Here is a 144,179-nt window from a genome sequence, read left to right as displayed (position 1 = left end):
TGCTCTATAACAGAAAATTAAGAAAACAAGACAAGTAAAATAGATCAAATAATGAGGAAGAGAATACAATAGAAGGGGGATAAAGCAAGGAATAAAAGAATTAGAGGAAGCGATCACTGTACCTGCAGTAGTAACTGGCAAATTATAAGTAATCCCTTCAAAGTCAGGCAAAGATTCCAAGGTTATAAATGTCCAAAGCCCGATTCACAGTACTGTTTTAAAGTCTATTCCACAGTATTTTTACAGAAGTAATTGGCTTATTTCAATTCTATGAAACAAAAAGTCTATTTTAAAATTCAGGCCAAATGTAACTGATTAGTTGTTATCTCCAAATCTGTGCCAGCATCCATTATACCTCTATCACTTGAGACCTTGCAGAATCATGCTGCATTTGCCAACTGTTACATTTTGTACCTGGAATGTCCCCCAAAGGCTCATGTGTTGAAGGCTTAGTCCTCAATACAGCAATGTTCAGATGAGGGCTGGAGAGGGCAGGAATTGGACCACGAGGGCTCAGATTCCATGCAAGGGTGAATCCACTGCTGTACTCAAAACTTAATGAAATGTTGAAGAATGAAGGAAACGTTCAGGGTGGAGGCTAGTTGGAGGAAGTCAGTCACTAGGGCATGTCCTTGAAGGTTATATAATGTCCCTAAGTCTATCCTCATCCTCTTTCCCTGCTTCCTGACCACCATGAGGTGGGAAGCTTTCTCTACCATGCACATACTTCCTCCATGATAGCGACAAAGCAGCCAGGTCAGAAACCAGGGACTGAAGCCTCTGAAACCGTGAAAGAATACCTTTTCTTCTTTAAGTTTATTTTTCTCAGTTATCACAGCAATGAAAAGCTAACTTACATACCAATGAAAGTACATGTATGACCCATAAACAGGCCAGAAATTGTTAAAATTATATGACAACCATTTAACAGGATGCCATGATTCTAATTAGTGACTGAGACAATGATTTTTGAAGGTTAGAAAAATATCAAAGGAACTCCAGAGAAAATTAATTCCTGTATTCTGTATTCTGCAACCAGCATTGAAACAAAAATAGTGAGAAATTAATATATATCGTCTTTTTCCTCTGATTTTCACACTATGCTCCAAAATGGTACCAGATCATGTTTTCTTTTTGAAGACATTCATGTTATGTGGTCAAATAAGAATTTGCTGGAAAACTACTCATCTTTCTGGATCTTTCTTCCCTAAAATGTAAAGTTCTTTAAGGAATTATGTTAGATACTGCAGGAGAAAAGGGGGACAGGAAATGTAAGGAATGCTTAGAGCAAAAATCTTAAGGCTAGGAAAAGAATTGAGATGTGTGAACCTTACAATGAAGAAAGCCAACAAAATGGGGAGATGGCAGGACCCTAAAAGGAGTGACTGCATAGTATATGCAAGAAGACTAGACACTGGATGCCCAGACAAAGACCCAAGCGACAGCTCATGTAGTAACCAAAGTAGCAGAGCCTTTTCCTTTCGAGGGGTGATGTGAGTTTGGACACCCACTTACTCCTAAGAAGTAAAAATTTACTCCCCACCCACACATGCCACCCTCACCAGCACCCCCACCAAGGGAAGTTTCAATAATTACTGAAATTGAATTTCTAACCAATATAATGAGATGAAGACTTGGATCAAATTACATTGATATAGAAAAAAAATTCTAACACCTCAGTGTTGGGGTGGGATGAAATTCATTGCTGCTCTCGCACTTTTTAATGAGTCACTTTAATTTTATACAGTTTGGTCACATCTCAAATTAAATGCAAAGTTGAATCATTCTCAGCCTCCTCCTCCTCTCCCAGCTCATGAGCGTTAATGTGTCAGACACTGGTCTAAGCACTTAACCTCTATTCTGGGAGCGCGATACTATCCTTGTCCCCATGCTACCAGTGAGGAAACTGAGGCAGAGAGGTTTGGTAGCTTACTAAGATCTCACAGATTGTTAGCAAGAGAAACAGATCTCAAAGTCAGGCAACGCGATTAGGAAAGTCATGGTCTTCTCAGGTGGCCCCTCTGCCTTCCTACAAGCAAGATCTAAATGATGTGGAACGTGCCCCGTGTCTTGCTGTAGCCATAGGATAACAGCTGTGAAAATGTCAAATGTGAAAACAAAATAAGCTTCAGTGAAGAGTGGTTGATTAGCTAAATGTCTGACAGTCTCTAAAAACTGAAATTTAAAATCTCTTTCTACATTATTATCTATTCCAGTGTTTCTAAGGTGTTTTGTTTTGTTTTGTTTTTACTAAAAAACGGTGTTTTGGGGTCAAACCAGTCCCTTCCTGGAATATTTCCTGGGAAAAGGGAAAGCCTTCTTTGCCATTAAAGCCCTCTGTGCCCTGCATAAAAAGTACAGGCTCCACCCCTCGGTGGGTGGGCGTGGCCCCAGTAGGGACACACCTACTGCAAGCAGCTTGACCAATACAGGGAAAGTAGGAGGCTGCTAGGCATTTGCTACCTTGTCTGTGAAACATCCTTCTTCTCTCTAGACCCAAGGGTAACGTCGTTATTTTACCTGATGAGAGGAGGTTGGAAAGTTGTAAAAACAGCAAAGATCTGATTAAAATCCCACAGCATATTCTCAATCTAATCTCCTTTTCCTCTGCAATCTAATTTCAGCAATTATGCTTATCTTTTAAACGCCTCCTCTTGTTCATAACTTTGATGATTCTCACATGGGCTGTAGACTGTTTATTCTAATTGCGTTCTTATTAACGCTCTTATTTTAAATGACTGAAAATAAGACTTTGACCTTCCAAAGCCCATGCCTGCCTACTCTCTTCTTCCAGGGGAAATGAGCTTTGGAAATATCTGCAAAGTATGGCAAGGGCAGTATCTTCATTCATTTTTCCTCCTAGTCATTTCTTTAAGGTGGAGTCTCTTGTTTCTTTTCTGGGAGACAAGAAAGCGGAGGATCATGAGCCCCAAAGAAAGTATCAGAAGTTCCAGTGGTAGGTGGAAAGGCTTCTTCCGGAGAGTTACTAAGTACCAGTCTTTCTCAGAGACCCACTGATTTATTGCTTTTATTTTAGGAAAGAGCAAACATTGAATGTGAATTATCTTTCTTAGTATATGTCAGCCCTTAAAAATGACATTGTTTAAGTTTAGCTTTTTTCGTGTAAAGAGAAGCTATCATTTGATCATTTCAAGGGGATAAAACAAGATTATGACTGGCTGCAAAAAAATCCTCCTTTGGGATGGGGAATGTGAAGAAACATGAAAATGAGGACTTTTCCCCCTAAACAGACTGAAGATTAAAATATGAATTAAAAATATGTAAATATGAATGAAAACAATAAAAAATCTATTTGTAAAGACTTGGGAGACTTAACCCATCATATTCCATATGCATTTACAAATGTACATGGTAAGAGGTATGTCAGCACCAAATAATTCTATACATTTTATTGATTATTGTCTTCAGCCTGACATATGAAGAAAACATAGTAGTTACAGACAATTGCAGCAAAATATTTAGTTCCTTGAAACGTCTACTTCAATTACCTTTCATAAAGTAAAAGAAATGAAAGGAACTTTGTAAGGTATACAAAGGAATCTAAACTTATTGATATATACTAGGAGCCCCAAATCAATTCTTTTCTTCCAGATTTATCTAATTCTTACTGCAGACCAGCCTTCCTCTTTCTGGATGAGCAGTTGCTCCCTCCCATTAGAGCTGGGGAAAAAATGACTATCTCTCATCGTGTATCACTATCATTAAAACTAAGGCAATAGGCACATCCACCGCTTGCATATGAAAAGAAAGAAAAATAAAAAATAATAATCACCAGCTTCCAAGCACTGACTTTTTATGTCTTTTACAGAGCTCCATGAATCTCCCAAAATTAATGACACTGGATAAGCTCCTTCAAAGATTTTGCAGCATGCTGCTGACATGTTTCTGCAAGGTAAAGCGATTTACTTTGCCCTCAGTGAAGGAAAAAGGGAGGGCTTAGAAAAATAAACTAGCTTGAAGATAAAATTATAAAGCTGAAGAAATAATATATGAAAGAAACATCCCACCTATTCTCAATTTTAATCATCTCAAAACCTAAAGGAGAATTAAACTTATTTATTTGCACAACTAAAGCCATTTTTGCTGAAATTGCAAAACCAGTCATTTTACAAAGAAAAAGAGAACAAACACATCATAAAAATTCTCTTCTGTCCAGAGTAAAATACTACAGATTAAACAAGAAAGGGGAAAACAAAAGAAAAACTTAGTTGAAAATCGTCATTTCAATGACTACATACTCTACTATTATAATAATAATTAATTTACTAACATCTGGAAAAATAATTCCTAAATCTATAACTTGTAGCAATGAACTATAAATAAGCAATTATATTTCAAAAGTTTTCAAGAAATCTAAAGAGCAAAAAAAAAAAAGTTAAGCATCCTCATGATATTTACTGGAAATTATTCACAAACAAGTAAAGGAATGATCTTTCAGCCTGTTATGAACTAAGTTCTGATAAAAAATAAAATTTATTCTATAATTCACTTAAAAAACACTAAGAGTCTACTGTGTGCCAACCATTGTTGTGAGCATTGAAGATATAACAGTGAGATGGCAGTGAACAAACATGGAAAAACTCAGAAGATAATTAAATAGTTTATCTTCTGGTGAAGAAAGACAAAGATTAAGAAAATAAAATATGGACATTAGATAATGATAAATACTATGGAGAAATACGGTAGGGATGAATAATAGGAAGTGGTAAATGTGGCAAGATTTAGGGAATGGGTGAAGGAAAGAAAAATAATTCAAGTCTCACTAAGAAGGGGCCATTTTTGCACAGACCTAAGGAAGGGAGAGAGTAAAGCATGTTGTTATCTAGAGCAAGATCATTTCAGGTAAAGGGAATAGCAAGTTCAAATATCCTGAGGCAGGGTTATAGTTAACATTTGCAAGAACTGTGAAGAAGTATAATATCCTTGGAGCAATATGAATCAGAAAAAAATAAAGATGATATCATAGACATAAGAGAAAGGGATCAAGATCATATATATTTTTGTAGGCCACTGTACAGACTTTCGCCTTTTGCCTAGATTGGAAAGTTTTGAAAGGATTTGAAAAGAATGACATGGTCTGACATATTTCTCTGTTAAAAAAAGTATCATCCAAAGAAAGAGCCAGCAACCTATAGACAAGACAAAAGATGATTGTGGCTACCCAAACAACACATGATGGCTGGGACCTGAGTAGTACGAGTAACAATAGTCAGAAGTGATCAGATTTTGGATATTATCTTACTCTCTTATCTGTAGGATAAAATATCCAATACCTGCAACTTAAAGGAGGAGAGATTTCTTTTAGCTCACTTTTTAAGTCCATGATCGGTTGACTCCAAAGCAGAAAGGGCCTGGTGGAAGGATCTGGCTCAAGGAAAGCTGCTCGTGTCATGGTGGCCAGGAAGCAGAGAACCAGCAGGGAAGGACCAAGGAAGCAGTTATACCTTTCAGGTCATGCCTCCTCTGACCCACCTCTTCCAGTCAGACCCCACCTCCTAACAGCAAGTCCCCCATAATTCAGGTATCTCCAGATAATTCAGATACATCTTCCAAAAGCTACACCTATGAGCATATGAGGCTCCTGCGGGACTTATTTTGTAGGTAAAGTCACAAGATTTACTCTCTGGATTTGGAGGCTGGGTGTATGGGAAAGAGGAGCAGGCTAGGATTGGTTGAGTGTGATCAACTAAATGATTGGTCCGAATTCTTCATGTTTGTCAGTACCTGTGCCCTGGTCTTATAGCAAGCATGTTTTCCCATCCCTTGATGATAGGCCTAGCCACAGACTTAAGCCTGGCTAACGATCTACCTGAAGCTATCTGGCCATTCTGAGTATTGTCTTTGTCTCTTGCTGTCTTGTGCTTCTTCCAGTAGCGTACAAAGAACAGGTCCTGGCCAATTTACCTGCTCCCCTCAAAGACAAGGAACAAGTGCAGCTTCTCGGGTGATCAGCAGCAGCAGGAGAGTTGTGTCAGCCTCTGAAGCCCATCCAGATCAGCCAGATCCAAACCTACCTCAGACATGTCTATTGTTGCAGCTCTCAAGGACTCAGGCGTTTGTTATGATGCAGTAACTAACTGATTCACTGAGCAACTTAAGGGATAGAGAAGCAAGTTTGGAAGGAGAAATTCAGAATTTTAGCCCAGCATTTATTAAATTTCAATTGTATTAGACTTCAAAGTGGAGATCGAATAGGAATTGCAGACACCATGAAAGCAGTCTAGGCTAAAATGTAAGAATCATGGGAGTTTAAATGATATTTAAAGCCTTAAAATTAATTAAGACCTCCAAGACAGTGAATGTAGATTTAAAAAATAGATGAAATCAAAATTTTGACACACTTTAATGAGAATTTGGAATAAGGGAGAACAAAAAAAAAGAAGCAGTAGGTGCATTGGGATCTGTGCCTAGATCCCCAATCTCCCAAACAAATACACAGTGAAGGCCCAACCAAATGAAACAAGTGGTAGGATCTTTAGGGCTCCAGGAGGACCAAAACCCTTTGCAGAGCTCTTAACTCTGAGCAGGCAGTATCTCTGCTCAGCCCATATTTATTCCAACAAGGAGGGGCCTAGAGTGTAAAATGCAGGAAACCCGAGCAGGATCTTGGGAGGGGTTCAAGGACCCCTCTAAGCAACAGACGATGGTAATTAAGGAGAACTATCCCAGGAGAAAGTCTCCAGGTACCCTCAGCTGTAGTATGTTTTGCCCACTGAGGCGTCTCCTGTTCAGCCATGCCTGGGCCATGCCGTGACCTTGCCATGACCTTGCATGTGTAATCAGCTTCAAAGGCTCCAGCAGGAGCAGACAGAGCTACAGGAGAAAATCCAAAGGGGATGAAAATTAGAAGTTTAACAAGTAATGTACAGACTAAGTAATCTATTGGACCAAATTATGTGCTGATAATAAGGACAGTTATATTGAAAACTGAAATATTGCATCCAGCAATGTAAATATCCAGGGACTTTATTAAGTTTTGTTAAAGGGATAGGAATAAAGGCTTCATTGGAATGAGTTTACAAAAGGCTAAGAGGAAAGGAAACGTAATAATATAATAGACCACTCTTTAACAAGTTTTGCAATAGAAAACGGAAAAGTAGCTATAGAAAAAAATGAGATTTAACAAAAAGTTTTTGGAATTTTTTGATGAAAATTCCTTTCTTAATTTTTTTTTTTCTCATACTGATGAAAAAGACCTAGAAGAAAACTTGAGAGAGAAAGAGTAGGCAGTCAACAAACAGGTCAGAGGGTGGAGTATTTGAGAACAAATGCTACACAGTAAGTAGTGTTGGGTGGGAGCCTAAGAATAGACACTTTATTGCTTATATTTGTCTCAGTGGAATAGGAAGCAAGATCATCTAAGAGAGAGAATGAGGGAGGGATACATGTTAGAGTTCAAGGAGAGAAGAGAAAGCGTGGTCTAGGAGAGTGGAAATTAAATGGACTGCTTAAGGCAAAGCTACAAAAGATTCAGATGAGGTGAGAAAGGACAACCTAAAAAAGTGAGACCAGTCACACTGTGTGTTTACAACTACACTGTCATACAGGTGTAACCACAGAATAGGAAGATAAGTAAATCTAGCCAGGGTTAAGGTTTCCCCCAGTATGAGACGCTATGAGTGACGCAGACGGGAAGGAAGCCACAGGGAAGTTAAACTGAAGAAAAAAGCAAAGGTGAATAAGAGATGAGTGAGGACAAGTGACCAAATTGAATTAAAAGGCTTTTTGAGGTGCGTTTACTGAAGGGAGGGTCAGAGTTCAGCTGGTAATGCAAGGAAGTAGCTGTTTGAAATGAAGTTTATGCAGAGATTCCAGTAATCAACAACAAAACGGAAGTGTGACATTGAGGATGGAGAGTTTACTGGAGGACAAAGGAGGGGGAAGGAGGAAGGTGAAGAAAGTGTGAAGTCAGCCTACTGGCAGATTTCTCTGTCTCAGTTTATCTTTGTTCAATTGCCAAGAATTCAGTCAAGAGCAATGGCAGTTTCTGCAAAACATGTATTTTGCACCTTATCTGAAATCATTGGGAATAGCACTCAGATTTCTCTATAAAGCATGTATAATAAGGGTCTTCAAAATACACACTAGAATCTTTTTAACCCCTCTGCACCTAACCAACCCGCCAGATGGCCATATGCTTTCCCTTCCCTGCAGAGACTCTGTGAAGGCCAGGGCTATGAGCAAGACCCTGGGACACTGCCCTCCCACCAGGTGAGTTGGTCGTATGCAAAGAGACAATTATGCTTGTTCCCAAAATCGTACATGCCTCTTAAACTTGCTTGCCAATTACACAACTATATAATTCCATGAAATAGCATGTAAGTCAGTGATACTTCAATGCAGAAAAGATGTGGCTTCTTTGAAAATCATTTTGGATGCCAGAAAGATTTTTAAAAAGTGAATCAATAAAAAATATGCTGTCATATTGGATGTGAGACAGCTGTGAAAACCAAAAAAAAAAAAAAAAAAAAATGAGGCTGGGATATAGCTCAGTGGCATAAGCACCTGCCTGTTAATCATAAAGTCCTGAGTTCAATTCCCAGTGCAAAAAAAAAAAAAAAAAACCATAAAAATGTAGAAGGTGGTGGTGCTTCAATTTCTTTACCCATGTTTTTGGTCATTGCTCCACTTTTGAAGCCAAATGAGAACTCAGAGACAATGAATTATATAGGTGGTTGTGAAAGAAAGACAGTTCTGAGTTCATCAAAGGGACCATTACTAGGGAGAAAGACAGAGGTCTATATCAAAAGATAGGCAAATAAATACAAATCTATGTTTTTATGATAAATAAGTGCCAGGAATATAGCTCAGTGACACAATGACCTGCCTGACAAGCTCAAGGTCTTGAGTTAGATTCCCAATACCAAAAAACAAAATAAATAAAATCTTGAACATATTTTAAAATTACTCCCTGCTTTTGTCAGTATTTTCAGTTAACCAACCACAGTCATGCTTAAATTAGATTAAAGAGTTCTTGATGCTACTTTAAACTAGATTAGAATTTAGACAAACAAAATAGGGAGCAGATGACTTATTCCCAAAGTCCTTTATAAACAGGCAAAAAGCATCACTTGGTGAACTGGATATTGGCTTTGATTTCACTGTCTCTTGTGTAAAGTCTTATCATCATCAGAATGGGAACAATAGAAATGAACATCAACCTTGCATTTGCCTTTAAGGCAGCTGCTCCTGAATTCTTGAGTAGATAGGAATCCCTGCGTTCAAGTTTCTGTTTCATTCCTTTTGCATCAGAATTAGAGTTTTGCTATAATGAATTATGTTGTAACATTACAGCCATCATTTACTAGTGTAGGCTGCATGAGCATCGTTACGACATGATTAAATAATGAAACTGACCTGCTCTGGTCCAGAAGTATATTAACGGTGTGATATAGGAAGCAACACAGTAATTACACTACTACACCACTGACCTTATATTTGTGTCCAAATTTAATCACTAGAAAAACTATAACACCTAGGGAAGTCAAAGAACGGAGACTATAGATAGCTTTAAATATAGGGAAATTAATAAGGAGGTCATATATTGTGACATACTGTGATATTATATAGTGAGATACATTGTCACTGTGAAAGACTGAGCAAAGAAAAAGAAACTGTCTTTGAACACTGCAGTAGACTTTACAGTTTAAGCAGCAGAAGGAAACTAAAAGTTTGTTGCAAATAGTAAGAAATGTCTGTTCAAAGGAAGTGGCCTTCTCATGTGGAACAAGAACACCATGAAATTCCCAGAAAAAGATAAACAAGACTTGGATGACAGAGGAGAAAACACTGAACCCAAAACCGTTCTGTCAGTCACTGTCAGCTAAGGTTTATGCTCACTCTTTAGTGAGGATGAATTGAAATGTCTAATTACCTCCATTTGCAGTTTATTATGTATAATTACATTTAGGTTAACTAGCTACTAAACTATAAATATATAGTTTTCATTTATTACTATGAATTCAGTCAAAATTAAAGTTCCAAATCCCAAAAGCCTTCAGGGTATTGTAGGACTTGTGATTCAATACTGAATTGTAACCATTAGCTACTACAGCAAAATTCTCTCTTCTTTTTAAATTTCTATTTTTAATAGCACATCTTTTCAGCACGTAATAATTACATTCATCTTGAGGAGGTGGTGTATGCATGTAACACGGCTTGGTTCTTACATCGCCCTCTCCCTTCCCTTCCCTCCCTACTTCCTCTGTCTCTTGATCCCCTTCCCAAACAAAGATTTCTCTGCCTCCTATTATCTACCTTTCATTTTGTTTTTTAATTTATTTATACTTTGGGTTTCTTATATAAAATAAACCATGAGAGAAAAGCTTGCGTGTCTGATTTAATTCATTAACATTATGGTCTAGAGTGCTTGTTGTTGATATTGTCTTCTTCAGAAAAACTTAATGATATGTATTATATTATATTATAAATTCTTCACTCTTATTTACCAAGTGATACTACATCTAAAAATTTAGATTATGGGAGTGGAAAGTAAATAAACATTTACATACAAAGATTTAGAAACTAGCCAAATTAACAACGTCAGAGAGATGGTTAAAGTAAGATGCATTTATGTTCTTATTGGGTCTTTGATAGGACCAGATCAGTAGAAAAATGGGCAATATCTGGGAGTATAGTGGGAAATATTTATTATTTTGGGGCCTGGGTATTTTCTTCTTAACAAGATATAACCGTTTCCAGATGGAAGAGAAGCAGCAAGTCCGTTACCCCAAAGAAGGTAGTTAAGGTCATAAATGAGTGTAATGGCCCATGACCAAGGGACAACATGGATCACCCTGCACAGCCCTTGCCCATCTATGTAGCCAGCACTCAGCTATGGCGCAGTGCCACCATCTCTTCTGATTTGCTTTCAAAAGAAGCTAATCACCTGAATTTTGCAGTGTTTTCATATAATAGTTGATTCCCTAAAGAAACATTTACATTAAACCAAGGCATGCAGGAAGATTTTTGCATCTGGCTTATTAATCAAATAAATTAAGATGCCATAGCGACCTGAGTGTGGTGGCACATGCTTGTTATCCCAATACCCTGGGAGGCTGACACAGAAAGATTGCAAGTTCAAGCATTGAGCCCTTCTCGGGTGGCTTAGTAAGTTAGAGAGACCTTGTCTCAAATTATGCATAGGGAGCAGAGGAGAGGGAGCACTGGGTCTAGTTCCCTAGTCACACACACACACACACACACACACACACACACACACACAGGTGCTGTACTGAGATTGGTTGTTTTTGTGACAAAGGGCACTCTGGGAATAGCCTACATGTACTGACTCTAGTCAAAAGCAGATACTTTGCTCCACAAAAAGGTCAAATTAAAAGGTGGGGTGTCTTAGTTACTTTTTACGGGTCACTGAGACAAAATACCTGATGACCAAAGTCAAGCAAGGAAAGGTTTATTTCTTACAGTTTTTGGAGGTTTCAGTGCATACTCAGCTGGCTCCAAGAGAGGGTGGCATGGCAGGGCCGCAGTTCATGGCGGCCGCAAACAGCAAGGCAGAAACCAGCAAGAGAGAGCGAGACACATCTTTTTCCTGCCATTACATTACATCCTGGCTCCACCCGAGGGCCAGTGTAGCACTCACTTCCCCAATCCAAGTGCTAGACAATGAACCAATCACAAATGCAAATGCATGAGGCCTGGGGGCCACTGACTTAAACCATGACATGGGGAAACATAGATAAAGGGAGAGAGAAAAGGAAATAGGATGACAAGTAACATAGTGGTAGATAAAGTAAGGACTTAAAGAGTATGGAGTTTAAATATCTGGTCCTCAAAGATGCTACGAATTTTCAAAAAATCAGCCAAAAATTTTGGGAATTTCATTGAATGGTAGTATTTGGGGAAAATTAAAGTACAGGAGTTATTTGTTCTCCCACCTTAGTGTGGAGAATCATTTAAGAGCTGAGGGTTGTGATAAAGAACTATACTACAAACATCTGTTAGTTCATCAAGAAGAACCAGTTTGTGCTTATTGTTTGATCATTTTTTTTCAAGCCTGTCTTGTAATCTGAACCACTACTTTGAAAGTAACAGTATGTAATATATTAACCAATATTAGTTTCCTATTACTTTGTTATGAAATTCTGTATCATCGTTTTTATTCTTTTTTGTTTTTGTTTTATTTTGGTTTTGTTTTTAAAATTAAAAAAAGAGTTGAGGGTTTAGTTTCATGGTTTTAATAAGACAAGAAATCAGAGAGACAGGTGCCATAAAAATATAAGCCTCCAAGAACTGACAGAATTCATAGGACACTGGATAGCCCATTAGACAGAAATTAATGTCTTAAGACTCTACCTATAGCTTTCTATATTTAAAAAAAATAGAAATCTATTTCCATTTCATAACACAGTTTAGTTGGTGCCATGTGTGGTTAGGAGCTTGCTGTATACAGTCACTGCAGTTGCCAGGGTAACAGACAACACAATACAGGGATTATAAGGTCATCCTGAGCATTCTGTGAGTTTGGGGCAGGAAAATCATTTAAATCTCTGTGTCCCACATTCTATTTCCATAATTCAATCATAGGACCACACCCAGCTGTAAGGAATACTAAGAACTACGGGTTAGGTATATGTCCAGGAAGAAAGGACTATTATTTTCTGATTTAGTGAATTCAAGCCAACTTTACTCAAATCTCAAAGCCTATGAATTTAAAACCTATGAATTGTTGGGTTATCTCCTAATGATAAGTACTTTCTCCAAACTTTCTCTTATGAACTGGAACTTGAACATTCCCAAGACCCACCTACCTTCAACCAGGCAAATTGGACAATGGTCTAGATGGCAAAGACAGAAAAAAAACCTAGATCCCAGAATGACTGATTGAAACAGATCTAATCCACCAACCTGGAGCGAAGTGGAAATAAACTTTTTAACACAGTGAATTTTGGGAGGCTCATTGATGCAGCAGTTTGACTTTTCCTAACACCACTTATACAAAGAACAGACAAAGCCACATATGTGCCCAAAGCTGAAAAAGACTGTCTTCAAAAGAAGAAAAACATCAAAAGAAAGCAAAGTTATTCTACCTTAAATAAATTAAGAGAGTAAGTTATTATTGCTGACTTTCAATTACTCGTTCCATTCCCAGTGTTCTTGAATTCCATGGGTACCATCTCAATAAATGTTCATTTTTGCTCAAGCGAGTTTGAATTTCTGTTACTTGTAACTATGAAACCTTCTAGAGCTGGGCATGGTGGTACACACCTATAATGCCAGCACTCTGGAGGCTGAAGCAGGACACTGGCCATGAGTCCAAGGCCAGCCTGGGCTACAAAGTGAGAACTGCATAGAGAACCCCTGCCTAAAAAGACCAAAAAAGAAAAGAAAAAGAAAACTTCTAAGAATGGTAGAGAGAAAGAATGAGAACAAGAAATACACCAAAATGTTAAAAGCGATTGTATCTATGCAGCAGTGTCTTAGTTACCTTTTACTCGTCACTGAGACAAAATACCTGATGCCCAAGTTGGGGAAGGAAAGGTTTATTTCTTACAGTTTTTGGAGGTTTCAGTCCACACTCAGTTGGCTCCCAGGAAGGCGGGGATGGCTGGGCCGCCTTTTATGACGGCTGCAAACAGCAAGCTCGAACCAGCAAAGAGCAAGACACACCTTCTTCCTGCCATTACATCACATCCTGGCTCCACCCCTATGTGAGTGGAGCACTGACACCATCAATCCAAGCACTAGACAATGAGTGAATAACAAATGCACAATTCAAACTCATGAGGGCCGGGGGACACAGACATAAACCATCACAAGCAGGTACACATGATACTTAATTTGCTTTATAAATTCTTTTATAGTTTCTCAAACACCCTATAATAAAATAATACTTTTCTAACAGGCAAAAGGTTATAATGAAAATTTTTCTAGTTACAAGAGTTAGAAAATCAGAAAAACAACACTTTTAAGAGAATTCTGCCTTAGACACTTTTTGTCTGGGAATGACAGATATTACATGAAAAATAATAGAACTCTATAAAATATCTATCACATAAAAGCCACTGAATTAAGAATCTTTAAAATGTTATTTAATCCTTGAACCAAACATACAAGGAAAATAACATTATGTCCACTTTTAAAATAAAGCTATTGAGGCTCTAAAAGATTAAGTAGATTTCCCAAGATCACAGAACTAGTGACTTACAAATTTAGGATTCAGATCTAATAGAATTAGGAATAAGTATTCAGCCCATGTCTTATCACTATGAAACAACCAGTATTTTAAAAAGGAACAAAATTTACAGGCCATAGTACCCACTCAACTTTTCTTAACAAGGAATTACTTTGCTTCTAATAGAACCCATGTTATTAATAATAGAACTGCTGTGGTTATAACAAGTTCCCCCAAAAGTTCACCTGTTGGAAACTCAATCCTTAAATTCATACATTGCATTTATTTGGAGGTGGGGCCACTGGGAAGTAATTAGGATAAGATGACGTAGTGAAGATGGGCTGTCATGATGACATTAGTGAGTTTAAAAGACAAAAAAGCACACTTGTTTACTCCCCACATCATAGCTTCTTCTAAGTTATGATTCAACATACCAACCCGATACCCCTGCTATACTTTTGAAGTTTACATCCCCCAGAACATGATCCAAATAAATTTTTATTGTTTAAAAACTACTTGGTCTCAGATTTTCTATTATAGCAACAGAAGCCAAACTAAGATAAAAACTAAAAATGTTTACTTGCTTGCAATCTTCCATTAGACTGGAAAGCCTTGAAATCAGGAAGTTGTCTGGATTATCTCTGTAACCTCAGGCTTCTAGAAGACAGTTGTTCAGGAAGAATGAATGACTTCAGGAAGTAATGTGGCGATATTTTTCCACTATTGATGTTTAGTTCTGTAATTAATAATTTGGAGCCATGCGGATTTACTTCTCTTCTCAGTGGTGGTGAGGAGGAAATTGAACGTCAACCTGAATAAGCCCAAGGATACTAAAATAAATGTTCTTTTAAATTAATGAGAACTCTGAAATCTCTAAGTCCATTAAAAAAAGAGAGACTCTCTTCTAATAAGTTTTGTATTCTGGGAGAGAATGAGTAAACAGAAAACAAGGGATTCCTTTTTTATTAGAAACCTGTTAATCCTATAATTAACAGAAAATATGAGGAAGGCTTTCAAACCTGATATCTCCAGGATTTTTTATCAGCTGTCAATCAGTGCCTTTGTTGATTCCTTCAAAATTCATCACAATTTTATCATATAAAGGGGAGAAAGATATATGTGACTCTGTGTAGTAAGTCTAGATGGTAGAACCGTATCTTAGAAAGTATCTCTATCTGTGGTAGGCAGAATAACACCCACCCCAGTGTATTTATATCCTGATCTCAAGAATTTGAATATTTTAGGTTATCTGGAAGAAGATGATTGAGGTCCTGGTGAAATTAAGGCTGTTGTCAGGATTAAGGTGCTAATCAGGCAAATTTGAATTAGGCGGGTTATCATGAATTATCCAGATAGACCCCATGTGATCTCAGAGTGGAGGAGGGAAGCAGAGGAATAAAAGAAGATATGGAGGCCTGGCCCGAGTGATGGGATGGAAGGACTGAGTCTGCCATTGCTGCTTTAATGATGGAAGAAGGAATCCATGAGCCGAGAGATGCTGCCATGTCCAGTCACTGAAAACGGAAGGACACAGATCTCCCTTCAACAGCCAGAAAGATGGGCAGCTCTGGCTGCCTCACTTTACCCCAGTGACAAATCATGGTGTTATCCTTCTAACCTGTGGAAGTTAAAACACTAAATTTATGTTGTTTTAAACCATGGGGTTTACAGTAATTTGTTATATCGACAATCAAAATGTAACACACTGTTAATGTGGAGAGCTGCCTGTGAACAGAGGTAGATAAGAAAGAAAAAACCCAAAGGGATACTGCATAGCTCAAACTGGCCTCTAGGGAGAGTCCTTAAAAATGATTAGGGAGAGTTGCAGCTAGTGATTGAGGTGTGCAAAGAAAGGTACCAACGTGATGTGGTGGGAGGACTCTGGGAAATGTTCAGAGGATTAATGCTCTTTCTGGCACAAGAATCTAGTCTGAAAACACCTAACACCTTTAATAACCACAGATGATAGAGAAGCATACAGGTATTGTGTCATGTGGGAACAATCTGGCATATATACAGACCCAAAAACAAAATCACAGGAATTTTGGAAATGAAAGCAACCTTTGAAATTATATGACCTAATTCTCTTTTTCCCTATTTTATTTTTTATTAGTATGTGTTTGTGGTAAGGATCACAGTCCTTTTGGAATGTGTACATAACATATCTCAACTTGATTCTTTTTTTACTCATAGAAACTGAGGTTCAGGGAGATGAAATGGCTTACCCCAGCTAGTTAATTTCACAGCTAACCCGTGAACACAATTCTCCAGATCAGTAGATCATCCTAAAAAGTGTAGAATCTGGCTACAACTCCAGATTCCACTATTTATTCTCTCTCCTAATAACCATAAAAATAAACTGGGAGCAAAGCTAGTCATCTCTAACAAAAACATAAATTACTTTAAATTCAAGTCAAAGTGGGACAATAATATTGGCTGGGAGAGAGATGCTCTAAGCTCAAGGTGTACCATGTCCTGGGTCAGAAAGCAATGTTTTAAGGGTCTTGGTCATGAAGCACCATAAAAACTACAAGTGATTGTTTCAAACAAGACCCACTCATCTACCAACATTTTGGAAATGGAACGAAATCTATTGAGAACCTGAAGTTAGTCTTGTTCCTTCAGTGGGTATCACAGGTCAGCTAACCTTAGCCAATATCCATCACAATGAAAAAGATAATAACATAGCAACTGACATTATTGAGCACTTACTGTTACTGTCACATGCACTATTTCAAATGTTTCGTGTGCATTAGTAACCCTGTAAAGTAGAAAACATTGATGTCTTCACATATTAGTCACTTTATTGTTGCAGAAACAATCCCTGACACCCACAATTTAAGGAGAAGAGGTTTATTTTGCTAATAGTTTTAGAGAACTCAGTCTACAGTTGCTGGATTCAAAGCAGAAACGGCATGGTAGAAAGGCGTAGCAGAGGCAAGTTGGTCACCCATGGCAGCCAGGAAGTAGAGAGAGCAGGAAGAAGCAGACATAAAACAAACCCTCCAAAGCATGTCCCAGGGGACAGCCTTCCCTAGTCAGGTCCTCCTTGTAACAGCACGTTTATCTGTAAACTCATTAGTAGATTAAACCGCTGATAAATACATGTTCTAATCACCTTTAAAAACCCTACCTCTGAACACATGAGACTTTGTGGGGGCATTTTAAATCCAAACCAAGCACACAGATGTTGATTACCTTGTCGAAAATCACTCCATAGGTCATTTCGAGGAGGGCTGGAGTGGTGGCGGCTGTGGATCAAAAAGCTCTGAAGGCAGTGGCCAAAGACTGAAATTCACTACAGAGTGACAAGAAGATATACAGTTTAGCCACTCATAACCATGACATAACCCATGGCATGGGACAGTAAATAAATGTGTCAAATACAAAAGACAAAACAGGCACTCAGCTAATCAGTACGAGAGCTATGATCTAAAGCGAGAAAGCTTCACTTCAGTTAGGCTCTGATAATAACTCTGATTTAGTTCTTGTTTTAGACCATGGACTTTGTGGGACAGGAGTCAGGTCTGGTCCATAAATGCATGGCATCATTTCAGTGCACATAGAGGTCAATCATATTAGAAGAATAATTCAGCATCCAATATGACCTTGAGTAATTTCTAGTTACCTGCTCTGAATTCATATTATTTGTTTTAAAAACACCATAATAGGCTGCCATCAAGAAATCAACTGATAACAAGTGTTGACGTGGCTACAGGGGAAAAGGAACACTGCTCCACTGTTGGGGATGTAGACTGGTGCTGCCACTGTGGAAATTAGTATGGAGAATTCTCAGAAGACTAGGATTGGAAGTCCCATTCAATCCACCTATTTACCTCCTGGGTATTTTCCCAGAAAAACTGAAAAGGTCATATCACAGTGATATATGTGCACCCATGTTCATAGCAACACAATTTGTAATAGCTAAATCTTGGAAACAACCAAAATGCCCATCAACCACAGAGTGGATGAAAAAGATGTGGTATTTTTATACAATGGACTATTACTTGGCTATAAAAAAGATGATCTTGAGGCCTTTATAGGTTAATGGAGGTAACTGGAGACTATCCTCATAAGTGAAATAAGAATCGTATTTATAAATACCATATTGTCTCTTTGGTGTAAAAAGTAATAAAAACTGTAGGAGTAATAAGTTCCAAAATGTGTAATAGCTACTATAAAAAGAAAGGGAAAGAAAGTGCTGTAAAGGATATAACTGCATGTATGTGTAAGTGTGTAAGATAGATGACCATATTACTAAGTTTTTCTTGGATCATTGAACAGAATGGTTTGTACTCTCATTGTTTGATTGTCCACTTTCTATGCTTTAATTTTGTGACTTGAACAACTATTACTAAGATGACAATATGTAATTTATCAACCAGTGATTTTTAGCATTAATTTTTTAAATTTCTGTATTATGTATACCCTTTTTTCTGTTTTTTTCTAACAAAAAAAGTTTAAAAGACCATAATAAAGACATCTACTTCATGAGGTTTTTGCAAAGATTAATGATATAGCACATTTAAATAATTTAGCACAGTGTGTGTATTTAATAAGTAATAAACAAAACTCCACCCAAATTGCAATTATTATCTCCTCCACCTTGTAAAATTATTTTATAAATATCCCCAAAGCTTCAGTGATTCCCTAGTGCCCTCTCCAGTAACATGGAAGAGCCCCTTAAAGACCAAAAAATTATAAGAAATATCATTCAAATGAGATTTAACTCCCTTGAAGCTCAAAAAGGAAGCCAAACTTAATTTGATAATACTGGCAATGAGAGTGAAAAGCGACTGACAAAATACAGGCTTTTGAAAATGTGTATAAGAGAATAAAAAGGTATGTAATCCACAGAAATCACCTCACTCAGGCGGCTGGAGACAGCCCTACCTACCATAGGTATTTTTTTACTCACAACTCTCCATTCCTTCAGTCACTGCTCATGTGACACTAGTTTCCAGAACATGCTGTAGCTTACCTTCTATCTGAAAAATATTAATGAAGGTTTTTTTTTTTTTTTTTTTTTGCAAAACATGATGCTAGGCTATGTGAACTCCAAAGCACAGAAAACATAGTCCCTATTCTCAAGAAATGTATAGTCCGCTTGGAAAGGCACGATATGTCCTATTCATGCAAAATAATGAAAATAAGAAGTGTCATAGACTAAACACCAAATATAGAATCCAAAAGGCTTACAAATTTAATTGCTTATGCTAGGAGGTAATCCTGGGAGTTTCTGTATGAATGAATAGACACTTCTCGGGGGTTGATCAGTTACTCTTTAAAAGAACAAAGCTTAGAAAAATGCATAAATTCATCCTACCACCTTCTCAGAATTTGGCTAAAATCTCATCCTGACAGTGCATAAGATAGTAATTTTCAAGTCTGTCTGCCAGCTACTTTGGGCACTTGTGAAAGAAAATGCCCACATATTGGCACATTTCCCATCATGCACAGAGGCTCGGTTGACAGTGGTTGGATGAATGGGTATCCACAGATTAGCAATCATAACTGACATTATTGTCTGAAGATGGATATTTTGTTACATGTAACTTTTTATAATTTTCCCATTCAGTCTGATAAACCAGGGCAATGACAGACTCAAGTATTTACTCACAGTATATTTTCCTAAATAAGCAACCTAAGTTTTATGTCGCTTAAAAAATAACCCTATGTAATCAGAAAGCAGCTTAGTTGGGTCTAACATTTGTATAAGCCTAGGAAAACCCAAACACATGCTAGGAAATAAACAATGCTATCCATGGCCAATCTGATGACTCGCCCAGCCTTCCAAGGACTATACACTGTTGCTTTGTAGGTTGTTATTTCCTGTCCACACCAGGCCCTCCTGTTTCTTCCCCAGGTTATCTCATCATCAACCCTGAGATCTCAACTTCCATTTCACCTCCTCAGAAAAGTTTTCCCAGACAGCCTAAATGTGTGGTCTGTTTGTGTGTGGATACTTGTGGCATTTATCTTTCTGCGCCTTACTTCCCTTAACACAATGTCTTCCAAGTTGATTCATGTTCCAGCGAGTAACAAGGTTTCATTGTATTTATGACTAAGTTATATTCTGAAGTATATGTCTATATCACATTTCCTTTATCCATTCATGTATCAATAGACACCTTGATTTATTTTATATTTAGCTGTTGCAAGTAGTGCTGCAGTAAATATGTTAATGCAGATATGCTGTTGACATATGAATTTCCCTTTCTTTATGTATACCAAGTATAGGGATTTCTGGTCATATGGCAGGTCTATGTCTAACTTTTTGAAGAATCTCCATTCAATTCCCTTATATTAAGAATATATATATATATATATATATATATATATAGAGAGAGAGAGAGAGAGAGAGAGACAGAGAGAGACAGAGAGACAGAGAGAGAGACAGAGATCACAACTCAGTAGCCAAACACAAATAAAACAATTTTAAATGGGCAAATAATCTGAATAAGCAGTTCTCAAAAGAAGAAATACACTCTGTTGGCTGGTTCTTTTGCTGTGAAGAAGTATTTCAATTTGACATAATCCTATTTATTGATTCTCAGTACTGCTTCCCATACAACTAGGGTTCTGTTAAGAAAGTCTTTGCCTATACTTATGACTTCAAGAGTTTTATCCATTTTGTCTTCTAACAGGTCAACAGTTTCCGGCTTAACATTTAGTTCTTTGATCCATTTCAAGTTCAGTGTAGTATGTGCTAAGAATATGGATCCAAATTTAATCTTCTACATGTGGTTAGCCAGTTTTCCCAACACTGTTTACTAAAGAGGCTATCTTTCCTCCAATGTGTGTTCTTAGCCCCTTTGTCAAAGGCCAAATAGTTGCATGTTGGAGTTGTTTCTTCATCCTCTGTTGTGTTCTATTCATTCTCGTGTCTGTTTTTATCACAGTAACTTTGTAAAATAACTTCAGGTCCAAGATCGTGATGCTCTAGATTTGCTTTATTTCCCCAGTATTGCTTTTGCTATTCTGGGTCTCTTCTGGTTCTATATGAATTTTAGTATCGTTTTCTCCAGCTCAGTTAAGAATGTCACTGAAAAGACAACTTACAGAATGGGAAAAATATTTGCCAACGGTTTCCCCAGAGAACTCATATTTAACTCAAAAAGTTAGACCCTCAAAATAAAAGACCCAGTCGAAAGTAGGCAAGCCAAATAAATAGACACTTAACCGAAGAAGTACAAATGAACACCAAATTCATGAAGAAATAGTCAACACTTCTGGCCATTAGAGAAATAGAAATTAAAACCGCATAGAGATTCCATTTTACCCTGGAAAGAATGGCCATCCTCAAGGAAGCACATGTGCAGGAAAGGCCATAGGGAAAAATGAACCTTCTGTGTTTTTTTGTTTTGTTTTGTTTTTGTTTGTTTGTTTTTTAGATTTTATTTAAGGAGAAAAAAGAAAAACAGAAAAAGGGTACAAGTTATACAGAATTTCAGAAAAAATAAATGGTAGGAAATCACTAGTTAATTACATATTGTCATCTTAGAAATAGTTGTTGAAGTTACAAAATTAAAGCATATAGAGGGGACTTTCAAACAGTGAGACTGCAAATAGTTTTGTTCAATAATCCATCGAAACTCAGTAATATGGTTATCTACCTTATACACTTAAATATATATGCAGTTATATCTTTTAGAGAACTTTCTTTTCCTTTCTTTTGTACAATGACAATTACACATTTTGGGTTTTATTATTCCCACAGTTCTTATTACTTTTTTTTTTGAAGAAAGTAAAACCAAATGTGACATAACAAGACAGAGTCAGTCAAATCAAAAGGATGGACATAATACATAATGTAAAAACAAAATACAAGGTGATCAACAATGGTTACCATAATGCCTCTTGTTATCTTAAAAAGAATTGCCTATATCATCAGTTATAATAAAATTGAGCAAAACAGTAAAGAATAAGACCAATAAAACCAAAACATTGGAGACATTAGAGGACTTCAAAAGACGGTAATAGTGAACCAGAATGGGCGTCACAATGGATCTTATTGTCTTCATAGTTTTTGCCTAGACTTTCAAACTTGGTACTATCTAGCATAACAGAATAGAGGAAAATCAGTCAAAACAAGATGGTGAGAGCAATTCAGAGTTTCAAATCAAGTTAATAGGAAATCAAAATGGGTTACTATAATATATCCTGCTATTTTTATTTATTTTTTCCTTAATTAAAAGGATAAAAATGAAAAAGTAAATAATAAAAGGAGATTGAGATAAAAAAAAGAGGACATAACAACAAAACAGTGCAGGTCAAAACATAGCCATTTAAGCAAAATAGTGTTTCACCACAAGATAATCTCGAAATAATAGTAGTTACCATAGTGTCTCTTCCCTTAAAATCTTTGGGTATAACTTCGTATACTGTAGCATCAAACATAGCAAGATAATGTAAAACCATTCAAGAGAATCACAGTATTACAGGGTATTTAGAATCAACTACCAGAAACTGAACAATGGTTTCTGTATAATCTCTTTGTTTATAAAAGTTTTTGTTTATATTATCACATATAATAAAATCCAATAAGATACAACACATTAAAACCAATGGAGACAGATGAACAAAAGCTTGATGGGACTTCAAAACAAGAGGATATTAAATCAGCACTACCTATTATGATGTCTTGTTTTCTCCAAAATAGCTGTTCCTACCATCCAACCTTCTCTGCCTCATTTCTATTGAGCTCTTTTTCTGTCATTAGTTGTCAGTTTGTCCTCTTCATTTCGCTTCCTGCTCCATTCATTGTGGCCTCTCTGCCACTGTTTCTGGAATCTTGATATTTTTCATTTTTAGAATATCCTGGAGTAATCTCTGTAGAGTTGAATTGGTGGTTGCAAATTCCCCTAGTTCCTCTTTATCCTGAAAGCACCTTGTTTTTCCATCAATTTCTAGGGACAGTTGTGCAGGATATATCAATCTTGGCTGGAGGTTATTATCTTTCAAAGCTTGAATTATTTCCCCCCACGCTCTTCGTGATTTGATGGTTTGTGCCGAGAAGTCTGCTGTAATTCTGATGGGTGTTCCCTTGTAAGTGATCTGTTTCTTGTCTATGATGGCTTTTAATATTCTGCTCTTATACTGGATTTCTGGAATTTTGGATTATTATATGCCTGGGTGTTGCTCTGTTTGGGTTGTAGGTGGCTGAGGTCCTGTATGCCTCCTACATCTGAGTATCATTACCTTTTGCTAAATTAGGGAAATTCTCCTGGATTATTTCTGTGAATAGCTTTTGTAGTTCACTTGTTTGAGTCTCTACTTCTTCTTTTATGTTCTTAATTCTTAAGTTATAGATCCTCTTGTCATCTTCTAGCCTTTGTATTATTGCTGTTTGTTTTCTTGTTGTTTTTAAGAAGTTTTTCATTTCATGCTCCCACCTTACAAATCTGTCCTCCAGTTCTGATAATCTATCCTTAGTTTCTTTCAAGCTGTTATGCCAGCTTTCAATAGAGTTTTTAGTTGCCTGGTAAGCTCTGTGAACCTGCTTCACATATTCTATGTTTCCTTTATTTTCTCCATCAAACAATTTTCCCCCTTTTTTCTGTTCTTCCATTCCACCATCTGTTTTTTCTTGGGCGGTGCTTAGCATTTCTCTAACTATTCTACTTATTTCTTGCTTTATTTCATTAAATACTTCATTTTTGAACTCGTCTATGAGGCTCCGGAGATACCGTTTTATATCTATAGGTGCCGTGTCTGATATTGCATGTTTTCTGTCTTCATTCTCTTTTGCTTTTACCTTTCCTTGATCAGTGTTCTCAGGATTGGGGACTGAGGAGCCTTTCTTGTTGCTCCCTTTTCCATACTTTTTGTTCCTTCCATACAAGTGTATGTAAGAGGCTCAGGTTTTTTTTTTTTTTTTTTTTTTTCCTCTTTGTCTGTTGCAGTTTGTTTGAATCTGCCGGCTAGGTGTTCCCGCCCACTGCAGTGTACTAGGGAGACACAGACCTGGGTAGCCTCTGCTGGGCCCGCCCCTCCAGGTCAACCTACTGAATGTTTCACTGCTATGGTGCACCACCAGGCACAGGGACCTGATTTGGGCTAGCCTACTGGATCTTAGTCCGTGGTGTCGCCAGGCCAAGTGCTCCCCACCACTCCCGCTTGAGAGGGGAATATGCGAATAAAGTCACTGCAGGGCTTTGTTCCGGCTAGTCTGCCCGTTCCCAGAATGTCCTCTGTTGGAGCCTCCTAGTCTATGAAAGGGTCCCCATTTCACTCACTGCAGGTCGAGCCAGTCCCACTCTCAACTCCATTTGGGCCGATTCCTGCTCTCAGAGCTTTTGCGCACTCTCTCTCCCTGCTGTGCTGATTGAGATGCAGCAGCGGCAGCAGGAAATTCAAATCGCGGCTTCCAATGGCACGGGTTCCAGCTTCCGCACTGAGATTTTATCTGTTCCTGTTATAGCATCAGGATTGCATTTCCAGTTGGTTTCTCTCAGCTTACTTTGTTCCTGGGTCGGCAAGGTACATCTCCCCTCGCGTAAGACTCCTCACACGGCACCGCTCCTGGATTCTAAGCTGGCAATCTCAGAGAGCCTCCGTGGCTGCTGTTATTTGTCTGCCATGTTCTCCCGGAAGTCACCTTCTGTGTTGGTAGGAATGTAAATTACAAACCCTATGGAAATCAGTGTGGAGATTCTTTAAAATGCTAAAACTCAAAGAAAGAAAAAGCTAAAACTAGAAAGTCGATTTGACCCAGCTAATCTCTTTCTAAGTATTTTTATGAAAGCATTAAAGGCATCATATTACAGCAACATATTCATATCCATTTTTAATAGCAGCACAATTCGTAGTAGCTAACTCTTGGAATAAGCCTATATGTCAATCAGTAAATGGACAGAGGAAGAAAATGTCGTATTTTTACACAGCAGAGTACTACTCTACTCTAAAGAAACTTGAGTCATTGGTAGAGAAATGGATGCACCTTGAGACCATAATGTTAAATGAAGTGAGTTAGACACACAAGCTATACAAACCCAAATGTCTTGTGGTTTTCTTCTATGAGAAACTCAAAGTAGAAATGAAGACTAAAATGAAATACAGATAAGAGGAAGTAGGCAGATAGATCTTTCTCAAGTGGAAAGGGGAGGAAGAGATGGAGAGGAGGAGGAAGGGTAGGGCTAGGGAATGAAAATGGAATTGGGATGTGTTTTGTACATGCAGCACATGAATGTACTACACATGGGGAATGTAACTCCATGCAAGGAATATAAGCATTATGTACTGCGAACAGGTACAAAAACAAAACAAAAGAAAGCAAGGGAATTAAGAGATGAGTGAAAGAGGGGAGGAAATGGAAAAAGAATGTAAAAAATTGAAACATGTTATATACATGTACCAACTTTATATAAGGAGAGTAAACATGATGTACTACACACAAGTACTCATAAAGTAAAATTTTTAAAAAGAATAATAAAAATTTTCAACATGTACCTGATGCTCAGCATCATAATTGTCAGGAAAATGCAAATCAAAAGCCCAGTGCAATATTTTTATTCCAGGTAAGTGACTATAATCAAAAAGACTGCAAAAATGTAGCTGCAAAGGACAGGGAAACTTGTCCTCGTTTGTATCACAGAGCAAAGTGTCTTGTTTGTGCATATTTATGTTCATACAAGTACAAATATATACATACACAAAATAGTTTGCTCCAAGATCCGTATAAGTGTCTTTTGTGTTTGATAAATAACACGAATTAATTCATAAAACTTTATCCAAGAAATTTGGAAGAAAATATGAGAGCATGGCTGGGTCATGCTGAAAAATTTTTCAACTTACTTTTCACACTGTTATCTTACCACCCCAAAGAGATAAGAGACGTGACTTTGGAACCCATCACCCAAATAGTTCCTGTTAGTCTACATCTACAAGAAGCAAACATCGTGTTCTATAGCTCATGAAGAGGAAAAGGCATCAGCTGGAGGCATATCTGAGACACAGAGCACTTACCCAATATGCGTGAAGTCCTGGATTTGAGCCCCAGCACCAGAATTAAAAGCAGTGGAAAAGGTAAGCATTAATTAAGAACTTTTGTAGTTCTCATCCTTTTTATTTTGTTTTTCATTTTTTGGTTAGGACACTAACTACCTGGAGACAGTACTGTCAGTCCCCTCTGAGCGCTACCCCTTCCTAATTATCAGATCCAATATTTCTCTCCAGCTCTGCTTCTGTGTCTCTGGGTTTCTTTCTCTTTCTTCAGCTATCACTGTTTCTCTCTTGGATGTTATCTGCACAGAAAATATAAGGACACCCTGATAGGTAGAGAAAAGAAGTCAGATCGCTTAGAAGTCTCAGGACCTAAGGGTACACAGCAGTGAATTCCATGGGTTTTCTTTTTTCTTATGTATCCCAGACTAGATGCTGGAGGAGCCAGATATCTAGACACATCACAAGGTGCAAAAAAGAACAAATACAACTCTTTATAACCAAAGGACCAGGAGAAATGTAGCTTACCCAGAGAGTACCACTCCACTGCAGCCAAACTGGCAGTGGAGGAGGGCTCCACCTCCTTTCAAAAGCCAAGGGGGACCCCAAGTTTCCATCTCAGTCAGGCTGCAGTGAGATTTCCCCAACTTTTGTACCAGTATGACATCACAGAAGGATGGGATTTTTTCATCAGCAATAGAAACACGAAGGATTTCTTCCCCCATGGTGACAGAGCACCTCTACCCTCTCATAGAAATAAGACAAGCTCTTCTCCATCTCAGGTGTCAGCAAAGGCTATGTGGGGAACCTGGACTTCTATCCCACCTGGCAACAAGATGGACACCCTCCCACCCTCTGCCAGAGTAAGCTACTAAAATCAAAAGGTGCACAAAGACCAAGTATCGCATAACATGATACCCAAAACAACTATGTCCCCATCAAAAGTTACTCTTCACATAAAGAGCCAGGAAAATCTCATTTTGAATAAAATCAGTGGATGTCTATATGAAGATGCCAGAGATGTTAAAACCATCTAACAAAAATTTTAGAGCAACTGTCACCAAAAAAAATGCTTCAAGAAGCAATTACAAATATACTTGAAACAAATGAAAGATGAAATTTGCCACAGAGATATGGAACATAGAAAGAAAAACCAAATGAAAAATTTTAGAACCTAAAAATATGAAAAAAAAATAAGCAAGAAATAGGCTTAACAGACAAATGGATGAAACAGAAAGAATCAAAAGACTTAAAGATAAAGCAACAGAAATTAAGCAATATGAACAACAGGAAGAAAATTGCCTGAGAAAAAAATTGAAAATAGCCTCAGGGACCTACAAGTCTAACTTTCCCATCATTCAGGTCCTGAAAGAAGAGGAGAGAAAAGGTAAACTTAAAAAAATAAAAATACTCAAACAAATATATACTGAAAGAAGAGCAGGAAAAGAAAGTTAAAAAATAAAAGTACTAAAAGAAATATAGTCTGAAAACTTCCAAGTTGACAAAAATGACTTAACTTCACTAGTAATTAAGAATGCAACTAGAATAATAAGATGACATTTTATTCTTTGCTTCTCTGGTTGGCAAAAATATTTATGGTTGATAAGATTCCTTGTTAATGCATATATCCAGAATGGGGATTATTATAATTAGCTGTAGTTAGTGGCTTCATTTTTCATGAAGCTTTCTCTGAAAAGCATTCTGGCTGTTGCTATCAAAATTATAAATATGCATATTCTCTGATGCTGAAATTTCACTTCTAGAAATAAATTTATCCAATGAAGTAACAACACATGTTCAGAAATAAGTATATGAGTGATATAGAGGATATTTCTAGCAAATAAAAATATGCATTAGATACGAATAGTTCATACAAATTGTTGTGGCCTATTTGTACTACAGACACGATGCAGTGGTTTGAAACATGTACGAAACAGACTTACACAATTGAACATGGAAGAACTCTACAGAGAAAAATGGAAGTGAAGGCACAGTGTGTGCATTGTGTCCCATAATCCATTCGCACAAAGGAGAAAGCATGTTTGCAACGATAATGCACAGAAAGTAGGTGCAGAGGTTCGTCACATTTAACAGTAAAGCCAGCTCTAAGCTGTGTTTGCTTAGAACTTTGCACAAACTTTTAAGAAATACCTAGAAACTATCACCATCAAAGAATGGTGTGGAGGAACTGACAGAGACCATGAGAGCCAGCATCTCCCTGATCCAGAGGTTGACAATGGTGGTGCTGGATGGGGAAGTGAGAGGCATAAGGGAAGTCTGGATTCTGTTCTCCACTCTTTTGTCTTTGACTTTTGTCCAATTTTTAGAAAAAAAGGAATGTGTTGGTGTACTAATTATTTAATCAAAAGGCCATAACCACACGATGACAAAAGAGTAACCAACAGAGTAATAATAGCTCACATTTATTATCTACAAATAGATTGAGCCAAATGCTGTCGTGTGTTTTTTTATCCACAGAACTCTGTGAGACAGCTGGTAGGTGCTATTCTTAATACTTTAAATATATCATCTCATTTAATGTTTATAAGCATGCTCTAAACTCATCATTATGATTAGTTTCTACTTCACAGATAAACAATAGTTTATTTCCTAGTTAGTAGTACAACAGGCTACTGAGTTTAGTAGTCTGACCGTGGTGTCTACACGCTTAAGCTCTAGCACACAGACAAGAGAAAACCCACCATCTTCTAAGCCTGATCAAACCTGGTTCTTCATCTACACTTACAGAATACTGACTGTCCTACAAGCTTTAAACCTAATTCAGGAGGAAGGAGAAGAAAATGAGTCTATAAAATAAAAGACAGACATTTTTAATTTGTGTGTGTGTGACTCTAAAATAATAGGGCAATGTGATATGTCCAGGCAAACCCACCATTATGTTCTCTTTTATTTCATTTTATGTATAGCAATTATACTAAAATAATGGATATTAAGCTAATCCTGACAAAACAAGCTAATTAATATCAGTTGCAGTTATCTAATTTTCTCCGGATTGAGACAGGTAATTTTAAATGATAAAATATGATCAGCTAGGGAAGCACTTTAACGTGTTTTAAAATGCTAAACATCTCACAAAAGACAAGGAGAAGCTATAAATATCTTCAAAAAATGAGTGTGGTCATTCAAAAATCAACATTTTAGTACAGGTGGAGGCTGTTTCTCTGAAACACTTATGAAGTTAACAAGTCAATTTCTTTCCAAGATTAGAGGCACTTAACACTGTAGGGACCCCTTAAGCTTAAGCACCTGCCCTTGTTTATCTAGGCTACATAGCCTGACCCACTGCACCTCCAAGGTCACTGTACACTAAGGAAAAAAAATTTGGAAAAGCTTGAGATAGTCAAAAGAAGCAGTGCCAAATTTTCCCATGTAGATGGCTCAGACCTCTCACATTTGTACCATCTAGCAAGTCACACAAGATCCGATCTGCTGTGGCAGCCTGCTGTTAGGGAACATCTTCAGGGAAACCAGGCCACCCTAACATTTACCTGCTTTCACTTCCAGAGTGAGGCTGGCCTCCCAAGATGAGCAGGTGCTCCACAGCCGTGGTACTTGTCTGGCTTTACTCACCAGTATACATGGTGCTCATATGTGCCACAGTGCCTCTAGGGTAAATGTGGGCTCAGCTGAGAAGAGTCTGTCTCTTTGAGCTTTACCCCAGGCTCTCCTCCTCTGGCTGCTAGGATCACTCCTTCTTCGACCTATCGTCTGGATACTGCTCCTCTGTTTCTGCTGTCTCCAACACTCCATTGGACGCTCTAGGACTCCTTTCAGCATGCATTTTGGATGGTGTCAGGTACAAAGTAATGACAGAGCAAGGAAAGAGGGGTAGATAAGCCACGAGTTGTTTACTTTAGTATAAATTCACTTTACTTACTCTAAAATCTGAAACATTTGCATTTAATACTGGCAAATCTGCAAGAAGATGGTACAAATGACAATGGGAGGGGAGCATGACCTTTGGTGTAGGATCCAAGGACATGGTATACTAGGCAAGGTAAAGCTTCACAGTGTGACAGTAGCTGTGGTCCAGTAGTGGTGAGCCATGACATGCATGCCACAGAGGTTGTTTGCGTCATTGAAAGCTCTAAAAGATTAGCCACCACCAGTCTAGACTATAAAAACCTATCTGAGTTTCTACTCAATCCACCTGCTGCAAAAACTGTAGCCATACTTAAACCCTTCTGCACAGGCCACAGTTGACTGAACCAAGAATAAAGAGCTAGCTCCCCCTGGGTTAATTGGATTCTCCCTCCCAAGAATTCGGAATTTGAATTCAATGTAATGAGTCCAGTTCTATGTAAAACTATGCCCGTAAACTCTATGTTTCCAAAACCACATTATGTCATAAAGATGAATAAGGACCAATCTCCCACCTGCTGGAGGAAGATGAAGGAAGGAAGAAGAGGTGGGGGAGGGAAGGAGAGAGGAGAAGAAGAAAAAGGAGGAGGAGGATGAAGGGGAGGAAGAGAAAGGAAAGGAAGAGGAGATGACTGTCATGAGGGGTTGAAACGACAGAGCATTTGCCTAGCATGTATGAGACCCTGGATTCAACCTCCAGCATTTAAAGATAAAAATAGTAATGGAGAGTAGACAAAACAGATATACATATGTACAGAAGAGGCAGAGGTAAAGGCAGGGAGAATATTATGAAATCTTTCCAGTTACCAGCTCAAGCCCCTTTAGAGGCCCACCACATTCCTTCTCTTGGGTTTCATTTATAATAAAACTCCTCTCTGCTAGTTAAGTGAACTCAAATTATACAAATAGCACAGAAATTAAAGTCAAAAAATAAATGTTTAGGAGTGAAAAATAAAGCTAAGACTAGATTAATCTTTAACAACAAACTTAGAGAAATGAGGTAGCCTAATGCATGCCAGGTCCCACCATGCCCAGCTTGGTTTCTCTGATCAAGGCCAGCTACAAGGGTCATCGCTCTGGGGCTGAGCTGGTGGTCAGAATTAGCATACCTCTCAAAATTGTTTCATTTACAACAGAGACAAAAGTAAGGTGAGAATAAAACACAAAGTGAGTTAAATCCAGCTACTCTTCCCCATGTAGTCTCATGAAAAATACCAGAATATTTTTCTGCAAGTGAATCCTCCGGAGGAGAGGACATCACACAGAAAACAGATGGTTATTTTAAGACAAGTAGGAGACACCCCATATTGCCTTTCTCTGGCTCCTTTCGTCAGCAGGAAGGATTTAAGCAGTTACACTTACTCCTCACATACATTTCAGCCATCCTGTTTATGCAATGCAAAGATAGACAGATAATTGCATTATTGCACTACAAAACAGGCAGCTGAATGTGGAGTGGGGCTCAGAAATGGAAACCTTGTCAGTTAGTGTTAGTGAATCATCATATGAAACAAATTGTTCACTTTCTGCTCAGTCCATTAGCTTCAAGGATTCCTTTCGAATTGCTCTCCCAACACATAATATTCCAATTTCCCATTTTCACTTAGCACTTCCCTTTCCTGCTCAGCAAATAAAATACATTCATATTCCAGACTTAATTTGTTCCCTCTGACTAGGACTTTATTTTTGTCAGCGACAGCCCTAAGCAATTACTCTCTGAAATGGAGCTTTAGGAACACAGTACCTCTGACATAGATGGCACTGGCTGGGCCTTCATTTTAGAAGATAATCTGGTAACTAGAATATAATGCCTCACAACCAGTTTGCCCCCTACTTTCAGTTTTAGACAGTAATAGAATGGATCAGGGCCAAATTGCTGCAATGCAATGAAATTATATGTTCATATTCAATATGCAGTCCTGCACCACGTATTGAAATTTCAGTGGTCCATCGATTATAATGGAGCCAAAAAGTATCACCTAGTGCTGCTGTGGCCATCAAAATGTCACAGTTTAATGCAATCTCACATGTCAGTGGTAATGCTGGCATGAACAAAGCTACCATATGACGGTATGGCCAGTTACACAAACGCACGGGACATACAATTGTGTACATTATATAATACTTGGTAACAATAATAAGTGGCTCTCCTTTTAACGTGTTTTCAATAAACCATAGTTTTTTATTTAGAGTAGGATAGGAGAAAGAGGAGAGAGAGATTTACATTATGCTCTCAGCAGCCTCTCATATTTTGTTTTTCATGTTTATGATTGCATCAAGGGTCAAATGACTGTCTTACACACTATATCAGCTTATCCCACACTCCATGATGTTTTAACAGTGACAAAATTGCCTGAACCTTTTCTCCAAGAGTGTCCACATTGTTAAGTGGTTTACGATTGAGTATATATTTAGCTTTCATATTGTCAGTTCTTTAGATATGAAACTGTTCGTTTCCACTTTACAGAAAACTAAACTGAAGCTCCAAAATGGCCAACAAATCTAGTGAGCACCTAATTAGTTAGTTAGTTAGTTGTTAGTAGCCATAAAATAAAAAATATGTGCTCTGATTTCAAAGTCCATGTTCTCTCCACTGACCCTGGGACAGAGTTTTTACTTAAAAGTTCCCAGTGCTAAGAAACCCAGATCCTTCTAAATGCTACAGTGAAAAACTGGGGCAGCATAAGTCTTATCCAGTTATCTAAGCTGCTTCTCAGCTTAAGTTGAATTTGCTTTGATATTTTCTTTCCATGGAACAAATCAGTGACCTACTGGCTAAATCTCAAGTTGTCACCTAACACTCAATTAAACACTTCTGCTGAGCACATTTGCTAGCCACATCTCACTAGAAGAAGTCTCATCATTCCCAGAACTAAAGGAAAATAAACAATTCAGACATTCCATATTTCTATGGCTCAGACCAAGCCAAAAGGATCTCAATGTTATTTCTCCAAGAAGTTATGATTCTCAGAACCAAATAGAAAAATGTGAAGACAGCAAATCTGAACTCTCCTTTCTCTCCTCTGTGCTTTTGCCTTGGGGTTAGGACATTTTTAATGCCAATGACAGCAGCAGGAAAATGAGAATAGGGGCAAAATGCCATTTACCAATACACAGACCTGAAAAGCCAAAGGCCTGTCTTGTTGCAAGTGCGGCTAAATCTGTGGACTTGACATGTCATTAAGACATCATCTCTATCACTTGCTTCTGCTCCTACATTCTCTGTATGATGACCTGTGTAAAATCCAGACTCACATTTCACCACCCTAATCACGGAACAAAACAATGTGCTTCTTTCTCAGCATTTCCAGAAAAGTCCAGGGCTTTACGTTAATTAGAGCATGATCCACCCTAGAACTTACCAGTGTAGACAAGAAGATATATTATCACTTTGACCAACTCTTGCCCATAAGCCCACTCCTAGACCTAGGAAGTAATCAGCTCCACCTAAGGTATGGACTAAGAATTGGAGTGTGAGTCACAGAAGATGGGGGTCCATTTACTGAACAAAGCAGTTAGATAGCAAATAAATAATAACTAGAGAGTATACAAGTAAGAAACATATTTCTAGCATAGAAAAGCAATCTCCATCCAGGATAAGAGTCTGTAGAAGCAATGTTTTTTCCCCCTCTGTTTCCAGGCAGAAGTTCAAGAGGCTGCCTCAGTCTGGCAATTAGCTGTCAGCTGATCACCAATTCAAATGTCCTGGAGTAGGCCATGCTGATGATCTGTACAAGCAGTACTCATTTGGCTGGGTGAATCAAATTATACTTTCCAATGCCACTTCAAATCAAGATTGCTATGTCTGAACTCATTTTCAGAGTAAGTATTACCATGCAAGTTATTTTCTCTGATATTGACTATACGTGGGCAAGGGAGAAATTTAGGTTTCTTTTAAGTTCTGCTCAACAGAAAGACCAAAAAGTTTTAGAGATTTGTGAGGAGACTAATTAGGATCCATTATGTTTTAATGGCCAAGCTTTTGCACAGAAATGCATAGGAGACTATGTTCTGCCCTTGCAAGGCAGATTTTTTCTTCCAAGTAGCTGTCTGATTTGGGAACCTCATTCTTTCATAATGCGATGTGTAGGGATCAATCAGATGTAATGATCAAAAGGAAGTTTGCCTCAATCAATCCTGATAAACAAATAACTGCTATAGTGGCAAACCTAATGTGTCCTTCATTTCAAATTCACTTGCCAATAATTGGCCTCATTAACGTTGTGAAGTTAGCTGTTCGCTAAAATTGGGCAAGCTATACATTAGATGTGTTCAGTGGTTTGCAAACCTTTGGGAATAATAGACCTATTGAATCAGCATCTTGCTAGTTTCATGGAAATGAACAAGCTAAAAAGTAAGGCAAACCCAAGAAATCTACAAGGAATGAAGGGGAGACCAGGAAATTTGTATCCCCTTTTTTTTTTATCATGAATGTTGTCTTCCTTGAGCTAAATATAAAGTGAAGGCTAGCTTTTCTAATGATATTATTTGTACAGAAAATGAACCTGATTTCTTTGTTCCATCTACCATTCAAATTACCCAGCCCACATCTGTCAGATGTTTTTGTTGTTCAATTGTAAAAACTGTATCCAAACTGGATTATGAGAATGCTGTTCGCAGGCACCATAGCCACAGATGCCCTTGGGTTGAACATCAGGCTCACCGCAGTCTTACCAAAAGGGGAGACACGCTTCCAGCTGCTGCACTAGGGCCATCCTTCTTGGAGAGAGGAAGAAATTACAGCAAGTGAGTCTTTTCCAGGATATCAGAAATATGCATTTGGGGAGATGAGAGGCAGCAAGCAGTCGTTACATTCATGTGGCCTGTTATCACAGAAACGGCCCAGGAAACAGTGAATAACACTACTTAATTTGCCTGGAGGTGAGGAGGATTTTTTATCCTGAATTACTCTAGATATCAGCACTATAACATTCACCAGCAATATGCCATTTCTTCATTTTCTTTGCACTTCATTTTGGTTCCTATATTAATATCTCTGAGTCATAAGGAAAACAAATCGTATTTGCTTTCCAGTCTATATTTTCTTCCTTAAGAGCTAGCCAAGGAAACTTTAACATGATTCTGTTTATCAAAGAAGTTTAAAATATTTTCAAAACACACAGGATCTCATTAAATGACTGCTTTTCCAGTTAAACGAGTATCAATTCATGTCCTGCGAATCCTTGTTTCCCTTAGTCTTTCAGCTTTTCGTACAAATCCATTCACTTAAATTTATAATTTATTTAATTACAATAATTTTTAATAATCTCCAGCATAAGTCAATCAGACATTGCAATATCCCTAACATTGTCCTAATTAGTTTTATTGCTTGGATTCTTATGCCCTCTCCCAGCCACTCCCCACCTCCCTACAATGCATTTTTGCACAGTAGCTTCAGTAAGCTCCTGAAAATGTAATTCGGGTTTTATCACTGCCTCCCTTGAGACATCCTTATGACTTTCCCTTGCATTTGGAATAAGTCTGGTCCCTTATGGAATCTGTGTCTTTTCACCTTGCTTCCCGTGCTTCCATGTATCATGCTACTCCAGCCCACTAACCATCTATGACTTCCTCAGGTACATCACATATTTCTGCCTTACAGCCTTTTTGGTCTTGCTGTTACCTTTTCCAGGAATACTCTTCACAGCCCTCTCCATACCTGGATTCCTCTCATCCCATGATTCTTGGTCAAATACTATCTAAGAAAAGTCATCCAAACCACCTTACTTCACCCTCCCATTAATCTTTATCAAGTCATCTTAATTACTTTCTTCTTAAAACTCATTGTCATTTAAAATAGTCTGAGTTTTCCTTTTGCCCATATCTCCTCCGCTGGAATGCTAATTCGAGGTGGGCATAAACCTCTTCTGTGGTAGCCACTACCACAACCTCAAGTTCTAGAGCAGGGCTTGATAATGTCCTAAACTGAACGAATGTTTTGAAGCCCCAATAACATGATACAGAATCACTATTTCATGTTCCAGAACTGCTTTATTTTGAAACATTCAAATCTAATATTAGAAGCAGCAGTTTCCACTGTAAATTCCCTTGACTCTTCCCATAACACAACATTGTGCATAAGAATCATTTTCAAAAATAAGAGAACAATTTTGAAAATTAAAGGAAAAAAAAGCAAAACAAAACTCAGGCACATCAGAAAACTCTAGGCTGTTTTCTTTTTCATTATAAGTAAGACAAGGTTCATGAGAATAAGCATCAGTGCTTGGTTCTTTAGAAGCTGAAAATTAGATCAAATGAATTGGAGGACAACTACATCTGGTGTTAATGTTTTCCTGCTCAAATGAAGAAAATGAGATGATGTGAGCCATGACTCTATTTGAAAATGAAACTGAATTTCTGTTTACTTCCACTTTAAAGCACATTGTTTCTCATCTTGTTTAGACTTTTCATGTTGGTAAACATTGGAATATTTTACATTCATTAAGCTCAGACTCATTCACTGTGTGCAAGCAAGACAAACACAGATATGCTGTCCTTATAAAGTATAGTTTCTAATTACACAATAAATAAATAAGTGTACACAAGAAACCCAAGTCTGAAGATCCTTACCAATGATATACTAAAAAATAAATGGGTCAAATTTCCCCATATGTAATTTATAAACCATTATGCTTTCATTATATCAACCTAATCTCTCAAAAACAGATTAGATGCCTGACCCTAATTCACAACACACAGAGAAGGCTTCAAATGTGAACCTGGACTAATCAAATTTTATCTATGTTTTGCAAAATGTGATGGATAAGAAATTTGATTTTGCTAGGAACTCTGCATTGACCTCTGATTAGCTAATTATAGAAGTCAGCAGCAAAGCCAACATAGAGTAACCACTCACAGTGAGATGACAGTGAGCACGGGTCTTTAAACTTATAATTGCCCCTACATCAAGTTAATCTAGTTTTAAGTCATAAGACATAATTGAGACAAATGGTTATATTGAGCAGGTATCAGTTATGACAAGAAGCTGACTGTGATCATTTTGTTGCACTATTTCTGTTGGAGGACTTTTTCTGCCAACACATTTCCTATGATGGCTATTAAATTTTATAGGATTTTTCCCAACATTAACTGTAATGGCATTTGCATGTTAAATGCTCACAACAAATGAAAACCGTGGTTTCATTGTTTCACAGGGTGAAAACCACACTTACTGCCACTGTGAAAGAAGAATAGATCTAAAAAGAATCAAGTAATTCCTCTTCCTTGTATGAGACCTATCTAAGCTCTGTGGGAAAGCCCATCTACTTTTACAGCTCGTCTATTTTTCAAGCAAAATAGATATTTTTTCACATTTAAGAAACCTGAAGATTTCACAATAAGCCAAGCATAATACAGTTCAAATGTTATTTTTGTCCAGGAGATTTGTTTACAATTAAACATAATTCTCCCATAAGTGTATTTACCTAAGAAGTTATCCTTTCATGGAGCTAACCTTGTAAGGTTAGCTATGGTTGCTTTAGCAAATGAAAGAAAAAAAAAGAATTCTATAGGATGTGTATTAAAAGCAACACAAATTATGGAAACTACAGAGAAGGCATACATTGAAGATTTCTTAGCAAATTTTATTCTCCAAGAAAATTCAGCAACTTGATCTGAAAATTTGAAGATTTATTGTGCTACACTATTAATCTGAATTATTGTTTGCAAGTAAATATTCAGAGTCATATAGATCTAGCAAAGCAAGACATAAGAAAGTATATATTTGTAGTTCTCCAAAACTATTAAAACAGCAACTGCTTAATCATTCTACATCTTTTTAATTTGATGTGGCCTGCCCACCATTTCTCTATCACTAGTAATTTTTCAAGGCACTATCCCCTTCACCTAGAGTAGCATTTAAATTTCAGAACACTCACACTATCCATTAAACGCCCTCTCAAGGATTCAGTTGCTGTAAGAAATGTTTCAGAAATCAAAGTCTCAGTAAATAATTAAGATAACCAATTTCCAAACCTCTGAACCTTCATTTTAACTTGACCTCTTCCTGGTGTGTATTTGAGCTCTTTCTCATGTTTCTTCTGCATGTTTTTAGGCTAAAGATTTCTGACCCACCATGGGCCCCGATGGAAGAATATGAATAATTATGTGTAATTGGAATTATGTGTGATTTCGTATTAAGGAAATATCCTTGGAATTTGCTCAAGCAAGTATTTTGGAATTGTTAATTTAAAAGTCACTTTGTCAGCTTTTTCTTCTTTACTTCTTGTCTCTTCCTCCTCCCATTCCAAAACACCCTGTACTACTTACCAAAAACAGAATCAAGGGAACACAAGTTGCGTGTGCTGAGGGATGCAGGAGACGACATGAACTCATTCATCCAGCAGTTTCTTGTGCACTCAGATACCTGATTTTTACTTCTTATGTCTAGGATCACCAGAAATCCATGCTATATCACAAATGTTTGCCCTGAAATTGCCCAAGTTCAAGAAAGTTGATAGTTTCCAAAAAATCTGGTCTGGTGTAAGGGTGTGAGGTAAAATAATATATGTCCCGTTGGCAACCCAAGATCACATACCCATTCCTACTTAGTGCTAAATGTTAGTTTTGACAGGCATTGGTTTCCTTTCTCTCATTACACATGCACAGTTACGTGCAACTTCCCAGCAATCCAAAATGAAAATGCAATGTTCTGTGAACATTGGTGCACTACTAACTGTGATATGTTGGAGAAATCGCTTAACTTCTCCATGACTCAATTTCCACATATATTTGAAATCAGAAATTATCACTTAGCCCTATGCAATTCTTATCCTCTGATCAGAGAAATGAGTCAAACGCCTGAGATTAGAATTCACTTTATTCCAGCATTAACTTCATAGTCACAAGACTTATTTCCCATTGTTTGGTCTTTCCTAGTGTTCTTACCACAAGTATTATCTTCCAAAGTACTTCCAAGAAGCTTGCCACAACTTATTTTTCACAAAGTCAATGCAACCTATATTCCAAATGTTCTCTTTTCTTGCATTATATAAATACTCAACCTAGAAGCATTCCAAATACTGTGTTACCACATTTCTGAGTTAAAATACTGAATCATTTGTTATTGTGATGGAAAGTTTCCTATAACTCTGGGTTTATCTCAAATTATGTGGCAAAAACACTGATACTACGGAAAATAGAAACTACTTCAATGTTGTTTTCATTTTATCTAATGGACACAAAAGAGAAACTCCACTCCAAAGAAGACAAGGTCATAAGCTTGAGTCATAAGAGTGCTACTTATAAATTTTAAGGAAACAGTTCAGTTAAGGGCACTAAGCAGGAATGCCAAACAGACATAGACATTTAAACATATTATAGTCTTTCAAACAGTGACTGGTTGTCTGCCATGGTTTCCTTATGGCACATCACACATTAACACATTAAGTTATAAGTAGGTATAGATATACAGAATTGCATGCTTACTAGCCAAGCTATGACACAGAAAGTTATTGGTGTTACATTACATTGACCAAACTGCTACTAAGACCTCCAAAAGAAGATGCTGACAACGACACTGGCTCCAGGCATCAAATTCCTAGATATTGATTCATTTTGTTTAAGGCATCGCACACGGTGTTCAAATCACTGCGGAGGTCCTGCACCACGTTTTCAATACTTCTGGTGTCTTTCAGAATTTCAATACTCTGTGTGTACGGATTGAAGTATACTGAGAAAGGACGGTTAATTGACTTTGCAAAGTCCCTGCAGAATGAACAGAAATAGGACACATGATCAGCGCCCACGGATACAAGAAATAGACAGAAGGAAGGAAGCAGAACCAGGAAAATAAAAAGTTATTTTCTAGAGATGGATAAAAGCAAGTTTACCTCATCTTTTCTTTGGCTTCTTCAAAACTTTCTGAAACAAAGTAGGCTTCCTGGAAGGTGGTGATAAGGCATTCCTGTAAGCAGGTGGTCTTTGGGTCAAAGGCTTTCACACATGCTTTGTCAGAAAGAGCATGCTGCAAAATATACCACAAAGCCCGTTAAACTCCATAATGAGACTCCCAAAGAGCCATGACATCACATTCCTACAACGCGCGTGTGAGAGCTCAGTAATCCTACTGAACTGCTCAGCTACTAGTCTGCCATGAAATAGAGAACTCTTCCATGTGCTGAGCAAATGGAGTGGTAGCGGATTTTGTATGTTTATTTTGCTTTTTGATATCTGTTAACTGCCGAAGGGGAAATAAGATTATAGTGTTATTTTATTTATTATCAGCCAAACTCATACTGAAGGGCAGTTCAGAGTTATGCCTCAACAGAAATGGAATTTTAAGTCTCTGCCTATGAATAGAAGCAGGGATCACATAAATATGTTCCTAAATTTATTGCTATAAGCAATCCACTGAAATTTCATTTAAATGGCAGAAGTAATAATCACCTGCGTGGAGAGGTAATTGGGAGTCTCACTAAACTATTTGTGGACTCATTGCAAGACATTTTGAGGCCAGGTACTGTGTATCAACAGAGGCTGCAGTGGGCATGTATATTTGAGGATGCTTGCAAAACATTCATTTACCTTCCACCATGTACAGCAGAGCAATATACAGTGAATAAATATTGCCAGTTTGGAAAAAAGAGCTAATATTAATAGTTATACCCGAAGCAGGCATTTTAAAAAAAAAAAAAAAACAGGAAAAGCAGTGTAATTACTCTCTGAGCCATAATTTTTTTCTGAACCATAATTAACTCTGTTCAGTTCACTGTATGAATGACACCGAGAACAGCATGGAACTATGAACAACTATATCTTTAAGACAGGTGAAGTGATGTTAGCTTTCATTTTCTGCCACATGCTACCAGCCTATGTATAGACCCTAAGTAGAGGGGTCTAAAATATCCTAAATGTAAGAATTAATCAGAAACTTATGGAAGTACAAATATCCAGGTCTTAGTTTCATTCAGTAGGTCTAGGTAAAACCCCTGAATCTGCATTTTTAAAGGCTCTTGAGGTGCCTCTGATGTAGCGGCCATGAACTATATTTTTCATGAACTATATTTTGAGAAATACCCCTGTGGACTCTGTTCTTAATTAAGGGATATATTAGTCAAAAGAAGGAAAAGGGGTAGCAGAATCTATCTGGAACTAAGAGTTAGGAAACAGGCTGCCTCGCTGCTGTCCAGCTGGGTAACCCTGGAGAATGATTTACCTTTGGGCCTCCACCCCCTGGACTGTAAATGAGAAGTTTGGACTGGACGACTCCAGAAAGTCTCTAATCCAGCCACTGGATTTCACCCTAAACATTTTTCTACTCTCCCAATCTCTAGTAGCTAGGATATCCTGGAAATTTTTCTGGAAACTCTTTCCTAATCAATATTCTTAGTACATTCCTACAACAATTTCAAAATGCAGAGAATGACTCAGAGCCCTGTGTGAAGATGGCTCTGGTTGCCTAAGTTTGAACATGCATTTGAGAACCAGAGAATGATGCATAAAACAAGAGGCTCACGGCTCCACCCTGTGCGTGGTGTGCTTTCCTGCAAATGTCTGTTGTCCAGATCAGTGCAAACGTGAATCACAGAATACAGAAGCCCACCTAGAAAGAACTTACTTTCTTTTTGGAGAACAACTTCATTATAAAGCAGAAGGTTGCTACACTTGCAAACACATTTGTGCTAGATTTGGTACAATACTACAAACAATAGGGGATTTTCGTTCCACATGACCAGTAATTCTGTCCACATTTTAAAAACAACTTCACAGTTTCAAAAAATAAAATATCCTCAATGGGAGGTATTGTTCCTCTACAAAGCACTGACATCCTGAAAAGCATCCTATTGACTCACTGTGATTTTCAGAATTAGAAGTTGTCTTTTTTGTAGTCATACCTGTGGTTATGTTTAACTATACTGTGTTCTCCTAATTGCCCATTCATCAGTGAGCACAGAAAGAATGACACTGGCTAGCTCAGTGTCCTCAATCTTTCTACTGTCTCAGCCCTACATTCAGGATCACAGACTTGTAGCAAAGCCAGTTGTAAGAATGTTTAAGCCATGGCTCTTCTGGGACATCTTTACTAAGCCAGACTCTTCACCAAGTCAAGGACACTCACAGAAAAGAAGTCAAATTCATCTGTGTAGGTCTCCAGTGATTTATAGAACATTAGCAACCACAGCAGTCACTACCTGATGCTTCTGGAATGTGTGTGTGCAATTACAGAAGCTGAAATAATCAGGTGGCAATTCCACTGGAAATCCAAATGACTGTATTTAGTCATTTAGCAGGCAAAGGGGATTACAGTATACCGATAAAAGGCCCAGAGGGCACGAACTTCAAGACTTCAAGAAAAATCACTGGCTCCACAGCATATACTTTGAAGCAATCACATTTGCCTAATGCACTATCCAAAGGAAAAACTGGAAGTTGATTGTTTGAAGCTCTCAAATAAGCAGCTTATTATTAGGAGCCTGTTGTACACTCTGGTTATCTGCTGAAGACTTCTCCACCCACAGACCATGGGACTATTACTACTCCTTGTCTATTAATGAGTACAGGTTATGAATGGTATCCATGGACTACCCTGGAGAGTGACAAGAGCCTGGGGTTGGAGGGGTTGCCAGTATGAGACACCATAATCAGGTGGCACCTACACCTATAAATGGTCTCTTTTACCTGATGATAAGCTGACTTGGGTGATGACTACCAGGAATGTCCATGTTGCCCACAAGGTCTCCTATTTCTTATACCACACATGGCCCAGGGGGTATAAAATAGCATCCATATCTCTCAAGTTCCCAAGGCTCAATAAAGAAACCGTATGTTATGCTTTGCATCTCCTCTCCATGGGTCTCGGTAAGCTACCTCAGTTTGGGGAGCACCTCTTGTGCCTTCTTCTCCAGCTTTAGACTGATTTCTCAATAAACACTGACCCAAAATACTTTCTGTCCACAGTGAGACTCTTATGAATCCTTCCTGAAATGTTAGCCATCTGAAATCCTAAAGTCTACAAGAGTTACTCCAACCTCCAGCAGAGAAGTTTTACAAGGCTGGAAGAATCTGTTTGACAGTCTTTTATGCAAATGCCATTTCAGAAACATAGGAATGCCTGAGATTCACCGTCTCCTATCTGAATACTCCAGCTTGGATTTGCCCCTGCTAAAGACAAGAGCACAGACCTGGACCAGGAGATCTGAACTCTTAAGACTGCTCTCCCAGAGGTTAGATATATGACATCAAATGGATGAAACTACCTCACATCGGGCTGCAGTTTCCTCTTTGATAAACTTAAAATATTGTTCTACATGAATTGTAAAGATCTTCTTGAAAAACAACATTAATACAATATTAATAAAGTCTGTACATGGCAGCACTGATACCCCTCCCTCGTTCCACATCAGCCAAGATAAATTGACTACACCCCCTTTGTCCCTGGCCCTGGGGTTGGCCTTGCTGTCCTTCCCCATTCAGGAGCCCATTATAAACTGACTGACTTTAGTGGACATTTTAAGACTTATTTGCCATTCCAGTCATTTAACTGTAAAGACCTCTTTTCAGCCTTAAAATTTCCCAGAACCCAACTGTTAATAGATAATATTGTAACATGATTCAGAGTACAAGTCCTCAAGATAAAGCATTGAGGTTCAAATCTGGCTCTTGCCCTTCCTCACTATGTGATGTTGGGTGAGTTACTTGACCTCTACAAGTCTATCCTTCACCTGGAAAATGGGAAGACTAAGTCCATCTATAACTGGTGATTGCAGTCAGAATCAAATTAAGTAGTGTATGCTAAGTGCCTGGCAGAGAAAGTGCTCAACAGATTTAATTCTCCTTGTTAATTCAGTTCAGAGAGAAAGTTTAGTGTACACATGTGTCCAGCCACAGATTTTACCAAGCATACAGGCCTTCTCTTGCAAGAGCCTCAAGCCCTCAGAGGAAGAATCACAGCCCCAGCTACAAGGAGGTACAGACTGCAACAGCACCTACCCGGCCCACCAGCTTGCCTCCCAAACACCTGCCTTTGCTATTACACAGCGTTATTATCTCAGCTATTCTGGATGTAAACCCTGTGATCTTCACTCTCTAAATCAGAACTAGTTAAAGTTGGAAGGGAAAACTCAAGTGTGAAGTCAGGTTTCTAGGTAGTTTGGGCCCTAGATTCCAAATAAGAATTTGCAAACACTCATACACTCACACTGCAATCATCTCTTCCCACATCAGAACAACAAATTTATGCACTGGTTTATGTGTATACTCATTACGTGTGTGAGTGTATAATAATTTTTGAACATCTCTCCCATACTCAGCCATGTACAACACCAATATTTCCATTGCCGATTTGGGCAGTGAAGCATCACACTTATTTTTTAATCAGTGGTGCCAAGTTTGAATAAGCTGCATGGAAAGAGAACATCCTGCTTCAAGAAGCACCTTGAATAGGCTGAAAACACTTTCCAGCTCCCAGTCCTCCAGCTCTTGCTTTGTCGTTACTAGCAGTGCTGGTTTTGTGAAAGTGAAGGGGAAGAGAGAGGCCTGGACAATCTGAGCAAATGTGTGGGGGCTCAGAAGCAATTCATCCTAACTCCAGCAGTACTGCTGACCTACTCGATGACCTCAGAGCAACTGCAAGCCTCTTGAGGCTCTTCTGCACAGCCGAGCAGTAATTCTGACCACCTCCCAGCATCACTGGAAGGGGTAGTAAATACAAATGATTGTAATAAATAGAAAGCTGTTCAGAGAATGCTGATTAGTGGACATATAAGGGCAATACAATAAATTCTCTGTCCAAGGACATCCTAAAACTAAAGCAAAAAATAATAATTACATTTGTTTAAAGCACCAGCCTTGTCAAAATCTAAAAAGCACAACAGATATGTTTATATATAATATTCCAGCAACTATTACTAAGACTACTTACTGAAAAAAAATCTAATTCCTGGTTTGATAGAAATAAAGAACTAGACTTTACTTCATCCATGAAAAAGAAGCAGAAATTGCTTTTGTTTTGGTGGGATAAAAATTTTAGACTGATAATTCATGGATTAGCAATCATTTCCTTATCATCTTATGAGGACAAATTTTACTGCTGCTTCTCTAAAAGGACTGAGTTCAAAAAAGGCTCCATCATAAATTCCTTTCTTAGAACTATATTCCATATTCTTTGAAATCTTAGAACTTTGTGTTTGTTGAATAAAATCAATGAATGATCAAGAAAATACAGATGAAAAATTGACAGATTTATATGATTAGATCAGCGCCACGGTAGAGAGAAGCAAGGTGTGTAATAAAGACACATGCTAGCTTACAGGGAAATGGCCGTCAATGACCCGATTTTCAACGTTCTCATCATCAGTTTGCCAGATGATGTACCTCATGATTAACTGCTCTCTCGGCAATAACAGGTATGAAAACAAAAGAAAAAGAGACCACCGTGGAGAGTTTTTATGGTTATCAAACTTATGTTGGCTATATCTGTTTGATTTCTGTTTTCAAAGATTAAAAACAAGCATTGTCAAAATTAGAGGAACACAAATTATACACCCATTGGAAGCACATGGTCTACTCTGAAGAGCAACATCTATGCCTCAGAAAATTTAACCTCTTACAACACCAATTTTAGAATGTGCACTGGGTTGTGGGAGAGAAGATGAATCATGGACACTTCTGCAAAAGTTAGAAAGGCCATACCAAAGCCGCGGTAACTTAGCTTGGTCCTACATTAGAGCAGCAACTGGAACAGCATAAAAGATTTTACTATAAAAGGTAACTGCGGGGGCTGGGGATTTAGCTCAGCGGCATAAGTGCCTGCCTTGCAAGCAGGCAGTCCTGAGTTGGATCCCCGGTAGTGGTAAATACGAAAAAGACCAAAAAAAAAAAGGTAACTGCATTCCAAACTGCAAGCATGTGCACAAAGGAATTATGATAATGTTGTTAGTTATCCCATTCAGACCCATCACTTATTCATTCAAGTGAAAGTTAGAAGCTATTTTGAAGAAAACAAGAAGCATTAGAGTAGACATTGTTGATTTTCCTATTGCCTGGTTTTGAAGGCCTATAATGTTTTCTTTCTTTTGTTTTCATTGGTTTTATACTATTTTGTTTTATTTGAATTTATTGTTTGTGAAGGTATGGACAACTATTTCAAAGAAAAGAGACATTATGGTAGCCACTGTTGATTTCCTGTTCTCTTGTTTTGAAGTACTGCGTTGCTTGTGTAGTTCTGTTCCGATCTGCTTTGTTCTGTTTGTTCTGTTTTGTTTTGTTTTGTTCTCTTTAAAATAAAAAAGTACTTTTAAAAAGTTAGAAACTAATGCAAAAGAGCTGTGACAGGGCTCTGGACAGGCAAGGGACAGAGGATGGTGCTACGGAAATCTTCTGATATTATGAACTCTCTGCAAACAATAAGAAGTATCTCTCATAGAATGAGTTTCAAAATTGACACAATGGCATAAAGGAGCAATCACAGCGATGTTGGAGTGGTGGAATTTGAGAATGGAGGAATGCTAATGATAGGAGGTGATGGACCAGAACCAGAGACGCACCGCGGACAATCCCCTCCGGTATACATATTCCTGGCTGATTTCCATTTCTAGACAATTCTGTCTATAAAAACAGGAGCAGAAACAACAGATTCACCCCAGTGCTGCCTACACATGCCTCATTAACCAGTCAGAAGACCCTGTCAAAAGTTGGGGACCATGAGAGAGATTTGTTTCTGGTCTAACGTAAAAACCACCTGAGGAGAATGTAAATAGATGTAGCCCAAGAGCTTCATTGCTTTCTGGCAAGCCCCCTTTCAGGGAAATCAAAGCACTCTACAGAGTGCTCAGTCCTAGGGGGATATGACATCATGTTATTACTGTAGACTTTACCGAGAATAAACTCAAGTGGATTTTTTGGTTGAAAATTTATTTTTTAAAAATGTACCCCATTACATCAGGTTTCTGTCGGGTTGACCGTCGCTCTCTATTCCCGTCATCCTGAGCCTCAGCTCATTCCCTGAATGGGCCAGCCTTGGACCAGAGCCCAGGGGGGGCACACTGCTGTCCCTGACCTACACTTCCCATTCCTTCATTATTTATTCTTCTTGTCCCTTAAGAACCAGCTTGAACAGCAGTGTTCTCATCAAAAGATGAGGCCTAACATGTACCACACACATTCGTCACATTTTCCTATTAATTAGCCAGTAGGTGTTTGCCTTTTTCATAAGACGTCAGCTCCTGGATAGCAACGATCTGAGGCTATATAGCCTAGTGGTTAAGAGCTCAGGTCCGCAGACCTAGACTGCCCACATTCAGGCCTAGCTCCAAGATTTATTAGCTGGGTGCCCTTCAAAAAGTCCCTTCTCATATTTATGCCTCAATTTTTTCATCTGTGATAATGATATTAATGAATATTAAATGGGATAGTATGTCTCAGGGACCAAAATTCCAAAGTCTGTTTAAAACTTTATTAAGATATATTAAGACTTTATTAAGGCTTTGTTATTTTATTCTTATTCTTTCTCATTACCATTTCTCTTTTCATCCCCAGTGTCTGGCACAGTACATGGCACATTTTAAGTGCTCACATTTTTGAGGCATGAGCAAATACATAAATGGAGTCAGAAAACAAGCAATGAAATTACAGTGCAATTGCATCTTTCAAGAACAATGAGAAAGTTCCAATAACAATATACTTACCAATTATATTATGTAAGGATAATCAAGGCTCAACATAAAAACCCTAGAATAATCCATAATCCTGATCATATCCTAACTAATCAAAAAAGATTAAAGTATTTTCAGTGCCATTTCTAGATTGATTCTCACACTGCATTCTAAATTCATCAAGAATTTTCCATTCTCTAGTGGAGTATAGATAAAAATTCTTAAATTACCAGAATATTAAAATTACTAAAGGTGACAGTCATTTTTTAATAAATGGTGATTTTACTATACTTTAAGGCAAAAAATATAACTTTTTCTAGGTATGATTAACATATACATTAGATCTCTCTTTGACAATGTACTTATTTAGCTTGTTTTTTTCAAATTTTGTATGTTCACGACTGGCTTAATATGCATGAATTTTGAAGAAGTTGAAACAACCTCACACTTCCCTTTGGGAGGTAGCTGCTAGGAAATCAATGGGAGCTATGAAGGTGACAGAGATCAAGAGGGTCCCCACCATCCCCACAAGTAAATTCCAATCAGTAGGATCCCTGCTAGCTTCACGTCCCTATTCAGCACTAAATTTAGGGCACCCATTTGTTACCTAACTTGGAGCATACATTTGTCATTCCTGTTGATTTGTGCACATGGCTGCTCATCCATTTGAGTCACACTACAAAATCAGAAAGGCATGACCCATTTTCAAAAGTGAAAAAAGTCAGGTCAGCGTCCACATCTGAGGTGCCAAGTCCTCCCCATGAAATATGTATGGGGTATGTGTGAGAAGAAGTGCCTGGACAAAGAAATCAATAGTTTCCCATGACCTTGAACCAGTTTGCTCAGGAAGGATATTTTCATTCACAGCTTCGTACCTTTAATTCTCCGATGGAGGACAGCAGTCCTGCTCCATAGGCTCGCAGCTGTCCTTCTTGCTTACAAAGGCCGAACTCGATTGTGAAGAAATAGCACTGGAGGAAACAAAATGTGGCCACACATCCAATGAAGCGGTCAATAAGTTCTTAGGCATAATAAAACGACACCCAGAATGCAATGTTACTCTGCGTACAATCCCTTAAACATTATCAAGTTAAATGTGTTTAAGTCAAGAATGTTCTTTGAATCCTATTCCCTTGCTTGGTAATCCTTGCCTAAGTCTAAGGTATATGAGAAACGTATCAACTGTTAAAAATTTCATTCTTCCTGGCTTCACAAATCCTATGGCTCAAGCCCTATCCTCTGCAAAAAAAATAAATAAGTAAAAAGCACAGATTTAGAAATGAATATGTTACAATGATAACACCATAAGACCATACCACTATACTAGATACTATACTATATAACCAAATTATGTTTCAGTGACATAAATAAGTTTGTGCAAATGTGGAAAAACAGGGTGGAATTCAGTCATCTAAGCTGCTTTTTATAATTTGTTTATTCATTTGACAAACATTTGTTGAGTACTTACTAGGTGCCGATGCTCAGTAAACAGCATCACCCTCCACCCCCAATCTGTCAGTGCCCCTTTATGTTAACGTCTCTCCTAACTCCTGGTCCATAGCAATACTTTTCTGACCTCATCTCTACCACTTTGGCTCTTTTAGGATGCCAGATAAATAGAAGCATATAATGTGTAGCCGCTTGTGTCTGGCTCTGGGACTCAGCACAGTGTGTAGGAGATTCATCATCAACGGTGCTCTCCATACTTGAGGATACCATTATGTTACTGAGTATCTTCCTATTCTGGCAATGAATAAGTTGGTATAGAAGAATGTGTGGAGAATGCACAGTGAGACAGTCAGAAAAAGACACAAAGGAATCCAAAGAGGAAGTTTTAACTAATTGAATAAGAGTGTTTAGAGTAGGATTTTAATTTATTTTACTTATTAAACACCTATACTCATTTTTTTGCTTAAAAAAATAGTAGGAAACAAAAAGATCAAGAAAATAAGTACATGCCTATAAAATTAGGCAAACAACAATTTTAGTAATTTTAGTAAAATTTTAAATGCATATCTATGTATCCATATGCATACAAACGTATGGACTTGTGGGTGGATGGGTGCTTGCATGAATGCATGTATGTTCGGATCTACACTGGCCTGAATTTTATCAGCTTCAACTACCACAGCTTCCCCAAGATATTAAAATCTGCAATTGCTTCTGTTGCATTTAAGAAATCAACCTAGACAGACAGGGAAATCTCTGCACAACCAACAAAACTCACAATGCTGTTGAGAAGGATTGAATCACACTATTTTTACTTGAAGAAAAAAGTGAGAAGCTGACAGTGAGCAATAAAAACTGCATCAAATTAACACTGTCCTGCATTAGTGAAGACAGAGCACTAAAGTGTCAAGAAAGAGGAGCATTTCAACACTCCTGAAAAGGGGCAGAAAATAATTATTATTTCTAGCCCATGGCAGTTTGTTCTATTTTTATTTGGAGGTTAAGATGTCCCTTGGCTCGGAAGGATTTTATTCATTTTTTAATGTGAGGATGATTCCTGAAGATGAGCAGTACAATGCTCTGCAGCACAGAGCTGGCCCCAAAGGACTGGTCATTTCCAGGTCATGAAGCTAACCTCCAGAGGTAAAATTTCCTTTCATGATTTGCCTCCCGAGGAGGCTAAAATTATAGCCCATGCTACCGACATCACAGTCCACTGCACCTGCTCCTCCAACTCTGTTCCACATCTCTATTCTTTTCCAGGATACCACTTTCTGACACAGTGTGCAGGTTCTTTCTGTATGATATATACTGCTCGGGAGGTTAGCATCTCTGGCTGCTCTTCTCCAGGTGCTGGTAGGGCCCTGTCTCCCTTTCAACAATCGTAATGGCTCTAGGTGTTGACACAGGATCCCAGGGAACAATCTCACACCTGACTGAGAATAACTGGTACTGTCTGAAACATAACAAAAGCTCAGTAAGTACTTGGTAGATAAATAAAAGGGTGAATGAATAAGTTATATCTGTCTGTGTATGACCAGGAGGAAAAAAATATACCAACGGCCTGAACTGTAGTCTGTGCCTTACTTCTTGGTTATATTACAATATGCTCACTGGGGTGCAGTTTTCTTGACTGTGACATCCCTCCATTTACTGATTGTTACTTCATTTATTCTATCAACTCTTCCCTCTCTTTTTTGTTCTTTATTTTTTGTGACAGTATCTTGCTTTGTAGTGCAGGCTGGTTTTGAAGTCACTGTGTAGTCCAGGCTGGCCTCAAACTTGAGGTGATCCTCCTGCCTCAGGCTCCTGAGGATTACAGGCTTGTGCCCCCATGTCCATCTCTACAAACAGTCGTTGAGCAACTATTTTGTGCCAGACGCTGTTCTAGATGCCAAGGATCTGCAATAAACAAAGCTAAATATCCCCTAATCCTGTGAAGGTACAAGCTTCAGGATGAAACAGACAACAGTAATAATAAAAATGATAAATGGACAAGATAATTTCAGGTTCTATGTGCTCTACAATGAGTAAAACTGAGCAATGTGTCAAATATTAAGCAAAAGATGTGACTATTTTAGACAAGGTGATCAAGTGAGAAGAGTCCTCTCTGAAAACTTAATATTTAAGCCACAATCTGTTGAAGAGTAAAATAAAGATTAATGGTAACTAGGGGGTAGATTTTTCTTTTAGGGGAAGGGGTCCTAGAGACGGAGAAAAGAGAGGAAAAAGGGATAAAAAAGGAATTGAGATTTGTTGTGTGCATGCACCAAATCCACACAAATAATTTACAATATGTGCTGCAAATATGTAGTAATAAAAAATTTTCAAGCAATTTTTCATTCAGTAAAACAAAAGAAGGCAGTTGTGCAAAGATACAGGAAAAATAGTGTTCATATCAGAATGAATAGCAAGTATAAAGGCCCTGTGGCAGGAATCAAATTCCATCTCAAGGGGCAGTAGTGAAGCACTAGAAAGTTTGAGACACGACAAAGACATGGTCTGAATCAGCTTTAAGGGATGGTAGGGGTGCTGCGAAGAATCATGCCCGGGCAGGTGGTGCAAACCGGCAGCTGGGAAGCTGAGGAGAAAGAAAACTAAGGTAGGAAGGAAGGTGGATAGAGGGGCAGATGCAGAGACAGAGAAGGAGGGATGGAGGGAGGCAGCCAGAGAAGGAAGGAGAGGGAAGAAGGGAAGGAAGAAACAGAGGAAGGAGGAGAGGGAGAGAGAGAGGATGGGTGGAAGGAAGAGAGAAAGGGGAAGGGATTGCAGAAGCTGAGAAGCCGGACCACAGACGCGGCAGGCAAATGGGCAGGAGCAAGGCGTGGGCAAGGTGCCAGGGCACCGGGAGAAGCCAAGCTCGAGGAAGAGGCCTCACGCAAAAACACTGCTGAGAGACGTGAACGTATGGTGAAAAGCTAAAATACAGCCCTTAAATCTGCCCTCGGAAACAAGTGCGCACAAGCCAAGGCACGCGGAAGAAAAGAAGTCATACAATCGCGGGAGAAAAGATGCGCGGGATCTCAGTCCTCCTCTGTGACCACAATGAAAACTCAAGTCCAGGAAGAGAAGTGGTTTAGCAAAGACCGTTCCAAATGGTGATATGTAGGAGATCTAGAACTCAGTCTTTTAAACAGCTCTACATCAACGTTTGTCACACTTTAAGGTTTCTAGATATTGAATTAGTAGATGTGCAATTTTTATTTACAAGCAAATAATGGTGAAACAAAAATCTAAAACAAAGGAAAACTAGAATCTTGTGGCATCATTTTAGCGTGCTTTTGGCTGACTTCTGTAAGCTCTAATGCATTTACAGTACACGACGGGGTAGCCGTGGCACCTTAACACTGAATGCAGAAGAGTTTATGTTTTTAAAAAGTGCTTTCATATTCAAAAGCTTCCAAAATACACATATCGAGCCAACTTTGGGAGTATTTAGGTCAGTTATTTAGCACATTTTCAAATTTCCTTATGCTCCATCAATGTATACATAATGCATGGTCATGGTTATGATCTAAATCAAAACCAAGCTCTGAGAAAACCTGATGTGCCATTTGCACCCTTCCTGTGAATACTGCTTCTCAACCTATTTTATAGGAGGAATTAAAAGGCTCACATCAATTTAACCAAGGACTCAAAACAAAATCTATTGCCGGTGTATCTTTAGTTAACAGGCTTCTAGAATCAGGTGACCTCAGAGAGAAAGGTCATGGTACATCTGTCTCCCAAGACTCAGAATGCTCTCTGGCTCTTCCCTTACCTGGAGTCCTTCCAAAACTCAGCACTTACCCAGCTCCATCTGCTTGTTCCCTGTCTACCCTTTGCTTCGGCTTCCTGAACCCATCAAGGAAAGAAAGCCCCTAGATGCTGCTTCTGCAGGCTGCTGTCCTCTGAGAATTAGATCTCTCACTTTAAGGCAGTTTTGTGTTTGCACCTTCACATGTGGGGGACAGACAATGAGAAATGGCAAATTGCATCTGAAACTTAAGTACTGGCAATATTTGAATTACAGACACTGGTAAAAACCCCAATTCAGTCACTAATCGGAGGAGGGGGAGATGCCACAGTTACTGTCTGGTTTGGAGTTGAGCTTGATGACCCCCTGAAGACCTTGCACAGCTCAAGGATACCTAATTGCTTCTTGAAATTTTAGAAAATAACATTTATTTTCCTCAGAGAACTCTCCAGATGTGGATCTATAACATATCCCCTAGAGATTTGCCAAGCAAATATCCTATTATTAAAAAATAAAAATAAAAAGTGGAAAAAAATCCTGAGTCTTCCTTTGGAAAAACATCTACAAAAGAGAATTGCCAATTCTTGGTCACTAATATCCTTTAAACAGAAACAGACAATAATACGAAGACCAACACTTCACAAATTGAAGGGTATCTTTCATCAACACTAATGTTCCTGAATTCCAAATTTTACATGCCACTAATAATATATAATTATTTATAAATATTCTATTTGAGTATAATTACACACAGTCATTAACTGAAAACCAAAACAGGAATGATAGATCAGACCTCTTCCACAGAAGAAAAGCAGAGTCATTTACATTTACACACTCATTAAGCAGAAGAAAGTCTGAGTGACTCTGAAATCCAAACAGGGCTGGGAATAGAGCGCGGGGAAGAGTGTGGGAAACAGATAGGTCGCCCAATGCTGCCATCTTCAGATCACTACTGGTACTACACCAATCTCTCAACCAAGGTACACAACGAAGTAGCCCCGTGTAGCGATGCACAGAAACACTCCAAGAGATCTTCTTCTTCTGTTTGGTGTTAGGTACCGGAAGAAGCTCTTGTACAGTCACATACTGCAGTTAAGAAGATATCCTTCTTTTTCAAGGAGCTCAAATAAATAAAAAGGTACTGCTCCAGTTTCCCTAGTGAAGGGTCCTTTTGCTTCCAATTTCTCAACGCCACTGCATTTCTTGAAATAATTACACGACCCCTTTCTGAGAGGCCTTCTATATTCATTAATCAGATTAACGTGGAACCTGTTGGGAGCCGCGGCCGACACCGGTCGCCTTACTTGGCGGACGTAGGGCCTGTGGGTGGGAGTGGAGCCTGAGCTAAATTACCCCTCCCATCGAGTGAGCCAAGTTGGCGCCTGCTTCCTGCCCCCTGATTGCCCTGGCGACTTAAACAACCCGCTCTGTAAGATAGTCTGCCTAGCAACAACTGATGTTAGCCAGTCAGCCCGCATCGCGCGCTTTGAACTGATTGGCCACTGTTACCCTATAAAAGTGAATGCCTCTCCCGCCACGAGGAAGAAGCACGAGAGAGATAGAGAAAGTCCACCGGCGAGAAAGGGCTGGTGGCAGAGAGGAGGCCTCGCGGGGCCCACGCGGAGACAAATAAAGGCAAGGTTGCACACCGCCAGACTTTGTCGTGTGTCTTTCCTGCCGGCCGGGAGCGACCCCGACAGGAACCTGCAAACTTCTCGGAGGAAACTGAAGTAGCTGACTTACTTTACGTTTTCCAAGTAATAGATTTACATTTAATAAATGCCTGAGTGAATGATATATTTTCTCTATCACCTTTCCTACAAGCTTGATCTTGCATATTGGTAGCACGTATCTTTAATCAATCACATGTATCATTCCACTCTTAGAATTCTATTATCCACCTATGCAGCACACATGCAGGAGGCAAGAAGTTGGCAAAAAGAGCTTGGAAGAACACTGACAGAAATACCCAGGCATACAAAAAGTTAAGCGCTAAACTTGATGTACTTAAAAGAGAATGCATTGTGCTTGTATTTAGATCATGTATAGTGTGCTCTAACAGAGGTTAGTTATAAAGCTCCCAAACCCACAAGAGGAGAACAAAAAAATATACTTTAAAAACTCAAAAGGCACAGAAATACATATTTGGTGCTTGGGTAAATAACCAAATGTTTCCATACTTGAAGTTAACACTGAGCAACAGAATTTATCAATGATCCTAACACATAAGTTCATAGGGAAACCCATCAAGGAGGAGGCCTGCTGGTTTAACACAGTGTCCTTCTACACACTTGTGAAGCACACACAGCAGTCATTCTTTCCATTGCAGAGTGGTGAAGACTGAGACTCAAAGGTCAAGTGATTTCCCAGGTCCACGGCTCATGGTTGGCAGATTTGGGACTCAAACGCATTGCTAGCACCAAACCCACCATTCTTTCTTTATTACTAAGTGCACTTGTGCAGAACGTTACGATAGTTTCAGAAGCAGTGTAGATAGCTAACCGCACACTCATCAGATGCTCCTGGCAACCTGATCTTTCCCAGCTGACTTCTAGATTGTCTTCCACCTCCCTCCACCACCACTACTGCAACAGGATCCTGCAAATAAAGGCTCCCTGCCTGCAGAGCTGGGGCCTCCGGGACAATGCCCTGACACAAGGTTAACAAGCATCTGTTCTATTAGATGTGCTGTCCTAACAAAAGGATGAATCCCCAAGGGGAAGAATGCCACTCAAAGATATTCTGTCACCAGGGGTCTGCAGCTCTGGTCAGCTCAGATAACAACATATGAAAGGGTTTCTTTCTCACAGCCTTCTTTTCATAGAGTTTTTGTGAAGATTTTTCCATCTTGCTTCCAGCAACCGACAAGTCAAAGTATACGCTCGCAAGGTTGTTGAAAAGGTCCCCTTCCACGCTCCCCACTTCCACTCATCCTCAGCTGCTAGTTTGAATTTCAGATATGTTAGAATTTCAGTTTACAAGAAGCAAGTGCTTTTCTACCTTTAGCCAAGATGCCTCAATCTTGATTAAATTGCAGATGATAATAGGATTGGATCATGAATGATGCCTGGTAGCTGCACAGGAAGCTTTGGAGTAGAAATAAAAATAAACACTGAGAAACAAATATGAAAATAGAGTCTATGTTGTTTAAGCCATGGAGGTCTCCCTGACCCTGAAATGCCCCACCTAGAAACACCTGTCACTCACCTACAGGAAATTTCCAGCCAGGCACTGGTGTTTGTTGTTTCTTCAGCCATTTAAATTTCCCCAAGAGTCACATGTAAAGCCAGATCACACCAGGGTGTCAGTGACTATGGTAATGCTCTTATCTGCAGAGCTAGGGCTCCTCAGGGGGAAAATTCTCTGGGTCAGAGCTTCAGGAGATAATGGAAAGGGCGTGTCTTCCTGCTGTATTATTCAGTCCTAGGTTGATTCTGTATGACTGTGGAAATTAGAGAAACAGCTGGGCAACATGAGAGCTGGTCCAGTGTCCTGGCCCCCACCAACGTGGTCCTTGACATCCTAGGGCCACAGAGGCTCTGTCATCACAGACCACTCATGCTGGGCTTGAACCCGCCTGCCTCAGCAAAAGGAAGTCAGTGTTCCGTTGTTCACAGACTGGGGCACAGTCTGTGTAGATTCCATCTGGCCAAATGCCTTTATATGGGAACTAGAGTTAAGCATGGATTTCAAGTCTTAGAGTCTCTCTTTGAGCCTCTAAATAAAACTCACCATAGTTCTCTACAGTCAAAAACCACATTTTAAAAACTGTATTTTTTTTTTTTTTTTTGGAAGCAGGAAGTATAGCTCAGTGGAAGAGCACATGCTTAGCACACGCAGGTCCTGGGTTCAATCCTTATACCCAAAATATACATATATATTGTTAAATCCAACTATGCTACACTTTATTTGAGATTATAAATGTAGAGATAGTATACCAAGAAAAGTATCGTATGGTTGGGATGATAATAAAGAAAAAAATAAAACTCTACTAATCCTACCACAAACTTCTCACTCCGTCTGGAAACTGTGTTTGCTTCTCTGTCATGGGAGCAGGAAGGATTTGCAGCTGCGGTGCATTGTGAAAGATGAACGGATCCTAGATGGGCTGCAGGAAAAGCAGTCACTGGAAAGAGTGATGCAGTTCCTGGCTCCAGGCTGATGCATGAGGGAAAGGGTTAAGGGGACCCAGAATGTGCACCCTCCAAAAGCCAAGGTGAGCCAGATGGTAATGTGTCCAAATCAGGCTCCACTTGACCAAATAGAAACGACGCGTTTTGCCAACAGCTCTCTTTAAGTCAAAACAAAGAAACATAAGAAAAGGCAAAGAGAAGGGTTGGGATTTGTGTAACATCTTGTCAGCTAGAAAACAATGACCCTGAATTATAAAAGCAGCATACATTGTCTTAGGTTCCAAACAGCCATCAAATGAATTAAAATGTAAAATCCTGAGCTCTGAGGAAGCATTATGGCAAACCTTGTGGAAAATTGATCATCAAATATAAGAGGATCATTCATAGGGGAAAGAAAACGTCAGCAGAAAACAGCTTTTATTGAAGAATACGTCGACATAGGCAATTTTCAGCAGCTCTGTGTTAGAATTTTTCTGTTTCTTAACTATGGCTTCTCGTATCGTTTTGGTTGCTTTCAGGAATAAATGAATGATTTTTAGGTACCCTCCGGCCACTGCCATGTTATTGCCCCTTCTTCACTCTCTCTGGAAGCATTTCAGCACCAAAGCAGGCCACCTGAGTTATTACCACTTAACATTCACTGTTCCCACATCAGACTTTAAAGGCACTTTCCAAATTGAAACAGAAGAAAGAAATGTCCACCATATTGTCCCCCACTTCATTGAGTAACAGGAGTGCCATGTAGTCTATAGTGACACCTAAGCAACTGGCCCACTTCAAACTCTCACAAGATCCACCTAAGCCCCCATCTTCAGGGCTCTCCTTACATCCACAGCACTTGTGGATTCCAGCTGGAATCTCCAGTCTTCTGTCTCCTCCCCTACACCATACAATGATGTCAGGTCACAATGGTCATAAAGTAGACCACTTACAACTTGCCCTGTCCCTTTACCCTATACTGAAGTCCAAATGTCTTCATATGGCAAGAAAGACCCTGCATGACCTTGTCCTTGGAGAAGATGCTCTCAGCCCTCCTTCCCCCCATTGTCCTCCTGCAGGGAAATTGTGCCAACCGCACAAGCTAATCTTGTTTTCTTCTGTCTAGGCGTTTACACCTATATTCTCTCTGCTGCAATACTGTCATCACCTGGCCCCTTTGTCTAATTCCTGCCTGTCTCCCGGGTTGGGCGGCTCTCCTTACATCCACAGCACTTGTGGATTCCAGCTGGAATCTCCAGTCTTCTGTCTCCTCCCCTACACCATACACTGAGCATCCTGAAATCAGAAACAATGTCTGAATTGTTTTTTTGCTGTTACTGTTGCTGTTTGATGTCTGGTCTCTTATCACCCTGCCTGACATGTAGCTGGTGCTTAGCAAACATGTAATAAAGGAAGGAAGAAAAGGATTGAAGAAAGAAGAAGGAGAAAGAGCTGAGAGGAGAAAAGGACAGAGGAAAAGAGAAAAGAAAGGAAAGAGGGACAAAGCTAGCAGAGTTTCCCAGTAGTTCATGCCAATAGAGATAATGCCAACCTGGATCAGTAGTCACTGATCTCAGCCAGTTTTTCTCTACTAGTAGACTTTGAAAAGATGGCAACTCCTCCAATGGCAGCCCCCAACAGGTTTTGCTAACAGGCTCAGAAATGGACCTGTTCTCTGACCCCACTGCATGCTCCAATGCCCCTCAGTGGCAGTAAGGAGGGGGTTCTGCTTCCTTGTCCCAGCCAAACCCCGTGCCTGTGAGCCTTCAGGCGTGTGGATGGACTGTTAGCAGCTATGTCCAAGGAACCTGTGTCCTAATCACAGCAGCCTTGTGATTAAGTGACTGCTGGCCTCCTCATTACAAGTAGTCACTCTGAAAACTCATTGATTCTGACATCTGGATCCTCATCCAAAAATGTCAGGGGAAAACTTTTGTAATTTGCTATTTCCAAAGGCTATATCCAACTAAAGCCTGGCCAGGCAAAATGCTAACTATGCTTTGTCAGGATATTCAGCAGTTTGTGATGCAACAAATTCAAGCACCAGAGTGGCTTATAGCTGGGCTGCTTGAAATTAACAGTTATGAGGAATTTCTATCAGCACCACCACCCAGACCTTCACTTAGCAGATGATGACACACGACATCAGCCAGATCTATTTTCTCCTGGAGATGAATCTGTAAGATGTCCATCTATTCAATTCTGTTTTCCCCCAAATTCCATGACTCTTTTTAAAAGGCAGTATGAATACAAATAGGCTTCTCTTTATACCTTCTAGAACGGCAGGTATTTTGAGTTTCTCAGATCAAAGGCTCATTGTATATGCAGCAGTATTACTCCTTGGACCCTAGATGCCAAAGCAAAAACCTCAGTGTAACATCTCCATAACAAAGCAATTCAGAGCAAGGCTCTTCTTTTAAAGCGATCCCATCTTTCTTCAAACAACCTTTTGCTGAACTTATTATACCACTAGCTACCTTGAAATGGCAAAACTTCACTGTGGACACACACACACATACCCGCAAGTGCACACACACATACACCCCAATTTCATACCAGGTGCATAGATCAGCATTTCATTTATATATGTGCTTAATCCACCCTGCATAGAAGACCTACTTAAGCAAATGCTATCAGCGTGGAAATGTCCAAAAACAAACGTTTATAACCTAAGCAGTTTTGGGCTCCTTGAAGGGGAAAAAACTGATGAGTTGATGAGCACATTCTCAGTCATCCATCTTCGGGCCTGCCCTGAAATGTTCTGCATCAAATCACACATTCTCCCCAGATGTGGCGATTTTAAAGGTCAGCTCTCCAATGCTAATATGAAAAATGAGGGTTTTACTGACTTCCAAGTGAGCTGTAGGTAGTCACCATTGCCTCCAGAGGGTCATTCTCTTTTTATCCTTACTCTGCTAAAAGCAACACCTCCTAGACATCACGGCTAAAGAGTTTGAACTTTCCCACCTATTTTTTCCAGGCAAGTTCAGGAATCCTAACAGACATCTGAAAACTGATGAGAAAGGTATGTTTAGCTGGGAGAGCCATTCTTGTCACTCCATTGCCCTGAGCACTCTTCTATTTTAATTTATTAATGAAGTCGTGCTTCTTTCCTAGTCACTAACCATCACCACTACCATCATCATCTCTCACGCTTAGAGTTGACACCCAGCATCTGTATGTGTAAATGGGGCTGAAAAAATACAACTATCAATTGGGGTTCCTGTCACAGTGAAGGTCTGTAGGTAATTGAAACTCAAGACAGCATTTAAATTCGGTTGAGTGCTAATAATAATCACTGCTGGGTATGGAAGCCTACATGGCACCAGCCACCATGTAAAGCTTTACATCACATAACACCTCTGGGGAGCTTGCTATGATAAGGAATAAAATACGGCAGTTTGAACACATTGGCTTCAAGTTGTTGGGAGCTGTTGAAGCTGGAAATTGAACACATGAGCAGGGTGTGGCAGGGCCAGTGCATAGCCACCTGAGAACAAAGAGACACCTCAAAGAGCAAGATAAGAGCATAGCTGAAAACACCTGACTACAACCCCAATTAACAAGATAGAGATTGTAGCCACAGGCATTTCACTCCTGCAGTGAAAGTCAACCTGGAGATTTTCCCTATGACACTTCTCCTACATTAATATAAATAGTTCCCCTAGACTAACATAAGCTGTTACTTGCAAAAGTCCTTGAACCACTTCTAAAACCGGCTCAGTTTCCTGCATTTTCCACACTAACCTCTTCCTTGTTTGAAAAACTAAATAAATATGGGCTGCCCAGAGATATTCCTTGTCTTAGCCCCCAGAGTCTTGAACTCTGTTAGAGGGTTTTGATCCTCCTGGAGCCCTAAAATCATATCACTTGTCTCATTTATTTAAGCCTTTGCCATATACTCATTTGGGAGACTGGGAATCTTGGTCAGGTCCCTGATATCAAGGGACAGAGTAAAGTGAAAAACAGACTCTGCCATTTACCCTACCTTGAGCAAATTATTTAACCATTCTGAGTCATAGGTTCTTTATCTGTAAAATAGAGACAGAAAACAAATAAATATCATTTATCCAATTTTGTATTATGTGCCAGTACTAACTCCTTCATTTTAGAGTTGAGGAAGCTGACTCTTGGATTGAGTAACTTCTGCAAGGTTAGGACCAACACAGCTGGATTAGAAGCAGATGTGCCCAGCCCCTTAACACCAGGTAGTTTATACTGTACTACCCTGTCCTGGTGTTTACAGAGTAACTAAACATGGCAGAACCCTAACCTGAGGTTCTTAACAGTAGAGTAGAGAGTTCCAGGATAGGTATAGACCATCCAGCTTGCCTGTAGTCATGCTTGTGACTTACCCTGGGCTAAGATGCCTTCATGTCCCATGTCCCTGGATGAGCAGAGTGACACAGCACAGTCAGGAGCAGTAAAGAACACACACCATAAACCATTCATAACAGAAGGCCAGGTCTTCTGAAACTTACTATAGGAAAACAGCCCTGCAATAAGCACACCTCAAGAGAACAGACTACTATAAATGAGGCTATGTTAGAAATATAATGCGCTGTTTTTATATTAAAAAGCCATGTTTCAAAGTACAAAACTAAGTTGTATATAGCATCACTGTAAATTATAGCAATACGTACTTATATTTGATTTAGTTGTGCTATTTGACAGGCACAAAATTGATTCTAGATAGTGAGAATTCATGAGACAGTAAAGAATGGTATGACTTGAAATATTTCTGACACCTCATGATAAGCTATTTTTCCAAATGTACTCTCTGACTCTGGCTACCAAAAGAGCTGATGTGTTTGCTGCTGCCTAGAATGATGATCTCACTATTCTCCGTCCCTTCCTCTAATCAGTAATATTCCTTAATCAGTACAGAAAGGAAGGCAGGTGACTGATATGAAATTCTACTTCCCAAATGAGGATAATGAAGCCCATCTGTCATTGCTTCTATCTGGATGTCCCCCCAAAACCTCAGACACTCATAGGCAGGGTTTGGGGAGGTGGCTGAATCATGGGTGTGTAATACTGGATTATGAGTGTGTGGCAAATGAGCTATTCCACTGATTGATTTCACATATTTCTGGGTGTGGATAATGGTCAGGCCCTTCCTGGGTGTGGCTGACACAAACCAATAGGATTGTAGCCTGAATGGAATAAACCGGGAAAGAAAAGCTAGCTGCTTTTTGTCTGTCTTGCCATGGACTGTTTTTTCTCTGCCATGCTCCCCTGCCATGGTGCCCTATCTTAGAGCAGAGCAACTATGGACTGAAACCTCTACAGACTGTGAGCTAAAATAAACTTTTCCTTCTTTAATTTGTGAGTGTGGATATATTTTGCCCCAGCAGTGTGAAAGTAACTAAGATACCATCCAAAAGCACAACAATAATTCAACTACAGCTAATTGTTCCCTTGTGTGAAAGCAGTCTGACTGCCAAGGTTGGTCGTATTAAGAGAAGCTAGGAATCAGGAGTACTTGTAATGATGCTATTCTCTGATGTGCAAATGTAAGTTAGGGAGAGGGAGAGGGAGAGGGAGAGGGAGAGGGAGAGGGAGAGGGAGAGGGAGAGGGAGAGGGAGAGGGAGAGGGAGAGGGAGAGGGAGAGGGAGAACGGAGAGAGGGAGAAGCATCCAGTCTGCCAGAACACCTTTGCAATGAATCAGAATTCACTGCCCCTTTTCTCATCCATTATAGACTTGACTTTTTACTTGGAAAAATTAAGTCACCTTAACTAGTTTCAAGAAATGAGAAGGTAAATGGCCAAAACAAAAAGTGTATGAAAGTTAAACATTTAAATGTTCCTAACTAAAGTACTAAAGTAAGGCACTTTAAGGTACTTCCCTTTTTGTAACGGAGAACACTTAAACTTTGCTAGTTGGACCCCAACAAGGAACCCATGTATCTAAACATGATGCATCTAAACTATAGCAAATAACCTTTTTCTGAAACTCTTTCAACAGCTTCCTTGCATACTTTGAAGTTAATACAGCCACCTCACAGCCAAACTGCACACACCTGCTTTGAGTTATCAGAAGCATGAGCTCATGAAGAAGAGCAGCCAAAACTGGCACCCCAAATTTATTGCTTTGTTTAGATCTTAAGGGAGGACGGCATGTATCAATGAATAGCATCACTTCTAATCTGCTTGAGAAGTTTAGTCAGGAATTCATATTTCACATGCTATCCTTGGCACAAATAATATTTTCTTGTTTACTTCCCAAAGCTGTTTCCTGCAACTTGTCTTCCTCAGGGGAGGTTTGCTATTAAGTCAGGAGAGGCCTCCTCCATCTCCAGGGAGCAGCTTGACAACTTTTAGGAGGAGGCTTACTTTCATTATTTGAAGATAAAATACTTTACATTGCAAACTAGCATTGCTATCTCCATCTAAATCTCTTTTGTAAAATAAACTGCAGAGTCTGCATTTCAGAAGGGAAAACTGAAAGATGTTGAAAGAGAATTACCCAAGGTCACCTGGAAAAGTAGAAACTCTCTCCAGGGGCCTTTCCTGGGTGCGAGTGCTTACTGATAGGCTACCTGCAAGTCTAAAAGCACAATGATATGAAACAGGCTAGATGGCATCTTTTTAGCACTTAGCACCCTGCTAAGCACCTTCACAATGTGCTGTCTCGTTGATTCCCACAACCGTATGGATTAGACAGCAGTACTAGCCTCATTTTAAAGATGATGAAATTAGGGCACAGAGAGGTTAAGCAACATTTCTAAAGGATCTCTATGATATAGGAGAAGTATCATAACTTCAAACCTGCTAACAGCAAGTTTCCCTAAACCAAAGAATGAATTCTAAGGAACAACCGAGATTAAAAACACGAAATAAGTACTGAGAGAAATAGCTCTTGAGAAGCAGGAGGTAACCCAAAAATGCTTTGCCCCAGACTCCCTTTTCCAGAGGAAGTTTTATCGAACAAAATCATGAAGTGAGTTCAAAATCACCAAGGATAAAACGTGAGACAGAACAATGATCCACCAATAAGATTGCACGTCTAGCCTCTTAGGTAATGTTGATCTAGGAAGCAAGCCACCTGCAAGTGCAACGGAAAGAATAAGGACCCTTTTTGGAAGAGAGGAGTCAGGAGGTCCTGTTCAGTGGTGACTGATGTCTAGCTAGACTTTATTAGTCCAGGTGATACCAATTACAGTATATTGTTTATCTCTTGGGGACGCATGTAGGCCCGGTCATTTCATCTTTATCTTCAGACTTGGCCTTTAATGGATGTGCCTCTAGCCACAGTTGTAATGTATTCTCAGTCTCTGCACTGACAATCTCAATGGTTTAGCCCTGTCTGACCACCTAGTTATCTGTATAATAATATGTCCAAAGCTATGGGCAAAGATTCTCTTTTGACCAAACTCTAGTTCATTTCCTCGGAGCTCTTTTTGTTGTAAAGGCTTCTGTAATCATCATGTTCCTTCCTGCATTGTTTATCATTAGCAAGAATTCTGCTCTTCTTCAATATGTGATCATCTCATTTCCCACCATCCTCCAGGTGATGCTGAAATCCTGATATATCTTCAGCAAGAATCCTCTTCAGTCAGATTAGCCAGTATGCCTCCTTATCCTTAATGATTCTTTTAGTAGTTCCCCGTGCATTAACTACCACCACCACATTCTGCTCCTTAGGCCATAAATTTCCATTTTTCTTGGTTATATTGAGAACCAAGTCCAATCTCTCCCTTATTATAAAACCTCCTTGTAGTGGTTCTTTTATCTATCTTGACAGTCCTAAGGCATTTTCTTTCCTATTTTGTAGCAAGTGCCATGAATAATTTTTATTCTGACATCATCTATCCTAACCATTAAGTAAGAAAGCCTGTTTAGGGACCTAAGTAATTTGAACCCAAAGCTGCACTCTAAGTTTCCCACTACACTGCACACTGCCTTGCTGGCAGGTCCCTAAGATGCACAGGCCCAGGAAAACCACAGTGTCACATACAGTAAGATTCACTCTATCTTCTGGATTCCAGTTTCCCTCTTACTCTGTACCAGTGCAACAGCAATCACAATGGGGACCTTCAGAATAATTTTGCTACTGGCGAATATAATCTTATTCAAAAAGAACAATAGAGGGTGGGATGTTGGTAAATTAGACAAAAAAAGCACTCAGTGATGCAGAAAAAAAGAAAACAAGATGTGAAGATTAAGAAAATATGAATGGAAACCAATTCATTGTCATGAAAAATGTGGTTCTTGCTCATTTTTTTCTTAAAAAAATAAGGAAAAGAAAACACAGCTCATTAGCACATCATATGACACTCACTGAAACACGCCATAACTTAGCTGAGTAAAAAGCCATAAAACTGGTATTGCTCAAGTATTTCCAATTTATTCTTTCTTCTGTGGATATAAAAGATAAAGTCTCTCCTGACAGCACAAGTGTTTGATAAATGCATGAACACCTTGCTGTTCCTTACTCCAAAGCCAGGAGTCCTTTTTACTAAATTCTTATTTGATGTGGCAAGATGGCTTTTCAGAGAAGATAGACGGCTGCATGCCAGAAGTTAACAGCGGTCATTGCTGCAGTGATACTACAAATGGCCTTTATTGTATTTTCTTTCCTTATCCTATTTTTTAAATTTTTCTATAATGCATATATGTCACTTTTGTAATACGAAGGAGAAACAAAGGTCTTGGTAAAGACTTTTTGATGGAATAGTCCCTAAGTCCCTTCTAGCAGCCTCCTCTTCATTACTGAGAGAATGATTTTTATGGACATTTTAAAGAACAGATTTTTTGGAGCCTGGAAAGAAATAACAAGGCTCCACCCTAACTGCATTTCTTACTTACACATTAGTTTAGATTTAAGCTGTCAAACGGAAGCATTTTCGTTTTCTGGAAGACCTGTCCCCAGTTTTAAATCAACTTACCAGAAATACTCCCAAAGTATCCAGCCTCAGAGTGACAAGCATATAAAACTCTAAGCAAATTGCAGTATGTATTTCCAAGAAGAGAGTGAGGAGATTTTTAATCACTGTGTGTTCAATCTCACATCGTGTTTCTTATTGTGCTACCATTCATTGTGGTGGCTGATGATGTACAGTAATACATTTTACACCTCCTGAATGTATTCTGGGTTTTTATATCACAGTTCCAAAGAACAGCTTTGGAAATCTTTCTGACTCTCATTTGAAAACTACATTTGTGGAATGGAGTAATTAAATTCCTATAGTTTGATGTAACATTACTTCTGCTTTTCTAGTTCATAAAAAAGTCTTCTTTCTGCTTTTGCAAGAAATGGAATTACACCGCAGATATTTCTGTTAATACAAGTTAAGATTCTGAGAGGCCGCCCCATTGTAGTTAAACAAGAAAACTTTCTTTTGTACATCTTTATGGAAATTAAAATGACTGTAGAAATCTTTGTTTGAGGAAAGCATTCAAGCTGGTTTGAAAGAAAAAGTAAGAAGGTTTCATTACCAGGACTCTTAAATCATACGATGATCTGAAGAATTTAGAGACTTGAAATAACTTTAAAATTTTTTTATTAAATAATATAACTCCTTTGGTGGAGTTAGAATTTTTCAGGCAATGGTGAGGTCAAATAGTACCAGATCTTGCATGATAGATACTGTCATGGTGTCATGGAAAAGTATGTTAAGCTTATTTGCTCCTCGTTTAGCAGTGGGTGATAGAAAATATCCCTATATTAAAGAAGACATTTCAGCAGGAAGAGACAGTGTCACTTTTTTGTCTGTACATAATCTAAACACAGACTTAGAAAGTAACAAAAATGGCACTGAAACCCAGCTGTGTTCATTTAAGTTCAGATTCTTTCCACCACATCACACCACACCACACAATACTGTAGAAGCTCAGAAAGCAATATTTTGTATTTGTATTTTAATTATTAAATTTTGAGTGACCCTTGTGCTTATGCATGTTAATACATTTGTTTGGTTTTTCTCCAATTAATTTTTCTGTTACCAGTGAATCACAGCAAACTCAAATATTGAACATTTGAATTTCTCTACCTGGTCCATCAAACCACTGACAAGCATCTCCAAGTTCTGATGAGTGCTGAGAAATGTTAACTGGTGACTATGGTGCATCTGTCGGGACAAAATAAAGTGGGTACAATGCAGGGTAGATTCGACACTCACTCAGCACCCAGGAAACAAAAGATACAAAAGTAACACCATCCTTATGAGTTTCAAAATATCTAAAATAGATTTATCTTGATATTCACTTGCAGTTATGTGATGGCTCTCTAAGATCCTTAGGATACAATTATAAATGAAAAAGAAATATTTGAGTTGCAAAAAAAAAAATGTATCCCTATTGCAGATTGTAAGTAGACTGGTTGCTAAAATAGTAGGCAATGTAGAGCTCATTTTTTAAAATGCCAAATAACTGTGGTGTTCTCATCACAATATAAAAAGATGTCAAACACTTCATAATGGTAACAAAAAGTATCCTAAGTGAAATATCCACAAATGGGTAGAAAGCAGCCCCAGCCACACTATTAAATGCTCTCAGAAGAGAATTAATCAAAGGAGAGTGTGATCTAGGTGCACCCAAGCTGAAAAGAAACAAGTGGTGAAAACAATAAGAAATGACAGAAGTTAAGTTCTGTAAGGCTAAATAAAGAATTAAGCATTCCTTGCAAGATGCTACCACTTTTCTATATGCACAGCAGATATACAAGTGAAAGTAATGAGTTGGAATAGATATTATTAACTTTTAATTAGGTTGCTCTTAGAAATAACACACAAACTGATCATCCACCCCACATCTCAATTAAGAATGTATAAAAGTGTGTTCCTCCAGCCCTTTGTCAGCCCTTATATCAAATGATCCAAATAGCTGAAGCAGTTCAAAGACTCCACATGGAGTAAATAAGCCTGGGGCTTATTTTAAGCTTCCTCTTGAGATGCAAAAGGGTCGTTTTTAATGTTACCCATGTTCAGAAAGTACTACATCTAGGCATAAGCTTTTTAGCATCTAAAGGTCCCCCACCCACCGTCAGGCAGGTAAAGGCAGAGAGACCGGGAAACAGGCTAATGGCCTTGGCAAATAGGAAAATATTAATAAGCAATTCATAAGCTAAAATTACCTTAACAATTATACTTCCAGTGTGAATTATAGCTAATTACTGTGATTATAGTTGATTATTAGTTTAAGACTGACTATACATTTCAGTATCACTGTCAACATGAAAAAGTACTGATTATACCTGGAAATACAAACACTTGATTCACAGCCATCAAAAACTCCAACCCACACAAGCTCTTTTACTTGGAATAATAAATTACTTATTTTGATAAAGGGAAACAAACAGAACCCTGTATAGCTAATTTGCTGATAATTCTTTCCTGGAAAAAAAACAGTTGATCAAGTCTCTGCTCACAATGAATCCTACCTTTTCAAAAACAAAAACAAACAAACAAACCCTCTAGACTTGTATCTCCTAACTGTGCTCCTTGGAATATTAATAGCTTAGAATGCTAGTATATGTTCCATAAGAAGAGACAGCTTCCATAAATGTATTTTCTTAATTCTCAAGCTTTCCACATTTTTACATTTTTGAAATAGAGCTCTATTTTACAGTATAAAAAAATATTGCAGATATTTTTCTCCTAAGCAAATGACAAAGACCACTATTAAATTAACACTATGTTTTATACCCAATGGCATCTCAGAATGAAGGAAATAAGATCAATTTAAAAAAAAAACTTTTTAATCACTTTTGGAGATTCATTCTGCATATTAGCTTATTAAATGCTCTAAAAGCCCTATACTTTGAAGAACAAGTTGTTCAACCCAGTCTCCCCAAGAATTTTTGCCAATTGGTCGCTTTTATAGAACTCACAATACTGTTTCATGAGGCTTATATTCCAGGAACACATCCTGGGAAAGGATATATATTCCTTCATTACTCTCAACTAAGTCTCTCTTCTCATCAGTATCATGAAGACACAGTGACGGAACCTCTTCAATTAGAAAGAAGTTAAACACATTCCAGGGTCGACAGAACTGAATGGATGACCTAAAACTCCCCACAGAGGGAAAATTCCAACTGGGCCAGAGGCCGATTTATTCTGCTTGGGAAACAGCTGTTGTGTAGTCACACTGATTACTTTCTCCTACAGATGATGCACAGCTTTGTCTGTTGCAAATGCCTTGCTGATGTGAGGAATGAATAGTCTGAATTGAAGCCATCTGCATCTTAGCACGGGTTGCACCATACGACTGGTGAAAGATGCCCCTTCACATTTCCTAACATTTGGGGGACGTGAAATCAATGTATTTCTAGAACCAGTTCCTAAATTCATTTTATCAGGAAATTTCTGTTTGTGCATTCCTGTCCAGATGAATAATTCACCTTAGTAAACTAAAGAAGATCAAGAGCACATACACACACAAAGAGCCCATGATGTAGCTCTGATAGATGCGAGGACCCATTTTTACCACTAAGTCAGAAGTGAACTCATACTGCACAAATCCACCTAATAACATCCTATTAATACAACTTTTAGGAAAAAGTACCCAAACTATGGAATGAGACTGAAATCCTAGAGTGTGTCTTTTGAAAGACATAGTTGAGTGTTGTCTAACAGGCTCATCTAAAATGTCAGCCTCTCCTGTTACTGAAGGTAGACAACCACAGCACCACTGGCTCTTGTCTGTAATGCCAAATCTCAGGTCCCCTCCCAATTTGCTCTATTAGGATCTATATTTCAACAAGATCCACAAATTACACATCAGAGTATGAAAAGCACTGGTCTGGAGAAAATAATCTTAATTCAACTTGCTATTTACTATTTATTAGAGCCACACATGCCAAAGTTGAAAGCCACCTGGTAATGATGGGTCAATTACAATTTTTTTTTTTTTGCACTAGACACGAAAGTAATTTCTGCCTAGTAGAAAAGGTAACCTTATGGAGGTTAAGGTTTTACTGCCTATAGGAACATAAACCATTTTAAACAACATCAAAATTCTTTACCTCAAGTGTTTATAATCTTAATTCCTCAAATACTTCTTAGAACTAGATTTTATCATTCTGCTTTTCTTTCATTAATTAATTAATCTTTGACACACATTCAGAGCACATGTGAGAATCATGTTTGTAACTATGCAATTTTCACTCAAAACAAGTAACTTTTCAATTCCAATAAGATACTTACTCTGAAAATTAAACTGTAATTGAGAGCATACAATGTGATATAAAAATGGATCTATCATGGGCTTGTCACTCAAGCCTGGTATAGACTAACATTAAACCTCACTTTAGAAACAAGGGCTGGTAACTGAGGATCCTCCCCAATGGATTTGTATACAATGAATCTTTGGTTTTAATTTTTAAATTTGAAGGCTTTTAAGTATAATATATATTCTCCAGCTCTCCACAATCCCTAATATTCTTTGTTATCTTGTAGAAGGCTGTTTCCCATGTATTTGCTATTTATGTAACAACTGAAGGGCTGAAGTTTACAACCCTAATATACACACTAATCTACTAAATCCATTTTACCCAGCACTACAATGGGAAATAGCTGATCTCAAAATTTCAACACACTCTACACAGCCCTTGTTCAAAATATTTTGCATATCTATCATGCACAGACCTTGGGCAGCTATGATGAGTGTAAAATACATACAGCTGCCAAAACCAGTGGCCTTATTCATTCCCCACCAGAGGGCAAATTATTTACATGTGTAAACAGTACATTTGAAATACATTTTCCAAGCTTCATCATCAATTTCTTCAGATACAAAAGAGTTTCATTTAAATGGTTCTCAGGGCATAGCAACAATTGCTTACATAAAACAGTAGAGATAGCTTCAGTCTCAAAATTGAGCATTATTAAAATGTCAAAATAAATACCATGTAGAAATATAGCAAAGTGTTTCGATGGTTACAGACAACACACCCTGATCCCTCTGAAAATCAGACCCAAAGTCCAAAAGCAGCTGAGGACAAAACCAAGTTTGGCGGTGCCAATTAGTCCTAGTGGAAGCTGTTTTCTTCCTTAGACAGATTTGGTGACAGTATATCACAGAAAGTTATTTAAGTATCTGCTTTCACTGGGCATTACTGTCTTTTTCATAAGTGATTAAATTCACTAAGCAAGGAAAAACAGGCATTGTATAAACAGAGTCATTAATAATATAAACCTCACCTAGAGTAAAAGAATAATATGTATGGCCTGACTTGTTGCTTTGCATAAATAGTGGTTTCTGTGGTTTTCCATTTGTCCTCTCTGTGGATTTGTCTGCTTTAGTGCATCTCATCTCTCATTTTCTTCTGGTACTTCTTCAAGAAAGTTAGCGGAAATGACTTTGAGGAAGTCAACTAATAATGCTTCCACTTTTCATCTGGCCTAGCCAGCTAGCACTCTCTCCTATCATGGCACATTTTACCCCTGCCAGCAATGCCTGAACTTAATCTCTTAGTCTTTGCAAGTGAGTCATTAAATTTGCCTTCTAGCTTCCTTACATGGCTTGTTTGAGGATCATTAATATGTATGTTATCTAACAGGTTATTCATTCTAGAGGATACTTTGCAACTGCCTGGTTGGAACCTAGCTGTGTTTTCAAGGCTATCTTGAGGCAGTTCTCCACTCACTTTTGTTTGAACTGAGGGAGAGGACGTGGTTCTGGAAGTCAACAGCAATTTTAGTGTCACGTCAGGAAAAGTCTTCCCAGCTTCGTCACAGTGTGATTCTTCCTTCCTGCACACAACCTAGAAAATTCTTTTCAAATTTCTCTTTGGCCAAAAACTACCCCAGATAAGTGACCAGGCTACAATATGTGAAAGAATTGGAATTCATAAAAACAGACTCAAAAAGAGTTGTTGAAGGGGCCTCAATCTCGAGGCAGTATCAAGAAAAAAATCAATTAGTAAATCTAGTAAAACCAAGGTGAGGCAAACACACAAATTCTCCACTGCACTTAGAAGAGACTGAAAATCTTCTACATCACATCTTTTTCAAGTTTACACTCTTAACTGTCAAAGCCACTGCAAGATTGGTGGACAGTTGGTCCCCCCTCACACGTTAGCAGCTATGTCCTATATGGAGAAAGCAATCACGTCTGGCTCCTGCCCTTAATTCTGCATCCCAGCTTCTGACACTGAGCACAGAACTCACACATACACCAAAAAGATTTACAGTAAATCCACTTTTCCTGCATACCTGCTCATGTCCATGAATAAAACATGATACTGACTCTAGGTTTTTCTTTGTCATGTGTGTTCTAGATAAAAATTCCTTGAATGGAGCAATACCTATTGTCTCTTTCCTGCTCCTACTTCCCGATGCCTAGAATTCTTTAGCCACTTAATATCTTTTAACTTGGGTTTTCTTTTACAAAATAATACATACATTCCAAGGAAAGGACAATGAGAGAAGATGAAAAAAAAAAGAAACAGAAACACAACAGAAGACCTAGTCATATCTACCAGATGGAAATGTTTCTAGCTGTTGGCAGTAGAGCCACCCAAGGCCACGATACCAGAATGATGCTAAGAAATACAAGTTTCCAACCAGGTGTGGTGTCACTGGCCCCCAATCCCACCTATTCAGAGGCTGGAGCCAAACAATCACAAATTCAAGGACATCCCAGGTACCTTGGCAAAATCTTGTCTTCAAGTTTTTAAAAACTTTTTTTAAAAAAGCGGAGCCATAACTCATGGCAGAGGACTTGCTGAAGCTGTGTGAAGGGTTGGGTCCAAAACCCAATACTGGAAAGGAAAGAAGAAACTGAACGGGATTGGGGTGGGGTGACAAATGTAACAAGAAATACCTGACTGATCCTACAAGTTTGCTGGCCCTTGTGAAATAGATTTTGAGGAAAAAGTATTCACTTGGTTTTCTTTTGATTTCCTAGTAAGTGCAAAAGCAGACACAAGGTTCCAGGAGAACATGGTGGACAGATAACAGCAGCCACGGAGGCTCTCTGAGATTGCCAGCTTAGAATCCAGGAATGATACAGTGTGAGGAGTCCTAAGCAAGGGGAGATATACCCTGCCGACCCACAAACGAACTAAGCTGAGAGAAACCAACTGGAAATGCAATCCCAGTGCTATAACAGGAACAAAATCTCATCATGGAAGTGGAACCTGCACCTCTGGAAGCCATGATTTGAATTTCCTGCTGCCGCTGCTGCATCTCAATCAGCACAGCAGGGAGAGAGAGTGCGCAAAAGCTCTGAGAGCGGGAATCAGCGAACCAAATGGAGTTGAGAGCAGGACTGGCAGGAAGCCCTGCATCGAACTTCGGTGAGTGAGTGGAACGGGGACCCTTTCATAGACTAGGAGGCTCCAACAGAGGACATTCTGGGATCGGGCAGACTACCCGGAACAGGACACTGCAGTGACTGTAGTCGCATATTCCCCTCTCAAGTGGGAATGGTGGGGAGTGCTTGGGCTGGGTGACACCATGGACTAAGATCCAGTAGGCTAGCCCAAACCAGGCCCCAGCGCCTGACGGTGCACCCTAGCAGTGAAGCCTTCAGTAGGTTGACCTGAGTGGTGGGCCCAGCAGAGGCTGCTGGTTGACTCTTATACAGAAACCATTGTTCATTTTCTGTTAGTTATGTCTGTGTCTCCCTAGTACACTGCAGTGGCGGGAACAGCTAGCCGACAGGTTCAAACAAACTGTAACAGACAAAGAGGGAAAAAAACTGGGACTCCTATATACGCTTGTATGGAAGGAACAAAAAGTATGGGAAGAGGGAGCAATAAGAAAGGGTCCTCAGTCCCCAATCCTGAGAACACTGATCCAGGAAAGGTAAATGCAAAAGAGAATGCAGACAGAAAACATGCAATATCAGACACGGCACCTATGGACATAAAGCGGTATCTCCAGAGGCTCATAGACAAGTTCAAAAATGAAGAATTTAATGAAATAAAGCAAGATATAAGTAGAATAGTTAGAGAAATGCTAAGCACAGCCCAAGAAAAAACAGATGGTGGAATGGAAGAACAGAAAAAAAGGGGAGAATTGTTTGATGGAGAAAATAGAGAAAACATAAAATACGTGAAGCAGGTTCACAGAGATTACCAGGAAACTAAAAACTCTATTGAAAGCTGGCATAACAGCTTGAAAGAAACTAAGGATAGATTATCTGAACTGGAGGACAGATTTGTAAGGTGGGAGCATGAAATGAAAAACTTCTTAAAAATAACAAGGAAACAAACAGCAATAATACAAAGGCTAGAAGATGATAAGAGGATCTATAACTTAAGAATTAAGAACATAAAAGAAGAAGTAGGGACACAAACAAATGAACTACAAAAGCTATTCACAGAAATAATCCAGGAGAATTTCCCTAATTTAGCAAAAGGTAATGATACTCAGATGTATGAGGCATACAGGACCCCAGCCACCTACAACCCAAACAGAGCTACACCCAGGCATATAATAATCAAAATTCCAGAAATCCAATATAAGAACAGAATATTAAAAGCTGTCAGAGACAAGAAACAGATCACTTACAAGGGAACACCCATCAGAATTACAGCAGACTTCTCGGCACAAACCATCAAATCACAAAGAGCATGGGGGGAAATAATTCAAGCTTTGAAAGATAATAACCTCCAGCCAAGATTGATATATCCTGCACAACTGTCCCTAGAAATTGATGGAAAAACAAGGTGCTTCCAGGATAAAGAGGAACTAGGGGAATTTGCAACCACCAATTCAACTACAGAGAATACTTCAGGATATTCTAAAAAAAATACCAAGATTTCAGAAACAGTGGCAGAGAGGCCACAATGAATGGAGCAGAAAGCAAAATAAAGAAGACAAACTGACAACTAATGACAGAAAAAGAGCTCAATAGAAATGAGGCAGAGAAGGTTGGATGGTAGGAACAGCTATTTTGGAGAAAACAAGACATCATAATAGCTAGTGCTGATTTAATATCATCTTGTTTTGAAGTCACATCAAGCTTTTGTTCTTTTGTCTCCATCGGTCTTAACATGTTGTATCTTACTGGATTTTATTATATGTGATAATATAAACAAAAACTTTTATAGACAAGGAGATTATACAGAAACCATTGTTCATTTTCTGTTAGTTGATTCTAAATACCCTGTAATATTGTCATTCTCTTGAACGGTTTTACATTGTCTTGATTTGTTTGATGCTACAGTATACGAAGTTATACTCAAAGATTTCAAGAAAAGAGACACTATGATAACTTCTTTTATGTCGGGATTATCTTGTGGTGAAACACTATTTTGCTTAAATGGTTATGTTTTGACCTGCGCTGTTTTGTTGTTATGCGCTCTTTTATCTCAGTCTCCTTTTTTTTAATTATTTACTTTTTCATTTTTATCCTTTTAATTAAGGGAGAAATAAATTTAAAAATAGCAGAATATATTATAGTAACCCACTTTGATTTCCTATTAACTTGATTTGAAACCCTGTATTGCTCTCACCATCTTGTTTTGACTGATTTTCCTCTATTCCGTTTTGCTTGATAGTACCAAGTTCGAAAGTATAGGCAACAACTGCAAAGACAAGATTCATTATGACGCCCATTCTGGTTGACTCTTATCTTCTTTTGAAGTCCTTTAATGTCTCCAATGTTTTGGTTTTATTGTTTTGTTCTTTACAGTTTTGTTCAATTTTATTATAACTGATGATATATGCAATTCTTTTTAAGATAGCAAGAGGCATTTGGTAACCATTGTTGATCACCTTGTATTTTGTTTTTATATTATGTATTATGTCCATCCTTTTGATTTGACTGACTCTGTCCCATTATGTCACATTTGGTTTTACTCTCTTCCAAAAAAAGTTGTAAGAACTGTGGGAGTAATAAAACCCAAAATGTGTAATTGTCATTGTACAAAAGAAAGAAAAAGAAAGTGCTCTAAAGGACATAACTGCATGTATATTTAAGTGTAGAAGATATTACTGAGTTTTATTGGATCATTGAACAGAACTGTTTACAGTCTCACTGTGTGAATGTCCACTCTATATGCTTTAATTTTGTAACTTGAACAACTATTTCCAAGATGACAATATGTAATCTATTAACTAGTTATTTCCTACTGTTTATTTTTTCTGAAATTCTATATAACTTATATAGAATATATAAGTTATATAACTTATATAGAATATATAAGTTATATAACTTATATAGAATATATAAGTTATATAAGTTATATAACATATAGAATATATAAGTTATATAACTTATATAGAATATATAAGTTATATACCTTTTTCTGTTTTTTTCTTTTTTCTCCTTAAATAAAATAAAATAAAAAAGCAGACACAAGAATAATAGTCCCCTAAAGACACCCACTTCCTTCCATCCGGAGCCCCTATGTTGCCTTTGCCAACATTGACTAGCGGTACGGATCTAGAGGGGAGAAGACCATGGTGAGTGAACCAGGTGGCCCCAATCTAAACACAGGAATGCTCAGGAGCACAGGGTCCTCTCTAACCAATGTCAGTGAGAGAGACGGGACAACAGAAGAACACTCAAGAGAGACCAACACTGCTGGCTTGCAAGATGGAACTGGAAGACACGAGCCAGAGAGTGTTGACACTGTAGACGCTGGAAAAAACCAGGAAACAGATTCTCCTCCTAGTATCTCCAGAAAGAAAGGAATACATTCCTGCCAAACTACAGTGATACCATTTTCTTACCAAAGCTGGCCCCCTATTAACCCTTTTCCTCCTCTCCACTTGGCTCACTTTACCTTATCCTTCAAGACTCACCAAAAGCTTTACTTTGAAAAAATCTTAATTTTATCCAAATAGGTACTACATTTCCAAAAAGTTAGGAGGATCATTATTATACTGTTAATACAACAGGAATGATGGAATTAGTTAATCACTATTTGATGCAGTAGAAAAATAAAGCACAGTAAAATTGCTTTATCACTGATCTGTAAAAAGGCTACAGGCGTTCACTAGGACCTATCTACACTCACATCCATTGCCTTTACCTGAGTCCTCCCCTTTCCTGGTTGGACAAGTATGTGTGTGTTCATACGCACATATACACACACATACACACACACACACACACACACACACACACACACTGAGTGAGCTCACACATAGCCTCGTGGAGCTGAATCTCAGTTTGTGGCTACCCAGAGTCACCCTGACCAGGAATATATTCATTCTGGACCAAGAGTACAACCAGGAAAGAGACAGAGACTACAACCAAATAATTTCAAGGGAAATTTAAAAGACACAGAAGTTTCCAAACATAGAATTTAAAGCCAGAATTGAGGTAGAAGGACTAAATAGCAGTACTCATGGAATTATGGTTTTAAATTTTTATACACAAATATTTTGACACTCCTTTTACTAAAAAATGGAAGTTAATTCTTCTCTTGAGTAAAAGCTGAGGAGTTCCCACTCAAAATAGAATGTGATCAACATGACTCATATTTGATCAAGTCACAAAATGCATTACAGACTGTTCTCTCTCTTTGTGTCTCTCTGTCTCTGTCTCTGTCTCTGTGTCTTTCCTCTCTCTCTCTCTCTCTCTCTCTCTCTCTTTCTCTCTCTCTCTCTCTCTCTCTCTCTCTCTACTTTTTGTGGAAGAAAATCCAGAGGCTCACATAACTGCCAATAGCCACATTGAACTGTCTTGGAAGGAGAATCACAAGCTTTCGACAGCTGCGGACCCAGCAAGCTTCTCGACAGTAACTCACAAGAGCCCCTGAGTCAGAGCCACTCACCTCAGCTGCTCTCAGCTTCCAATAGAAACTATGAAATAATACGTACATGTTGCTTGAAGCCACAAGTTTGGATAATTTATTAGACAGCAATAGATAACCAATATGCCAAGATACAATGCATATAATAGATTACAAACTGAAAGTCAAGATCCACACTCAGCCTACAAATATATTTTTCTTGGTTTATTATGTTGTTTTTTAATAACCCAAAATCTAAAAATCTTTAAATTTCATTTAGAAATCTAGATAGTCTATTTCAAAATTTCAGAAGATCTAACAACACAAAGCCTTGCATCCATCCTGGTACCCAACAGTGAGACAATCCCCTGGTTCACAGTGTCCCCACTACTGTCTACCCATACCCAGGCTAACAGCAAGGGTCACTGAAAGTGTTTCTATTGTTGTTTATCTCTTAGGAGAGAAATAGTTCATAATTCTCATATCTTTATTGAAGGTAGGAAGCATATACTGAAAAGGCTTTTAGAAATCTAGGAGAAAACTGATTTCTTGGTAGGAGTAAAGAATATTCCCCCATATCTAATATGCCATTGATGTGTATCTATACCATATACATGCAATCTAAGATCCCCCTTTTATTCTTATGTAGTTTTTCTCAGTATACAACTCTTTGCTCCTTGTAGATATATAAGGTTCCTAAACTTTTTTGTCTGAATTCTTTGATACGTGGCCAAAGTAAGGCATAAGAGCCTGTTAGATCTAGCTCTTCAGTATCTTAAAGTTAGCAACTAATATCATAATTTTTCTCTTACACTGTTTACTTGTTCTGAGAAGAACCTTGGTGGTACTTTCTATGGACTGTTCCCAGTTTTGTACTTAGAATAATTGTCAAAACTGAGTTTCTTACCTTTGAATCATATTGCATCTAACCACAATCATATCAACTAGCCAAACTGATAATTCCAAAGTACAATTTCTACTTTGCATTAAATACATACCTTTTTCTGTCACTAATATTTCTGTGGAATTCATCAAACCATAGCACATATACGCCAAATATGACCCATCACCAGCTTTTATAAATAAAGTTTTATTGGAACACAGCCATATTTATTCATGGTCTTTACCTGGGACTATTTTTGCAACACAGTGGCTTAGTAACTGTAACTGTGACAGACACTATGTGACTCACACACTAAAATATTTACTTTCTAGCTCTTGTATCTAGCTGACTCCTGAACATAAAGGATAAGATACAAATATACCAAGCCAAGCATGGTGGCCCACTCCTGTAAACCCAGCACTCAGGAGGCTAAGGTAGGCAAATCACTGCAAGTTCAAAACTAGCCTGGGCTACAAAGTGAGTCCAAGACCAGCATGAACTGCATAGCAAGACCCTGTCTCAAAAAGACAAAAAAAGATACAAATATATTGAGGGTTGATAAAGCCAAAAACTTTACTGTGATTCCCAAGAACACCCACCCTTAAGTAGAACCATGCTACCTTCAGAATATCAGTCTATCATCCATATTTAATGAATGCAAAGCTCACTTTGCAAATTAACTCACCGTGGCAAGTTTCTGAACATCTTCATCTGATGCTCCCAGAGATGCCAGCCCTATCTCTTGTGAAAACTGAGCAAACTTGGGATCTGCAAGTAGTGGAACGTGCCCCAGGAGTTCATGGCATGTGTCTCTGATAAGAAAAACATCACAAAGACATGTTACACGTGAAATTTTAAACTACCACTGGTAGAACAAGAATGAAAAGTCCTAAATATAACTTTGCTATTGTAATTAATTAGTATTAATCATACTGTAACATGTTTGAAATGTAGATGCTTCATCAGGATATGGCAGCCTAAGTTATGTACTATAAATTAAGCTACATAATTACTACTATGTTCAAGGACTTACTATATGCTAAGCACATTGTGTTTTATTACACATATCTTTTAATACTAAAGACAATCTAGTACAAGATCCTACAGATCAGGATGGGCAAACTACAGCAACAGCCCAAATCTGGTCCACTGCCAATTTTTATAAATAAAGTTTTATTGGCATCTAATCACACTTAGGCATTTTTTGACAACAGCTGCAGAGCTGAATAGTTGTGACTGAGCTCACATGATCTTCAAATCCTAAAATAATGACTAGCTGGTCCTTATGGAAAGAGTTTTCTGACTCTTACTGTGGAGGGTGCTAAATTAAATTTAGGCTTCAAGGTATCTCCATACTCGAGTCTTTTATGTAACAAACTGCAACCCAACTTAGTATACACACTAACTGAAAACCTAACTCAAGTATATATTCCTGCAACAAATAACCAAATCTTAGTCCCAGCACCATCAGTCATGACAGGTGGCCAAGTGAACCAAACAAAGCAAAACACTGTGACCAATGAAGCCAACTCTACAGGTCATTTCCATTTTCTGCCCATGTTGGACCATGATGCGACCCTGGAAATTTTTGACCTGCTATGAGGCTAAGGCTTGGCACATTCTAACATCACAAATAAAAACAAATTAAATGTTTAAGATAAATTTGTTGTGATCTTGTTTTTTGACAATAGTTATGAAAACAAAATTAGGATTCAGTTTTTCCAGGAGTTAACCCCTTGCCTTTAATTCTTAAACTGTGCGGCATCCCTCACTGTTTCAGAAGGCCTTGAAAATCAATAGAGAGATGCATTACCATCATTAGAGTGGCTTTTCCATGGAAAGTTTGTCTTCTATAATATAAGAAACTCCCTTGAGAAAGCACCTTGGAAAACTTTCCTAGCTCCTTGCTCTAGTAGCTGAACTAGATAGCAATCAAAGCTTGGAACCAGACTCTTTTGCCTGAGCTTCCAGTTGGAACTAGATAAGTGGGCAAAGGACAGATCTGTGCCACAATCAAACAAGGCAAATGACTTCCTGAGTCACTGCCATGAATAATGAACTGTTCCCAGATTCCAAACTACATTGGAATGAATTCCCCCATGACTCTCTGGGCATGGATTGAGATGCAGCAATATTTTGTATTCTTGACAAAATAAAATTATGCAGGTAGTGACTGAAAGATATTTCTGATTTCACCTGTGATCCTCTGAAGTATATCACTTCAAATAGATGCTGTAATACTAATGCCAGATGCTACAACCATTATTATAAAGATAAAACACTTTAATGGTCATAGAAGTGAAGCAAGTGAATAGAAATAAAAAGCATGGATTTGATGCCCATATAAAATAGATGACTTCATTCAATCAAGAAATCTTGTTTCCACAATTGAAACTACATTCCCAACCTTTGGTCAGGCACTTCATAGACAAACCAGATTGAAAGATCAGAGCCAAATATGAATAAATGGGCAGGAATGAAAGAAACTCCAAATACATCCTCTGATAACTATGTGCAAATAATCTCCTTTTTTTGCACATAAACTGAATTCGCAGAAAATAATACACAGTGGTTGTTCTCTAATCACATTGCTTAAGGCAGAGAATCAGACTCACCGGATTTAAAAAAATAAGAATTTAAATATTATCCAAGCCTCTTGTTTTAGCTAAGAGGAAATGAGAAAAAGAGAAACAGAGAATGGAAAAGAAACATACTGAGCTATTATGTCCTGGGTAAAGTACTAAACATTTTCACATCACATTAGTATTTTAATCTTCACTGAAGGGGAAGCTTTACAATAACAATTTTACTAATGCAGAATTTAAATTTAAGGGAATTTAAGAATCTTTAAAGTTCACACTTTTAGCAAGAAACAGAAAGATTTGAAATCAAATTCTTCTGACTCAAGAGCTGTGTTTTTTCTCCATTGTTTCTCTGTCTCTATTGTCCTAATTTGCAGACATGGCATAAATGAGAAGAGGCTCATCACTAAGGCCTATAGGGGAGAGTTTAATTAAGCTGATTAGTGCAAGAAAAATGTAGTCACTATGTCCTAAGTCTCTTTACCTGCTACTCAGTAGTTGTCAACCCTCTAAATCATTTGAGGTGCATTTTTTAAAAAGTACATGACTAGGTCTCACCTAAGACCAATTCAACCAGACTCTCTGAGATATACCAGTGTCTTTTATGCTTTCCAGTTGGTAAGATTCAGCTGGTGATGAGACCCTGTCCATAACAAATGACACAGAGAGCTCTTCTAGATGCATTAAGTGACTAGTACTGTATCTAAAAATAAAACTGAGTGTGATTATGTGATTTGGGGTTAAGTTTAATTTCATTAAAATTGCATCATGGTACTGGAGAATAATGAAAGGCGGTAACCTTTCAAGGTGGTAATGAAAGGTGGTAACCTTGCCTGAAAAGCAAATAGGCAACTTCCTTAGTTACTTTCTCATTCCAGCACAAAATACTTGACACCAGCAAGTTAAAGGATTGCAATGGTGTATTTTAGTTCACAGTTTGTAGAGGTTTCAGTCTGGCTAGCTTCAAGACACAGAGGGATGGCAGAGGAGAAACAGTTCATGACAAGGCAGGTAGGAAGCAGGCATTCTTCCTTCTTTCCCTTTCCATCCTGTCCAGGCTACAAACCTATTTGTTGGTGCCATCCACACCCAGAGTAAGTTTTCTCCCCTTAATAAATCTATCATCAACATCCAGAATTATGCTAATCCAAGCAGTGGGCTAATCCAGTATCACACATGCATGATCTAGTATTGCACACCTATGATATAGTCACTCCAAAAGCCCAGCCTATGAGCATATGAGACTGTCAGGGGACATCTAGATATAAGACATAACAATAACTAACTGTTCTTAAATGTGGATCCATTCAATTCAGTTATAAGTCTAATACATGTATAAGAAGACAGGACCCTGTGAACACCCTATCACTTTTTTGATATCTCATGCAGTCTACACTGATGTTAGAATTAAGATCAAATAGATCACATGGAAAAATTTGAATACTTTCTCCCAAAAGTCCCTGATGCAAATACAATAGCACACCTACAGATCTCAGAAAACATGGTGAAAGTAATTCTAAATTAAACCAGATGACAAACTCTAGGAAAATATGAAAATGGTATCGCTCACAGTATAAATAAACAAAGTGAGCAGGAACCATATGAGTATTTTCTACTGGTCAGTAACTGTGCAAGGTGCTTCATAATGTAAGAAGAGAACAGAATAAGTCATGACTGCCATAGTGGTGCACCCATAAGTTCCTGGTGCAACACTTGATTTACTTTTGAGCTTGCTGAATACTTTTTAAAAACTTTTGCAGAAAATATTCTTTTACATACCCATGTACTAATGGAGTCCAAAAACCTATTGGCTAAAGGTTAAAAAAAAAAAACTGGCAGGCTGGGGGTTTAGCTCAGCGGCATAAGTGCCTGCCTTGCAGGTGTGCGGTCGTGAGTTCGATCCCTGGTACCGATAAAAAAGGAAAAAGACAAAAAAAAAAAAAAAAAAAAAAAACCTGGCAGTTACAAAGGAAAAAATACTAGAGGTCCAAAGATGTTAAGGAGTCAGTTTTCTGCAGTACAAAAGGAGCTATCAAACTTAGACATTAAATGAATGTGCTATTTATTATCAGAAACATATAACTCATTGGGAAACTTAAGAATCCTAAGAGCATTATGATGACAAAGTAATCTAACTATACATAGGATAAAAGAAATAATGAATTTTGAAGGAAAAAAATACAATAAAACGGAATAAATTACATTGTGTCACTAAAAACAACAGCCTGAAGCAAGATGTCTACCAGAAGTATTAATGAAACATTAGGGGCATCCTTCACTCTAAGTAGAAACAATTGTGCTGTATTTCACAAGTCTGTGTTGTCTTTTCATCTCTGTCTCCAGGCAGAGACCCTGAGAAAGAGCTATCCCTTAGATGCCTAAAAAGGTGTTAGTGTATACAGTAATCACAGTTCTCACAGGCCAAGGCTCTAAGTTTCTGTATTTCAAGACCAGGAATAAGGTGATTATCTTTTATGCCTTTGGTGGAATGATATTATTCTCTCTGCCTCTATCTTTAGCTAAAACACAAGTAGACAAGGGAAACTATCGTGTCCAGAAACATTAAACAAAGAGCAAAGAAAGACTGTTAGCATAATAAAATGATTTATTAACTTTGACAAGTTTACATTTTTCTTTAGGTTCTTTGAAACTGAAGGACTTAGCAACTGAGTTTATCATCATTTTGGGAAGGGGCGTGAGAAGTTCCAGGTTATGACGAGTCTGAGGGAAAATACAGACTTCAAAATCATCTCTCCAACCTTTGTGCCAATTAGCGTCTGTTAAGCCAAAGTAATGCTATATCACTTCATTTTACAATGTGTAAATGCTACTGCTGTTGTGTCCTGCATGTAAAGTAGTTTAGGACCCTTGTGTTGGTTGTTTATTCACAGCTGGACCCCTGAGTATCTAATTATGAACAATGTGAGTCTATAACTATTGCCTTATCGCACCAGATCTCCCTTAAGAGATTCAATCATTTGGTCATAATTGCACCTGTCAGCACACGCTGCCTCCAATCTCTACATCAGCAAACTCTTCTCTTTTTAACTCCCATCGCTTTGATGCATTTTCACCTGAATAATGCTTTTCAGAGCCCTTTTCACAAAACTCTGTTCATTGGAAACGTAGGCCCTTTCAAAACTATTAACACCGTAAAACATCATGTCTCTTACCCAAAAAAAAGCTACAACTGATATCAGACACTAGACTTTTGCTGCTCTAAATTGGAATCTTTGGTGATAAGCCCTGTTAGAAAGATTCTAAAGCCTGCTGAGATAGGCACACAAAGAGACCTGGGCAAAATGTCTCCAGGGAATTCTTAAATCATTCTAAGAAAGTTGTGATCATTTTGCTGCAGGGAAATAAGGATCCTGGTTGTTAAGTTCACATTCAAAGTGAGTCTGGCATTTTTCTCCTCTTATCAGTTTTCAAAGCTGACTCCTCAAGCTCTGTACAGAACAACTCCTTTTCAGTTTTGCTGTAAATTAAAGCCTTTAAGAAGCAGTGAGTGAGCATCCGACATTTGCTTCCCATCCCAAATCAGTGCATCTGTCTTTTAAAACATTTTTCTATAGATTTTGTATGTGCCGCATGACAGAGCCAACACTTCATCTAAATCATGAAGCAAAGGAAACAAAGATGAGTGGGAATGGGGAGAGTCTGCATTGAAGAGAGTGCAGAAGGATTAGCTTGGAGCCAGGACAGGGCTTTCCTTCAGCCTGCACACAGGAACGATCTGGGGTACCCACCAGGATACACAGCAACATCACCTGACTTAGTTTGTTTTTACTGCACTAAGCAGGTAATAAGAATTAATTTAGTAGTAAAACAATTTTTCCTCAGTACTTGCTTTGAAGCTAGTTTCTTTAGTTTAGATTTCAAGTAACATACTCTAAAATCAGGTTCAGTAATATTTTCATCAGCTCTTATGATCACTTCTAATATCCCTGTTATAGGATAGATAAACAAATGAAAAAGACAAAAAAAAAGATAAACTCATGTGTGAATTTCTTTTTATGAACTGAGTACATGCATGTTGCCCTGGAAGAGATCTTTGCTTCCCTCCATAGAAATGGGAAAGAAGTCTACCAATGTTTCTCTTCACTGCAGTTCTTTTGAGATTGGAAGATAGTATTACCTTTCTAAAAGCTCAGTCCCAAGATTTATTGTATGCCTAATGTATACCAGGTATTTTATCATGAACCGAGAATTAAAAGTTTTAAAAGCCAATAATTTTGGAATTATTCCTAGAAAAATTTACCTTAGGATTCCATAAAAGGATGATCAAATAAGAAATACCAACTTTCCTGATCCAACAAAAAAAAAAAAAAAAATAGGTTCCGATGCTTTACAAGGGCACTAAAAATGACTGCAATGGAAATTCTGTTGCTATTTCACCAGTCACCCACCATTTCTGGACCATTCTTATTTCTTGGAGAAATAGGAGATATTCCACTTTTCCTCCCTTCCCCAATTTCACTAAAATTAAGGCAGCAACAAAATGCAATGATTAAAACATGTACATTGGTGTGCTATGGTACAGTTCATGAGTAGAATGCTTGCCTAACATGTGCAAGGTCCTGGGGTCAATCCTCAGCACAACAGGTGGTAGAGGAAAGAAAAAGGAAGGAAGGAAGAAAGGAAGAAAAGAAGAAAAGAAAGAGAAGGAGGCATGTCCCCTGGAGTCAGACCTAAGTCCATTTCCCAGCTTCCTGTGCAGACAATTGATTTTCAGCAGCACTGTCGAACAGTATATTCTGCGATGATGGAGAGATTCCACAGCTCTTCTCCCCAGTCCAATAAGCATTTGATAGAGGTGTCTGAGGACCACTTGAAATAATTACTAATTCTACTGAAAAAATGAATCTATAGCTTTCTTCAACTCTGCATAGTAAATGTAAATATTTGTTACTATATTGGGTAGCACAGAAAGCATTTTCTCATCTATAAAATGGAACTTGTAAGGGTCCCTATCTTTTGATATTCTTAAATAAGATAATCTTAAAACACATAAGCTTCTACAGGAAGGTATTACTAGTCACATTGCTTTGAATTGTATTTATATCTAAGCTTACCAGATTCCCTGTTAGCAGGTGTTTGTCACTAATGAGGCAGGAAGCTCCCCCAAGGCTGTGTCCTGCTCCTCTTTGCGAGAAGCCTGGCACATCAGAAACACCCAGTGACTGCTTTCTGAACTCAGCTGAGTAGAGCAGGTGTCGATGGGGCTCTACTGCTTTCCAAATAGAGGTGAATCCAAGTGAAACCCAAGCAGAGTTTTCCTAATTTCCAGTGTCACATAAGGGCTTTGGACCAGATCATGATTTTGCCACTCTATAATTGTGCAACCTTGGGGAAATTACTTGACTTCTTTGAACCTTGGAATTGCCATCTGTAAAATGGTGACAGTCCTCTGTACCTCACAGAGATCAGGGGAATTGTGCCAGACAAATAGAATATGTGCAGAAATGTCAGTGCATTTCTCTTTGTCTCCTGTGGTAACTTCTGTGGCTGTCCTGGGCATGGCTGTCATTCTCCACTCAGTAGTGAAGAGATGTGGGAAATATTACCTCTTTTTTTCCCTCAAATTCAATCATTTTGAATTTCTTCTTCTGAACTTGCAATTTAAAAATGCAAATATTCCTGAAAAAATTCTCTCTGGTCATCTCAGCCTTCCACACCTGAAAGTACATAATGAACTTCTTCCTGACTATAGGATGCTGAGGAAATATGAATTTTGATTCAGGTGCTGGTGCTTCTGAATGTTAACTTTGGATTATTGGCAATGCACAAGAAAGAAAATCTGGGTGTGAGGCAGGCAGGGAATGGAAGGAATCAGCTAAAATATAATAAAGGAAAAGAAAAAGGAAATCTACTGAAGCTCCATCCTAAGTCACGACAGAGAGTCTCAAAACTAGGGCTCCAGCAGGCACTGAGGCACAAATTTGGTTTCACAATGCACAAGTTTTAAATAATGTATAGAATTTTTTTAAAATAGACTGCATTCTGTTAGAGTGCTTGGAGCTCTTGAGACAACAGGCTCTGTAAAAAGTCTTAGGGGTTATTTTTTGCTTTTAGGCACTTCACAAAAACAAGACACAATATTATGATTGAAAACTTGGGAGTCCAGGTCTAGGCAAGTGGCCTTGTAACTAAAGATGTGCTGGAATTTTATGAGGCTCATCAGCCTCCACATGAATTTAAGAGGTGCTGAGGAAGAGTGGAGCTATTTGGTATTTATATCAAGCTTTTCTTCTGCCTGAAGATCAAAGCATTATTCCATCATCCTTCACATAGGGAGGTTAAATGGCTTCCCAGTGTCACATTGAGAGCTGATGGTCGGTCCTGGATTCCCAGGCAGGCCATGTCTCAGGTCCTTCTGCCTGAGAACCATGCATAGCAGTCTTCTATATGCATTGTTATGCCATAGTGAGGTCCTGTCCCTTCTTTGCTTGTGATACAGAAGATACTGCCTCCTGATAAAGGGGGAAGGCCTGCTAGACCCAGATAGATCAAAAGAGGAGAGAACAGTTGGCCCAAGGACTGAATGGGACAGCACAGAACCAACCTGTCCCTTGGGCACATAGAGCATTCAAAGTATTCTGGGTTCCAGTAGAGTACAGCCTCCAAACAAAAATAACAAAATGTTACCTTCAAATCTCATACACACTTTATAATTTAAAATTTTTGAAAAGCCATTTAACATCAGTATACCTGCAAATTTAGAGTTTTAGTCAACCTAAAATACAAGTTATCCTATAAATCCTGGCCCTGCTGTGTTACCCGAGGCAAATTACATACCCTCTCCACGCCTCATTTCCCCCTGCATAAACTCAGAATAATAATAGTAAAAATTCAAGGAGTTATTGTGAGTATTAGCTGAGTTCAAATATATAAAACACTTAAAATAATGCCCAGCTATCTTAATAGTAAGTATTCACTGCATATAGTAGAGGCGTCCATGTTTGTTATTAACAGGACAAGTGTTATAACTGCTACCTTTGTGGTGGTGGTAGTTGAAATTACGTATTTTGAAGGATGGAAGGGACAACAACATTTTCAGGTGTAGCCCACCAAACTTCTCCTGAGGGAAATGGCTCCTAAGCCATTTGTGTGAGCTCTGGGTTAAAAGGCAGAGTAGGAGACCAGATGGAATCAGCTTTGTGAGAACATGCCATGTGCTTAGAATTGCTGGTAATCATGCTGCTCCATGGTCCTGAACAGCAAGAATGATAACAGCACCATGAAGGAGGCCAGTGGGCCGAACAGGCTTGGCTCCAACCTTGCATGTCCTCCCAGAAAGAGAAAGTTTAAGTTAAACAGCATCCACAGGGGTGAAGGTAAGCAGGGAAAGCTTCAGCTCTATCTTCACAGCTCTGCACTAAGACTATGCCAAGACTTGACTTCAGGGAGGCCTGCCATTGAAAACACCCATAATGGCCAGGTCTTAAGGCAGATGAGTTTGCGCATCTAGAATTTCTCAGATGGGAGCAAGGAGAGAGTCAGAAAAGGAAGGAGATCGTATGTTTCCTCTCATTACAAACCTAGTGCGAAGCACCTGTTCAATCAAACAGCGGCAGCCAACCTTTCTTACAAATGTGAAAGCCTGTGTCTTTACCTGCTGATGTTATTACTTAACAAACGGGGATTAATGTCTGAATGCCAAGATAAGGAAATAAATGACATCTTTTGTCAGTTTTAGAGAGGATTCTATTCTAATAAGCAAGAGCTAAGCATAAAATTCACTCACTTTACTTAAAAAACTGATGAAAAATATCGTCAGAAATAACTCACTTTTATTTTTCTTATAAAATTGAAACACAGTCGTAATTATGAGAAAAATCACCTGACTGCAAAACCTTTTCTAAATTTTAACACAGTTATATTTAAAAATAACATTAATTGCCCCTAAACTGTTCAGCTGTGACAAAAAAAGGATTTTCCTTAATGCAAAAGCAGTTAGTTGTATGATGGCAATAAACACTGCAGTACTAATCAGTCCTGTTGTGAATTACTTCCTGCTGGCGAAAGTTCATTTTGGATTCAAAAAGTGCCATAACTGGAGCAGAATACATGACCTGCTGGTAGGGGTTGAATGATCAGACAGCTCAAAACAGCATAAACCTAGAAGTCTTAATTGGTTAAGTTCATACTGTGCTGTATCAAGTATATTTTTTTTACCAGTTTGTTAAATACAACATCTGAAACAGAAAACAGAATGGCTGAGTTCTTTCAAATGCTTTCCTTAAAACGTGTTTTAAAAAAGAAATTTCCAGTGTAAAATCACTTTATTGCTTTGGCAATATCTCCTCTGGAAAGGCAGATACTGTACTGGCTTGATCTCAAAGAATGATGTTTAAGAATGTATTTTTAGGATTTCAATTCCTGGTTACTTTTCCCTAAATAGTGGACAAGGGATAGGAGTGTCACACGATTGATAATATTTCATTCTTCCTCTAAACAGTAGGAGGGTTACCTCATATTGAACCATGAAAAGCCTGGGCACTTCTGGTTTCCAGCCTGAAATTTAGACTAGGGTTTAGCTAATACTGAAAAGAAAGGGCTGTATCGTCACGTAGATGTATGAGATGCGTGATGCTTTAGAAAACAGCATCTTCCTTCCTCATTGCCTAGACTTCTGTCACCCCATAGCACCTGAAGGAAACACAGGCAAAGGAGAATACAATCATTTCTTATTAAAGAGCTCTGTGTTTCTAAGGTATCGCTGGACACGGGGACCACAGAAGTAACTGCTATTCACATCCATGAGCAAATGTGCAAATGCAAGCGCAGTTAGCGAGCACTCAACATCTTTTTACAAAACACACCAGAGGCTGCTCTAAAAACTACAGAGAGTACAAACCACACCCCGCCCTTCCCCAAAGAAATGACTCATAAAGAAAAGTGAAGTGAATTAAAATGGAGCAGTAGGGAGTAGAATATAAAGAAATTTGAAAATCCAGAGCACTCTCTGAGAACCAAAAGTCTGATATCAGCAACCAGACAAAACCGGCCAAAGCGTTATCACAAGGGAGTAAAGAAAAGATTCCTCCTTCTAACTTACTTCTATTTCCTGGATGCCCACGACTTCCTTGAACTGAAGCTACCCTTGAATCTACCTTCACTGAATAAAAAAATCTCTACAAAAAATCCAGAACTGTTTCTCCCTTCCTGGTCCACTCTTCTCCCTAGGGAAGGAGCGGCACCCACTCCAAACATTGCCAACACACCTACCAATGTGACAGACCTGCACCAAGGCATGGCAGAAGTTGCCAACCTCATAGAATTTTTTCTTAATGTAATATTTAAAGATGTTCAAATGTAACTTTGACAATGACAAGGCGAAGTGTTTTATAAGGTAGGGCAAAGAGCTTTTCTACTTTTTAGGTATGATTACATTCAGAGAAAGTTCATCAGACGGGAAAATAAATGTACTGTTTTGGTTTTTTTAGCATTATGTGAAATATAGGCAGAAAAAATGCCTTATTCATGGAAGATGGCCAGCATCAGTCCCTGAATCAAATAAAGCTGCCAGGTAAGTGGAAGACAATCATAAATACAGGACTGCAGCTATTCAGAAAGGGTCCTACTGCCCCTCGGGGTGTGCACAGGACTTCATATAGACCTGCAGCATTGACTTTACATACCTCAGACTGCTTTGGGACTCTTGAGTGTATCTCAAGTCTGGCTCCTGCTGGTGATGAGGCCACTCCCAACTCAGTTCTACATATCAGGTTTAGAGCTTCACTCTACAATCAGTCTGCACCTCCTTGTTCATGTATTATTGCCTTTGACCACTGTCCTTGAGTCCATTACAATCTTGTGAAGGAGAATGACACATCAATAAATAACTACCAAGCAGTGTTGCAAGGGTAACATAGAAGCTAGGCAAGGTGCCATGGAGCAAGTCACTGCCTGGAAAAATTTTCACAGAAAAAGTTGCAACTGAGCTGAGTCTTAGAGAATGCAAAAGGTTTCACTCGAGTCATCCCAGGCACAATGAACCAACCATATATAGTGATGGAGACAGGAAGCTCAGAGGGATGGTAGGAAGTTCAGCATGACTGGAGCAGAGAGTTTCAAAGGTGCCAGGAGAAAGGCAGTATGGTTGGATTGATAAAATCATGAGATTTTGTTTCCCTAATAGAAAGGAAACAAAGGAATCTTATATTCAAGTTTGTGTTTTAGAAAGGAAAGCCTACAAATAGTTCTAGGAGGAAAGATAGATAGTTATTACAACTGCAAGTGGCAGGGAGCGTGTACTAGGGTACTCTAGACATTGACGGGTAGAAACCAAGAGTGCTGCTAACTGTCCCACGGTACTTGGGGCAGCCAGGACAGTCCTATATAGCAAAGAATTGTCTCGTCCAAGATAGCAATGGTGCCACGGTTAAGAAACTGTCCTAAAAGGATGAGGTGGCCAGAGAGCACATCATGCCACAGCCCAGAGAAATCTTTACCCAAAGAAGCAAAGAGCAGAACTTCTCAGTTACAAATGTTGGGTAACAACCACATGCCCATGAAACTTGATACTATGGATCCTTTCCTCCTTCCAATGGAGTGAAAAGAATGATTTTATTGCAGTGACCTTGTATTTGACACAGTTAATATTTTGTAAAGGAAATCATTTGTAAACATGGATACTTGGTTATCACAATTTTGCTTGAGATTATAGCTGATCAAAGAAGAAAGGTAGGTGACACTGAAGTGCAGGATCACTGCCTTCGGCACTGCCCTAGGGAAGCACAACAGCACCGCTCCACTAGCAGACCAAAGATCTTTAACCTGGGCGTAAACATAGGAAACTCCTTCCACCAGGAAAAAAACCAGGAGTCACAATTTTCCAGGACACTGATTTGCTAGGTCTTTCTCTACTGTCCTCCAGGCTAGAAAACTTTCCCCCAGGGTACCAACCCAATCTGCCATCACTTTTTAAGTTCAAGTCCCACTATTTGCCCATGTTCAGGGAACCTGGAGTCTTTAACACGTAAAATATAAAATCAAGCCAAAGTCATGCTTAAAACCCAAAGCATGTTGAAAACTGTGACAACAAACTACATTCTGTTCAGATCAAAACTGGAAATAAAATCCTTGTGTTGTTGTTGCTGTTGCTGTTGTTGTTTTTAGATAATGTAATTTTGCTGTTTTCATTTCTGTTTCTATCTGGGTCTTCAAAGCTTACCTTTGTCTCTTTAGTGCTGCCTCTAACATCACAGTTCAGCAATTGAGGGCAGTTAGTTGAAAGCACAGGCTCAGAACCAAACCCAGTAGCCAAGTTGAACTGCACAAATTGGGGAATCTGCCCTCTTGTTGGTTTTCAATTGAGAGAATGAATTTCATCACAAACACAGTTCCAATATTGTGCCCATAGATTCAAACTATGTGGTCAAGAATGAACATAGGACTTTGTAATAGACAACTATTAAAGGGATATCTACAAAGAATTTAGTATACATAGCACATTCCTGAAAGGATGTAATAAAAACTAGTAGCAGTAGTGACCTCTGGAGAGGATGAACCAAGTGTCAAGAGAACAAAGGAAGAAAAAGAACCCACTGTTCACAGTATATCCTGTAGTGCCCTTTCAATTCTGAATCATATGCATGTATTACTTGTTAATAAAATAATTTGTAAGAGATGAATGTTCTAAAACTCACAAAAAAATAACAACCTTATAGAACTCACAAAAAATAATGTTTCTCTCCTCTGACTTAGTTCACTCTTGTCTTGAATGGTCATAGACTCCTGGAATTTAAAAACAAAAAAACTCAAGTCTATTGCTGGAGCTTTGAATCCACTTCTGAACTACCACCCTGTGTTACCAACTACCAAGTGCTTCCTCGTCTACAGGTCCTATCCAGGGATACCTCCAAGGCAACATGCTCCAAACCCAAATTGTCCTTTCCCTCCTTTCCTCCCTACCCTCTTCCTTCTAAGCCTGACTCTTTTCCAAAGTTCTCAAACATTTTCAGAAATAACTATCCATTCATCTTTCCAATAAGGACCTTAGTGTTACCTTAGGAATCTTCCCTCTCTTGTTATAGTCCTGCTTATTCATCTCTTTTGGGATGAGACTGCTAACATTGCACATAAATATTGCTGAAGAGATCATCAAATAGAAGCTCTCATGTATTATCCCAGTGACCTTTCCTAGCATGATGCCTTATAAACTATAATCCTTTGCTGGAATGTGAGCTCCCTGGCTGAATTTTCATCTCAATCATTCACCCTTCTGCAGCCCTGACTCCAAGTCATCTTCCTGAAATACAGAGCCAAGCATGCTTAGGACCTTGGACAGCTCTCAGTGGCCCACAAAATGGTGTCTCCACACTCTAGTATCATAAATGAATGTTTAGAATGAACACTGAAGATACTTTTCATCCTTATCACATAAACTGTACCCTAGCTACTGTGGTCTATCAAGCCTTGCCATCTGATGCCTTCTTCAGGCCTCCACAACTTTTCACTTCCAGTCTGCTTAACTGGGAAAGCCTTCCCATTCTCTCCCACCAGATCTGTCCATAAATGAAATTGTTGCTCATCCTTCCAGACCTCTATTCAGATTATGCCCCACTGAAAAGCTTTTCAGGCCTGTTCTCTCCTCTGCTCCTTAACACTTTGTACACATCTGATGATAGCCCTCACCACACTCTTTCCCTCATTCCTCATTATGTTTCCATCTCCCCTGCCAGAATGTGAATTGATTTTTTTTAAAAAGCTACTATATTTTATTCATCTTTAAACACACTGCACCTCCTTGCTAACACTGCACATAAATATTCCTGAATGAATTGGCTGAAAGCACTTTGGTAAAATATAACACATTATCCCAAAATTTTATAGACCTACATGGCTAAAATCTCATTTCTTTGTGCTCTCTCTCTCTCTCTCTCTCTCTCTCTCTCTTTCAGTACCTATTGGCATGCTATCACAGGTCTCAGGAGGGCCAGTTATTCAAAGAGAACTAACTAAGTGCCTGCTATTTGTAAACAAGGCCATTTGTAAAGCTTCTGGGCTGGACTTAGAGATTGCCTTCTAACTCTGAGGACATTCCTTTGAGCATTCAGTCCACTTTAGCTTTCTTTCCCAAATGTCTTGAATTCTATAAGTAACCTTTGTTTCCCCTGCAAACATTTTCAGGGAAGCTGAACAGAACTGAAAAACAAAGTAGTGACCCAGCAGGGACCACCTGGCCAGTGACTCATGCCAGCCTAGCGGTAGAGAGGGGCTTCTGAGACTCGGTTCTAATTCCTGCCTCCTTCCGCTGCCATCAGCTACTTAACCACTTGAATCTCAAAGGGCTCTCTGCTCCCAGTGAAGACCCTGGCAGCCCATTAATCACAAGCTTATTCAAGTAAAACAGCACCATAAGCAAAGTGATAACCTGAGTGGTTTGAAGAACAGTGGACAACAAATCAGAGGGAGGTGAAGAGGGCAGAAAACCCATGACAGCTCCTAGCCTTAGGGTCTTTGCTTTCACTGTTCTCTTAGCTTAGCATCCTCCACCCTGATATATTCACGTTAAAGTCTCTAATCAAATGTCTCTTCCCAAGAGGCTATCCTGACACCCAAACTAAAATGGCAGTGTGTGAGTCTCTCCATCTCCTCCCCTTGCTCTATGTGTCTTCCAGGCCATACTGGCATTTCATATAGCACTTACACTTGAGCATTTGTCTGTGTGTAAACTGATCATACTCTGCCCCATTCATCCAGGAGGGCAGGGATATTTTCTGCTGTCTCATTACCAAACAATCTAATCACATAAATACTTGTTATGTTTTTTCTTTAAAGTATACAAAAAAGTATACAAATGCAAGTTATTTGAACGTTGGAAACTGTACAATCCCATGTATGAAGAGGCCAAGTGATTAACACACAGGAGTTCACAGTTTACCCCCTGCCGCCCACCCACAACACATCAGTATAGCATGCCTTCTAGTTCTTCTGCCCATTCTTTGCTCCTTTGTCCAGGAGAGAATGGATAAAAGCCACAAATGAGGATTCTCTCAAGAAAAGCTGACAAAGTCAAAGAAAAATCACAAACTTCATAGATATCTGGAAGTGATGGGGAGGATTAGAGGAGTGTTCAAGAAACTAAAATGGCAAAAGCCAAGTGTAATGACACACACCTGTATTCTCAGCACTCAGGAGGCTGAGACCATAAGTTCAAAACCAACCTGAGCTACATAATGAGTTCAAGGTTCAGAAAAACTTTATAGTGAGACCCTATCTCAAAAACAAACAAAAAGAGAAACTAAAATAACAGACAGGCCATAGAACAGAGTTCTGTCTTTGTGATAATAAACAGAAAAAATTAGAGAAAGAGTTTAGTAACAATTTGCCATGGTGTGTACATGAACATGGGGGCCACGTTATAAGAGACCTAAGGACTTAGCTGTGTGTTAATCTCTACTTCACACTTCTGATCTTCTCTTCCACTGGAATGGAAATCTGATGAAGCAGAAGGCTCAGTATCGGGATAAGTTTAAAGCAAACAGCCAGAGAGAAAATATCGGAGGCCCCACGTGTCCCACCAAGTTTGAGCCTTTGAGAATGGTGAGTCTCCCTGGCTATGTAGATAAAATCACCCTGCAGGCACAAGAGGATCTGAGTCACTTTCAAGTCAAGGGAACTCTACCCAGTTTGGTGGTCTCCACCCAGCATGAATTTGAATGTGGATACTCACGGTTCAGGGGTGTAGAGGGGGTCCGAGCCATGGCGGACGTACTGAGTGCAGTGGAACACTCTGTAGGCCAGTCCTGCCAGAAAGTCCCTGGGGCTCAGGTAGCCAGCCACCGGCCTCACGGTGAAGCCAGAGCGCTCTAAAGAGACAGCAGAAAGAGCCAAGTGAGTATTAAGCTGACAAGAACCGAGGGCCCACACAGGGGGCCCTACTATTTATAAGAATGTTCCACAAACAAAGTAATTAAGATTTTAAGACTTGTGACCACGGGGTGACATCACCTGTTAACAGCTATCATGTTTCAGGCTTCTGATGCCTAAGATATGCTCATAAATGATGGCTTCTAGAGTAACAAGACATTCATTAAAAGGGAAAGAAAGACCCAAAAATCCCTAAGAATTTAACTTCAGTAGAAAAATTGGGATAGGAAATCCCAAAGACAAAAGAGAAGCCTGAAACAGAAAATGATGTTTACCATTAAAGAGACACATTACCCAGCCTCCTTCTAAGAGTCATTCAAGCAACCACCATGTGTATGGCCAGCAACACACGCTGATGCACTCCTTCACTCAGACATTGGGCTGTGTTCACACTACAGCTAGGATGAAATCTCCTGACTCCTTCCTCTTTTTGGTCATACTGTATTAGTTGCTGTGATTTGAAGAAGTACACTGAAGCATTACATGCTTTATTGACTTTCGGTAAGAAAAAAAACAAACTACAAATCTAAGAAAACCTGTACAACTGCCCTAAACCATTTCCTCACCCAGACTGAGGTTCACTGGTGTTCTCCACTGAAACAGTACCTCATGCTTCATTCCATAAAGACCCAGAAAACTCTCAGCATAAAAACTTTCCATTTTTAAAAGCATATTTTATGAAAATATCACATTCTCTATAATGCCAGCTTTACATTGTCCTTTTCTCACAAGAGCAACTGTTTTCTTAAGTGAAAACTGTATATTTAATTTGATAGACATACACATGGTGAAAGGATTCCCTCTCTTTCCCTAGCTGGGACATAATCAGTTTGAAACCAGAGGTCAAAAAATGCCAGCCCAGGCAGCCCCTCCTTGCCTAACCTGCCATCCCTATCCTCTTGCTCACTGACTACTCTGAGGAACATGAAACAAGGTAGGAAGATGAAAGCTGCATCTTTGATCTCCAGTTTTCAAGGCTGATTGTCTTCCCGATAGGCCCTATTTGGGGGGAAAAGCACTATACAGTCAAGCAAATAGATCCATCTGCTCACATAGGTACGCGTGTGTTAAGAACACATCAAACCTACCCTTTCAGCAAGTTTACATTATAGAACACAGTTTTACTAGCCATAGTTATGCTGTAAATTAGGTCTTTAGACTTATTTATCCTAGATAACTGCAATAATTTTGTACCATTTGACCAACAGGTCCCTAGTTCCCTCCCCCTCCACCCCTCATAACCTCTGCTCTGTTGTCTGCTTCTGCCTCTGTTTTAGGTCCCATATCTAAGCAGTCACGTAGTATTTGTGTCTCTGTTTTTGGCACTCAGAAGGGAATAATTGAAAGTGAAAAGTTTTGTAATGAAAATAACACTATTAGAATTATGAGTCTGAGGGGGCCTGAAAACGACGTTATTTTTATGAATGTATCAGAAATCCCGGGGTGGACTTTTGTTTTGTTTTGAAACAAAACAGAGACACAACCTAATCTGTTGTTCAGGAGGACTATTCTTACACCTGATATCAGTATTGTATAATGTTCCATTTTTAAAATTTGCCTTCTGAGGCTGGGGATTTAGCTCAGCAGCTTAAGCGCCTGCCTTGCAAGCAGGCAGTCGTGAGTTTGATCCCTGGTACCGATAAAAAGGAAAAAGACAAAAAAAAATTGACTTCTTAGAAGAGCACTTTTAGAGTAGTAAGAAATGGTCTTGAAAGGCAAGGACCAAGTTTATAAAACAAATCCGCCCTACCAGGCACAATGACATGCTTGCGCGGCCAGCTCTATGGAGACTGAGGCTGGAGGTTCACAACTTCAAGGTCTCACCCGGGTTACCTAGTGAGTTCTTGTTTCAAAACAAAACAAAAGTCCACCCTGGGATTTCTGATACATTCATAAAAATAACGTCGTTTTCAGGCCCCCTCAGACTCATAATTCTAATGGTGTTATTTTCATTACAAAACTTTTCACTTTCAATTATTCCCTTCTGAGTGCCAAAAAGATAAGTACACTTTCTTCTTTTTCTATATTACATCAATTAAGTCAGTATATCCTACATGTGGGACAAGAGTGATGGTGCACAGAGGGACATATTTTTTATTTTAATAGCTATGTATTTTATTTTCTGTAAATTAGAAAAAATGACATCATGATAGCAAGAACTTTGAGTCTGTAAATATTATTGTCTTAAACACTTCCATTTTAAATAAATTAGGTATTCTAGAAGTTGGTCAATTAAAAGAAAATTTTAAAAACCCTATACTTGAATTGTTTTTGCCATGTGCCAGTGAGTTATACAAACACCTCCATACCGATACTCATGAAAATACTAAATTGGGAGACAAACATAGCAAAAAAAAAAAAAAAAAAAAAAAAAAAAATATATATATATATATATATATATATATATGTATTTATATTTATATGAGATAGGCCCGGCACAGTGATTGCACACCTGTAATCCCAGCACTTGGGAAGCCGAGGCAAAAGGATCACCATGAGGTAAAGACCAGTCTGAACTACACATGAGTTTAAGGCCAACCTGGACTATATGGCAAGACCCTGTCTCAAAAATTAAAGATAAATATTAGACGGTACTTTAATTACTGAGGTTTAGAAACAATATAGTAAGAAGTAAATCCCATACGAAAGCAATGAATCTAAGGTAAATATATAGTATGTACGTAACTCTTTATAAAACAAAGAACATGACTTTCAGAGTCATTAGGGAGAATATAATTGAGTTAAACAGCCACAGAAGACATTATGTAATTAGGTACTAATTAAGTGATACCAATCAGTGGTTCTCAATCTCTTTTCCTCAAAAACAAGTACTGTGCGGTGGACAACACACACATTTGGCATCCTCCACCACAGGCCACCGCACAGAGTAAGTGTGGTTCTCAGTGTCAGGCTGAGCGTATTTCCTTTGTGAGACACACATGGTATCAAACAGAACAAGAGGGAGAGATCTGGTACGGTTAGGATCAGGATTTATAGGGAAGGCAGGACTTGCTCTGTCTTGAAGAATAGGTAGAATTTGAGTAGGTGGAAAGTGATGATGCTTTTAGTAAGGATCAGAGGTCACACAGACATGTGGGGAGCCTATGGGACAGGAGAGGGAGTGTGCAGGCCATTTCCAGAGAAGACAGCTTAGAGGGTTGGCTCAAGGCCCAGAACGCTGAGCAGTTTGGGTGTAGTCAAACCTAGCTTATTTTCTGTTTTTGCACATCATGGGGAGATGATTTTTACATTTTTAGTGGGCATTGTAAATACCATACAAGATACCTTTCCCTCTATCTCTCCAGCCCTTTACCAAAAACATTTCGTAATCCAAATAAAAATAATTGGGAGTCACCCATAATTAGCAGACATGAAAAGAAAGTAATGTTTAAGGTAATGTTTCAGGAAGGTAATGTTTAAGGAATGTATATGGGAGTGGTGTACGGGAGACTAAATGGAAGAACACATAAACATCAAGGTAGAAAAATAATGGGGACTTCAACTTGTGGCAGTGAAATAGAAAGAAAAGGACAGATCTGATGATGTCTCATAGAACTAGAAGTCTGTGAATATGTAACCTCACCTGCCAAAGTAGACTTTGTGAATGCCATTCAATTAAGGATTTGAGATGGAGAAATTATCCTAGATTTCCAGACACAACTATTACAATCACAGGGGTCCTTATAAGACAGAATCAGGAGAGTCAGTTAGAAACGGAAGTGTAACAATGGAAGCTAGAGGTTACGGTGAGGTAAGGATGAGGCCACAAGCCAAGGAACGCAGGTGGATCTGAAAGCTGGAAAAGGCAAGAGCCAAAGACTCTAAAAGGAATGTAGCCCTGACGATGGCTTGATTTAAATATCTGACCTCCAAGACCGCACTGTAACCATTTGTGTTAAGTTCTAAAGTTTGTGGTAATTTGTTACAGCAATAACACAGTCTTAATACAGGTCTATTAAGTAGAGGTGAGGAGGAAGATGGTTGGCAGGAACTCAGAGGAGACTGTAGAGTCTAGAGAATGAAGTATCCTGATAGAAACAGGAAAGACAGGCAAAGAAGTGCATTTCAGGAAAGAAACAGCACTTCAAAAAAGGAGGGGAAGGATAGAGGGAGCAGAGGGCCCAAGGACTTAACCACAATGAAGAACAGGCAAAGAAATGGGACTTCTCCCCTTCCCCAGTCCCTCACAAGAGACTTCTGTCCCTCTAGATGAGGAAAGTGACACATGGAGAACTGAACGTGGTCCTGCTCGGACTCACCTTGCTCACTGTGGTAACAGCAGCAATGAGTGTAGCCCCTGACACATGACTTTTATTTAACAATCTGGATCAGTTCATTGACTGACTGACTGTTTTGTCCCAGAAGAAAGCCCCTAATGTTAGACATTATCCATGACAGTTCTTTATCCAGTACAACCTCCAAAGTCACTCCATGCCCATGTAACCCAACAAAGCAGCAGCTTTTGGGTCAGAAAAATCTCCACACTGAGCTTGCGAATATCCTGCTGTGTTCTCCAAATTTGATGGCAGAGAGCGAGAGGCCTCCAGGAGTCCCAAGCTGTGCAAACAGTCTGTGGGTTTCCTGGCCCACAGACCTGATCTGCTTCCTTTGGGTGGCCCACGGGGAGCTGTTGGCTCCATGCTCTTTTTCACGGACTGCTTTTCCTTTTTGGGAAAAAGGGAAGTTGCTGTTTTGTGGTTCCTTGAAAGGCAAATGAGGGTGCTGGCTAGGAAACAGCATTCTGGGAGCCTCACCTTTCAGGAACGCAGAGACATCTTCCAGCTGTGGCACGTTGTCCTCCCTGTAGCCACAGTATTTAGTCAGCAGGGGGAAGTTCTTCAGATACTCTCTGCATGCGTGAGTAGGGTAGAGTTTGGAGAGCTCCCGGAATACAATGCCCCAAGTTTTGGTTTCTTCTCCGGTGTACTCCACCCTGGGAATAGGCTGACCGCTAGGCAGGAGAAGAAGAATAAATCATTCTATGGTGGCATACACTGTATCACCAGCTCTGTAGAGTCAAAAGTTCAACCTCAGTTTGGACAACTTAGCCAGGTATCATCGTGAAACTTCAAAACCACAGGGAAAAGGGAGAATGGAGAAGAATACAGTCAGTGCAAAGGCCTGGGTTCAATCCTCTACACATACATACACATACATCTTGCTTTGAACTAAGTATATTCTCACCTAAACAAAAATCAGATTCTTACAGTGTCCAAAAGAACCTATTAAGTATTATTTTTGCTTGTTTGTTTTTAAAATAAACATTAATTTGCCACGTGTGTGTATATTTAGCCTGCCATGAAATTTTAATTAAGTCACTTGTGTATCCTTATAGAAATTCAGTAAGATTTATGTTCTTACACTGAGGTTGGTAACTTCAAGAGTCCTGGGTATAAAGGCCAGGGATTTGGCTCAGCAGTATAAGCACCTGCCTGGCAGGTATAAGGTCATGAGTTTGATTCCCAGTGCCAAAACAAAAAAGATTTCTGAGAAGCAAGAAACTGATTTTGGCATAAAATTCTGCTCTAAAACTTTTTCTGCAATCATAAGACAATAATAAATGGATGTCGTCTCTTGAAAATAGAATTGCCCAGCTAGTTCTCTTTGTCTCCTGCCCAGATGCCCCTCGGTTTCAAAATGAAATTGTGTGGGAAATACTAAAACACTAGGCTGAATTTAAAATGAGAGTTTTGCAAAATAAAGAACATTGATTGCAGGTCATACTGAAAGGTACTAACCCCTCCCCTTTTAGGTCAAGGGTTAGCAAACTTCCTATAAGAGAACAGAAAGCAAGTGCTTCAGGCCTGTTGCTCATGTGGTCTCTGGCACGATTCAGCCACTGTCTCTCCAAAGCAGCCATGTGTAATAGAGAAGCAAATGGATGGAGCGTGTTGTAATGAAACCTGCCTGCGTTTGCCCACAGACATTAGCGTGCTGATGATTGGGTTTAATCTGGAAAGGCTGTCCAGACCACAGTGGTCACAGAGAGCTTCCTGTGGAAGGCATGACCTGAGCTGAAATTTGTTGTCTTGTAGGACCTGAACATTCCCTGACAAACAGGTGAGAAGGAAACACTGTCCCACAGCCAGTAGCCAAGCACAAGAGATTTGGTTCCAGACAAAACCAGGACCCTGGAGGAAAAGAGATGGTGACATTTGCTTTGCAACTGATTGAGGAAATCTAAATGCAACCTCTTATTAAGATATCTGTTCTGCAAATGAATTAGAATTTGAGAAGTTTCTCGTGCCACGTTCAACAGCCCTACTGCCACTGATGGGAAGCTTTACCCTTAAAGTCTGCAAATACCTATGCATGACATATGAAAGTCAAATGCAGTAAAACCAGGGTTTCTGCCTCTGCAGTCTACAACTTCAGGCCAAAGTAGGTAGTCACGTGTCTACACAGAGGCTCTGTGTACACAAGAGAGCAGCTGCAACTTGGGGTCACTGCAGCTGTGGGGTATTTTCTCTGGAATCATTGCAGAGAACCCCTTGAAAAGAGAAAAGCAACAATAAGAAGAGTAGGCTACAAAGGGATCCCCATACTGCCCCCCAACATCCCTCATGTGTTTCAGGGGTGTTGTTGTTGTTATTGTTTGTTGCTTTGTTTTGTTTGTTTTGTTTGTCCCAATACTTTTGTCTAAAGTTCCCCAAATTGGTTCTTACGGCTCCCAGATTATTTTGTTTTGTTTTCTTTAAAGAAAAAGAAGGAAGGCAAAGGAGAAGGAGGAAAGGAAGAGAAAGAAGAGGAGGAGGAGGAAAATATATGAGCAGTGAGAGAACACTGAAGAAATAAGTAGAAATTAACATTTGCTTTCCCTAAATACTGAGAGTAGGGTTTACATAAACCCAATTAAAACAAGATTAGCCTTGTTTAAATTTGATTGCTTATAGCAAATAAACAATTACAACCTGACAAATATTTTCTGGGAAGATCAAGCCTAAGTCCTGAAATCCATGATGAATATAAAATGAAAATTTGGTATGGGAGGATTAAAATAAAAAGGATGCAAGGAATGAAATATATAAATACTCTGCCTTTGGATCCAGAATATTCAGTTAGATCAATTTGTGTCATGTGGGCCAATAAAACTGATAAGGGCTATGTGTGATCAGAGGGGAGGAAACCAATGAGGCCAAAACAATGAACGAAGTATTGAGAAGTCATTTGAAAAAAAATCGTTGTGTCAAACTTTTCCCTTCAATATCAATCTGCAAACATGCAGCAATTCAAAGGGGGGGCTGAACGTAGCCAGTAAGGTGCAGAAGAAGAATCCATGTGTATTAGAGTAGGAAAGAAGAATTATGCAGGTCTCTTCATCAATAATGAATTTTCCCCAGCAAAATCAAGGGACTATGGGTGGCTGCACATGTTCACATCTGTTTGTGCTCATCGGTCCCTCCTGGGTGGCTGGCCGGCCTGCTCTCCGAACTTATAAACTGGGGAAAGTCCCCACTGCTACTTGAGACCAGAGGAGTCATCTCTGGTGCTCTGAGATTTCTCACACCACTCAAACCCCCTGTCTTTGGCAATTCTTTCAAGTAAATACTCAAAACTTCATTATAAAGGGCTGACTTCAGCCATTTAATTTCTATGGAAAACATCCAAAATACACAAAAAATAAGAAACTCCTTTTTTTCTATGTAGTTCATATGAGTATGCAATAATATCTCAACTTTGAGAGTCTACCACATGCCAGACACTATTTTATGAATTAACCTTTGATTTTCTTTTTGTTAATTTTAAAAAGAAAAAACAGAAAAGTCAATAAGCAAACAAATCTTAAAAATAACTGAAACAAAATGACAAAAAACAATAGTTATATAGGTTTTTCATGATAGGAACTTAACAATGGTTGTTATACTGCATATTGTTATCTTCAAAATAGTTGCTCAAGTTACCAGCTATAGGAATAACAAAACAGTAAAATGGAACAAAACATTGGATTGCAAAATCAAGACAAAAGGAAATCCCTGACAGTTGCTACAATGTACACTATCATCTTCCAATTGGATGCCCATATCTCCATCCCCAGGTCTGCAAAGTCAGTCAGACAATACTATTTCATTTACCTCAGTTGCTAACATGTCACCCTGAGTCCTCTGAGTCAGCCAGTTGCTGACTGGCTCCTGGGAAGGCGTGGTTTGCCTTCTTGCTTTTCCCAATCTTCATGGCAAAGCAGCCTCATAGGAAGGCATAGTTTGTCCTAACCTTTGATTTTCATATGAATCAACCCATTTGATTGTCACAGTTCCATGAGGTTGATACAGTTATTATCCCCATGTCACAGATGAAGAAACTGACACTCAAAGGAATTGAGTAAATTGTCTAAAATCATACAGCCAAGCTTAAAACCTAATCCATCTGGCTCAAGACACTACAATCTTAATTGGTCAGTACATACCAGTGAAATTAAATTTTTATATTTATTTTCATATTCTAAGCTAAAAGAAGGTTTAATTAAGTTAATGGGGTGATTGAGGCATAGAAAAATTCTTCTACATTCATATGTCATCATGATACTTGCATGGAGTTGTAGGTCATAAAGAGAAATTTCTTATACATTTATTCGTCAAATTTCTCAGTGAAACTCAATGCTGGGTTGCCAATAGAATAAGTATGTTTGGGGGACACTAGGAATGTAAGGTCATTCAACTATTTTTAACACTTTGAAATTTGACATTTGGAAAAATAAAAATTGTCATGGGAAAAATCAGATTGTATTGCATTTTTTCACACTTGTTATGAGTTAGTGGAAGTTTTTATGAATTGCATCTGAAAAAGGTGGCAGAGAGGAGTCCTGACCTTTTACAAGCCTGAAGTATATACCTGTGCGCCATTATGCATGTATCTGTGGGTACCTATTTAAGGGATGCAAGCAGACATCAGACATCAGCAACCTAAAACTTGGCTCCAGTCCAAAACTAAAGCCACTCACATATTCCGCATTCTAGAGAAAGCCCTCCCCATCCGCTGAAACCAAGCATCTCCTTAGAGAGACCATTAAGAGGCAGCAGAAATGGCCTTACCACCAACAATCTCCTCCCATACCGCCCTTCCCATCCCATTCCCAGACTTCATCCACCAGTCTAATGGAGAATAAGAAGTGCTCAGGATCATGTTAGGGCAGGGTTTGACAGGAAGGGCAGGTTTTTTCCTCTTCCCTAAATCAGGAGGCTAACTTGCTCCATTAAATAATTTCTAAGGATGGCTGATGCACACTAGAAGTTTTTCCAGTTTTCTCAGATGGCTCTTGCTGTGCAGCAGGACCACAGGCTCTTTGATGCTGGCACCAGAACAGAGCAGGAAAGAGGCAGTCCCTGGGACACTGTACAGAAGCCTAGGAATACGGATCACTATGGAGGAGAAGTGGTATTCCTTTGTCATACGTCCTTGGAAATTTAAGGTTCATATGAGCACAAAAACTATTGCCCAACAAAATACCCAATACCTACAATTTAAAGAAGAGAGATTTATTTTAACTCACATTATCAGTCCATAGTCATCTGGCTACCCAGAAGGAAAAGGATGGCAGAAGGGCATGGTGGAAGAAAAGGTGCCCAACACTTGATAGCCAGGCAGCAGAGAGAGAAGAGAGGATCAGGGGACAATAATGAACCCTTCCAGGTCACACCCTCAGTGACCCAACCCCCTTCAGGCCCCACTCCCTAACAGCATATTTCACTACTGAACTCATCAAGTATAGCACTCCCATGACCCAATCACCTTCCCAGCACATGACTATTTGTGGGGGACAATTTGGATCCAAATCAATGTGCCATGCCTTAGAGAAAGATGGGGACACCTCACTCTATGCAGTTCTGCTCAGTTCTCAGAAGCAGAGAACACTTCACTGGTTCCTTGTATCCTCATGAAAGAACCACAGAGGGCACCCAAGCTCTGGGATGCCCGATCTGGTGGAGGATCCACGGCTACTGACAAAATCAAGGGCACATTTCTGCATAGGTAGAGGTGGAGAGAGTGGTGCTACCCCCCGGGACAATGGATAACACTATGCAGAGTCCACCACCTCAGAAGAATGCCCGGTAGGCACAAAGCATCTGCTTGAACCAGGATGAATCTGGCCTGAGACATGTCTACCACTGATTCTCCAGCAATCATGTAAAATATCTCAGCCTCTTCCTTCCCTCTTGGCAGACTCTAACTCCACAGAATCTGGATCCTAAAAGAGGGAAGAAAGTATCACTGGGTGTGCTAGCACATGCCTATAATTCCAGCACTTAGAGAGGCTGAGTCAGGAAGATCGATAAGAATTCAAGGCCAGGACTGGGGATTTAGCTCAGCAGCATAAGCGCCTGCCTTGCAAGCAGTTGAGTTCGATCCCCAGTACTGATAAAAAAAAAAAAAAGGATAAAACAACAACAACAACAAAAAGAATTCAAGGCCAGCCTGAACTTCAAAATAAAACTCTGTCTCAAAATGACAAAAAAAAAAAAAAAAGAAGTATCTCAGAACTAGGGTACCTCTCCCCTCAAAAACAAAACAAAGTCATACACTGACTCAATAACTACAGGGAAAGAAAGACATATTTGAATCGGTTTTGAGATGAATCCTTTTTAAATGAACAGAACCAGCTCTTAAATATCCAAACAAGACTATACTAATAATTGAAAATGGCAGGACTTTAGATGATCTTAAGGTAAGTAAGACTCAACAAAATACAGTTTAAAGCCATGAATAGAAAACTAAAACCATGTACATTGGTATAAGTTGCAACAAGATGGTACTCCTCAACAGGTTAGTCAGGAATTCCTGGAGAGTCTCCTCTATATAGAATTAGCTTGAACTTTAGAATATTTAATAACCACCAAAATTATTCTTCACAATTTCCTAATTCACAGAAAAAGAGCAAATGTAACTTGAGATGGATTTCATTCACTTTACATTCTGCCCTCTTGGGAGCCAATGTTCAGTAAGGACAGGACTAGACAAAGATGGAATGGTGACTAGAGGGATTTAGGTTGACTCCACGATGACTAAGAAATTTCTTTGGACACTTCGATGGCAGTAGGAGGCATCTTTCTTCCTATATGTTTAAGTTGCACTCTTCCTAGAAACTAGAGGACAATTCAGAGAAACCTGCCTTATCTGGACAGAGAGGAGAAAGCAGAAAATGTAGATACACCTAGCTGAAGACAACTACAGAGAGCTATTCATATCATTCCTGAGCTTGTTTGAACAAAAGTTGTTTAACGAATACATTTTTGACACAGAAATCCAGAGACGTATTCCCCAAAGAGACCGAAATTGGGGGTGGTCTTTCTATAGCCATACAAATAAGCAAAACTACTTTCATTTCACTTAACTATTTCTTTAATAGTTAAATCAACAGCAAGCTACTTTTCATATTCATAGTTATATCTTTTTAATTTGAGGAATTGTAAATGCCTGTTTGAGGTGGTACTGTAACAGAAAAGTCTTCCCTCAGCCAATACACTTCAGTTTGTTAGTTGACCAGGTAATCGTTCCTGTTCCAGATCAGTTGCTCCTGTCTCTTAGAAACATCTAGTCACTGTGATGCACAGCTGGTCACTGTGATGCACATTGTATAAACCAATCCCCAATTGACAAGCCATTCTGCTTCTGTCCTTCCTGCTTGTTTATGCCAAATAAGCCCTAGATTACCAGAGTTGAACCTGATATTTTATGAATGATCCCAACCAGCATCCATTGATGTAAATAAATCTGCCTTCAAATCCTGAGTGTGATCTTGATGCATCTGCCTGCCATAGCTGTATATCCTGGCTGCCTTCCAGGGTCTTTGCTGCTAGGATTCTACAATGAGCTGCAATATCTCTGCTTGTGTGGTCTTTAGAGGACCTCTAGTGTGGGGAAGCAATTCATTTATTTGGTGGAAGAAGATATGACAGGTTGCAATTGATAGTTTTTACATCAAGACGGTAAACCTAGCTGAAATACAACACTTATCACATTCTTTGAGAAAGTTAGATTTTCTCAGAAGCAAGCACCAACCAGAGCTGAAGGCAAAAGAGGTTCGGGAAATCTGAATGAAACAATTAGTGGAGAATTTATTTTCTATTTTTTTCATTACATGTTTCTTAGAGCAAAAGATGCTCACTTATTCACAAGCTGTTTATCTACCTGGAATACACTCCCTCTCTTGTCTTTGTTTCACCTTTTCTCTCCCCCCCCACCCCCCGCCCCACTCTGAGCATGTGTCTCTTGATTGACATTTCCACCTGGAGTTGCAGAAGGGAAATGAGAAGAAAAAAACATAAAATCTATGAATTTTTCAACTCATTTGCAATTAGCTCTCCTCTAAGGATTTTGACAGGGATTTTGGAGAAAGTTGAAAGAACATCAAGGCTGGTGGTACTTATTTTTGTTGCTTCTTGATTCATGAGAGGCATTTGCCATACTCCTCAATGGGCATATCCTGATTTCTGCATAATTTCTAGAAGCTATCTTTAACTTGTCTCCCTTTCTTCCTGCCCAAGAAATCACACAAGAATATAGAAAGGTAAGAATGACATTCTAATATTATTATAAGAATAAACTTGCTTCTGATTAAATGTATTCTTTCTTTAAAAAGTATTCATCATTCATAAAATGTACTGTTGGTTGTTATTGACCATCTATTGCACCTTTGACCACGAAGGACACGGCCATATATAGAAATTTCATTCAGTTCCTGATGATTCCCACTTCTATCTAGTGACCCTAATGTCATTCACTATTTTGCTTCATGAAATCATGTCACTTGCATCCAGATATCTCTAGAGGAATCAAGTAATGTTAACAATAAAACCGATCACACCTCTGTGAATGGATGAAAAGCTGCCAGAAAAAAGAAATATCCTGAGTAGAATGAATGGATTCCATTAAGGTTTAACCAGAAAGCAAACTTCACTTTTTAAATGATTTCCAAGAATGTGTAAGACAGATCTGGGGGCTTCTGTACTTGATAAAATGGTGCTTCAGAATTCAGGTCATCTAGAATACTGGGTAATATTTTATGATAAAATATTATCAGTATTTCCTTGAGGGGACAAACAAAGGAAAATATTTACAATAGTACTCTGCTTTATCAGAGATGCCTGCATGCCTATGTTTCTTGAGTTCTATTCATAATAGTTAAGGTACAGAATCTTAAGTTGTATTTAAAATAGTCTAGGTACCCATTAACAAATGAATGGATAAAGAAAAAGTGGCATATATAATAACAGAACCATAAAAATGAATGAAATACTGCCGTTTGCAGCAAAAGGTATGGAACTAGAGGGCATTTTCAAATGAAACAAGCCAAATGGAGGGGAAAATACCATATATTTGTTCTCATATAGGAAAGTCTAAAAAACTTGACTTAAATGTAGAATGGTGATTACCAGAGATTGAGTGAGACTTCTGAATAAATAGTTGGATTTGATCAGTGTTGTCTGCATGGATGTGTGGAAATATACGAATCCCATTATATGTAATTAACACTTGTTCATTTAAAAGCTGTCACTTCTTTGGAATATATGCTTCTTGGAGATAGAATTGGTTTTTGTTCATTTTCATATCCCTGTCATCCAAAGTAGAACCTGTGATACACTGGTGTTCAATAAATAATATTTGCTGGATAAGTAAATTAACCAACCAGTCTAAAATAAGTCATAAATTTAAATATTGAGAAAATGTATAGTTGTGCATCAGAGAGTCTGACAGATACATATTTGTCTTATTTCATCCTTGCTTCACATATTTTAGCCATAGTAAAAGTAACTCTAAAGATTTTGAGATTCTAATCAATGTTCCAGTAGCTCCCATTCAGCTTTATGTACTATTTACTCTACCTGTGTTCCTTTCTTTCTTTTTTTCTTTTCTAGTTTTTCTCAACTCAGACCTTGTCGCTGTCTAGACACTGTCATCCAGTCATATCTGTAGCCAAAATTTTCATTAAGAAAGAAGACAGCATACATAAACCCAAAAGGACAAAAAAGCCTAAACTTCATTAAACACGGAGGTATTTCCTGGCCTAGACATCTCAATGAATGAACTTTCAAAGATATTTTTAATGTCATAGGGCACAATGACTTAATGATATTTTTTGAAAAGAAACTCACAAATCATTGCAGCAACTTAATAGCTGTCTGAGTTACACAACAATTCAAAGGTCCAAGTGTCTCATAGAACGTGGCATGGGGTAAGAAAGTTGGGAGTGCACAACTTCTGAGATGTATCAGGATAAGTATAAAGGCACAAATGCATTTTCAGCTACTCCCCTAGGCCAGTCAGGTAAGGAGCATTTGTGATCACATATTTTATTTGCTTTTGCAAATGAGTTTTGCACACATGAATTTTCGTAAATGAGGCTATGGGCCCTAAGGAACTTTCAGATGGTAGCAAACAAAAACGTTAGTTTGTTTTGTTCACATTATTAATATTGGTGCTGCCTATACAAGAGACATAATGAAAATAAACTACCGCACCTAGGGAGCCTCAGGGAGAGTGAAGATTTAACTCCTGGAAATTATTTGTTTTTATTGGTCCTCTGCACCACAGGCTAGGGCTTCCTACCATTTCCTACCTCGCAGAAAGCCCTCTTCACATAACAGAGGAGTGATCTTCATCTGTTAAAAACTAGCATGAAATTATATATCAACAGCAACAACAACAGATTTAACATCTATCAAAATGCAAATGCTCACCATACACAAGGAGACTGAACTCAAAGAACCTAATACAGGAAAAAGCTAACTCCCAGGTCACCAGTGGCAGCCAACAAGTTCAGTCCCTGGGATGAAAAGACCCAGAGCTAGGGTCTCCAAGAGGTCCAAAGTCAGTCTGCTACATCTTGTGCCTTGACCAGCAGGGACCAAGGCTTCTTACTTCCAAGCCCAACATTCTTCAGTGGTAAAGGAAGGATCATAATTAACCCTATTGTTAATGGCTTATGTACATTAGCAACAGCACTGCCTCCTTCACACATCACCCAAACTGAAATACTAATATTCTAGCTCATTATATGGATCAAGCTGATCTCTTTTTTCTTTTTTTTTATTTTAAAGAGATTAAGACAAAAGAGGACATAACATTGCAGATCAGAACAGAATAATGTAAGCAACACAGCACTTCACCAGAAGACAACCAGATATTAACAGTAGATACCATAATGTCTCTTTCTTTGAAATAGTTGAGCATACCTTCACATACAATAGTATCAAACTTAACCAAATAGTATAAAACCATTCAAGAGACTGAAAGTATTACAGGGCATTCAGAACCAAAAAAACAGAAAATGAACAATGGTTACTATATCATCTCATTTTCCATAAAAAGTTTGTTTATACTATCACACATATTAAAATCCAATAAGAAAAAAAATGTGATATAACCAGTAGAAACAGAACAAAAGCATGGTAGGGCTTCAAAGCAAGATGATATTAAATCAGCAACGGCTGCCATAATGTCTTGTTTTCTTCAAAATAGCAGTTCATACCATCACACATAATAAAATCAAATAAAACAGAATAAAACAATTCCAACCAATGAAGGAAAATATTATAAGGCTTCAAAGCAATGTAATGGGGAATCATGATTACCATAAATCTTATGTACTATTACCATTTCTTACACTATGGAGACTATATGGTATTTATACACGTGAGTTTGATTTATTTCACTATGAGTATGATCTCAAGTTGCATCCATTTATTTATAAATATATCAATGTGATCATTCTTTATAGCTGAGTAGTACTCCATTGTATAAAAATACCACAACTTTTTTATCCATTCCTCAGTTGATGGACACTTAGGTTGTTTCCAAGATCTGGCTATTACAAATTGTGCTGCTATAAACATGGGTGCACATATATCACTGTGGTATGATGTTTTCAGTTCTTCTGGAAATATGCCTAGAAGTGGAATAGCTGGGTCAAAGAGATGGGTCCAATCCCAGATCAAGCTGATCTAATAGGATGACTAAGTAATGGTTATTATTCCCATCTTCTGGTTGAGAAAACAAGCTAACAAACATAGTAATCTGTTCAAGGTCAAACAGCTAAGATGTGCATAGCATGACTTGGATCGAGGAAGCTTAGTTCTAGAGACCCTACCGGAAATAGATATACTTCATTGCAAGGTACTAAATATTTAGTGTGTACCCAGCATTGGGATTTGGCCCTTCAGTCCTCATTTGAAACTAAAGGAAATAAGACTACTTCCTAACATTATGAGGATGGAATAGGACGTCATCTGAAAGACACTTGGGTCAGTGCCTAGTAGACACTCAGTGGGGTTGATTCCCACCCTCCAGCTACACAAAAATGAATCAAATTCCATCAGTTCCCTGCAGGGTTGGGAATAGGTTTGGAGATGACAAAACAGCACTTTCCATATAAATCCTCTCACCTCTCAGGCCGAACTTGTGGAAGTAATTTGAATCCCTCATGTTCATGGAAATCATTTCAAAGTGAAAATACCCACACCTCTTTCCCTGTGAAACGTGTTAGAATTTGGTACAACTGCCTCCCTGTCACGAGTGATACAGATCACACTGTGTTAATGTTTTCCACAGCTGTGGGAGCCACGTTATAATCAGACAACATCCTACTGAGGCATTCATGCACACCTACAAACCCACCAAGCCCCAAAAATAAAAAGGAGAAACTTTTTCCAAATCCATTTTTTCTTTGTCTCTCTTTGCAACACTCAGACTCCCTTCCTTTTAGGTATTGAGCTAAACTTCAGGTAGAGCGAAATATTTGGCATGAAAATGATTCTCCCCTTTGAAAGCCTGAAGTCTTTTAAACACCTCTAAGAACTGTGTATTTGTACATTTTAATATGCTGAGAATTCTGGAAGGAGCAGAATAACATTTTAAAATCCAAGTCATTTAAATCTACTGCTCTTCTTGTAACTTGTGTGTGATGTAACATTGTCAAGCAAAAGTTGAACACAGATTTTGAAGAAAAGAAAAGGTGTGGCCTCAGGCAGAGAAAGATATTTAGATTCTATAAGAGAAGCATTCTTAAAATCCCCAATGTGACCTTCCTCCAAAATGATTCTAGTCATCTGGGAAATGACCCCAGTACTATAAATATTTGGTTTTGCTCTACTTTTCAATTTACCGCTCCATTTCAGAGAAATTAAAGCATCAACAACTAGTGTTTATGCAGAAGCCACGAAGCACCCAAACAGCCACATACATCTCAGTTTCATTCAAAACCTGGGAAAGCAAATCAATGAAGGATAATGGAACAGGATAAAATTAGCTCAGTCGGGAAGAAAACAGATTTGCGTTTCTAAGGTGTCTCTTCTCAAAAATGCAAAGAAAGGGAAAAAAAACAAGACTTTCTCCCACATCATAGAATAGCCCTTAATTCATCAAAGGGACCATCTGCCAGTGAAACTGATGAAGAGACCTTAACAATAAAATCTTGTAACCCTCAGTTCAGTATTTCCCTGTTGAGAAAGCATAACCTCCCGTTCCATCCTTCTCCCATTTTCTATTGCTTGTGTTTCCAATTAGGATTCGCCTATCTAAAAATAGGTAATGTGGTACTCACGACTCCTGTTAGTAATATATTCCTTTAAGCTACATTCGGAAACCAAGCAGGATCCATAAATCATGCCTCTTCTCGCATGAAATGAGAAATGCTAAGGTCAACTGAAATTTCTGGAAAGGTGGGGAGGTGGAGCCACCCCAGTTATTTTTCTGCAAGTCGCAATAATTGCAAGTGCCTCTTAGGAGAGACTCAGCATCAGTAATTTCCTAGCTCAAGCATAAAGCCAAATTGTCACAGCTTCTTATGTGTGGGAGAAGCCTTCATATGCACTGAACACTAAGAGATAGAAGGGGGGTCTACAAAATAGCTCTCCACAAGGTCTGGAGAGCCTCATGTGGCTTTACCTCTGATCATCTTCTCATTGCAGACCTGCAGCTGACCCCTGCTGAGTCATCTGGTAAAAGAGGGGAGTTTGAAGACCTCCTAAAAAGTGAGGTGGTGGCCTGGAGTCCAATATGTTCATTCTATCACACATCCATTCTACAGTGATGTGTCTTTTCAAATATCTCAAAAAATGTGTGGCATACTACTAAATCTCAGTCCCAGAGGGCTTTGTTTTGACATTATATAGTGGGTGGCAGAAAAAAAGTCTTTCTTTGCTTTGATGTGAAGAGGCTATTATCAGCACCATTCCATATGGACAAAGAAAATATATTTTCTCTCTCTCTCCCTCTCTCTCCCTCCCTCCTTCTCAGTGATAGAGCAGCATAGAATACTCATGAACTCACCCAGACTGAATGCTCCCGCCAAGCTGGTGATTGTCCTTCTGAAATGTACTAGTCTCCATTTGGGGCTGTTTTGTTTTAGGGTCTCTGTTTTGTTGAGTACTTACTTCAGAGCAAGTAAATCACAATGGATGCAATTTTATAAATCAAAAAAATCAAGAAATAAATAGGCTAGCAAATAGTGAAAGCCAGAGTGTCAGAACCTTGGTAATTGTTTTTCAAACCTTCGCCCAGCTGTGTTTATTTCCCTTCATTCTGTATTCTCTGAGGGCCAGGCTTTGGGCAGGTGGAGAAGAGCCCAGGGCCTAGGAGAGCAGAGGACATTTGTGCAGGGGGATTAGGAAATGGTTTTGCCAACCAGAGCCAGACAGATGTCCCAAACCACCTGTGAGAGATTCTGGAGGCTTGGAGTCATACAGGGCTGATTGGAGTACTGATGTCATAAAGTCTTCTTAATATTTAATTCAAAGTAAGAGTCATAACATGTTTCAAATACTGACAAAGACTGCATATTTCAAAAATTCTGAGAATTCTGTAAGAAGAGGAACTTTTCAAAATGCCATGTCTTTTGGTTCTATGGCCATTATTTCCAACTTGTATGTGACACAACCTATGTCAAGTAGAAGTTGACACAAGACAAAATGAAAGACTCCCGAGATCCGGCCCTAGTGGGACTTAGGCAGCTTATTCTTCTGCCCTCTTGGTAAGCACCGCCGGCATGGGCCAGGAGGAGAACCAGCAGCTCCCATGAGCCTACCATTGCACGGCTAAGAATCAAAAACCCTTCCCCTCTCCACAGCAACTGGGGATAGATGTCTCAGCATCTCTTAGGAGGATGACCATAGGCACTACAGCAAATATGGGGGATTTTCTTGTATCTTCTGTTTGAATGCAAAGGTTGTTTTCACTGTTTTGTTTTGTTATGTTTGTTTTGCTCTACTCAATACTCTCAATTGGTTTTATAATGTTCTGTTATTGGTTTGATTTTGCTATACCTAATTGACTGAACAACTATTGTGAAGATGATGAGATATACCATAGTACCTATTACTACCATCCCAGTGTCCTGCTCTGAAGTTCTGTACTAACTTTACTGCATTTTCTCAAATGGCTTTGTTCTGTGTTGTTCTGTTGTATTTTTACTGCCTTCAAAATGAAATTTTTTAAAAAGACAAAATGAAAGGAAGACAAGAAGAGATATTTCCTCTTGGGCAAAGACAGATATTCAGTCTATGAGAGCAGCATTCTTGAAACCCCTGGAAGTGACTGGCCTTACTCAAAAGCTATTCTGACCATCTGGGGAATGACCCTAGTATAGAAAATGTTTGCTTCCGGTCTACTCTTCAATTTGCTGCTACATTTCAGAGCCATTAAACCATCAACAACTGGTGTTTATGCAAATTACACCACCAGCTATGTCATCTTTAGTGAGTTTCTGAACGTAAGTTTCTTTCACCACAATAGTGACACCTACTTCCAAGGCTCCTTGTGAGATTAATAACAGCACAAGTGACATGTTTTAACACAATGCCCAAAACATGGCAGGAACTTACAAAAAAAGAAGCTAAAACTATCTCATAGTGTGACCTGACAGATCAACTTATAATGAACATTTCCACCACCATTTGCCACTCAGGGGTGAATCCAACACAACTGAGCCCCAAGTTGCACCCTCCAACCTTGGCCTAGATGAGACTCGCCAGCCTGGAAGAGGTCTCTGAGAGCGCTTTTCAGGTGGAAAAAGACAGTTATGTGAATGATTTACCAGAAACTGAAAAGCGAACCCCCAACATATTTTTTTAAAACTCCTGGAATCCATCACACAATAAAGCCTTAATCCCCTTCATTCAGTCATTTTTTAAGGTCTTTATTCACTTAAAATGCATGTAACAATTGATTACATGGAATCAGATCATCGTTAGCTACTTAAAACATGATAACCATACCTGTACCACAGACAACATACCTACCATAAATTCACCACTCCCTTGTGTAAGTCAGCATTCTGAGCCCTGGAACAATTGCCAGTCCTCTCAAGCACCAAGCACACAAGCTAGAGATTGTGTCCATTTTAAGTTGGCACTGAGACTTCAAAAGCCAAAGATCATGTCGTAAGAGAGCAGAAATCAAATCCAGCTTACCTAGCTCCAAAGCTTATGCATTCAGCTCCATGTTCTGCTACACCAGGATACCTCTGCTTTCACCTCTGTAGATAAGGCAGCCACACCCACCATGAGAGCAGTTGAGGAAGTTCTTAAAGAATGAAATGGAATACAAGAAATGCGTGTCTGTGGTACCAGCCTCCAGGATGGCCTACAAAGAACCCTGTCACTGGATATTCATGACCATGTTCACTGCCCTCCTACACTGTGTCAGGGTAGATGTGAGAAGCCAAAAGAGTATAACAAGCGTGATTTGTGTCACTTTCAAGGTTATTACAAAAAGCAGATTCTGCTTTGATTCTGGCTTGCTCTCTCTCTCTCTCTCTCTCTCTCTCTCTCTCTCTCTTTTTCTCTCTGTCTCTCTCTCTGACCATTTTATTTCAGGGATGGTAGCTGCAGTATCTTCATGATGCTCAGGCTGCCTAGTGGAGAGGGCATGCTCTCCAGAGTGCCTCCAAACCCAAGGTTAGCACATACCTAACCCCAGCACTGGAGGCCGAAGCAGGAGGACCACAAGTTTAAGCCCCGCCTAGGCAGCTTAGTGACTTGACAAACCTTTGCTTCAAAATTTACAAAAGGAGGTGGAGCACTGAGGGTGTAGCTCAGCACAGAGGCCCTGGGGTCAATCCCAGTGTTATGAGAAAAAAAATAAATAAATCAATAAAAGGAGGAGGAAGAGAAGAAATAGGAGGAAGACAGGTAGGAGGAAGAGGGGAAAGAGAAGAACACAATAGCTGCCAAACAAGACAAGGAGAAGTAACAATTGAGGCCTCTTGCTAATGATGCGTGAGCGACCCCATTCCAAGCAGATCCTCTAGCCCGTGCTGCACCCTCAGACAACTTCCAGCCCGGCCAGTACTTTGCCTTACAATTCAGAAACAGCCAGCTAAGTTGCTCACCAATTCCTGACACTCAGATTGTTTGAGATAATAAATGTGTTGTTTTAAGCTGCTAATTTTGAGAGTCATAAAGAACTAATATAGCTTGAAAATCAGATAAATCAGGGGTTAAAGAAAGCCTTAACAAACCAGGTGTGGTGGCACATGCCTGTAATCCCAACACTCGGGAGGCTGAGACAGGAGGATTGCCCTGAGTTTGAGGCCAGCTGGGCTACAACGTGAGTTTAAACCCAGCCTGAAGTACATTGCAACATTCTATCTCAGAGAGAGAAAGAGAGAGAGAGAGAAAGAGAGAGAGAGAGAGAGAGAGAGAGAGAGAAGAAGAAGAAGAAGAAGAAGAAGAAGAAGAAGAAGAAGAAGAAGAAGAAGAAGCAGAAGCCTTATTTAGGGGAATAGAAAAAAAATGGTATCCAAGGAGTAAAAAGAGATTTGAAGATAGACAAAAAAGGAGAGGTCAGCTGAGGTGACAAAAAAAATCCTAATATTAACAAAGATTTATGTAGCATTTCCTCCTAAGTAGTGTCCTAAGTGCTGACACTGTGTTAGCTCATTACATCTTCATGATAATCCTGTAGAATAGTACTAAAGTTATTCCCACTTTAAAGATTACAAAACTGAGGCACTCAAGTCTTAGTAGTTTGCCCTGGTAAACAGTAAAGGCGAGATTCACTAGGCAGTGCACCTCTCACCCTGCCTTTTCCTCCTTCACAAGCTGTCTTTCTGATGTAAAGAGAAATGGAAGGGAGGTGACTCCCTCCGGGTGTGTCAGGGGTCTGAGGAACCCCATGCCTTTGGTCTAAATTCTTTGATGATTCTTTTGATAAAGGTAACAAAGTACAGTGAATAGCACTTTCTCCATTTATTTCACTTAATCCTTAGAATACTCTCCAGCCAGAAAAAGAGTAGACGTTTTTATCCCCATTTTACAGAGGAGAAAACTGAAGCTGCAAAATGGGCACCATTTGGATTTCTGCGTTTGAAATCAAGTAAGTTTTCTTGGCAAATTAGAGAATTTCCCAAGCCTCGTTTAGATTACAATTCAGACCTGTTGAAACTTTCCTTGTTTACTTTACCTGCTGACATTTGCATTTACCAATTTTCATTTCAGATTCCTGGCATAGAAAAAATAGGAATAAATCAGCGAGGAAGCAGCCCCATGGGAAAATCCTGAAGTTCATGTGCCGCCTTAATTTCAACCGGGAGAAAACACATTCATAACAAAACATAATCACAGTAATATTCAAAATCAATTTAAGCAAACAAGAGTGGCATAATTAAAGTCAAAGCTCGAGGCCTCTTTCTAGGAGAACAAAATGGATGGAAATAACTATCACCACCCTCACTAAAAATATAGTTAAATTAAATATGCATGTGCATGCTGAAGAATAATCATTGCACTAGCCCTCAAAGTAAACTTTGCCCGCAATCAATCGAAAGGAAAAAAAGAAACGTACTACGGCTCACCCACCCTCAATAATTTAGCAATTGTGAAATCCACAAAAATGCAATTGATGTTAAAATGTGAAGGTGCCCATGAGAAGAGCCTGGATAGGGTCAAACAAACCTAACAGCTGCAGCATCACGGTCATAATTTCCCTGTCTCCGCGGGCCACCCGCTCCCCCTGTGGGTCCATCTCCTCTGAAGTGCAAGTCTACAGCACCCCCACCCCGCCCCGTGCTAGGATTCCTTTTATTTGAGTTGGGGAGGATGAATGTGACCCCCACATTAGGCTCGCTCTCCGGGAGGAGTTTAGAAACGGTGCCCTCCTGCCAGGTGTCCATTCTCAGGTCTTCTCTGGGAATAATACTTGCACTAATGAACGTGCCTCTGTCATTATCGCTGAGGCAATTAGGCGTCCCGATGCAGGGCTGCAGGCGGCCTGCGCCTCCGGTAATCAATCCGGCTGTCAATCAGCCCCTCGGCCGAGTGGCCGCTATTGACTGGCTCAGCGTGCTAGCACTCTGCTCCCTCGCCTCTTTGGGGTTCAGGGTAGCACAGGCTGGGAGCCTGCTGTGTTTTCATCATAAAGTGGAATTTTTTCATTTTTCGCTGCTTGTGTTGACTCTTTCCCCCTGTTTTATCCTTTCAAGACTATCACAGAAAAATACAGTATTCAACACGAATCCTCCAGAGGGCTTCTTGGCTGTGGTTTTAATATGTATTATTCTGTACTCCATTTGTCTTCCTCTCTTTACCTTTAGACGCCTCAGACTGCATCCTGACAATCCCTGCTACAACCTCAAAACATCTGCGCTTTGTGTTTTGCTGTTTCCGGCCGTGTATTTATGACTTGTCCTCAGTATTGGGAAAGCCTTAATTATCAGCAGCAAACTGAATTGTTCTACTCTTCTCTGAATGGTTCTTCTATTATTTTATCTTTATCACATATTGACAAATTACCATTGTATATATTTATGGGATGCAAAAGGTGCTGTGATATATGCGTATGATGCAGACTGATCACATCATGCTAACATAGTCTTTCCCTCAAACTGCTTACCTATTCCCTCTTCTAACTGAAACATTATACCACTTGACCAACATTTCCCCATTCTCCCAGGCTCCAGAATGGTCCTAACTTTATCACCAAACCACATTGGCAGGAATTTTTCAGGACTATCCCACCCAACCTGAAATAATCTGCTCCTTAGTGCAGTGGTTCCAAAATTCAATTTGAAAAATTCAGTCAAAGTAAACTTAAACTAGCTTGTTTTAAGTAATCATGGTATCAACATGTTTGTACCATGTACACTTGTAAAGTCATCAACACTAGAAGATACCTATTTCAGTTGGAAAGTGTGTATTTATTTTCTGTAGATGAAAAAGAGATCTTACTTGCTACATCACAAAGGAGACACTGACTTGTTTGGAACTTGATAGTAGCTGTGCCCACACCCCACCCCAACTAACATCATAACAGTAAAGGAACTAGAAAGTGAACTAGCAAGCTCCATCTCCACATACACACACAAATACACATGGGTGCACACACATACAAACACACACACAGGTGCACACCTGTCTCCTATCCATCCTCAAACTGATACACAGAGGAACCTCAGCCAGGACAACAAGACCTCTCGAAGAGAGATCCTTTGCAAGAGGATCTGTTTTCAAAAGTCCCAGGTTTATATTTTGCTGGTTCAATTACTCCTGGAAATGACTGTCTTCAGGGAACACCCAGGGGACTGGCAATTTGTTATCAGTATTTTGTCAGCTTCTCTTACATGAACAAAAATGAGATTATGTCTGCTTACTATTAAGAAGAATGTTGGTCAAAATGAAAAGCATCAGGTTACTCAACAATTTCTTAATAGGAAATCAAATAATTTCTTCGCAAGTGTTGCTCTTAGGGATGCTTGGGCTGCATCATTTGTTAAGATGGCACCACAAAGAGCCTTAGGAAGAAAATTAGCTAGACACTGTGATGGATGTATGTACCACCCGTTACTCAGGAGGCTGAGGCAGGGCGTGGACAACATGTTCAACCCAGCCTGTACAGCTTAGTAAAAACTGTCTCAAAATATAAAAGTGCTAAGATGTAGCTCAGCTTCCCTGGTTCAATTCCTAGTATCATGGAAAGAAGAAAGAGAAAGAGAAAAAGACAGAGATGGAGGACCAGGAGGGAAGTAAAGGAAAGAAGAGGAACAGAAGAGGAGGAGGAAGAGGAAAAGAAGAGAGAACAGTGAACTGGAAATAGGCAGCAGCCCAGGGGAGAGGTGCTAAAGGGACATAACATTAACCGACAGGCATGGTGCTGTATACAGCACACACATTCTCTTTCAAATCTTCACTGCAGCCCTGTGAGACAGGTCATGCCATCAGACATACTGCCCAGATGAGGAAGCTGAGGCACTATGAAGCTGATATTCTAGCCAGGAAGCAGCGGAGCTAGTACTTGAACCCACAGGCTCTTACTCTGGCACCCCGGATTTTTAGCACTTTGTTGACCTGCTTAGTGAGAGCTCAGCACTGTCCAATGAGCAGGTTCCAATACTCCTGGATACTAAACTCTTATAGTTAAGCACTCTTTGTTTGTGTACCTACCAAACAGCTCTCCCATATAATTTCACCTCCTTTGCTGTCATGAAAACAGGGCGGGTTTTGCGAGTCCTATGAGAGTTATTTCCGTAAAGTGATAAATTGTCAGTGTCCTCCCCACCTCAGTCTCCTGAGCACTGAATTACGAGAGCCATCCCCCCTGGACCTGAGCACTCCCCAAACTTCCAAACGGGAACAGGTCCTGGGACGCCTCAGGTCCACACCGCCTGCTCTGTGCAGCTGTCACCTGCTCCAGTCTCCCATTTCTGCTCTTTCCCCACAGAAACCACAGCTCTCTTTCACTCCTCGGCCACGACAAGGCAGCAAAGGCAAAAGGTTGTTAACACTTTGGTAACCTCACCGTCCATCATTTTGAGGCTACGCTACTCTTTCCTCTCCTTTCCACATACAAATGTTTCTTTAAAAGCAAATGACATCCAGATTGGGGGTTTAGCTCAGCAGCACAAGCACCTGCCTGGCAAGTACGAGGTCATGAGTTTGATCCTCAGTACCAAAATATAAAAGTATTTTTAAAGAGTGTAGTTGTTCTCTTTCATTAAAAAGAAAATGATTTCCCATGATCAGTGCTCCTTGGAACCACTGACTCCTAAAGGCTAATCAAAACATATGACACATGTTTACAAAATTATTACAGTGAAAGACACATTGTCATCAATCCTTCTCAGAGTGCTCCTCTTATCCCCTCATTCTGTCCCTTTCTGAAGCAATTCTGAAAATGCTCTTTTGTGAGTATCTTTGTGAGGTGAACATCGCTGCTGAATGTCATCCAGTAGGAAGGCAGGTATATAAAAGGAGTACAGTGTGTCAACATCCACTTTATTCACTGGTTCTGCCACAGTACAACGTCTAGCTCCTCCAAAAGTAAAAATGACTATGGAAGGCAAATGTCTGGAATCAACTCGGGACACTAAGACAGCCACAACATTACAGCTAGAGGCACTCATGAAACAGGACGCCCAGAACTGCGTCAGATAGCGGCAACAGTGGGAAAAGTGTGTTCAAAGTGGAGGGGAGTATTTGGAGGAGGATTATAAGCAATGTGTCTTTTACCATAGTTGTTTGGTTTTAATATCCACCATGCTTTTAACATACTACTGCATATGAATCACCACTATATCAGCTTGTCTTTGTCCAGTGTTTGGAGTCCATTGAGAAGAAACAAGTAACAGCTTAACTATCCTTTAGTCATTATGCCAACAAAATATTATGTCAAAAATTATATATATATAATACACACACCTATATATATATACATATACATATATACAGTAATAACTTGGTTCACAGGTGCTTATGCTCACAAACAATTCATTTCTCAAATAAATGAATTAAAATTTTGTTTCCACTCACAAACTCCATATCAGGTGATACACACAACACTGGCCATCTTCCCCAAACACAAATGCAGCTGTCTTCCCCAGAATTGTAAAATAAATTAATTTCATGAACCAAGGTACAAATATAGACAGATAGATAATCTACTATAAAATATATTTTAATCTATTTTACCTAAGGGTACTATACTATAAAGTACATTTTTATCTATTTTACCTAAGGGAGAAGGCTCTGTCTGTCTGAGCCCTGTCTTTCCCCAAAGGACTGCCCCACCCACAGCCCTTCTAAGGACCTGGCCATGCAGGCATGACCTGACTCCACAGGGAGAGCTTGTGAACCAGAGGGAACCAATCTTAAAGCTCACAGCCACTTACCTGGGTCTGACATGGAAAGTGAGCCCAGTCCACTGGGGTCCTGCCTTGGCAATTTGCCTAAGAAACTCTCAGAAAAGAGACCAGTGAATAATGGTCCTGACGACAAAGGGGCACACGAGATTGGCTTGGGCCAGGGCAAACCACATGCACACTGACATTGTGAGGAGTAGAAAGTCCCCACAGAGGAGGAAAGACCCTGCTGGAAACAGTGGATACGTGGGGAAAAGCATGTGCCAAGCAGACTTGGTTTCCGTGAAAACGGTTTTTATAAATACGGCAGAGAAACAATGAAGGATGCCTGGGGCTGGAGAGGTAGAGAAGACAACCAATCAAGGGAAGGTACAAATGAGCAGATGCCAGTACTGATTCCTCCGTCCTAACACACTGCTCTAAATTCTCACCAACAATTGCCTCTCAGGACAGTCAAATGTGTCCTCCAGCCACAACTACAGAAGGGTGGACTCTGCCTCTACCAGACATGGGTTTATACTTTGTTCTGAGGACCAGCTTCATACAACTGACCGTATACCAGAAGAGGGAAAGAGAGGACCCCTCTAGTATGGGAGAGAGTAAAATAAAAGGAACCTAACATCCACTCCATTTGTCTGGACAGAGCCCCAGTCAACGCTACACTATTACCAGACGCAGCTAATTATCATGTACTGTGGACAGTGAAGTTCTTCACTTTCATCCCAACTGTGATCTTGGACTGAGTGAAACTTTCCCTTGCCCCTCTAATTTACGAGGAATTCCCCTTTCTGGGTAAAGCAAACACATTTCCTTTCCACTGTGGCTGCTTAAATGACTCCTTCCCCCATTCTTGTTGCATCATCCGCTCTCATTGCAGAAACTGGACACCAAAAAGTCAGTCAAAAGTAAAATTAAAGCCCAGTTCCCGAGCCTTACTGAGTATACAGAAATAACTTCTCGCCTTAACGGAGCTGCGAACACGGTGGTATAAATGTGGCACTTGGCAGGTGGCCCATGGGTCTCATTATTTTACAATTATACCCAGATGTCAAATATCAGGGCTGGCATTTAAAACCTATGGAGTTGGTGAGTGTTCAAAATGGTTCATGTCTGCCTTCTGCAAAAATTTAAGTGAAAAGACAACAGGTGTGTTTAACACAGTGCGTGCTTTTCGTAACTAGCCCATGACAAGAAAGAATTACAGCGGGTACTTACTATTTATAACTCATAGCCACATCCACAAAATACTTCCTCCTCTGTCGATAGACATTGTCCTTAAATCCCTTAAACAAAAAAGAGATTAAGTTATTTAACAAAGTGACAAAAAATTAGCTGCAGAATGCCCAAAGGAAAATCACTGTGGTGTTTATTGAATGTTCAATTCAAATGCAAATCGTATCCGCAGATGACCCCCTTGATGACACAAGCAAAAGCAAATTGTGCTTACAGTGAAACCTCATTCAATTCGGGCTCTACTAATTTGGGATGTGTGGGAATTCAAGCAAGTTTACCTTTGCACTAAGTAAGCAGAATGGCTTAGTGAAACAAATTGATATTTTGCACAGTATCTTTTGGTTTTCAAGTATCGTTTACATATAATTGATCTTAATTACAAGCCAGTCTCATCCTATTTATTAAAATCAGTCTCTTTAATAGGATTATTCAATCAGTTCACTTAATTCTAATTGCTCTGTGTAAATAATTAACGAATATAACATTTACTAAAACCTCTGTCAGTCAGAATCATCATCAGATCCCCAAATTGGTATGAATTAAAGAGATTTTGCTGTCATTTATGACTGCAGCCATCTAATATAAAATCAGTAAGGGATTCATGCAAGGGCAGCAGGTTACTTCTATCTCGTTCTGAGTTACTATCATTCTAACACATCTCCGCCAACTTAGTTAAGATTTTTATCTAGCATTGTCTGCTTGGGGAATTAAACACTGTAACTGTCATTTTTCAGTCAAATGGAACACTACTGTGAGGACTTCCTGGTTTACTCAGCAATTTGTTCTCTTGCCAATAGACTTCTCCTTTTCCTCTTCTCCCTGTATTTTCAATTAATTCTTTCTGGGGTTTTTGCTGCTGGGCACTCAGAAGAAAGGGTTTCCACTTAACTTCTTAGCTCCACAACCCCACAATCCCCACAGACAACTGGGAAGCAGTGGCCTTCGTTCACAGAGGCCAGGCCAGAAAACAAGCCACAGGAATAAAAGAACAAGGACAAGGCCTACGCTACCTCTGTGACCACAGACACTTCTACGAGGTTGACTGGTGAAGAGGAACCCCTAAAACACTAGAAAATCACCCTGTTCTCTTATCTTGCTAACAGAAAACAGGCCTTAGAGACCAGGAATCTTCAAAGGGCTCCGCTACACAGAAATGGAGAATGATCTTCCTTTTAGAATAACAAGAGAGTTATTAATGGAGGGGAGAAGGAATAAATGTCATGAGATCACAGTTAATGCCCAGTAGAAATGAAGTCTCCTGGGGCTGGGGATTTAGCTCAGCAGGCATAAGGGCCTGCCTTGCAAGCGCATGGTCATGAGTTTGATCCCTGGTACCGATTTAAAAATAAAAAATAAAAAATAAAAAAAAATGAAGTCTCCTAAAAAAACCCAAAGTCTCCTCTGCTAAGAAACTAGCACTTTCTGTCTTGTGCTGTGGATTCTGGGTTTTTTTCCTGGGCTTGATAGACAGGCTTGTGAAGATCTAAAATGCCTACAGACTAAATTTTGTGGCCATAGTTACCTCATTGGTAATGGGGCTGCAATCAAAAACGGCCTGCTGTAGAGGACAGACATGGTCAGGGAAGAAGTAAGCTTCAACACTCCCTGGTAAAAGCAGGTAAGCTGGGGGGAGGACAACTGAAGAACTCCAGCACCTTTATTATTCAAAAATAAAGTAGGCCATGACAGAAGAGGAAGAATTCTGTGAAAAGCACAGCATCTGTTCCCTATTTCCTGCCAGACTGGACACCATGGTAACAGCATCATCGTAATCTGCTGCGCTTCCAGAAGAATCTCAACTGTTTCTCCTCAGCAAACACCTGCACCTTTTCCAGGGACGCAAGAGAGAAATTCACTCATCATGCCCCATTAGCCTGGAGTGGCGGTGATTACGCAAATGTGGGTGATCCAGAACTTCCTGGATTGAACCATGGACTGGCAAAGGAAGAGATACCGGCTGCACCAGCGATTATATACACAGCACAACTTGGCCATTCGTTCTGAATGGAAGCCAGGGCTAGGTTTCCCAGACAAAATACAGAATGCCCAGTTAAATTTCAATTTCAAATAAACAACAAATTTTTCCAATTTAACTGGGCATCCTATATATTTATTCACACAATCTGGCCACCCTATACCCTGAGAGTACTTGCTGCACAAATCTACCTTCTCCCCCTCAGTTTAAATCAAAGGTAACCAAAGATCCAGCCTGAACCCTAAAGTGCCTAGCTCAATTTATGCCGCCCCTGAAGTAGCCATCCCAACGCTGGTGGGACACTGGAATCATCTGAAGAGCTTTAAATAATACTCCAAACCTGGCCATATTCCCAGAGATTCTGATTTTAGATTTCTGGGATGAGGCGCTGGCAACAGTGTTTTGCTTTTTGTTTTGTTTTGTTAAAATCCCACAGCTGATGTGAATGGAAAGCTAAAGCTAGGACTCACTGAACTGGACATTAATTCTCACACTCAGAGCTCATCAGAACCTCCTGCCAGTCCTTTACAGGAAGATTCTTGGTTCGGTCTCTGAAAGTTCTGATTCAGAGTGCTTCACAGGAGCCCCAAGATGTCACATTTTTAACCAGCACCCTAGAAGAGACCTTTAGTCACACTTTGAAAGAACTCAGTCTCATTCAGGCTGGCCCCTTCCCCTCTGGAGGAGGCCCCCACCAGGAGCTCACCAGAAAGGCAGCCTAAGACCTATAGAATCATTATCTACATCTTTAGAAAGCCTCACAGGTGATTTGCTTTCCATTAAAGTTTCACAGGCACTAGGCTAGACATTCAACCCTTTCTAAGGAACCTCAGCAGCATGACCTACATAACACGCCCTTTCTGATCTACCCTACTGCAGGGTCCTTGTGTCCGACTCAGAACTGAGATTATTCTCAGTCACAAAAAACTGCTTAGATGACATTTTTCTTCTTCATCAAATTAGAACTTACAAAACACCAACATCAAATTTTGTATAATGAGCATTTGGCATGCTTATAAAGGAAACGTGGTTAAAAATGACAAGAGTGGTACAGAGCTGCTAAGTACTTGCAATTATTTCAAGTGGCTGCGCAGAAAATAAGAGAAGGTATCATAAAGTGGGTATAATTAGGAACAATGGAATAAAATTAAGCACAGGAAAATTTACTCTTGGTGTTAGAACAAATTTTTTTCAGAGTAAGGTCAGTGATTGCTGTGGTTTTTCCATTCAAATAGCTGAACTTCTTTTTCCAGGTTGAGTAATTTTCAAACTAGACTAAAGGGAACACTTGGAAATAGGTTATCAAAAAATCCTTTACTGTCCAGACATTGATCTGGATGATTTAGTACAGCATTTTCATTACTGGAATTAAGTAATTTACTCTTTCCAAAATGCCTTCCAGTTGTTTTATTAACCAGGCTTTCAAACACCCCTTTGAGGTCAATAAGACCTTTATTTCCAGTTTTTTACATAAAGAATGAGACACAGAGGTAGAGGGACTAGCCCAAGGTCATTCTGCAGGTTAACAACTGGTTTCTCTGCAGCCCTAGTCCTGACAATCCCTAACGCCAGGCCCCTGTGCTAGATCTGACTCCGCTGAAACTGAGAGAAGATAACAAAAGTTGATTATTAAGACCATTTTGAATGTTTTTTCTGATGTTCAAGAGATTCACATGCTAAACAGTCTGTGAAACAGCCTGAAATCACACGCTATGCTGGCAAGTAAAACACACTGGTTCTTGTATGAATTCAGGTTTTTAAAAATAATGCAACTAAATTAGTTCTGCTTGATTATTTACTTGAATCACATACTCAAATTGGTTTGAACTGGTATATTATGCAAAATGATTAGTGACTGAAAATTTCTCTAGCGTTGAAGTTCTCATATTTCCCCATACACGAATGATTCCCAAACCTCAGTGTGGACGGGTTAATTCAAGTGTCTAGGTGAGGCTGATACTAAAGATCTGCGCTCCCACTTTGACAGCCACCCACGTAAAAGTGTGGTCACATTACCGGATTCCCTGCCTGAAACAGTGTGAACACCTATAACCCGCTACCTCATCACACAAAGGCTTCCTATAAGCAAGACTCTATACTTGGACTTCCCACTTTTATCTATTTTCAAGCAAGGGTCACTGAGGGAGGAAGAAACTGCTTGTAACAAATGGGTGCATTGCCCACCTCTCCCAGACTATTAAGTGCATTTCATTCTGATCACAAAGAAGTTCTAGCTAGGCCTCTCGTGTTAAATGAAAACTGATGTATAAAGGGGAGAGGGAAATAATGGGAAATACTCACAAAACTATCATAACTCTTTAAAGATGGTCATTTTTATTGGAGCGGAGGAGAGAATGGTGGTAGATAGATTCAGAGTAGACATGGGGACAGATACATCCTCCATCACAGATTTATTTTAAACCTTCTGCCTTTCCACTGAGACTGAAGTCAACCACATTACTCTGCCCCTAACTACCTCCAGTCAAGGAAAATGGCAGGAAACATTTTATTCTCTCCGTGAGCCCCATCATGCCCAGCCTTCTCTAGTGTCCCAAAGGTCCGATCAATTGCAGTTAATCATTTTTCTAAGGGTCACCATCTAGAAGTATATTTCAGTCTGTCTAATTCCACAAAAATAATCTTCAGGGTGCAGAATCCTCTCCTCTATCCAAGCCTTTTAAAAATAAATGTGGAAACGCCATCTTTCTGACCTGCTTCTAGCCAACACATGTGTACAGGGAAGCTTTATCATCACAAAGTCTGCTCTTGGTTATGAAGGGCACATAATAAATTTCTCTATATAATGCATTACAGCTCACTGCCTGGCCCATGGGCAGAGCTGGGAAAGCCCATGGAGATGGATTCTGCTAGATACTTACTGGGTGGTCAGCATCAAGCTCAGTACCGTACATGAGGACTCTGTGAGAGCATTTGTCCAACTCAGAGATCTTCCGGGGGAACCAAGGCACATCCTCAAGCTCTATTAACGACAGTGCAAAGCGCAAAACATATTAGCTCACAGATTGTGTTTTCCCCTTCACACGTTTGTCAAACTACAAAAATCACTCAACAAGCAACACCCGCTCTTGCCTTCTTCCTCTGTCCAAATGTTCTCCGGTGGATTCAGTGTCACGATGGTGGTTTGAAATTTCAGCAACTGAATGAGTTCGTTAAATTCTGCTTTACCGCACTCACAGTCCACGAAGATTTCAACCTCAGAACTTCTTCGCCGGGATCTCCTGGATTCAATATGAACCATGTTGACATGTTTTTCCTGTGGAAACATTAAGTAACATCTCTAACTCACACTCAGATCATAATAAAAGAAATGCTTTTTTGTTTGTTTGATTGGTTGATTCATAATCAACAGTGTCAAGTACCCACAAAAGAGAAAAACGAGAATCTTCTTGCTCTTTGATTGACTAATAAGTAAAAATGTTTCCAAATACTGACTCTATAAGAAAGTTGTATTATTCTGCCTCGGTGCAGTTTGTCTTGTCTCATAAAAAAATAACCTATAACTATCTACCACCATACATTACCATCTGATCTCAAGATTCCTATTTTGTAGGTTTCTAAAAACAACTGAAGCGCAAACTCCCAATTTTATAACGATGGAAAGTTCTTTTTGAAATAAAGTTTTAAATGAAGTAACCTTTTTAAAAATGAGTGACTATAAGACATGGCAGGTGGAAGTTGGGGAGGCAACAGGAAAATTTCTGAGTATTTGAGAAATACCAGCCAAAGCAGAACCCAGATCACCAGAAAAGTCAGCAAAGCGAGAAAAGCAGTCGAGAGAAACTCTCTAAAGGCAAAAGTAAATCAAACAAGTAATTTACTTATGGCACAACGAGAAGGCAAAACAAAAGGTCAAAAATAATAATGTCCTCTAAGTCTGACCATTTAGTAATTATTCTCTTTCGGCAACCTCCAGGCTAGCTTTGTCCAAGAAAGCATTACTACAACTATCATCCTATGATGAATTTCAGGAGTTAAAAATCTCCTTGCAATAAGCTACTCAAGGGATAAAAGTAATTTAATGCCTAAAAATCAAGTTTAGATTTCCCCAGTGACATAGCTGTCTTTCTCTTAAGTTAATTGAAGACCAAGTTCTCTCCACCCCTAAGCAGACATCTCTCCGACACCCCAGATGGTACGCTCCAGTTATTAGCCCAAGTCCTGATAGGATCCTGGATGACCTCAGAATGCTCAGCACAGGAGCAGGATAAGTACTTTTCGGTGCCTGAATATGATCAAAACAAACAACATACTCCCTAAAGAAACAAGCCTTGTGACCAGGAAGCTAGGTGTTCTGTTTTTATTAACCTTACTAATAGTACTATATTTTCTAAATTGATTGATAATAAAGGAATAATATTAAGCTAAAGAGTCAAATAATTTCATATACATTGTGTCACTTTGGACTTTCAATGACCACTGGTTGAAGAGATTTAGCTTACACTAGCTGAGGACAGAGTGAAAACTTGGAGCTGTTAACTTCTCTGGGGATTTCCCCACTGCACCCAGCTGTCTAATTGAATCGGCTTGCCTTTAGGCTTGTGCAGACACAGCTCTAGATGACACAATTACGTGTAAAATACTATCCCAGATTTCCATTACCGCTGTTTATGGTGCCTGATCTTTTCGTCAAGGTCAAAAGGGAATACTTGCCAAATCAGACTAATTTCCCTTCTATGATCATCGTAGAGGCATCATAAACTATCTCATTTCTGCATACTTTGCAAAGCACCTTTGTTCATATTATTTCATCCCTCAGCACGGTTAGGTAAGAATCATTATTGCTGCTTACAAATGAAGAAATTAAACTTTGGGAGCTTCTAGTGACTGACCAAAACAGAATACAAATTTGAATCCCTGGATAGGAATTCTAACGGTCTTTGGCCACAGCATAGGTGCCCCAGTGCCAGGCAGAGGTGGGCTCCATATCTTACTGCTCAAATCAGCAGCCACTGTCCCCAAACAAAATACCTTCAATAAGGGACAGTGTATCTTTAAGAAGGAAAGGAGCCATCAGTGTACACCTTTCTAGGCTCATCCTCTTCTGGGCTCTTTTTTGAGGGCTCAAACCACAGATTTGAGACTGAGAAAATGCTAACTACATTTCTATGAGCTACAGGGAGAGCTAGCCTTACAATTCATATGGAAGTACGTACCTCATTTACAAAAGATGCATCAAGATCATGAAACAATTAGGCTTAGCAGAATATCATGTGCCTAGTTTTGTGCATCCTACTTTATGTGATAAATATGCTCTTATTTATTACATGTGTAAAACTCCCATTTTAACAAATCAAATAAAACTTCAGCTTCTTGATATTTAAAGACACCCTCTGTGTCTTCTTTTGGGTTTGCATTTTCAGCTGTAGGGCTCACATTTGAATTATGAACTTTCTCACTTGGCGACAGTCTATGGAGTTCCTAACAGACTAATTCTTTTTAATAAATCATAGTTCATGCAAATATGCTTATTTCATTGTTTGGCAGACAAACTCATTTTGTAAAGCCTCATGACGTTTGGCGCCTTTGATTTCACCACATTGTCCAGAAAATGGTTCAATAATGTTTTGTAACAGATGACAAGTTTATAATGAGGTGCAGTCATTTTAAAGTTACGTGATGATAGTTCACATTCACCTGAAAGAGCCTCAGGGCTTTTACCAGCCCCCCAACTTCATTTTTCAAGGAAAATATCACTGCAGTCTTGCCACGCTCCACGGAGGTTTCGCTTTTGCTGCTCCCTTGGTTGCCTTTCTTGTCATCATTTTTGCTTGAGCTAGCTTTATTTAGCTTCAAGAAATCAAAAACACAAAACATTACTAGTTAGTATTCCAGAATTTTCCACACTTAAATTTTTCTCCATGTATTTAACTCATAACCTGGAAGCCCCATCAATCACAAAAATTCAAAGTGAATTTGTCATGAAACTCATAACTGTCTGTTCTCAATGTTGATCTAATCTATTCCAGGACCCTATTTTCAGTCCTCTCACATATAATCTAATGGCTGAAATTAAAAGGAAATCATATTTACTTCACTTTAATAGCAACAAAATTCTAACCACCATTAAGTATAAAGGAACATATATAAATATTTCTGCCCTTTTTTCCCCTGGGCTTATGATACAGCATTTAATTTGATCTTTTGTCTAAATGAATCATTTATATGTAAAGTAGATTTATTACTAAATATAACAAAAATAAAATCAAACATTTTTAACAACAGTAAATTTAGATTTGGTTAAATCTTAAATTGAAACATTTAATTTTTGAGTATGTAAAGACATGAGCTAAAATGGATATCTTGCATTCTGCAGTTACAGCTACCTTGTCAATATGAAGGTCAGTGTGAATCTACTTGCACATGGAAGATCTCTGGCACAGAGGCAACTGTGTCAGGCGAGAGTATACGAAAAATGATTATTAAACTCAGCCACAAATAAAAGGGGAAAAAAAGAAAGAAAAAAGGAATAAAAAAAATTAGTTCGTAATCATCTGCAGTAAACAACAGAATCAGAGTGATAACCATTAGTCCTCCTGGCTAAAGATAAAAATGACAGATTCTGGAAACTCAGATCACATTGCGAGAAATGTAAAATTAAAAATGAGAAAATTTTTATTGACACACAATGCAGAACTATGGTAGTGTATTTTATATTGTTTATATGCAAATATAGAGTTGAACAAGCAGAACTATCCCTCTGGAAAATGATCATATAATGCAATTACATCAATCTTTTATGTCCTCATAAACAGAAAAACATATTTTTGATGTGGAACCTGGTGAATGGTGGTTTCTATTGTCTTCATCTGATTTCTCTGTTGACTTTACTTTTACACATTAGTATTGCCTTGTTCACCAGATTTGGTATTTTATTATTTATGACTTGAGGGGAGAGAGCAGCATTGACATTTGACAGTACATTTAGTCATTAAAAGCTCAAATGTCTTAGTACTCTCAACATCTGCCTGCTCTTCACCACACAACACACAAATCTCATATATTTAAGTGCCATTTTTATATGAAAGGAAAGTAGATTAACCATAATTCTGAGTTTTGTTTTCCTCCTAGCATTTCATTATGACTTCCAAATTCCTCAATATAGTATCTTATCAAAAGAGCCACATTTAAATATTAAAAAATCTATTCATATTTTTGTCCTGGTTTTTGCAAATTGATTTAAATACTTTTACACAAGTTTCCATTATTACTTTTCAACATTTTTATTAATAATAATATGTCAGTGCAATGCAACCCTCTGCCACATATTTGGAGCTACAAACAGACTTTTCTATGACAAACTAAGTTGGAATTGGTTGATAAACTCTGGTAGTTCAGCAGTGAAATATTATTTAACATTTTTAGTGATCAGGATCCTGAATACATTTGTATTTCATTGCCATGAAATGAAAGTATTACTTCTTATTAAATCTCATGAATATTACCTGAAATCAGGGCAAATTGTACAAATTTTGCTTTTTCCTCTTAATATTTTAAATTCAAAAGCTTCCTTACATATAAAAATAAGTAAAATACTGTTTTTGTTACTCCATCAGTTAAACTTTTAAATGGAATAACAAGGCATGCTGAAAAACTTTTGAAAGGAGCTTGATCCTTCTTAATCCAAAATCTGTAATCACGAATGCAAAATGTTAGTTCTGTGTTTACAGACTGGTCACTATAGACTTGAACAGAGTGAAGAAGATATTATGATCTTGTGGAAACCACAGGAACTGATTTAATTCTTTCTTCTTATACTTCTTCGTAATAAATGGCCTTTCAAAGTTCCCATGCACTCAGGATTTTTAGGACATTGATTCACATAAACTCTGATTCTTAATGTTCAAAAACTTCACTTCCTATTTTGTGGACATAAAATTGAGCACGCAATGATCAGTTCACCTGCTTTACTTTTACTAAAGAAGAAGGTGGACAGAACTGAAGCAAGGAGACAAGACAAAAAAGGGTGCGTTGAGGTATGTGTTCTTATACACACCAGGTGTCCATCCGGTGAGGCCCAGACGATCGCTACCCTAGCAAACACTCTAGAGACTTCCAGCTGCTCAGTACTCACTGTTAAGCTGCCAAGCAGCTGATGCTCTTCAGGCACCGCTGAATCCAGAGAAAATCCTCTCCTTGCCCAGTATTTACTAGAAAACATCATCATCGCCGGTTGCATGGATCCGGATGTAATTTTCTTTCTCGGCAGCAGGGGGTACTAGAGGGGCAATAGCGGCGCTGGTGGAGGAGAGAGGAAGGGGTGCTCTTCTGCAGTGCTCAGGGTGCTGTCCAGAACCCCAATGCTCAAGAGCAATGCAAATCATCCTTTCCCAGACTCCTTTATATGAGTGACTGGGGCCTGATGGAAAGCTGATTAGAAAGAAACTCATTTCTGGTTGCTGATGGCCGCAGTCAGATTACAGATCCGAAGCCTGGGGTTATCTGTGCTCAAGACACGATTTGTTTGTTTCATAGGGCGAGTAGCCATTTGGGCGGAGGTGGTAGAGGAAAACACATAGAGAAATGTTATTTGTGTAAGAAAATATCTGTCTCCTGATGTCAGCTCTCATTTCTCAAGCCTGCTACTGCCAAGGTAGCCTTAGTCTTTAAGCATCTATGAATTCAAGGGTTCTGTGCTTTTTTCTAAAAGTAGGAAAATATGAAAGACAGGCACAGCTGAATCCTTAAGCTATTTTATGATAATAAGCTTTCTTCTGATCAGGCGTGCTATAGCTGTGTGTGAACACATTGTGTATGTGCAAGTCTGCATGATGGCTTTCATAAAAAGTGCTTTTTAATCTTATGTCTGTAGGCACAGTGATGTTCAGGCAATTGTACTGCAAAGGAAATATAAAGCTTTGATTTAACCACATATAGATATAGCTCAAACGCTAACTCTAGACTCTTGCTAAATGAGAATAAAAAGAAACTACAAGGCCATATGTTAGTCATTCCTTTGATGCTCTTGATGGCCACTGGATTTTTCGTCTTCACTTGTAACTTGATCAAATCTATCAATCATCATGTATAAGTCAATTGATATTCTTTCTAGTTAGACTTTATAAAGTCATAAAATTCACCATTCTACAGGAAAGTATTGCCAGTCTTCCGAAGACTGGAAAACTCTTAATTATGCTTGCCTAAAAGTCTGGGGCTAGCAGTTTGCCTCTATATAAAACAAGATTTTAAAAATGTAAACAGGACTGGGAAACTAATATTGACTGAATTTGAATCATGTCTGGAGTTGAGGTATATAATTATATTTGATTTAGTTCTGGAAATAATCATTTTATTTATATTTCCCTTATAGATCAATGCATAGGTAATATTACTAAACGTTTAGTACTTACTAATATCAATTCTTAGCACTTCCTATAGACTTTTGTGGGTCAAAAGTATGATTAATAATCACAATACTTGTGAGGTAGTCTCTATTTCTTTTGTATTACATATGGATAAATGGGGCATTGAGAGTTTAGGTCACTTATCAAAGCTGCACATAATTGAAGAATGATCTCAGGATAACTTAAATTCATGGTATCTGTTTCCAAAACCCATGCTCTATACCCTCCTGAGTATTCCAAACAATGAGTAAGAAGTAAACAATGCAAAAAGTAACGAGATATGGTGCCAAGCCCTAAGGAAACAACCGTCCAGACTGAAAAAAACACACATGCAAGTAAGTAAGTGAAACAAAACTGACTTCTTTACAGAAGATATGAAAACACAAAGGATGGAGCGTTCAATACTACTTTAGGAGAGTCAAAAGAGGTTTCTGGGAGAGTTGTTGGACTGAATCTTCAGTGGTGAATTTGTACTTGTTAGCCATAAGAAAATGGAAGTACTAAAGAGATGGTTCCAGGCACAGGGAAATAAGAAAATGTGTAGAACTGTCATTGCTAACAGCGACAGAGTATAGGTATGGGGCGAGGTACTGACGAGATAAAGCGAACAGGAAAGCGGGTCCCCGACTGTGACAAACCTCCAGTGACACTGTGAGGGCTTTGCGTTTTCATCTCTTCCTGTGAGTGAGTGTCAGCAATGAGAAGAGCTTTACTCAAGGCAGTTATACAAACGTGTTGATGTTTTAGAAAGCAGCAACGTGGAAGAAGACTTCAAGACTGACGACAGAAACAACCTAAGATCTGAAATATTCTTGCCAGAAGATGATAACGTGATTAAAGTAATAGCTCAAAGGATGCAATGAAAAGAGCTAGAAGGGGCTGGGTAAAACCCACAGAACAGTGCCTCTATTTTAATGTGGAAGCAGAAAATATGTAAGTCACTTACTGAAGTTGCTAAGGTTTATATTCTTTGGCTTCTTCTGAAATTCGATTGAGAGCAACATACAGGATCTCCTTTGTTTTTCAAGGCACACAAGAATAGCATACATTGGAAAACAAAGGCAATGAAAAATTAGAAGTTTAAAAGGAGATGAAAGAGTGATCAGGAAGACTGAGAAATAATTCAATTTACATTAAAGAATCCCCTACATGTTCAAATTGCTCTGGAATTGGGGTACATCCAGTACATGGAACAAGAGTCTTCAAAATCTGTGATGCAGTTATGCAATTTCAAAACTTACAACAAATTTCCAGTAATCAATACAGTGCAGTGATGAGTAAAGACATAGATAAATGGAATAGAATTGGTAGTTCAGAAATAAACCCTTATATTGATGATCAGTAAATTATCAATGGAGGCACCAAAGAGTTAAAAGACTCTTTTTAAGAAATTATTCAGGGACATCTTTGGATATATATGCAAAACAATGAAGTTGGACTTTTATCATATGTCACATACAAAACCTAATTCAAAATGAATGAGACACAATCGTAAGATCTAAAACAGTAAAACTCTTAGAAGAAAACAAATCTTTGTGACCTTGGATTAAGCAATTATTTTGCTTCCCCCACCCTACCTTATTTTATTATTTTGTGACAGGCTCTTGCTAAATTATTTAGTTGCCAGGGGAGCATTCAAACTCACCCAGCAACCTGAGCCTCTCAGAATGCTTGGCACCACATTTGCCACAGCTGGTTCCACCCACCCAAAGAGACAAAGTTTCATCTTTTCCTCCCCTAGATAGCTAAGCCAACTCCTCTTTTGTCCCCTAGATAGATAAATGGAGGTTACTCGCTGGAAAGGGTAAAACGAAGGTCTTCTGCACTTAAAAACGTCAGGCAAGTTGAGAACATGGGTACCATCCTGAAGAGATTGATTAAATAAATGCATACACTGCATGTTGAGATTCCCAAACCTCAGCTGGCTGACAGCCAGGCATTTACCTTCAAGCCAGATTAAGGAATAAATCTTCCTTGGAGAATCTGACCGTACCAAGAAGAAAGACCCAGAAACACACTGAGAGCTAAAGATAACACCGAGAATTTTAAACCAAATATTGTAATCAGATTACCTTGTAGAGAAGCACACAGTTGATAAGATTCCTCTTAAATATTTAGTAAAGAATATAAAGTGGGATTAATTACAATTACATAGAAAAGCAGCAAATGAAAAATTCTGATAAAAAGTCCTGTAGGACAATGAAAAGTTAAGGTCAAAGAGGAACATGTTTGACTTGAGAACTATATTTATGAAGTCATAATACTATAAGCACTAAACACTGACCTAATTAACACTATGTCAATTATATGGTAAAGGATAAAGCATACATGTGCATAGCAGGGTCTAAATGGAAGACAAAGCCCCATCTTCAATGTGGAAAGTGAATGGTTAATGCTTAAAAGCAAAAATCAAAGTAGAAGCAGCACACACATGGCAAAGCTCTGAGGGCACAGAGTAAATGCCAAACTAATCAGCTGAAAGTTGTAAGTCCTGCTACTGCAGGGAGGAGTTAGGAGATGGGCAAAAGGGGCAGTTTCTCATAACAATAAAGGTAGACTGTGTGCATGTGACATTTACTATATACACTTTATATATATTTATTTATATATATACACTAAAAATATATTTACTGCATAAATAGGTATTGGTTTTTAATAAAGCTAAGCTTAAATTTTAGCTCTGCTACTTGCCTCTGTGTTTGAGTAGAACATATTACTTCACATTTCTCAAGTTCCATTTCTGTACTGTAAGGAAGAACATACACCTTATGACTGCTATGTGATTAAATTCAGTGTGTTCAAAGTGCTTAACACAGTTGTTGGCAGATACTGGATGCTCAAAATGTTAAAGTCCATGCCTTGTTGAATGTGAAACCGGAGTGCACTGGTTTGGAATCCTTGGCAGAAAGTGAAGAGATATGGATATATAGGTTCTAATGAAGTGATTATCCACATAACCCATGATGAGCAAAAAGCCAGGTCATAAGGTCAGCTGACAGAATTAGTTTGGATTAAGCAGTTAGAGGCCAGGATGTGAGAAATGAAGGGAGAAAGCACAAAGGATACTGTCAGATAAGGAGGACCTCAGTGTAAGATTCTATAGGTAGAGAAGAACGATATGATCAAGAATGGCCACAAGGCTAAGATATGACAGAGGTCCATAAACAGGCAAGCTTGATATTAAACAGATACTTGTTGTGACTGAGAATAGTAATGAAAGAGAGAAATATGAGCCAACCCTTAAATCACTTGGAAAACGGAAGTGAATCCTGAGAGGTACTAGATTGCATGTACAAAAAAGTGGAAAATATGTTGCTAATAAACAGAGAACTAAGGAGATGTTAAAGCATCCATGGTCTACACAGAACAACCCAACGTTTCCTCCCTGCCAGTTTCCATTCCACGGGTAAAACATGAGATTCTGAGAGCTTATTCCTCCCTTCCTTCCTCACTACTAACCTTCCTGAGGTCAAACAAAAATTCAAAGTCCTCAAGACAAACCTCAGCTTAAAAGGGGCAAAGAACAGTGTCAGGAGGAAAAAGATAAATGGATGTAAGTTTGAACGGAGAATTTGCCAGGCAACTTCAGTGTGAACTGAGAAAGCAGGTATCAAAGTACTGAGGGATAGATGTGGGATGAGAGAATGTGGGAATATTTGAAAGCGAGGCGTTGGTGACTAGCAGGTACTTTTGAGACTGACATTGAATTAGAAGTCTGATTCTTTTTCCTTAAATAACTTACCCTTTTGGTTTTAAGTCACCATTCCAATCTGAGAGGTCATGGTTACAAAACTAAGAAGCAGTGGAGCCATGTCAACTCCAAAACTTGTGCTATTGTCTGAACAGTTTAATCTTTCTTTCACATTGAAAAGTACTATGGACATGTTTGAGTATGAATAAAAAGTTTGACCAAAATTTTTGTACATGTGTGACATATGACTACCAGGGTTCATAGAAGCTTTATGTCTTTTTCAAGAATATAAACTAATTTTAAAAAACATACAATACTTTTATAAGGTGATCCAAGCATTCACATTCTACAATAAAGCCATTTTGAATTCTTTGAGGTAACAAGTGCTAGTTTTGTAGTTTGTCCAGAAGTCTCATTTGTCAACAGAATTCACTTTGTGATTTCTGTATATAGGACACTAGAAATTGGGACCAGAACTCAGAGTCAGTGACAGCAGATGAAGCTAAAGCCTATAAAATTTAAAGTTTCTAAAAAAACAACCTTTACAGAGGCCTTTTATTTTCCATCCATGGTTAAGTTCTCAGACAATGTCAGTCCTTCAGGAAAATAATCATAGAGAAAGAGATTAAAATGAGGGACCACTGAACCAAGACTGAACCTCCCAGGGACTCATATGTTGACATCATGAAATTGTTTCAAGCTCTCTCACAAAATTTCACACTTCTGAACTTACCATAATTCTGAGCTGTAGAGGTGAAGAGAGATATGGAAAACTCAGCAATCCAGACATGAACAGTATCAAAAAACTAAATTTAGAAAATGACCAATGAAAATGAGATTTCCTTTTCTACAAGTATGATTATGTTTTGTTTTTTTAATGGAGGGTGCTTTCCCATGTCTGGAATGGTTCATCTGTGTTCCTGTTAGAAGCAAAAGGAATGAATGCCTCACCATGCCTCAGTGGTGGTGCCAGTATTTGGCCATCTGAACTAAGGTGCTCTTAGTTACTCTTCTCATTGCAGAGACAAAATACTTGACACCCAAAGTTAAAGGGGGAAAGGTTTATTTAGTAGAAGTTTCACTCCAGAATCAGAATTTGTAGAAGTTTCAGTCCATAATCAGCTGACTCCAAGGCAAGGTAGCATAACAGACAGGCATTGTGAAGAAAAAAACAGTTCATGACAGGCAAAAGGCAGCAAAGCAAGCAAGAGACAAGACATGCTGTTTCTGCTCCTTACATTATATCGAGGCTACCAAAAGTAAGGTGGTGACAAACTAATCAAAGCGCTGAATAATCACCCACCCTTAATCCTAGCATCGCACCATGAATCAGTCATACACTCTAGATTTAGTCACACTGAAAAAGCACATCCATGGTTGCATGTGGTTTTGGGGGGACATCTAGACACAAGGCATAACAGGTGGAAACTTTTAATCTGTAATTTTTTCTCTAAAAAAAATAGGTATACTGCTGCCAAGACTCAATCCCTCCCCCTCATCTACTCTGCAATCTGTGGAGTCCTTCTCAGGTGTGCTAATGCCAATAAAAAGATTATTTCCTTCTCAATCTTCACTTGTCAATAAAACTTCAGCACAACTTATACTAACCAAAAAGTGTAAAAGGTAGTTTGAAAAATAGTATGATATGAAGGAAGGTAGTGAAAACCACAGGATTGGGTTTCTTCTCCTTGGGGAAATCCATTAGCCTTTATACAGAATCCTCACAAACTCCCATTAGTTAAGAGTTTTTGTTCCAAAACCATGCAGCTTAGTTAAAACTGTGCAAGTTAACAAAGCCCAGTTCTTAGATTTTGCTTCTTTTATATCCTGACATCGATGACAGTATATATCTTAAACTTTGTCCTTTTCTGGGAAAAGGGGAGCATATGAGCATCTATGTAGAAAAACATTCCTGGTATCATTTTTTAAGAGTACAAAACAGGTAGGTATAGCGGCATACACCTGTGATCCCAACTACTCAAGAGGGTAAGGCAGGAACAGGAAGATTACAAGTTTGAGGTCAGTTTGGGCAACTTATCAAAACCTTGTCTCAATCAATGAGACTAGGGATGTACCTCAGTTGTAGAGTCCCTGGATCCAATCTCCAGTAACATACACACATGCATACACAAAGTACAAAAAATAAAAATACTTGAAATAATTCTATTCAGTAAATGTAACAATTTAATCTTTATATCACCTATTTGGAGTAGACAGTAATTGCCAGTGACTTCCTGGTTAGCAAATACTATGTTTGGCTCATTTAATACTTTACAAAAAGTAGCCAAAACTTTCTTTGGGCTATATTCCACTCTTGTGGCTGTCTAGATGTCCCTGCAAAACTGTATGCAGTCTATCTTGCACACTTAAACATACAGTATATAACTGTGTAAGTGTGCAAGATAGATAAACATACTACTTTATCGAACAATGGTTTGTACTGTCACTGATTGTCCACTTTTTATGCTGGGACTGGCACTTGAGCAACTACTTCTAAGATAACATGTAATTTATCAACTAGCGAATTTTTTTTTTTTTTTTAGGAATTCTGTATTATTTCTACCCTTTTTTGCTTTTTTTCTCTAAATAAAAGCCATATGCAGTCATCGATGGGGCTTTTTAGAGGTGGCTGGATCTAGTATATATGGCACTGGGATTGATGAACGGTGCAAGGCTAAGATTAAGGGCAGCAGGACTAAGGGCAGGTAGCCTAAATAGAATGTAAGGGACAGAAATGTTTGTCGAGATGCTTGCTGCTTTGGCTGCTTTCTGTCGGCCATATCCTTTGTGATGCCCTTGGAGCCAACTGATTATTGACTGAAACCTCTATGAACTATAAACCAAATTAACCTACCCTACTTTCACTTTGGGTTAAGTATTTTGTCTCAGCAATGAGAAAAGTTAAGACACTCATGTGTGTCCTGGCAATCATTGCAGCCTGGAATGCTGAGCACCCAGAAGTATCTTGATGGCTCAACCACTGAACATTTGCTTTGCAGCACTGTAAACTGGTGACCCCCGTGGAAAAGACTATAGTTCCTGCCTGTACAATCAGGTAGGTAACACACAAAGCAATCAGAACCAGTCATTTGAAAAGCAGCCTACTACCCACTGACTCTCCTCCAGACTAGTCTGGTGTTGGAAACATCTATTACACATTGTCACAGCAGAAGTCCATCTCTGAGGTAATAATCTCTTTAATTAAAAAAGCAGAATCAGACCATACTGCTCATTGATCACAACTAAGCTTATTGAAATTCGTTTTCAATCTGCTTTTTGCAGACATGTGAGAAATGTAAGTATTTAAGAGGAATAATTAATAGCTTACCTCTTATTCTAACATTTCAATTTTATCTATGAGGACTGAACCTCATTAGGCAAATCCGTTTTTTTTAAATAGGTACCAGGAATTGAATTCATGACTGCCTGCTTACAAGGCAGGCGCTTACGCCGCTGAGCTAAATCCCCAGCCCCAAATCTGTATTTTTGATTCTTGACAAATCTTAGCAAAAACATTTTACTACAATCATTTTTCTTTACACTGAATTCATCAACAGTGTAATTTTCCCAGGGTAGAGAGAGGTGCTTTAGTTATGAAAAAAAGAGTTGTATAAAATGTCCACCTCCCATCACCCTTGCATCTCACGATCACACATTAATTTTCCTGTCAAGATGAATAACCTAATAAACAGTTTACTTGTAAGACAGGAAAGGAAACATTTATAATTAGAACAATCTTCAAAAAATCACAAATTTAAATCCCCATAAGATTCCACAGAGAGAACAGGACAAGTATGGCTGCATCATTTAAATGGCAGTGTATCAAAAATGAACTATGCATAGATGTTTAATATTAGATGACATAACATATTGATGGAAATCTTTCAAACTCACTTTGTTTCATGTTCTGAAGAGAATGTTTAAAATCCATTACTTGAGGAGAAAATCTGCATGAAATAGGATGGTTATCACCACTTTTTACTAAAACTTACAAGAACTAGAGCAAATTTACCTTGGAAGACCAAAAACTACTTACAAACTTAAGGATTTATATACCTGACCATAACAGCATATAAAATACATGTGTATTTATATATCACATATTTATATGTGTATATAATGTCTTATGCAAAGTAGGGCTCAGGAAACCACCTAGAAGCCTGTTAAAAAGCAGATTTATTTATTTTACTTCCAAGACATTGATTTGCTGGGTCTGAAGTAGAACCTGAATGTGTATTTGCTTAACATAGACCAAGAATCTAGAAACGAGCATCCTGAAGATATTTTAAGAGAGGTTAACCATATAGTCATTGGCATGAGTCATAAATTATGTCATTAGTCTCATGTCAAACCACTTATAATAATGATCCTCAAATTTTGAAAAACATCATAAAATACTCAGAAAACACATCACTTCTTTTTACTATGCACAAGGCAGCCATGGTGGTACAAGCCTGTAATCCTAGCACTCTGGGAGACTGAGCCAGAAGGATCCAGAGTTTGAGTCCTATTTGGACAAGTTAGAAAGACATTTTCTCAAATTAAAAATGGACTGGGAATGTAGTTCAGTATGAAGGCTGAGTTTAATCCACAGTACCAGAAAAACAAAACATATGCATGTGCACACAAAACTCTGCATACACTAAGGCATTTGTGCATCTTCTGATAACCCAAAGATAGCCAAACCAGAACGGCACGTCCCTGGCAGTTTTATACGTGTTCTAGATTTGATTAAAATTCTGGTTTATTTTATATAAACTATCTTTAGTAGTAGATCTAATGTATAAATTTTTCATAAGTTACTTCGTATACATAAAAACTCTGGGCAATGTCAGGCTCCAAAGAAAGCATTCACTATCCCTAAAGGATGTTCCTTATTGTTGAACAAAAGACTTTCTGATCACTAGAACTGAATTTCCTAATATGTAGAGATGAAGAGACTTGTTACATAAAATGATCAAAACACAAAGTTTCTTAATTCCAAAAGGTTTCTGCAGACTC

The 144,179-nt window shown here is 38.9% G+C and overlaps 1 protein-coding gene across 1 annotated transcript; it reads right to left on the bottom strand.

Moving 5' to 3' along the window:
* Window positions 1-38,780: 38,780 nt before the first annotated feature.
* Window positions 38,781-134,492, bottom strand: Tph2 (tryptophan hydroxylase 2). The gene is made up of 11 exons (XM_003476021.5): window positions 134,218-134,492; window positions 131,781-131,933; window positions 129,216-129,399; window positions 129,005-129,105; window positions 124,133-124,200; window positions 100,611-100,807; window positions 95,660-95,795; window positions 79,080-79,206; window positions 48,447-48,542; window positions 39,811-39,944; window positions 38,781-39,685 (listed from the first exon to the last, which is right to left on the bottom strand). The coding sequence occupies exons 1-11, from the start codon at window positions 134,320-134,322 to the stop codon at window positions 39,511-39,513; spliced, it is 1,476 nt and encodes a 491-aa protein (XP_003476069.1). The 5' UTR covers window positions 134,323-134,492; the 3' UTR covers window positions 38,781-39,510.
* Window positions 134,493-144,179: the final 9,687 nt, after the last annotated feature.

Source organism: Cavia porcellus, unplaced genomic scaffold (assembly GCF_034190915.1).
Source record: "Cavia porcellus strain 051 isolate PalLab524CR breed Dunkin Hartley unplaced genomic scaffold, mCavPor4.1 scaffold_8, whole genome shotgun sequence".
Lineage (NCBI taxonomy): Eukaryota > Metazoa > Chordata > Mammalia > Rodentia > Caviidae > Cavia > Cavia porcellus.
Note: the sequence above shows the minus strand (reverse complement) of the source record. Positions and strands in the feature narration are given on the sequence as shown.

Bases quoted from the DNA above. Each gene is read 5' to 3' on its own strand.
- Tph2 (XM_003476021.5), bottom strand. From the start codon at position 134,322: ATGCAACCGGCGATGATGATGTTTTCTAGTAAATACTGGGCAAGGAGA. The intron at 129,400-131,780 runs GTGAATGTGAAC...ATGTTTCCACAG, and splicing joins AAGCCCTGAGGCTCTTTCAG to GAAAAACATGTCAACATGGT. The intron at 95,796-100,610 runs GTGAGGCTCCCA...CTGTCTCTTTAG, and splicing joins TGTCTCTGCGTTCCTGAAAG to AGCGCTCTGGCTTCACCGTG.